Source organism: Schistocerca serialis, unplaced genomic scaffold, assembly GCF_023864345.2.
Source record: "Schistocerca serialis cubense isolate TAMUIC-IGC-003099 unplaced genomic scaffold, iqSchSeri2.2 HiC_scaffold_1261, whole genome shotgun sequence".
NCBI lineage: Eukaryota > Metazoa > Arthropoda > Insecta > Orthoptera > Acrididae > Schistocerca > Schistocerca serialis.
Genome location: NW_026047471.1, coordinates 3910819 through 4054997, shown reverse-complemented (window position 1 = coordinate 4054997; position 144179 = coordinate 3910819). Strand labels below are relative to the sequence as shown.

Below are 144179 nucleotides of genomic sequence, written 5' to 3'. Positions count from 1 at the left end.
TGCATTCGATACATCATCATATTAATCGTTGCTACGCTTTCGATCCAAATCACGTTTACAGGAATGCAAATAGAATCCATTTGCCTATACACGTGGTAATCCACATCCCAGTATTAATGCCACAGCGTTTTAGAAGTGAAACATTCCCATTGCTAGCTCGCTTAAGAAACACTTCGGCTAATCAACGTTTTCTGGCTGTGGCGAGTCTAGTGGAGAATTCGAAACAGTGTAGAATACGTTTGGCAGCTATGAAGCCGTTTATTTACTCGGGTGGTGTAGAATTATCCTACTAAATTTACTCTCTAATAACAGTATTTTGTTATTTCGATAAACATCCCGAATGATTGTCACATAAGCGGTGACATAAAGGTAGAGAATTCGTGTTTTTTAGTCCAGAAAGCTCTATGCAACAGAAACTGCAGGTCATTTTGCCATTTTCATTGCGAAATTGCCGGCTTATTCATGTTTGGGGTAATAATAGAGGACTGTTTGCCTGGGTTGTCTGCTAGCGTAGTGAAAGGAAGGTCTGGTTTGTTTTCGGTTCTAATCTCGATGGAGGCAGGTAGAACATCAGTAAAGTAGTTTTAAGAAATTCTCGCGCCCCAAATACGTTTTATCGCTACCTTTATTCTGTACTGGCGCCCTGTGGATGTCAATATGACAGTCTTGTAGAATTTCATACATGTTACTGCCTACTTTTTCCGCTTCTGTCAATAATGGAATTGACTTAAGTGTGGCAATGAATGATTTTTAACTGAATTTCTTTATGAATCGTCACGCCTTGCTAAATTTGCACACTTTCATGGTAGGTCAGCAACTGTAATCCAGTATGACTGATCTCAACGTTGACACAGAGCGTTTCGCGGCCGAATGCGGATAATATTTTGCTAATTCGTAACGATCTGGGGTTCTTTGTCTTACTAAAACAGTTATGTTATCTCGACAAGTTGAAATTCATTTTTTTTTTTTTTGTGCTGTCATACCAATTAGCGTTTCTTCTTTCAGTTCTGTCTTATATTTTCGTGCTGTATTTAACACACTAATCAGCATTAATATAGTCATACAAATTATTGAAAACAGCCTAAAAAAGTTCAGATAGTTTGTCAGTTTCACGCCTGTGCATAGTATGTTGGTAGCACTTCGTCGCCTTGCCTGTTATGCTGTGTAGCAGACTTTAAAGCCGTGCGGATCAGCATAACGAAAAGGCGAGGGGTCTCGCTCGTTTTGTCCACGACTGTACATGAACCAGATCGTCGGACCTAGTTCCATATTCTAGTGCCCCACTGAAATTAGCTGTTAATTAACAAGGACAGAATATTAATCGAATGCTGTAGTCAATGTGATCCCTGGAATTACGGAAGACATATTTTTCAGACAGGTCAGCACCTTCAGTGTTCGTCACAAAGGAAATAAAAATGAAATTTTTACAACCCAAAACGGCCGGCCGCTGTGGGCGAGCGGTTCTACGCGCTTCAGTCCGGAACCGCGCTGCTGCTACTACGGTGGCAGGTTCGAATCCTGCCTCGGGCATGGCTGTGTGTGATGTCCTTAGGTTAGTTACGTTTAAATAAGTTATAAGTCCAGGGGACTGATGACATCAGATGTTAAGTCCTATAGTGCTTAGAGCCATTTGAACAACCTACAACGAACACAAAGGAAATGATGCAGCAGGAGCTGCAGGGCAGGGCAGCGGGCATAAAACCAGCCATACATTTATCAAACGGTTCTCAACGAAACAAAGGACAATCTAAACAATGATTTAAATTTGTTTCTCGCTACTGTGAGTCCAGCGGCTTGGTCAGTATACCATAACGCCTATGGCAGTTCCTGCTATGAAAACTTTCTTTGCTGGAAACGTCTGATAAGTACTCTCGTTGAAACCTTGACGGGTAGGTGAGAAGCAGTGCATTATGGTCACTTACCTTTTTCACTAGTGTAAAATTCGTGCCCTCTAATCTTGAGTAACGTAAGGGATTACTGATCATGTACATCATTACATTTCGATCACAGTGCATTCTACTGTACACAATATTAAACACGTCAAGTGAAGCAGAAATTTCTAGCATGTCGTCTGATATCCTCCTGGCTTTGAGCAATGCGTCTGGCTGCTCTCGTTAGATACGATTCTTCTTTCCTCCTTCTCGACAGTGACTGAAGGATATTTGTGTGCGAGGACGAGAAAATTACTTTTAGTACATTTAACATCTCTTTATTTCGTTGTGGGTAAATACAGTTGCCGTGCAGCAGTGAGTGTCAGAATGATATGCGTGGTCCGCTGGTGGTGGCGGCGTTCCACGCGTGCTGTGATGGGCTGCGCTGATGGTTGCCTCAGTGTGGTCTCAGTGAGAGCTTCCTAGCCTCGCCAGTTTCTGAAACACAAGTCACAAATTCATTTCAACAGAGTTTTTTAGAGTAGAGAATCATTGCAAAGCTTGAAAAACTAGTATGATCAATCGTGCCATCAAGCTGAGCAGGCTGAACTAAAAACTACAAAATGTGCAACAATAAAATTTATGACTAAACAGCACACCGTGAGCTCGGAATTGGCAGTAACAAAGTACCCGTATTAGAAAATATAAATACATTCGCGAATGGATCACTGAAAATTTTAACAATTAGGAAGCCTGAGAACCTCTAATTATGAAAATAGAAAACGAATTTCACTTTAAAAAAATTATGATAAAAATTACATTTCCTGTAACTGCAAAATCCGACGTTATAGAATAGTGATCAAACTAGAAAGACTCTTCTTGTCAGAGACACATGCTTTTCGACACAAAATGTCAACAAGTGAATTGGAAGTAAAAGAACTAGGAAATGAGAAAAATTTAAGGACCGAAATAAGTGATGGAATATGTTATCCAAAACCCTATGCAGAAACCTGCAGTTCAAACACTAAATCAGAGTTACAATGCGTATCCTAACGGATCAGCTAAATGGAAGCACAGAGAAAATGGATCAAAACGGAATAACCCATCGGAATCACACATTTTTGAAAAATAAGTTTGCTAGATCGAATTGATAAGAAACTAGGATCGCCAAATTTAAAGGACTGAGATTCAATCAGGGAAGTCAAACACGTGATTTGGAGGAAGAACAGAGGAGGAGCAAAAAAGACACATGGGTGCAGCAACGGGGACACACTCACTTGTTGACGTCAAAGAATATTGGTCTAAAACCACCGCCAACAGGTATCGATTTCGCGTGACCTGGACGGCTCATTCGCGAACGATGAAGAATAAACAAATAGTACAGTAGTAGTATTGCTACAAAAGAAACTAGATTGCCCGCATTTGCTATCTCTTTCTGGTTCTTCCAAGACTTCTTTTTCCATGCGGCGCATATTTCATTGTTTGTAGTGGTAATCGCCTCTCCAACATTCTTTTCACGTGGTCCATTTACTTTTATATTCATATGTTGTTCAATTGGTTCAACGTTTAACTCTTTGCCAATATCTTAGTTTTTATTTTATATAAAATTGTCCATCTTGTCATAGTTCTTAGGAACGTTGTTACAGACGCTTGAGTCTTAGTTCTCTAACGTTTATTAATGGCGCAAGTACAATTGCCGTAGAATAGCACAGGAACTGTCATAATTTTATAAAATTTACTATCATTTCTTTTTCCAGCTTATTTTTTAAAGTATGGTTCACTGTACCACATACCGAAATATTAGATTTTACAACTTTTGTTATCAACAGCTCCATCTTATAGATACTTGAAACTTAGTGCTTGCTCTATTATCTTGTCATAAATGACAATTTTTAATCTTACATGTTCGACTATTTGGTCTATTATCTTGTCATACATCACAATTTTTGGCCTTACATGTTCGACTCCCCTAAATGCTGTCACTTTTGTCTTGTCGCTAGAGACCTTCATATTATATTCCCGGCACGGCAAGCTTAGTTCGTGGACAGTGGTTTACCGTTCATCTTCTTCATCAAATGTAATTAGCTGGTTATCAGCAAATAGACTATGTGTGTTCCGTATGATATTTTTTAAATAGTTTGAACTAAAAATTACTACTTTCTCAAGAGATCGTAAATTTGTATATGTGCAGGATGTCCCAGGAGGAATGGTCAATATTTAGGTGTATGACAGGAACTCTCATTTACAGCAAAAAACTTCATATTGACATATGTACAATTCCGAATGCTTTCGCGTAGAAAGGTAATCCACTCATCGGAGTCATGTGAACTTACCTCTTTAACTAAACAGCTGACGAGACCGTACGCTCTTTCACAGAAATCAGTTTCACCTGAAACAGAAATGAGACAATCGAATCACATAGAGGTTGCCATGATTTATAAGAAACGTTTTATTTGTGCGCAGAAACTGACGGAAACAGAGATCCAATTGAAATGGTAATGCACCAAATGAAAATATAAATGAAAATAAAAGATGCATACTACTAGAATATTTATTCAAAAAGTAAAGGATATTTCCGGAAGCGAACATGGCTATTTCCTGTAGCGAAGAGTTACCACAGTTTTTTTTTTTTTTTTTTTTTTTTTTTTTTTGAGTAACGTACCTTTCGAACATTTTAGAATTTGTCTTGTCTCCACATATGCTTAATTAAGCCTTACACATTTCATTACGTGACCTAATGGTTCAACTGGTCCATAATACCGTCCCTGAGTGTTTATCAATAACATGTTCTTTGAGTTTAGGAACGAGCTGATCGTCCGCACAGGCTAGATCTGTGCTGCAGGGAACGTGGTAAATTTCACAGTCGAGTCGGTTCTTAGCAGAATAATTTATACATTATGAATGAAGCACACACAGCACTGGTATAACATCCTACAATATTTATTATTAGTTACACGAACCTGTAGCACATACTATACGGGGTGGACCATTGATCGAGACCGGGCCAAATATCTCACGAAAAAAGCGCCAAACGAAAAAACTACAAAGAACGAAACTTGTTTAGCTTGAAGGGGGAAACCACATTAATGCAATAAATGCTCAAAAAGATGTCCGTCATCCTCAATGCATTTGTCAATACGTGTAACGACATTCCTCTCAACAGCGAGCAGTTCGCCTTCCGTAATGTTTCCACATGCATTGACAATGCGCTGACGCATGTTGTCAGGCGTTGTCGGTGGATCACGATAGCAAATATCCTTCACCTTTTCCCACAGAAAGAAATCCGGGGACGTCAGATCCGTCTGTCTACGCGACAGCAGCTAAAACACCTACTTAGACATTATCATTTGTTGCAGGTCGTGGTTGACATTTCACATGTGGCTGAACACTTCCTGTTTCCTTAATAACGTAACTATCCGGCGAACGGTCCTGACACTTGGATGATGTCGTCCAGGATACCGAGCAGCATACATAGCACATGCCCGTTGGGCATTTTGATCGCAATAGCCACAGATCAACTCGATATCGACCATTTCCGCAAATGGTCCATTTCAACACGGGTAATGTATCACGAAGCAAATACCGTCCTCACTGGCGTAATGTTACGTGATACCACGTACTTATACGTTTGTGACTATTACAGCGCCAACTGTCGCAAAGTGAAAAAAGTTGTCCAACTAAAACATCCATATTTATTTACGTACTACACGAATATGTAATAAAAATGCGGGTTCCTATTTTAAAAAAGCAGTTGATATCCGTTTGACCTAGCGGGCCAACCATAGTGCCATCTGGTTTCCCCCTTCAAGCTAGACGAGTTCCGTTCTCTGTAGTTTTTTTGTTTGATGCTTATTTCGTGAGATATTTGGCCCGGTCACTATCAATGGACCACCCTGTATACGACAGTCTGACAGGGTGATACGTATCCACTTGAAGGAATACCACAGAAATTGAAAACTTAAAAAAAGGAACTCTAGTTTTGCAGAACACCTGCTTAAGGAAGATTATAGTTACAAATTGAAACATGAAGTACTACATCGCATCCATAAAGGAAGGAAGATGAACTATCTTGAAACAAAGGAAATTAATAAACACTTGTCCATCAACACAAGCTTAGTACTGAATGGCCAGAGACAGATCCCTTACTCGCCAGATGCTACTCGCAGCCCCATCCAAGCCATGTTGTAAATTATCCCTCTTAATTATACACCCCGTTTCCTTTATTTCAGTTACTACAATTTCTCTCGTTGTGTTCAAAAAATTTTACTTTGTATAATCACAGCTGCTTGACTCAGCTGTTTAATATCACCATTATATCCTATCTGTTTTAATTTGTGGTGTATTAAAGACAAGATTATTTTCTTCAGCCATACCTTTGGAACATGTCACGAAAGTCTATGGCTCAAATATTTTCTCTATGTCCAACTGTTGTTATTTGTCTACAGTTCATTAGTTAATGTGTCACCACTATTTTATCTTATTTAAATAATTTTACATAGTATTTAGACTGAAATAATTCCGATTCTTTTTTTCTAATTCTAACATTAAAATTTTTCCTCTCTGTAAATGGAGATACTCTGTACATGCTGTAGTTTAAAATCTTTGATTCAACAAAATTTCACTGCACACATATTTAACTTTGCACCTGAAGATGGCTTCACAGCCAAAAACCGGTTCGTCTAACAAATAAGGTTTATTGTAGAATATTACACCAGTGTTGTGAGTGTATCATTTATAGCTTGCTGCTCTGTTAAACAGAAGTCGTAGAATGTCAGCAAACAGTGCTGGAATTAGGGAAACACTGAGCAGATACGAGCTGGTGAAAATTTTCTGTCTTTTGTCAAATAGAATTTGATACTTGAAAATTTAGTTAGAATGATGTGCCTGAGAGGTCATGGAAGTTTTGGTGATTTATAGAACAAGAGCAAAGTCGTAGTTACCGAAATTATTTACATAGTGGGTAGATTTTATTACATCGTACGTATGTAGGTTGGAACAAAAATATACTGACATTTCGAGGGGTTGTAGTGTTTTCGAGAACAAGTAGAGGCCAGGAAACCACCGCCACAAAAGTTATCCAACTATGCATTTTTTGATGCGACCTAACAAAAATTCCGCTCCTGAACCAACTTCTTCATCTCAGAGCAACACTTGCACCCAACGTCCTCAATTATTTGTTGGATGTATTCCAATCTATGGTTCTTTATTCCACGATTCTGCGGAGAACCTCATCATTTCTCATCTTGTCAGTCCACCCAATGTTCGACATCCTTCTGTAACACCACATCCCAAATGCTTTGATTCTTTTCTTTTCCGTTTTTCCCACTGTCCATGATACACTGGCATTCAATACTTTGATCCAAACGTATAGTGTCGGATATTTCTTCTTCGAATAAAGGGCTATGTTTGTAACTAGTAGTCTTCTCTTGACGAAGAATGATCTCTTTGCCTGTACTAATATGCTTTTTAAGTCCTCCTTTCATCGTCCATCATGAGTTATTTTACATCCAAGCTCGCAGAATTCCTGAACTTTGTCTACATCGTGGTCACCAGTTTTGATGTGTTCTGTTACTTCAGATTAATTTCGTCTTTCTTCGCTTTACTCTCAATCCAAATTCTGAAAACATTAAACTTCATGCCACTCAAGAAATCCTGTAATTTTTCTTCACTTTCACTGTTTTAAGAATGTCAGCGAATCTTATCGTTGATACCCTTTCACCTTGAATTTTAACTATACTCTTGAATCTTTCTTTTTCTATTAGTCGCATTGCTTCTTTGACGTATAAATTGAACTATAGAGATGAAAAACCACATTCCTGTTATACACACTTCTTAATCCGTTCATTTCGTTGTTGATATTTCAGTCTTATTATTCCCTATCAGTTCTTGTACGTACAGTATATTACCCGTCTTTCCCTAGTTCTTACTCCTACTTTCCTCAGGTTCCTTGCAACGTTTTACATTGTCGAGCGCTTTTCCTGCGTCGAAAAATTCTATTTTGATTACAGATTCCATTATCAGGCACAGGATCAGAACTGAGTCTCTAGTGCCTTTACTTCCCCTAAAACCAAAGTGAACGGCATCTAACAGGTCCTCAGTTTTGTTTTCCCCCTTTTCAGCTACAGCTGCTTCTGTAGTGATTCAAGGACAGTTTACGCGCTCCAGAATGAGATTTCCACTCTACAGCGGACTGTGCGCTGGTATGAAACCTCCTGGCAGATTAAAACTGTGTGCCAGACCGAGACTCGAACTCGGGACCTTTGCCTTCCGTGGGCAAGTGCGCTACCAACTGAGCTACCCAAGCTCGTCCTCAGAGCTTTACTTCAGCCAGTACCTCTCCTGCGTAGGAGAGCTTCTGTAAAGTTTGGAAGGTAGGAGACGAGGTACTGGCAGAAGTAAAGCTGTGAGGACGGGGCGTAAGTCGTGATTGGGTAGTTCAGTTGGTAGAGCACTTGCCCGCGAAAGGCAAAGGTCCCGAGTTCGAGTCTCGGTCCGGCATACAGTTTTAATCTGCCAGGAAGTTCCAGTTTGCGTGCTAATATTAGCTGAAATTTAATCAGAAATTAGTGTTTTCCCTCTTTCCTTCTAACGACCCCATACTCTGGTATAGCTCTGTTTTCTATTCCTTCTGCAACTACCACGTTCCAGTCCCCCATTATTATTATCTAGATAGCCACTTTTGTGTTCCATAGATCATTTGATCGAGTCTTTTATCGACATAATGTCGAACGACTCAGTTTACAGGACATGTATCCAGGATTAGTGCTAATATTAGTATTCATTATTTTTTAGTGCTACTCATGCAACTACACTTAAAAACAAAGTCCTTTTTTTACTTTTTAACTTGTTTTGCTACCTGTCAGACATTTTATGTTGTTAAGCAAATTTTTGTTGCTGATAATTGAACTCCTTTCTGAACCACTGATAGCTTTAATGATGGACAATAATGGTCATTAGATTTTCGTTCCTTTGAATTGCCCGTTCAATAGCCTCATATACTCTTTCTTTTTAACTTTTGAGTGACATCCGCACGTATATGCATACCTCAACTGTAGTTGATGACTTCGTTTTACTGTTTATTCTGATAAGAACAACCTTATTTATGAATTTGTTCACAGTAACTCATTCTCTGCCCCATCTTCCTATACATAAAGAATCTTACTGCCGGCGTCGGTGGCAGAGGGGTTCTAGGCGCTTCAGTCCGGAACCGCGCTGCTGCTACGGTCGCATGGTCGAATCCTGCCTCGGGCATGGATGTGTGTGATGTCCTTAGGTTAGTTAGGTTTAAGTAGTTCTAAGTTCTGGGGACTGATGACCTCAGATATTAAGTCCCATAGTGCTCAGAGCCATTTGAACCATTTTTGAATCCTACTCCCGTTTTACCATTTTCTGCTGCTGTTGACGTTACCCTTCATTCGTCTTGCTAGAAACACTGTATGTAGACTGAGTCTCTGCGTTTTTCTTTTCAGATTTTGTGGCTTTCCTACCATGTTCAAACTTCCGACATTCCACGCTCCTACTTTCGTTAGTTACTCCACCTTTTTCTCATGATTACTCTCTCTGAGATCCGAATGGGAAACTAATCCGGAATCTTTTGCGAGTGGAAGGCTTGTCGTGACACTTTTTGAATTACAGGACACGTGTGAAAACACATTATGTGTCTCTGAAGCGGTGATTTCCGCAGCGTTCTGCATCCTCATGCCGTTGATCACTGCTGATTCTTCCTCTTTTTGTGGCAGTCCTCTACTCCAAAAGGAAGATACTGCCCTGAAATTCTGTCCACTAAAGTGCGTTTAAGCTGCAGAGGAAAAAGCACCTGTTAGGCCATCGCTTTTCAGGAAAACTTTAGTTGTACCGCTGACAGCCGTCATTGTGGTTAGTGGGATGTTATTCACATAGGAGTGGATGCAATAGACGCAACCTTCTGAACACATTAAGGTTCATTGGGAGGAGTCCCCCTCCGATCTGTCAAGGATGATTTACGTTTGCTGCCGGAGTGGTGTCTTATTTGCGGGGGTACACCTATAACTTCCTTTCAGAACATTGGTCACTACTCTCAGTGAGTCAATCAAGACAACCCGTAGATACCGATGAAGTTTGGTGATGTATTTTTGCTATCTCATCGCCTCTCTCTCTTCCGCCCCCCTCCCCCCTCTCTCACTCTTTGTCTGTAGAAACATGTTTGAAGAGATTGTAAAGGAGAACGTGAAGTGATCGGTATCTCACCTCTGCCAGCGACGCAGTTGTCGACCATTTCACTGAGGCCCTCGATGTTAGTCTCGTTAGGGAAACGGCGAGTCATCACTTTGATCAGGTCGACATCGAAATCACCTTCCGAATCGATCTGTAAAAAGACAAAAAGGTTGTACAATATGAAACTAGAAAAACGTAAGGTTTACAAGATGAATGATTTGAATTGGTTGTATGTGAAATGTCACTCCTTCGCGTCGTTCTCTACGTTCCTGCAAATCGATATTGTCATAACTTTGAAAGGCAGTAAAATACAAATATTCATATAAAAGTCTTTGTTTGAATCTGTTTACCAGAGACATGTAGCCTGTTCTCTAAGTGTGCTCAGCTCATCGGGTGAGAAAACAATCGTTAAAAGATTGCACCGATTTAATTATCCTTTTCCCTCTAACTCCAAGGACCGATGACTTTGTAGTTTAGTCCACTTAAACTCCATGTATCACCACAATCCAATCCGAGGTGGTAGTGCGTGGGAAGAAAATTCTACCCAGTCATCCAAAATAGCAGTATCTCATAACTCTGCCACCTAGCTCGCTCATTCAGATCACAATCTGTAAGAATTATATACGGGATCTGTACTAAAGAGGTTTTACGTGTGATTCTGAGGCATTTCGTGACCTGCTGTTTCGATCTACGGCTGAAGGGCCGGATTACAATTGAGGATATATGCTCAATCGAGGAGATGCAAGACGATCGAGCAGCCAAAGGAAGAAAATTACTGCTATGACAAGATTACGTTGTAATATCAAGTGGTTGTGTTGTATATGCAGAAGTGTGCTGAGGAATGGGTGTTGGTATGGCTTATAATATTATAACATATATATATATATATATAATATTATAATATATAATATACATATTAGTGTAGGGTTGTCAGCAATGTATAATACCTGTTGTTCGGTCGTATACAACACTCGTATACCCTTGGTTAAAAGTTGTCATGAAACGCTGATGTCTTTAGTTACAGTGATTAATGTTTACAGCTACCAACACTCCTGTTGATGGGTGATCTCATTGTCACACCAAATTACATCCACCGGAAACAGGAAACATGCCGCAATTGTAATGAGAGGCAATGCAGTCTATCAAAGCATGTTGAGTAGTTTAGTCAAAGCGTGTTGAGTAGCCTGTCGGGGTGACCGAGCGGTTCCAGGCGCTACAGACTGGAAGCGCGCGACCGCTACGGTCGCAGGTTCGAATCCTGCCTCGGGCATGGATGTGTGTCATGTCCTTAGGTTAGTTAGGTTTAAGTAGTTCTAAGTTCCAGGGGACTGATGACCTCAGTAGTTGAGTCCCATAGTACTCAGAGCCATTTGAACCATGTTGAGTAGTTTGTCTGTCAGTACACCCCTGACAGAAACGGTGAATCATCCAGAATACATGGTCGGATGTCACTGTAACTTCGAACATATAAACACTATCGGTGGCTATGTAATTATTTAAAGTTGCGTTTCTCTCTGGATGGCTGAGCCCCCATCAGAGTGCATTTGCGTTGTTCGTGTTCAGCGTTCAGTCGAGTCGGCCCTAGATGACTCCTGACAGGTTCGAATCCTGCCACGGGCATGGATGTGTGTGATGTCCTTAGGTTAGTTAGATTTAATTAGTTCTAAGTTCTAGGGGACTGATGACCTTAGCAGTTAAGTCCCATAGTGCTCAGAGCCATTTTGACTCCTGACAGCTCGCAGCTGCGAAGTGCTAACGGCTGCAGGCTAAAACAGTAGCCGTCTACTGTGACGACAATGAGGCATCGCCACAGAGGCATTTACACAATCGCATTACGTTATTGGTTGAGATAGGCCCGCGAAGTTACCGCACCCAACCCTGCCGCAACTGACAGGAACTAACTTACGACGAAACATCTATAGGGCTGGTAGTGAATATAAAGGGCGTGAAGCTCAGATGTTGAGTGATCACGTTAAGGGCATGTGTAGCCATGTGAGACAGCTTTATCAGCAGTTTGAAAGAGGCCTCACTATGTGTCTCCATTTGGCCCACTGGTAGAATATCCACGTCTGGGGGGCATTCAGATGTGACAATGATTCGATGTTGGACTGCACTGGAATGTGAGAATAGGCAATGTTCCAGTTGACGACGTCTGACCACCGCAAGCGGAAATCCTGTGCACCAAGCATATCATAACTCCATCATATCTGTGTCTGCCATCCGAAAACATGTAATGGACCCTCTATAACATTCAGTGTCATTCCAAACCATTAATGGGCGACTAGCGTCAGCCATACTAGGGAATTACAGGCCTACCCTTAAAACCACAACAAAAACGGCTGCGTTTGGAGTGGTTCCTTGACTGGGAACCATGGACTGCTTATGCAAGACGTCGTATTTTGTTCAGCGGGAATCGCCGTTCTGCTGTACCACGGATCTTCGGCGGTTTTGACGGCGATCTGCAGAGAGGTCCCCTTCTTCCAATGTTATGGGGATATACAGCGGCATTACTCCTGGAGTCTGGCGTACGGAGCCATCGGCTATGGCTTTAAGTCACGGCTGTTAGTGAGGGAACTCTCGACGGGAGCAATAGTACGTCACGGTCATCCTAAGCCCTCAAGTATTGCCTCTCGTGCGACAGTATTGTGTTGCCATTTTTCACCAGGGTGGCTACAAAATCTAAAAAGGGAAATGCAAAGTCTAAATCTGGATATAGTAGGGGTCAGTGATGTGAAATGGAAAGAAGACAAGGATTTCTGGCCAGATGAGTATAGGGTAATATCAACAGCAGCAGAAAATGGTATAACTGTGGAGGATTCGTTATGAATAGGAAGGTACAGCAGACACTGTGTGTCACTGTGAACAATTCAGTGATAGGTTTGTTCTTAAAAGAATCGACAACAGACCAACATTGTCAACGATAGGTTAGGTATGCATGCGGACGTCGCGAGCTGAAGATGAAGAGATAGAGAAAGTATATGAGGATATGGAAAGGATAATACAGTACGTAAAGGAAGATGAAAATCTAATAGTAATGGGGGATTGGAATGTAGTTGTAGGGGGAGACGTAGGAAAAGAGGTTAGAGAAGAATATGGGATTGGTAGTAGGAATGAGAGAGGAGAAAGACTATTTCAGTTCTGTAATAGCGAATATGCTGTTCATAGATAAAAAAAGGTAACTGCGAAGAAACCATGGGTAAAAGGACTGACCGATATAAGAAAGTCAAAATACCTTCGGTGAAATTAAAACCAAGGGTGGTAAAATTTAGAGTCCAACGGGAATTCCACTGTTAAATGCAGAGGAGAGAGCGGATAGGTGGAAAGAATACATTGAAAGCCTATATGAGGGAGAAGATTTGTCTCATGTGATAGAAGAAGAAACAGGAGTCGATGTAGAAGAGATACGGTATCCAGTATTAGAATCAGAATTAAAGTGCGATTTGGAGGACTTAACATCAAATACGGCAGAAGAGATGGATAACATTCCATCAGAATTTCTAAAATCATTGGGGCAGGGGCAACCGAACGACTATTCGCGTTGGTGTGTGGAATGTGTGTGTCTGGCGACATATCATTTGATTTGCGGAAAAAATATCATCCACACAATTCCGAAGACTGCAAGAGCTGGCAAGTGCGAGAATTATCAGACAATCAGCTTAACAGCTCATGTATGCAAGTTGCTGACGAGAATAATAAACAGAAGAATGGAAAAGAAAAATGAGAATGTGTTAGATGACGATCAGTTTGAATTTAGAAAAGGTAAAGGCACGAGTGAAGCAATTGTGAGATTGCGGTTGAAAATAGAAGCAAGACTAAAAAAAATTAAGACACGTTCATTGGATCTGTTGACTGGAAAAAGCATTCGACAGTAAATATTGGTGCAAAATGTTCGTAATTTTGCGAAAAGTAGGTGTATGATACAGGGAGAGACGTGTAATATACAACACGTACAAGAGCCAAGAGGAAATAATAAGAGTGGACGACCAAGAACGGATAAAAAAGGGTGTAGCCTTGCGCCCCTACTGTTCAATCTGTACATGGAAGAAGTAATGATGGAAATAAAAGGAAGGTTCAGGAGTAGAATTAAAATTCAAGGTGAAAGGATGTCAAAGATAAGATTCGCTGATGACGTTGAAGAAGAATTATATAATACATAATGGACTGAACAATGTAATGAGAATAAAATATGGGTTGAGAATAAATCGAAGAAAGACGAAAGCAATGGGAAGTAGCAGAAATCAGAACAGCGAGACACTTAACATCAGGAGCGATGAAAAGGAATTCTACTACCTAGGCAGCAAAAAACCAATGACGGACGGAGCAAGAAGGACATCAAAAGCAGACTAGTACTGCCAAAAAGGGCGTTCCTGCCCATGAGAAGCCTACTAATACCAAAAATAGACCTTAATTTGGGGAAGAAATTACTGAGTATTTATGTTTGGAGCAAAACATTGTCCGGTAGTGAAACATGGATTGTGGGAAAACCAGAATAGAAGGAAGTCGAAGCATCTGAGATGTGGCGCTACAGACGACTGTTGAAAATTAGGTGGACTGATAAGGTAAGGAATGGGGATGAGGATGTCCTGAGCAGAATCGTAGAGGAAAGGAATATGTAGAAAACACTGATAAGGGGAAGGGACAGGACTATAGGACGTCTGTTAAGACATCGGGGTATTACTTCCATGGTACTAGAGGGAGCTGCGCTAAGTTCTTTGTTCATTTTGTAGGATAGACTGTTATAGGGCGCCCATGTACGTAAGTTGTCTGTGGTAGTTCAGCACTGAACGATCACCGATGAGAGACATGCTAGTATGTCTTCGAGTGCAATATCAGACGTACCATGCCTAATAAGGCACTGTGGTGCTGACATCAACTTTAGGGTACACTTCTTTACCAGACGAATTTCACGTGTAAAATTGGATTTACTGAGGAAGCGCGGGAGTATTTAAAAGCAGCTTTCATAAGAAGGAGTAGTCACAGCAGAAAGAGATATCATCTTTCGTCATAGTCTTAAGCTGATATTCGGTTTACATTTCAGCATAGTTGTATCTCTTCATTTACGCCCCAAAGTTTCAAATTTTTCTGCAGTTCATAGGCACTTCAATTAAACTGGCTTCTCACGTAACACTGACCTGATAGTAATGAATGAGAGAAAGAAACTGACGAAGTGTTTTGTCAACTGGAGAGGAATGGGGAGAAAGTTGCACATATGCTTGGGTAAGGTACTATCGCAGTATCCCTTAGAAGCCGTTTATGGAAACCAGGGAAAAGTTTCATAAAGATTGTAATGGAAGTAATAGTGTGCAAGCATGAATTCCCTTTATTTCATTAGAGCACAATCAGTTTCACCTTCTTGGTCGATGTCAAGAGCCTTAAAACGTAAAGATATAAGTGATTACAAAAGTTCGTTTTAGCTGGGTGGGGATCTGCTCCTATAAAATTTAGCGTCGAAATGGACACTATCTCATGAAGACACCAGACGCCTTTCTAATTAGAGGTTTTGACGTAATTAGCAGCGTGACAGTATACATAATCTTTATAGTGCGATTATACGTGTATTTGTGACGCAATGCTTCACTATTTTCTCTATCGGGCTATTGAAGATTACAGTCCAGTCGGAACACGCATAGCCGTAGCAATACTTGGACCGGTTTTGATTGTAATGAACTTTAACAACCTATATAACGTAATTAAATCCTGTATTCAGAAAATACCCGATGTTTTATTAATGAACTAGTATTTGTTTAAAATTTTAATCGCATGTTTTAACACAGTAATGATGTTCAGTAAGTTTTTATGTTTTGTAGCGTTTTCCTCTACTCTTTCTGTTGTTTTATCCATTAGTGCAGATACTGGTATGATAAAAAGAACATTACTTGTAGTAGCTGCAGCCGTTCGCATTTTCATTTGAGTAAAATAACAGCGGATAGTCAATCAATTGCATCACGTTTCATTTATTCAAGTCCTGTTCCACCAACCTCCTGTCAGTATCTGCGGGGATACACATTGCTAAATTGTTCCGTGTGCATTCAGATCTGTTTTCTGTTGACTGTTCGGGACTAAGTAGCATAAATATTTATTATTCCATAATTTTAGCTGGTAAAGATGATTTTATTATTCGTACCGATTGCTCTCTGATGTTCTCGCTGGGTCTGTAATGATTTCATAAACTTCCAGGTAAAAAGATTATATTTATTTTCCCATATTTCTTTATTTCAGTATGTGACATATCCTGAATTGAAAGCCCCTGTTAACCTTCCGTATGCACGCTTTTTGAACTTGAATATACCTACGCATGTTAAGAAGCGTCTGTATTTCCCGAATCAGGAAATAATGTCCACCCTGAGACGTGCACTACAAACATGAAAGACATGTATGATGGTGTAAGACGATGAAACTACCCGTAGAAGAAACGTCTTTAAAGAAATACTTCCAAGCACGGGACAAGCGATGTCGTCTGAGAATACTGCGCTACAAACGACAACAAAGGTGTGCGTCTTTTAGACTTCATATTGCAAATAGATATCTAAATGCACTAATAATCTTGGAAATGGGAGCCTTCCGTACATGAATAAAATGAACCACTTTAGTTTGAAGAAGAATGAAGGATTTAATGAGAACGGAAAAACACTTACCTCTCCGGACCTGTCCGTCAGGCAGTGTATGTAGCACTGAAACAAAGCATGCCGTTGTGATTCTTCGTTAATTATAAAAATAAAACAATGTATTTATGGATTCAAGGAAAACCAAAAATTAGCTCACCTTAGCCACGTAGTCGTTCTCGTTTTGCAGTCTGCCGTGGGAGAAAAAGTAGTTCAGAGTAACTGAAAAAGCGGGAAAATTGTTAATTGGTTTCAAGTATGTCACACTACACAGACAGATAAAAGATGGATACTGAATCAGAATTTTAAACTGTAGGTCAAATATTCTGAGTTCGATGTTAGTCAAAAAAACTACGTCCCGTGGTAGTGAAGTTGGAGTTAGTAAAAGAAAAAATTGTCCCTGAATACTTAAGTTTACCCCTCCCTACCATAAATACGAATGCTTGCGTAAGGTATGTGTGTAACATTCGTTTGTATCATCACAGCAGTCCTTCCTAAAGTCAGATATGATGCGACCGGATAGACGACGTGATTTTCGCACGATTTGTGTACTTCATCTGTTTCTTAGTCACTGGCCTCCTCAGTACTTCTGCTCACGCATCAAATACATATCTTCATTCCGAAACTGCACTCATATTCATAAATTAAGGATAATACAGATGCATGGTGAAACAATGCTCTGGTGGGCGGTTTCCGGGTTTAAATCACCTCGGGGTGTGACCACACGGTGCATTTGACCTGCGGTCGTTGTACGGTGGCGCTGGCAGCAGTCCACATACGCAGAGGTGTGTTGGTGCATGTCAGAGTACGGTGCAGCGAGTAAGTGGGCACACGTTTTCAGACGTGCTAATGGTGACTGTGGGTTGAAAATGGCTCAAAGAATACATACTGATGTCGTTATGAGGGCTAGAATACTATGGCGACTGGAGGCTGGTCAAAGAGCAGGTCGTAGCACGGGCCCTCCATGTGATCTCACGATTATGGCAACGATTCCAGCAGACAGGAAACGTGTCCAGGCGCTACAGTACGGGACGTCCACAGTGTACAACACCGCAAGAAGATCGGTATCTCACCATCAGTGCCCGCAGACGGCCGCGGAGTACTGCAGGTAGCCTTGCTCGGGACCTTACCACAGCCACTGGGTCTCCAGACACACAGTCTACAGACGACTGAACAGACATGGTTTATTCGCCCGGAGACCTACAAGGTGCATTCCACTGACCCCTGGTCACAGGAGACCCCGTAAGGCCTGATGTCAAGAACACAGTACATGGTCATTGGAACAGTGGTCCCCGGTTATGTTCACGGACGAGTCCAGCTATAGTCTGAACAGTGATTCTCGCCGGGTTTTCACCTGGCGTGAACCAGGAACCAGATACCAACCCCTTAATGTCCTTGAAAGGGAACTGTACGGAGGTCGTGGTTTGATGGTGTGGGGTGAGATTATGGTTGGTGCACGTACACCCCTGCATGTCTTTGACAGAGGAACTGTAACAGGTCAGGTGTATCGGGACGTCATTTTGCACCAGTATGTCTGCCTTTTCAGCGGTGCAGTGCGTCCGACTTTCCTCCTGATGGATGATAACGCACGGCCTCGCGAGTTTCCATCTTGGAGGAGTACCTTCAGACAGAAAATATCAGGCGAATTGGGTGGCCTGCCTGTTCTCTAGACCTAAACCCCATCGAGCACGTCTAGGATGCTCTCAGTCGACGTATCGCTGCACGTCTTCAAACCCCTATGACACTTCAGGAGCTCCGACAGGCACTGGTGCAAGAATGGGAAGCTATACCCCAGCAGCTGCTCGACCACCTGATCCAGAGCATGCCAACCCGTTGTGCGGCCTGTGTACATGTGCATGGTGATCATATCCCATATTGGCGTCGGGGTACATGCGCAGGAAACCGAGGCGTGTTGTAGCACATGTGATTTGGGACGGTTTTCTCAACTTACCACCAATACCGTGGAGTTACAGATCTGTGTCTTGTGTGCTCCCTATGTGCCTATGCTAATAGCGCAAGTTTTGTGTAGCGCCAAATTGTGTGGCACCACATTCTGCAATTATCCTTAATTTATGAGCATGAGTGTATGTATTAACGAAAGTATGAATGGCGATCATGCAAATGTAGGCGTGGAAGGACTCAATGTGTACAAAAAATGTGAGCCTAGGCTTCAGTTTAGAATGGCACTTCCCCTCCAACACTCAGCATTTCTCCTACAGTGCCTGCCCGTAACCCCCACCACTACCGCTCTCTCCACGCACTTCCAGCCAATTGCGCCGGCCGCGTTATACTGCGCGGACTGTACGACATGCAGGCAGCTTCGTCCGTCGCTGGGGCAGTGGCGGGGTATTCAGACATTTCGATGGCGCTTGGTGGCTCTAGTAAGTGACCTCAACTGCAACTGCCCTGGCATGTTTTAAAGCTATCCATGCGCCCATACTAGGCTTGTCGAACCAGTCGGACTTTGAATCGGTATCCGCTGTATGCCGTATGCCTACCTACGTTTTTCCTGCTGCAGGCCGCCGCTGAATGGGACGAGCATTGAACCAATACTCTCGCAATCACCGAGACGCAGGACGCCAGCTATCTCCCGACGCTCGCTTCGACTGGGTGAAATACAGCCACCTCACCAACAGCGTAACAACATTCGGCCTCTGTATGCCAACCACAGTGCTCGTGACGCCGATTCTTGCCAACGTGAGCCGCCAGAAAGCCACCTGAGCAGGCCCAGGAAATGATTTCTAAGCGGCGACCTACACTACAAATAACTGAAGACGTACATGACTGTGTAAGACGGTGAAGCTACCTGTAAAAGAAACATCTTTAGGAAAGCACTTCCAAGCAAGCGACAACATAGACTTCATTCATCGGAACTAGCTCGCAGCAACGGACGCGGGTTCACGCCTGTAACAACTATAGCTTGCTGGAGTAATAGAGTTTGCATCTACGCCATTTTTCTCGCTGCAGCCACTTTAAACTCTGACTGACTTCCGTTGCGTCTGCAAAACCCAATGAAGCCAGAGTGTCCACGTGGAAGTGCCATCGCCGTCCTCATAGAAGAACGGTTCTTCCCTGCCTCACCCCCCCCCCCCCCACCGCCCCAGTCCCTGTAGCGGTCATTGCACTCCCTGATTCCTGACCCTCTAATTTTTTTCCCCCACCACACCGCTACAATAGACAATAGAACGTATCCTCCTTTTGCGCCTAACAACTGTGGAATAAATTACCCTGAAAAGTATCTTATCCAAAAATTACACTGCACCTAAGAGAAGACTTAAGTTATGTCTGTTAATCCCTTAAAGCCGTGTGCCACATATTCACATCATACCAATTCGACATCAGTAAATGGTACATTGAATGATATTTTCACTGTGCAGCGGAGTGTGCGCTGATAGGAACTTCGCGGCGGATTAAAACTGTATGCCGCACCGAGATTCGGACTCGGGACCTTGGCCTTTCGTGGGGAATTGCTCTACCAACTGAGCTACCCAAGCACGACTCACGCCCCCTCCTCACAGCTTTACTTCTGCCAGTACCTCGTCTCCTACCTTCCAAACTTTATACAAGCTCTCCTACGAACCTTGCAGAAGTAGCACTCCTAAAAGAATGGATATTGTGGAGACATTGCTTTGCCACAGCCTGGGTGATGTTTGCAGACTGAGGTTTTTACTCTGCAGCGGAGTGTGTGGTAGAGCACTTGCCCGCGAAAGGCAAAGGTCCAGAGTTCTAGTCTCGGTCCGACAAACAGTTTTAATCTGCCAGGAAGTTTCATATCAACGCACACTCCGCTGCAGAGTGAATCTCATTTTGGAAAAATCCCCCAGGCTGTGGCTAAGCCATATCTCCGCAATATCCATTCTTTCAGGATGCTAGTTCTTCAAGGTTCGCAGGAGAGCTTTTGTAAAGTTTGTAAGGTAGGAGACGAGGTACTGGCAGAAGTAAAGTTGTAAGGATGGGGCGTGAGTCGTGCTTGGGTAGCTCAGTTGGTAGAGCACTTGCCCGCGAAAGGCAAAGGTCTCGTGTTCGAGTCTCGGTTCGGCACACAGTTTTAATCTGCCAGCAAGTTTTATAAATGGTACATTAATTGTGTTTGAGAGCTAGTGACGTTATGTAGACTCGAAGCAACTAACGTTTCTGATATGTGCTACCATTTCACGAGTGTTTCGGATAATTCTCGAGCGCCTTGCATTTCATATGCCTTTGTTCACGGCACCTGTGCTCACGAGTCCGCCCCTGTTAGCTGAGTGGTCAGCGCTGCGGAATGCCAAGCCATGGGGCCTGAGTTCGATTCCCGGCTGGGGCAGGAGATTTTCTCCGCTCAGGGACTGTGTGTTGTTATCATCATTTAATCCCCATCTCCGACTCAAAACCCGCCCAATGTGACGTCGAATGCAATAAGTACTTGCCTTCGGCGGCCGAACTTCACGGGGGGGCCCCCCGGCCCACAATGCCGTACGCTCATTTCCATTTGTGCTCACGTGCAGTTATCGTCGTTGTTTCAAGAATTACAGTTAGATGTATAAATGCCTTCAGTTCTGAAAATGGTTTGTTTCTTCTACACTACTGGCCATTAAAATTGCTACTCCACGAAGATGACGTGCAACAGACACGAAATTTAACCTACAGGAAGAACATGCTCTGATATGCAAATGATTAGCTTTTCAGAGCATTCACACAACTTGCTGACATGAGAAAAGTTTTCAACCGATTTCTCATACACAAATAGCAGTTGACCGGCGTTGCCTGGTGAAACGTTGTTGTGATGCCTCGTGTAAGGAGGAGAAATGCGTACAATCACGTTTCCGACTTTGATAAAGGTCGTATTGTAGCCTATCGCGATTGCGGTTTATCGTATCGCGACATTGCTCCTCGCGTTGGTCGAAATCGAACGACTGTTAGCAGAATAGGGAATCGGTGGGTTCAGGAGGGTAATATGGAACGCCGTGATGGATCCCAACGGCCTCGTATCACTAGCAGTGGAGATGACAGGCATCTTATCCGCTGTAACGGATCGTGTAGCCACGTCTCGATCCCTGAGTCAACAGATGGGGACGTTTGCACGACGACGTTTGCAGTAGCATGGACTATCAGCTCTGAGACCATGGCTGCGGTTACCCTTGACGCTGCATCACAGACAGGAGCACCTGCGATGGTGTAGTCAACGACGAACCTGGGTGCACGAATGGCAAAATGTCATTTTTTCGGATGAATCCAGGTTCTGTTTACAGCATCATGATGGTCGCATCCGTGTTTGGCGACATCGCGGTAAACGCACATTGGAAGCGTGTATTCGTCATCGCCATACTGGCGTATCACCCGGCGTGATGGTATGAGGTGGCATTGATTACACGTCTCGGTCACCTCTTGTTCGCATTGATGGCACTTTGAACAGTGGACGTTACATTTCTGATGTGTTACGACCCGTGGCTCTACCCTTCATTCGATCCCTGCGAATCCCTACATTTCAGCAGGATAATGCACGAACGCTTGTTGCATGTCCTGTACGGGCGTTTCTGGATGCAGAAAATGTTCGACTGCTGCCCTGGCCAGCACATTCTCCAGATCTCTCAGCAATTGTAAACGTCTAGTCAGTGGTGGCCGAGCAACTGGCTCGTCACAATACGTCAGTCATGGGCTGCATGGGCAGCTGTACCTCTACACGCCATCCAAGCTCTGTTTGACTCAATGCTCAGGCGTATGAAGGCCGTTATTATGGCCAGAGGTGGTTGTTCTGGGTACTGATTTCTCAGGAGCTATCCACCCAAATTGCGTGAAAATTTAATCGCATGACAGTTCTAGTATGATATATTTGTCCCATGAGTACCTGTTTATCATCTGCATTTCTTCTTGGTGTAGCAATTTTAAAGGCCAGTAGTGTATATTGTCTGTGACGTGTCATAAATCACTTTTTGCCGCGCGGTTAGAGGCGTCATGTCCCTGATTTTGTGGCCATTCCCGCCGGAGGTTCGAGTTCTCCCTCGGGCATGGGTGTCTGTGATGTTCTTAGTATAAGTCAGTTTAAGTAGTGAGCAAGTCTAGGGACCGACGACCTCAGCAATTTGGTCCCTTGGGAATTCACACACATTTATTTTAAATCACATTTTGGTCTAATAAACTAGTTGTTCGCGCAGGTGAATCCAAATATACTGTTTTTGTAAAATACTCATCATTAGATATTTGTCTGTCTTCGTGGGGGCGAGCTGGAGATGAAAACAAGTGAAGTGAAAGCAAATAATTCCGTTAAGTTGTAGCACCAGAACGCTTGAGTGAAGAATCGTGTTCTTAGTATATATACTTTAATTTATTAGAAAATACCAATAATTCACATCCGACCTCGACATTGTTTTGTGTGATTATATTTCTATTTTACTGCGATGTGGACTTTTAATGAACTGCTAGTACTCTGAAGCTTTTATTTTAATAGCAGTCCCCGAGGTTTTATGCACCACGAAATGCAAATGGACATTTCAAAGCTCACGTACCATCTTCGAAGAGAGCCTTTCACAGTTTGAAATTCCCCGTAATAAACAAAATGATCTAACAGAATTCAAATGCAGAATAACGGAGACATGAAAAAATGAGAGGTACGACGAGAGCCAGTATAGAGGCCTAACTACTATGCAAGGGGTATCGGGGGCCAACAAAACCTCCCGTCTACCAGAACTGACACATTCGGTCGTTGGCGTCAGGTTACGGACGCAAGGAAAAGATGTGAAAGACCGAAGTGTAAAGGACTGACAGTCTTCATCGTTAGCAAGAGTAACATTAATCTGTTTCTGAGAATTTCACGAATATGGTTATATTTTTTAATTAACAAATATACAACCAAGTATTTTTAAATTTTAATCATGTAAATCCTATCTATGTATCGTCAAAATGCTAAATAAAGATCTTTTGCTGAATGAGTTATTATTACTGTCCAAATACTCAAATACTTTTTATCGCAAATATGTGACATATCCATGACAGGTATAACATTTCTTATCTTGTGTACGCTGTAACGCTTCCTTGCTGGTTACAAGCAGAAACTTATTCAGGTATTAAGGGATTACATCGCCCTAGATTCCCTCTCGGCATATCCCAACCGTTTTTCTTTTTTTTTCTGTCCAACAGGGAACCAATATTTCAGTCACACAGTAAACTATGTGTGCTTTTCTCATCCCTCTGTATTTCTGTTTTCTTCCCTTTATGTCATTTGATAATCATATCCCATTATTTCTCCCTGCCTGTTTGACCAGTCAACTTAATATCATACTTTCATTCCTTCTGTTCTGTTCTCCCATGTTTCTACCGGAAATCATTATAACTTTGAACACGAACATTATGAGAAAATTGCTTAATAATGTTAGTACGAGTGAGATGTGTTATAAACTGTAGTGTTAATTCACTAATGATGCCTGGTTAAATGTGAGAAAGAGCCTCAAGGCCCCTATCTTACGAAGTGAAAGAAATGCATAAATAAATAAGCGCTCATTACAAGCATTAGGCAAGAAAACAAATCCTAACAAAAAATATATCACACTCAAAACTCAACCGGACATTGCTGCTGTTATACCAGTTTCGATTGGACTGTCTTCTTCAGTATCCCTAAGATGACATTTATGAAGCGTTGCCTTACAAGTACACGTAAGTTTTTGCTGTACTGATAAAGACACAAATACTTTGCTAACCTACATGAAATGTAAAACATTATTCCACGGAGTGAATCTTGATACTTGATCTAATGCTGCAAAGTGTGTCGTGCGTCATCATTCACACGAGGATCCTACAAGAAAACTGATTGGAGGTAGTCGTTAACAAATCATCAAATGGACAGATGTAGCTGTTGGAGCGCTTACAATATGGCTTCCATGCACGACTACTTGTGCAAGTATAATTGCACTATTGTTATTTTTAGTCACGACATAGCTTATGGTTTCATTCCGTTTTTGTCAGGTGTTCTGTCGCATTTACATCAATGAGATATAAGTGATGGACATACATCCCCACATGAATATACGTGAATAAGGTAACCAAATGAATTACCATACACAGTAAGTTTCAATTGCAATAAATAACATCTGGAAAAACTGTTGTGGGTATGTTTAAGCTATGGTTTTCATTCACATTTCAATTACTGCATTTTAGTTTTTCCCCTTTCTCGCTTCCCCATCGGTTTATTTTGAAACATAGTGAGATTAGGGAGTAACTACCCCTTTCCAGCAGTTCTAATTTTTGTTTTTCATAATTTCATTGTTTGAATCAGTTTAAGCCAATAGCCCTCTACAGTTCATTAATCGCTCCTACGTGTTTAAAGAACTTTTCTATATTCTCTGTCTTCATTAAGACATAAAATATAATAAACTCCCTCCATTCATTTGCCATCCTGCCATTATCGCTTATTTTCATTTTCACTCCCCAACGTTTTCAATAGATCCTTGGCATGGACCCTCATTCTCGGGGTTACCCATTGGTATAGCACATTGATCTCGCCCAAAGCCAAGAAGCGATTCTTTTTGGTGGTGTAGCTCTCAGAGGCACTCTGGGTTGTTCTCTGTGTGAGACACCTCTGCGCATCTCTGTGAGTCGCAGCTCATATGAAAGGGGGGAGGGGGCGATAGGGGAGTTTGATGGGGCCGGCGCGATGCCTCCTTGATCACGGAGGCTAAAATGGTTCAAATGGCTCTGAGTACTACGGGACTTAACAGCTGTGGTCATTAGTCCCCTAGAACTTAGAACTACTTAAACCTAAATAACCTAAGGACATCACACACATCCATGCCCGAGGCAGGATTCGAACCTGCGACCGTAGCAGTCGCGCGGTTCCGGACTGAGCGCCTAGAACCGCTAGACCACCGCGGCCGGCGATCACGGAGGCATTTGGGAATCGCAGTATGAACATACTCAACGCTGGGAAATCAGCGATTGATACGTATATCTGTTCCTCTGTTGCTTGCGCATTGTCATATGTGGGCGATGTCAACGTCCTACCTTTCTTCCTGACGAGTATCACCCACGTCTGTGTGGCCTTGATCAAACTGTTGGCACAATTCCACTACGGCTGGACACATTAGTCCATACACCACCAGAATGTCAGGGTGATTGTGTGTACAATTTAGACCTACATCTGCATTTACATCTAGATGAATACTCCGCAAATCACGCTTAAGTGCCTGTCAGATCGTTCGTCCAACCACCTTCACAATAATTCCCTATTATTTCATTCTCGAAGAGCACGAGGAACAGAGGAACACCTATATCTATCCGTGCGAGCTCTGATTTCCCTTATTTTATTAAGACAAACGTTTCTCTCTATGTACGCCTGCGTCAACAAAATATTTTCGTATTCGGAGGAGAACGTCCATGACTGAAATTGCGTGAAAAGATTCCGCCGCAACGAGTAACCTCATTGTGTTAGTGATGTCCACCCCTAATCCTGTATCACGTCCGTGACAGTCTCTTCCCCACTTTTGATAAAACTGAACGTGCTGCCTTTCTTTGCGCTTTCTCTGTGTGCTCCCGTAATCCTATCTGGCAACGATCCCACATCGCGCAGCAGTACACCTAAGACGACAGACAAGCATAGTGGAGGCAGTCTCTTTAGTAGATCTGTTACTTTCTAAGTGTTCTGCTAATAAAACGGAATCTACGGTTTGCCTCCCCGCTGTATTTTCTGTGTGTTCTTCCCCTATTTAAGTTGTTCGTAATTGTTGTTCCTTGGAATTTAGACGAATTTTCGGCCTTTAGATTCGAATGATTTATTGTATAACCAAATTCTAACCGATTCCTTTTAACATTCATGTCGATGGCCCCACACTTTTCATCATTGAGGGCCAATTGTCAATTTTCGCACCCTTCTGATATCTTTTCTAAATTGTACTGCAATTTCTTTTACTCTTATGACGACTTTTCTAGACGATAAACGACAGCATCATCCGAACAAGTGAAGACGGTTGATGACCCACGAAAACGGTACTCTGCTACGTACTTCAACTTAAGATTATGTTTCCAGTTGTCGCGCCATTTCACCCGCACACTGCGATGCACCTGCTATCTGTAACGCAGCAAACCTGTGGATACAGGAAGCCAAGAGCGTGTACCTCTAGGGGAGAATACTCCACTCTTCTTGCATAATGGACTTAGGGTAAGACGACATGTTAACTTACTTTTTGAAGTCCTCTTGTATGTTAGAATCTTTAAACATGCGGATTGTTATAATCTAAAAATAGTTATCGAAAAAATTTGTATGTTACTATCAACTGAACGTTGCCTGCAGATTTCTTACTCACTATCTACGAAAAGACCTATGACTGTGGGGAAAAAAGCTAGGTCTGAATAATACTCAGCAGTTAGTTTTCTTCGTGTTGCAACGTGTTTTACACTGAAGAGTCAAAGAAAGTGGTAAAACTGACCAATATCGTGTAGGGGCCTCGCGAGCACGCAAAAGTGCCGTAACACGACGTGGTACGGACTCGACTAATGTCTGAAATAGTGCTGGAGGGAATTAGCACTATTAATCCTGAAGGACTGTCCGTAAATCTGTAAGAGTAAGGGGTGAAGGGGGGGGGAGGGTGGAGATCTCTTCTGAACAGCTCGTTGCTAGACGTCCCTGATATGCGCAATAATGTTTATGTCTGGGGAGCTTGGTAGCCAGCGGAAGTGTTTCAACTCAGAAGAGTGTTCCCGGAGCTACTCTGAAGCGATTCTGGATGTGTGGGGTGTCGCATTGCCCTTATCGAATTGCCCAAGTCTGTCGGAGTGCACAATGGACATGAATGGATGCGGGTGATCAGACAGAATGATTACGTATGTGTCACCTGTCAAAGAGGTGTCGAAACGTATCATGGGTTCCATGTCGCTCCAACTGCACACACCCCACACCCTGTTTGAACAGTCCCCTACTGACATGCAGGGTCCATGGCTCCATGTCGCTCATGTCGGCACCAATGACTCCTGCCGTCTGGGTTCAGAGGTCATCCTCAGTTCGTACAGGCGGTTGGCGGAATTGGTGAAGGCGGAAAGCCTCGCTCGCGGGGTGGAATCAGAGCTAACTATTTGTAGTATCGTTCCCAGAACCGATCGCGGTCCTCTGGTTTGGAGTCGAGTGGAAGGCTTAAACCAGAGGCTCAGACGATTCTGCGGAGATCTGGGGTGCAAATTTCTCGATCTCCGCTATCGGGTGGAGAAATGTAGGGTCCCCCTGAATAGTCAGGCTTGCACTACACGCCGGAAGCGGCTACAAGGGTAGCGGAGTACGTGTGGAGTGCCAATGGGGGTTTTTTAGGTTAGAGAATTCCCTCCCTAGGCCCGACAAGACGCCTCCTGAGACGCGGCGAGGTAGGAGTAGGCAAAATGCAACAGGGAATAACAATATTAATGTGCTAATGGTAAACCGCAGGAGCGTCTATAGAAAGGTCCCAGAACTGCTCTCATTAATAAACGGTCACAGCGCCCATATAGTAAGTACTAGGGACAGAAAGTTGGCTGAAACCAGAAGTAAACAGTAATGAAATCCTAAACTCAGATTCGAATGTATACCGCAGAGACAGGCTGGACAGTGAAGGTGGAGGCGTGTTTATAGCGATAAGAAGTGCAATAGTATCGAAGGGAATCGACGGAGATCCGATATGTGAAATGATTTGGGTGAAGGTCACGGTTAAAGCAGGCTCAGACATGGTAATTGGATGTCTCTATAGGCCCCCTGGCTCAGCAACTGCTGTGGCTGAGCACCTGAAGGATAATTTGGAAAAAGATTTTAATTTGCCGGATATAGGCTGGGAGACTCAAACGTTCATAACGGGTGGCAGGGACAAGAGAATCCAGGGAAATTTTTTAAAGTGCTTTATCTGAAAATTACCTTGAGCAGTTAAACAGAGAACCGACTCGTGGCGATAACATATTAGACCTTCTGGAGACAAACAGACCCCAACTATTTGAAACAGTTAACGCAGAACAGGGAATCAGCGATCATAAAGCGGTTACGGCATCGATGATTTCAGCCGTAAATAGAAATATTAAAAAAGGTAGGAAGATTTTTCTGTTTAGCAAAAGTGACAAAAAGCAGATTACAGAGTACTTGACGGCTCAACACAAAAGTTTTGTCTCAAGTACAGATAGTGTTGAGGATCAGTGGACGAAGTTCAAAGCCATCGTACAACATGCATTAGATGAGTATGTGCCCAGCATGCGCGGCCCGCTTCTGCTGCAGAGCGCGCCAAATTAGAGAGGGGGCGCGGTATTAGCCTTCTCCACTGCGCAGGCGCCGCCGCGCCAATTTTCGGTGTATATAGAACGACGCGCACCAGTAATCTTCAGTCTCGTACTCACCTGAAGATGGCTGCATGTTTGTTAGCCGAAATATCGTGCCAAGATGTCAACGTGATCCGGCTGCAAGCCCGAAATACACTCCTGGAAATTGAAATAAGAACACCGTGAATTCATCGTCCCAGGAAGGGTAAACTTTATTGACACATTCCTGGGGTCAGATACATCACATGATCACACTGACAGAACCACAGGCACATAGACACAGGCAACAGAGCATGCACAATGTCGGCACTAGTACAGTGTATATCCACCTTTCGCAGCAATGCAGGCTGCTATTCTCCCATGGAGACGATCGTAGAGATGCTGGATGTAGTCCTGTGGAACGGCTTGCCATACCATTTCCACCTGGCGCCTCAGTTGGACCAGCGTTCGTGCTGGACGTGCAGACCGCGTGAGACGACGCTTCATCCAGTCCCAAACATGCTCAATGGGGGACAGATCCGGAGATCTTGCTGGCCAGGGTAGTTGACTTACACCTTCTACAGCACGTTGGGTGGCACGGGATACATGCGGACGTGCATTGTCCTGTTGGAACAGCAAGTTCCCTTGCCGGTCTAGGAATGGTAGAACGATGGGTTCGATGACGGTTTGGATGTACCGTGCACTATTCAGTGTCCCCTCGACGATCACCAGTGGTGTACGGCCAGTGTAGGAGATCGCTCCCCACACCATGATGCCGGTTGTTGGCCCTGTGTGCCTCGGTCGTATGCAGTCCTGATTGTGGCGCTCACCTGCACGGCGCCAAACACGCATACGACCATCATTGGCACCAAGGCAGAAGCGACTCTCATCGCTGAAGACGACACGTCTCCATTCGTCCCTCCATTCACGCCTGTCGCGACACCACTGGAGGCGGGCTGCACGATGTTGGGGCGTGAGCGGAAGACGGCCTAACGGTGTGCGGGACCGTAGCCCAGCTTCATGGAGACGGTTGCGAATGGTCCTCGCCGATACCCCAGGAGCAACAGTGTCCCTAATTTGCTGGGAAGTGGCGGTGCGGTCCCCTACGGCACTGCGTAGGATCCTACGGTCTTGGCGTGCATCCATGCGTCGCTGCGGTCCGGTCCCAGGTCGACGGGCACGTGCACCTTCCGCCGACCACTGGCGACAACATCGATGTACTGTGGAGACCTCACGCCCCACGTGTTGAGCAATTCGGCGGTACGTCCACCCGGCCTCCCGCATGCCCACTATACGCCCTCGCTCAAAGTCCGTCAACTGCACATACGGTTCACGTCCACGCTGTCGCGGCATGCTACCAGTGTTAAAGACTGCGATGGAGCTCCGTATGCCACGGCAAACTGGCTGACACTGACGGCGGCGGTGCACAAATGCTGCGCAGCTAGCGCCATTCGACGGCCAACACCGCGGTTCCTGGTGTGTCCGCTGTGCCGTGCGTGTGATCATTGCTTGTACAGCCCTCTCGCAGTGTCCGGAGCAAGTATGGTGGGTCTGACACACCGGTGTCAATGTGTTCTTTTTTCCATTTCCAGGAGTGTATGATGGACCAAGATCGTAAGAGATGGAAAAGAGTCACTGTGGTACAACAACCGAGTTAGAAAACTGCTGCGGAAGCAAAGGGAACTTCACAGCAAGCATAAACATAGCCAAAGCCTTGCAGACAAACAAAAATTACGCGAAGCGAAATGTAGTGTGAGGAGGGCTATGCGAGAGGCGTTCAATGAATTCGAAAGTAAAGTTCTATGTACTGACTTGGCAGAAAATCCTAAGTAATTTTGGTCTTATGTCAAAGCGGTATGTGGATCAAAACAAAATGTCCAGACACTCTGTGACCAAAATGGTACTGAAACAGAGGATGATAAACTAAAGGCCGAAATAATAAATGTCTTTTTCCAAAGCTGTTTCACAGAGGGAGACTGCACTGTAGTTCCTTCTCTAGATTGTCGTACAGGTAACAAAATGGTAGATATCGAAATAGACGACAGAGGGATAGAGAAACAATTAAAATCTCTCAAAAGAGGAAAGGCGCTGGACCTGATTGGATACCAGTTCGATTTTACACCGAGAACGCGAAGGAACTTGCCCCCTTCTTGCAGCGATGTATCGTAGGTCTCTAGAAGAGCGTAGCGTTCCAAAGGATTGAAAAAGGGCACAGGTCATCCCCGTTTTCAAGAAGGGACGTCGAACAGATGTGCAGAACTATAGACCTATATCTCTAACGTCGATCAGTTGTAGAATTTTGGAACACGTATTATGTTCGAGTATAATGACTTTTCTGGAGACTATAAATCTACTCTGTAGGAATCAGCATGGGTTTCGAAAAAGACAGTCGTGTGAAACCCAGCTCGCGCTATTCGTCCACGAGACTCAGAGGCCGTGTTTCTTGACTTCCGCAAGGCGTTCGATACAGTTCCCCACAGTCGTTTAATGAACAAAGTAAGAGCATATGGACTATCAGACCAAAAGTGGTTCAAATGGCTCTGAGCACTATGGGACTCAACTGCTGTGGTCATCAGTCCCCTAGAACTTAGAACTACTTAAACCTAACTAACCTAAGGACATCACACACATCCATGCCCGAGGCAGGATTCGAACCTGCGACCGTAGCAGTCGCACGGTTCCTGACTGCGCGCCTAGAACCGCGAGACCACCGCTGCTGGCGACTATCAGACCAATTGCGTGATTGGATTGAAGAGTACCTAGATAACAGAACGCAGCATGTTATTCTCAATGGAGAGAAGTCTTCCGAAGTAAGAGTGATTTCAGGTGTGCCGCAGGGGAGTGTCATAGGACCGTTGCTATTCACAATATACATAAATGACCTGGTGGATGACATCGGAAGTTCACTGAGGCTTTTTGCAGATGATGCTGTGGTGTATCGAGAGGTTGTAACAATGGAAAATTGTACTGAAATGCAGGAGGATCTGCAGCGAATTGACGCATGGTGCAGGGAATGGCAATTCAATCTCAATGTAGACAAGTGTAATGTGCTGCGAATACATAGAAAGATAGATCCCTTATCATTTAGCAGGTCAGCAACTGGAAGCAGTTAATTCCATAAATTATATGGGAGTACGCGTTAGGAGTGATTTAAAATGGAATGATCATATAAAGTTGATCGTCGGTAAAGCACATGCCAGACTGAGATTCACTGGAAGAATCCTAAGGAAATGCAATCCGAAAACAAAGGAAGTAGGTTACAGTACGCTTGTTCGCCCACTGCTTGAATACCGCTCAGCAGTGTGGGATCCGCACCACATAGGGTTGATAGAAGAGGTAGAGAAGATCAAACGGAGAGCAGCGTGCTTCTTACAGGATTATTTAGTAATCGCGAAAGCGTTACGGAGATGATAGATAAACTCCAGTGGAAGACTCTGCAGGAGAGACGCTCAGTAGCTCGCTACGGGATTTTGTCAAAGTTTCGAGAATATACCTTCACTGAAGAGTCAAGCAGTAGATTGCTCCCTCCTACGTATATCTCGCGAAGAGACCATGAGGAAAAATCAGAGAGATTAGAGCCCTCACAGGAGCATACTGACAATCCTTCTTTCTGCGAACAATACGAGACTGGAATAGAAGGGAGAACCGATAGAGGTACTCAGGGTACCCTCCGCCACACACCGTCAGGTGGCTTGCGGAGTATGGATGTAGATGTAGATGTAGATTTAGATACCCATACATGTCCATGTGCTCGATACAATTTGAAACGAGGCTCGTCCGACCAGGCAACAAGTTTCCAGTCATCAACACTCCAATGACGGTGTTGACGGGCCCAGGCGAGGCGTAAAGCTTTGTGTCATCAAGGGTACACGAGTGGACCTTCGTCTCCGAAAACCCATATGGATGGTGTTTTGGTGAATCGTTCGCACGTTGACACTTGTTGATGGCCCAGCATTGAAATCTGCCGCAATTTGCGGAAGGGCTACACTTCTGTAACGTTTAACGGTTCTCTTCAGTCGTCCGTCGTTAGACCCGTTTTTACAGGATCTTTTTTCGGCTACAGCGATGTCGGAGAATTGATGTTTTACCGGATTCCTGATATTCACGGTACACTCGTGAAATGGCCGTATGGGAAAATCCCAACTTCATCACTACCTCGGACATGCTGTGTTCCATCGCTCATGCGCTGACTATAACACCACGTTCATACTCACTTAAATCATGATAACCTGCCATTGCAACAGCAATAACTGATCTAACAGCCGCGCCAGACACTTTTTGTATTACATAGGCACTGCCGACCATACCGCCGTATTCTGCCTCTTTAGATGTCTTTGTGTATGGACACGCTTGCCTATTCCAAATTATTTGACACTTCAGTGTAAATCGGCGATACGAAATGGTGAATAAAACAGTTTTTAGGCCAGCGGAAGCGACTAGCAATAAGTAAGAATGAGACGTACTCATTTTATGGTTGGAAAAGTCGTGTGATATAATTGATGGGCTAGTGAAAGTTGTTGTAGAAACGTAGATGAAACACAGTACCTGACGGAATGACCAATGGCCAGATTGCTTTCACGTATTCGAAAATCGACAGTTTGTCTTGAAAAGTGACTGTATTTACCCTTAGGAATGGGGAAAGTCTCGTTGCATTCCTCGAATAGCTCAGGAAGGTTAATCTTCGCAGCTGCCTCCTCAGCCCGAGACATTGACTCCTGAAAGAATAAAAGTTAGTAAGAAAAAATACCGGCAAGCATCAGTGCAGAAAAAAACAGGACATAAAATAGAGAAATCATATGCGATAGAATGCAGATAGAACTACTTTTCCAAGACAGGAACTACGTCGAAAGAAAGAACAAATGAAATTTTACAAAGACGTACAATTAAATTGTGGGCCCTTCTTACGGTTTATGTAGCATACCGACACTTCTTGCAAATATAGTTTATTTCTATCATTTCTAACCTTAGTGTTCTCGCAGGTATATCTTGTGGTTGTGGTATATTATGTTAAGGTTTTGAGAATATTCTGAACATTATAATGACTACAAATTTTTAAACACCTCCATATTTTCTGTTATTTATTAATATCGAATGCAAAAACTATTTAACTATTGAGAATGTCTTTCAAAGTGTTGTCTTACCAGTAAGCTGTAGTCAGGCTTCGTTTCGCGTACCAGGCTAGTGAATGTATCTCTTATGCTCAGATTTACATTTGAATTATCCCCCTTTACAAATTATAAAACACCTTCATGTTTTCTGTTTTCTATTAACATCGAATGCAATAACTATTTAACTATTGAGAATGTCTTTCAAGGTGTTGTCTTAGCTATAACCTGCAGTCAGGTTCCATTTCGGGTACCGGACTAGTGAATATATCTTGTATGTGCAGATTTACATTTTAATTATCCCTCTTTGTATTTTCTGTACCACTCCTGTATTATTTAATTTCTACACACATTTCTCCTGTTGAGTCTTTTAATTATCTTGCACCATCTTGGAGAACTGTAACAATGTGTAAAAAATTATGCTGATATGTTACCCCCTTATTCAGGACAATGTCTCCACGTTAATGTCAAGTCTTCCTTCAACAGATAACTCTCAAAAACACAGAATAAAACCCACACCCACACCTACATTTTGATAACCCACGTTTATTCTTGTATTGGTTTATAACCATTCTTCCAAGTTTTGTAGTTCCTGTAAACGCTACATAGAAGCAAATATTTCATTCATGAAAAGCAGCTGGTGTATGGTGACGCTGTCGAAAAGGAAATGAATGTCGTGTAGTGGCCGAAAACCACTTCCAAGGTGTCAGCAAGTTAGAATTATCATCCAGTGTGGGATATACTCCGTTACTGCAAAACCATCAGCTAACAAACTGTGGGGTTTGGTGGTCATTTAGAAAGATGATAACTTGGTATGCACATGGTCTGTGTTCGATCTCCATTTGGGGTGATGAACTTTAATATGTACGAAGAGACCATCTTCACCTCTGATATTGCCAAATGAATAAAATAGGGTAGCGCTGTGGTTCAAAATACACATTACACGTGATTTTCCTTCACTACCGACAGAAGCAGGGTCGGTCTAGTTTGGGCCATAGTAGATGTGGAATAGCAACAAATAGAAGCAATGCCACCAATAAACTTTCAAACACTGGAAAATTTAATTTTAATTGGTTAATGAATCATCATGTAATGTCGCTGGGTATTTTTTCCTGAGATGTTGATAATTTTGGTACTAGAGTGCCCTTTGAACTCGAATGTCTTTTTCAGTGGTATTTAACCCCTTTTCGGGACTATACAACTTCACTACTTCATTGTTTCTCCATGACTGCAAACTCGTCAAGGTCTCCACGTAAACATGTTTTTGAGCTCGAATCCTGGCCTGCCACAAAACATTTTTCATGTAATTTCTAACGTGTACACACCTAACTGCTTCAGAAAAATAATTTATGAGCGCAAAGACTGGTGATCAAGAATTTTACATTATCACCTCTCCTTCTTTTACCGGCAAAATAGTAGCAGTGAAAATTTCATCCAGCACCAGGATTCGAACCCGAGGCGGGTAAAAGTCCCATTAATGTTCGACCACGTTATTGGTGATAAATCTTTGGAAACAGTAATAACCGTAAGACAGGAATAACAAGCCGGAGGGACCTAAGTGTAAAGACCACATAAAACTAACTGTAGGAGAAAAAGATACCTATGTGAGATTCACTGAAGGAAGCTTACGGAAATGTAATTTATCCGCCAAAGAAGTGGACAACAAAGCACCTGCAAGACCGGTTCTTGAGTTTAAGGGTTGGCTACTGTGGATGTTAAGATTGTCAATAAAATTCATCAGGGTATGTGACCGTATTGTCAGTACGTGAAAATTATCCGTTTCAGCCACTGCAGCAAATGGCTTCCCTCAAGGTGTTGTACTGACTGCTAAATGGAAAAACTTAGTTTCTTATATACTAGTGGAAAAGAGTATTTTCGTATTCTGGTAGGATACTGAGGATGGGGAAGAGGGGTGTTAGACATCCTTTATTGGTGTTGCGTTATTTCTTGTCAGTGATGAAAACAGACAAGAAATAAACCCACCCCTCCTCTTAATCCTTAATACCCTATCAGATTACGAAAACAACCTCTTCCACTAGTATATAGGAACTTTAGTTTCTTTCTCATTCAGCACAACTGCCTGAAGAGGCCATTTCCAACAGTCATCGAAACGTTAGAGAATTTTACATATTGTCCTGTCACATAGCTTGAAGAATTTTGTTAATGATTCCTGAGTATTTGGTCATCTGTCTAAGATTCATGCAAGGCTGAATTAGAAGAATAGAGAATCTCCGACTTACAACTACACGTTTCGTCACTGGATCGTTGGATGGTGAGAGAGCGTTACGGAGATGCTCAAAAAACTCCAGTGACACAAGAGTGTCGTCCTGATTCACGGAGAGGTTTAGAATTGAAATGTTGAGAGCATGCGTTGCAAGAAGAGTCATACGTCTCCGGTATTACTCGCAACAACATAATGAGAGAAATCAATGCACATGTGGATGTTTATCGATAGTCGTTTCATCCCGAGCACTAACCAGGATTGAAACATGGAAGGCGCAGAATCTAGTGGTATTAGAAGTAGCCTCGGCAACACGCCGTTAAGCTGACTTGCGGAGTATAGATACTGGTGTGGAATTCTCACATCATTTTGATGTGCTCAATGCATCAAGTGGGATGAGAGGAAATAAAACACTGGTAAAACGTGCTTAAAACGTGCTTACATTCAAGTTGTGAAATACATATACTGAATAAAATTTTTTCGAAATAATCTGAGACTTGTCTAGATCGCTAGAAGAACTAGACAGATGAATCCCAACTGATTTTATACAAAAGATGTCATAACAATACGCTGGTGTTTACTACCAAAACTGATTGAGAGGTCGTGCAGACTTACTGATATCTCGGCCGCCACCAGAAAGCCTAATCCAGCGACACAAACCACCAGGAGAGTTTTCATGGCGGACTCCCTGCACAGCCGGTTGACACTCCAGCGTCCTAAGCGTTGCAGAAACCACAGTGGCACATTCTGGGCCCTACTTATGTTCGTCGGAATAACGTGTCCGTTTTTTTCCGAGCCGTCACCTTGCTTCACGGGCAATTTGCGATCCGCCCATTATGGCCACGTGACCTATTTGGACTTCTCCCCTGTTGCTGTAATCGCGCACAGACTGTTGGACATGGACAATAAGGGGCAGTTTGCGGCACGCGCTGCGGATGTACGTGGGCGCTCTTTCGGGAGAAATGGAGGGTAATTTAAGCCAGTTACAAATGTAGTACACTGAGGCTGAAAGACTGGGCAGATCGTAGAATGTTACAGATTGCAGACTGGCCGGAACCCAGAGCCCTTTCGGGAATGGCTCACGGTTTTAAACTGTGCATCATTTCCTAGTGGCTGATCACATACTGAATACACGTTTCGTTTCTTGCCATAATTCGTCTGCATCCGTTCCGTCATTAGTGCCTGAAAAGGAAAACTGTTAAGTATTGTTTCCGGCGAGGAATATGTTGGATGATACATAAACTTTTATCTCAACAAACAGGATGCTTATAACTTAATCGTAATATTTACTTCCGAACTTAAAATGACTTGAGAATAAAGCTGTTTTATTTGTACTAGTGCTGGCTGTGTGTGGTAATGTTATGTTAAAAAATATTATATTGCTGCACAAATTCTTAGCATTTTTATTTTGCTTTTAGGTATTCCAATTGCTACGGTCTTATTCATGGATTGTCATTTTTTATTTGTTGTTCACTGCTGCTGTTTGAGTTTACATATTGTCGTGATTGAAGATTGTGAGTGGACTGTGGACGCCATAAAATTGAGTGCCAAGTGGAGAAATCGGAACATTCCCAATATATTCTTTTGTTTGAATTCAATAGAGGGATGATAGCAGTGGAAGTTGAGAGACTTGCACCGTTTGTGGGGATAATGCCACTGGACGGAGCAAGACAAGAAAATGGTTTTCTCATTTTAAGGAGGTAATTTTGAGTAGTGAGTACGATACGAAAATGATGCTGCTGGTCATAGGAATTACGCAATCTGATGCTAATCTCGCAGCAAGAGTAGGGCCTATAATGCCATCATGAAATATCTATCTACGAGGAATTCATCAAAGCGGATAATGTATTGCTGAATCAGTCTGTTGCTGTGTATGCAGAATAACTTTCCTGGAAAAACAGATTTATATCCTTCAAAAGAGACCAATTTCAAAACGACAGTGTTAGTTTCATTAAGTATTTTATTCACGTTATAAACCATGTATCAAAGCGTAAGTGTAAAAAAGTAATAAAAAAACGGAAGTGTACCCGCCTAGTCTCTATGGATTACCCAAGGTGCACAAACCAAAGATTCCTTTGAGGCCTACTGCGAGAGTAGCAGAGTCTCCCTCCCAGGAATTAGCTAGACACCTCGCCTCATTACTGCAGCCTCAAGTTGGAGGAACTGACAGTCATATGCGTATCATTTCCTTGACAAATTAAAAGAAATGCACGTGGGCCAAGGTAATATCCTTGTTAGTTTTGATGTAGTTATTTATCATGATTCCAGTGAACGAAGCTACCTCATGTACAGTGGATATTTTTTCAGCAGATGTTGTGGTGTTATTCAGACAGTTTGACTGGGTGCATGGGCAATCCTCTTAATTCGGTTGTGGCCAATTTTTTTATGGAGAACTTTGAACAACGGGCGTTGCAGGCTCCTAATAAAAGACCAGTGACATCGATGACACTATCGTAAAATGGACCAAGGTGCAGAGAAACTGGGCGCCTTCCCGATACATCTCAACAGCACCAGTCCAAAAATACGATTTACTATGGAGACAGAGAGTAAGGGCCAGCTTAATTTCCTGGATGTGTCGGTTACCAAGCGGAGGGACGGGACGTTGGGATATAGGGTATACAGAAAAGTCACGTACACTGACCTTTACCTGCACAAAGATTCTAACCACCACCCTAGGCAGAAACATTGGTGGATAGGGTGCGGAAAACTTTCGAACCGACTTTTTTAAAAGATGACCTAGAACATCATCGGTCGACGTTCGAGAAGAATAGTTATTGGATCAAGGAGACAGATCTAGGGAGAGAATCAGGATCGACAAGGAACGATGGCCGCCCGTAGGGAAAGTTTTCCTTCCGTTCATCAGTACGATTAGGGATCGCATAGGAAAAATGTTGCAAGTATGGTGTGAAAACTACCTTCAGACCAACCATGAAGACAAAAGAATGTCTAACAAGGGAACCTCCCCATCGCACCCCCCTCAGATTTAGTTATAAGTTGGCACAGTGAATAGGCCTTGAAAAACTGAACACAGATCAATTGAGAAAACAGGAAGAAGTTATGTGGAACTGTGAAAAAATAACCAAAAATACAAACTGAGTAGTTCATGGGAAGATATGCAACATCAAGGATATCGGAAACGCAGGAGCGCCGTGGTCTCGTGGTAACGTGAGCAGCTGCGGAACGAAAGGTCCTTGGTTCAAATCTTCCATCGTATGAAAACTTTAATTTTCTATTTTCAGTTTATGTGACAAACTTTTATGTTTTCATCACTTTTTTGGGAGTGATTATCACATTCACAAGAAAACCTAAATAGGGCAAGGTAGAGGAATCTTTTTACCCATTCGCCAAGTGTACAAGTTAGGTGGGTCGACAACATATTCCTGTCATGTGACGCACATGCCGTCACCAGTGTCGTATATAATGTATCAGATGAGTTTTCCTGTGGAGGAATCGGTTGACCTATGACCTTGCGATCAAATGTTTTCGGTTCCCATTGGAGAGGCACGTCCTTTCGTCTACTAATCGCACGGTTTTGCGATGCGTCGCAAAACACAGACACTAAACTTATTACAGTGAACAGAGACGTCAATGAACGAACGGGCTGATAATAACTATGCAAAAATAAAGAAAGTAAAATTTTCACTCGATAGGAAGACTTGAACCAATGACCTCTCCTTCCGCAGTTGCTCACGCTACCACGAGACCACGGCTCTCGTGAGCTAAGTGTTTCCATGATATTGCCTATGTCGCCCATGGGCTACTCAGTTTGTATATTTTGCTTATTTTTTCACAGTTCCACACAACTTCTTCCTGTTTTCTCAATTGATCTGTGTTCAGTTTATCAAGGCCTATCCACTGTGCCAACGTATAACTAAATCTGAAGGGGGTGCGATGGGGAGGTTCCCTTGTAAGATCGGCAGATGATTGACGACGTCCTTTGGCTACACGGGGTCTACATAAAGTTCTTTGTAATCGGGGTTATAGGTACCACAAAAAGAAGTGTTGACACCCGTCTGGTTGAACGCAAGAGGAATTGTCTCTTTGGATATACGTATAAATCAGCCGTAGTGGAACATCATCACCAAAAGTATTATCATGAAATAAAATTCACTGAGACGAGTATCATATCGAAAACATCGAATTATCATACACATATGTATAGAGAGGCTATTGAGATTTATAAACAATAATTGTAACAGAGAAGAGAAAAGTGTTAAATTAGATAAAATTTGGAAGTCAACATTGCAACGTAAGATTGACGATCGATTACTTTCAGTCCAGAATGTTGGTACTACTTAATATAATCTCGTAGCCGACGCCATGTGATGAACTGTGGTGCCTTCTACACTGCCCATATATTCCTCGCCCCCTCGAGTTCTGGTTACAGTTCGCCATTTCATCTCTGAAGATGTCTTCCGCAGTCGGAGAGGAAACGGTATCAGAAAGTCTTATACATCGAGCACTGCCTATTAGACCCGAAGTTTAAAGTGATGTCAATACCAGCCGTGAAAGTTTACACAGTTTGATAAAAACATTGTTATCCTAGTGTCCAGATTGTAGTTCTCAGAAATTTTTCCGAGTAAACAATTCTGGATGTTGCGTCTTGCAAGGCTGCTTTTTGTTGTCTGCCTCAAGAAACACTCTGTGTCTTACAAACAAGTGAAATATAGGAAGGAAACGTGACAGAACTTCGACCAACATCCGACTTCGTTCGCGGGTGTGATCGAAAGTTTTTAATCGTGTAAAATATATGGAATATTTTCTCCCTGTATCTCAACCTACAGCGCAAACATGCTTACTATATGGAGCAATATGCTACACAGCAAAATAGTGGCACAATCAAGAAACGGGTAAATGACCTGTCTAGGAAGGCAATGCAATCCTAACTAACAAAGCAGAAGAGTTCTGCCAGTTGGGAAACAGGACACGCGTTGTGACAAACATCTACAAGATCTTTGCAAATAAACAGCAAGCAAATGGTCGATGTATGTAAATGATTTTCTTAACTAAAGAAGCAAGCAAATGGTCGTTGTACTTGAATTATTTTCTTAATGAAAGCAATGAATCATATAAAAATTGGAACAAAAATGGCGAAAAGAAACGCCACAATCTGAATACGACCGTCTGCTGTAATTATGGAGAGATTATCACTGAGAAATCCACTGGCAGTGTTGTCAGAGTTGTCCGCAGGTTAATATGTAGAGGGGGAAGCAGCATCAAAGAGAAAGGGAAAAAACTGCAAGGAAAAGCTGGATACAAGTATTAAAAAAACTTATTTAATAAGTCTGGAAAACAACACTTACAAAATTTGTAGGAAGGGATAAGATTAAAATAATACTCGATCTTTAATCATATCTGAAAATAGCTATAAGTACGTGAATATTTTTGAAGTTTTCCGAAACAGCTGTAATCCTAAGAATGCTGAAAGTGAAAAAATGTGGCGCGTGCGATTAGCCGAGCGGTCGCCGGCACGGTAGCTCAGCGTGTTCGGTCAGAGAGCTGCGTGCTCTCTGTAACAAAAAAACTGAGTCAAGGCATCAACGATCATCTTGAACGGATGTCTTGTGACGTCCGCCCAGGCCAAACGCAACGAACAATACCGAACAAAATGAAAAAAAAGTGGTTTAAGGCGCTGCAGTCATGGACTGTGCGGCTGGTGCCGGCGGAGGTTCGAGTCCTCCCTCGGGCATGGATGTGTGTGTTTGTCCTTAGGATAATTTAGGTTAAGTAGTGTGCAAACTTAGGGACCGATGACCTTAGCAGTCAAGTCCCATAAGATTTCACACACATTTGAACAATTCTTTTTTTGGAGAAGTATCAGGCCAATTTTATGTGTGATCAAAACGTCTGCTATAAATACTTAAATGGTGACTACAGGGAAACGAATTTAAAGAGAAATGGATGAAGAACAGTTCGAATATAGAAATGGCAATGACGCAAAGAACGTGACTGGTTTATGAACGATGTTTTATGAAAGATATCTTGCTGAAGACAAGTGCACGTAGGATTCCATTTTTCGACGTACTTTCTAAGATTGAGGAGGATAAAACTTATGGAGACGATAGTTGACATTAAAATCAATTGCTCACAGATTATTAGGTCTTTTCGAAATCGTATACGTACAGTACATGAAGATCTTCATCTTCATTATCACATGGAAAAAAAATGAGAAAAGCAGAGCACGACAATATTTATTCAGTACTTGCGATGTAGTCACAAGAGAAATAAAAAAGAACAAAAAATAAGAACAACAATGGCTTCAAGGTTAAGCAACTTGGGAAATAGTTGAATGAACCTTTCATGTGGATAAAAGTGTAATACCCATACTGCTGAAACACGGACACCACAAAGATGTGATAACATCATCAGAACGTTTGAGAAGTGAGACTGGTTGAAGCTAGAAGTAGTTGACTGGAAAGAATAGCGAATGAACCAGTATTAGAAAGTGTATTGAGGTGAGGCAAATACTAAGAACGATTAAGCGTAGAAAAAGAAATTAGTTCAGTCAGTTAATCAGAACAGGTAGTTTGTTAAAGAAGTATGGTTAAAAAGAAACAGTGAATGGGGTAAAAAAAAGAAAAAAACTCCGTGTAAGTTGAGTAGGACTCGCGCACCGAGGGTTCCGTGCAATCTTTTTACATATATAGATAGTTCAACCATCGCGGGAATTGAGAGTGTTGGTATCGATACCGGCAAGATATACGTCTACCCATTCCTGAGAAAAAGAGGTCTTAAGGACAGTTAGATAATAAATGAGACAAAATTATTTTTTCGTGTGGTATGGTTAAAAATGATAGATTTTAGAATTTTTTGCCTTGCTTTTACTGTGAAACTTTGCTTTTACTGTGAAACTTTGTTTCTACTGTGAAACTTTGCTTCCCGCCAAATTTCATGATTCTAGGTCAACGGGAAGTATCCTACAGTTTTTGAAGGAGTGAGTTTACGAGTATCAAAATTTTTGACATACAAACAATCGTAGCTTTTGATTGCATTGACTTAGAATCTTAATTTATCACACCGCTAAGGGTCGATAGAACTAATATGCTACGTAAATTTCAGTTTGATACGTTCATGAGAAAAAGGGGTCTTAACAGTGCGACCCATACATAGACAGTTGGATAACAAATGATCAAAAAATTTCTTATCATTTCCCATAATTTCAAATCAACTATTTTAGGATTTTTTCCTTTAGTTGTTCTGTAAAATGTCGCTTCTTGAGAAATACTCTATAGGTTTCGATGAGTGAGTTTGCACGTATAAAAATGTGTGACATAAATGGCCGTACCCTTTCACTGTTTAGACTTAGAAGCTAACATTAATTACACCGCCAAGGGACCATAGACCTTAGTATGCGATATAAATTTTAACTTCAAACGTCTTCCCGTTCTTGAGAAAGGAAAGGGCCTTAACAGAGAGACGGACACACAGACAGGTGCATAACAAATGACCAAACATTTTTGTGTGTGTTATATTTACAAATTAACAATTTTCGTATTTTTTCCTTTAGATGTACTGTGAAACCGCGCTTGTTGCCAAATTTCACGATTCTTGGCCAACGGGAAGTATCCCATAGGTTAAGATGAGTTTACGAGTATCAAAATACTCGTATGGCTGTATCTTTTGAATGTATGAAGATAGAAACTAGAATTCTTTTCCACTGCCAAGGGAAAGCTGACCTTTGTGTGTGGCACAAATTTCAATTACATACTGTTACATATTCCTGAGGATAAAGGTTTTTTACGCTCTGCCGGACAGATAGATGGACAACAAAGTGATTCTATAAGGGTTTCGTTTCCACCGAATGAAGTGCGGAACACTGAAGAGTGTGAGAAAGGAGACCGTATTGACTGACATTAAGATAAATTATTTAATACTGTGAAACAGAAAAGGAAAAATAAAGAACACCTAAAAACGGCTTACCTCGTGGTGAAATACTTGTCGTAAGGAAATTACGTCCATAAGTAGCAAAGATAAACTACTACTAACTGCAAAGTATACGCCAACAATGTAATGGCTGATGAGAGTTCCTCACTGAAAAATTTCTCACTTGTTTCCACACTTACGCAAAGAGCAAAAAAAGAATGGCCACACAGATGTTGCGAATTAAAGTAGGTTATTTTTAAAGATCAAACAATGAGAAACAAAAGTAGACTGATTCCATAGATCATTGATAGAGGCCACTAGCCAAGGGAAAGCTGACCTTTGTGTGTGGCACAAATTTCAGTTACATACGGTTACATGTTCCTGAGAATAAAGGTTTTTTACGCTCTGCCGGACAGATAGATGGTCTAGAGGTAGCGTCTTTGATTCATAATCAAAACGTCTTCGGTCCCGGGTTCGATCCCCGCCACTGCCTAAATTTTGATAAATAATCAGCATTGGCGGCCGAAGACTTCCGGCATAAGAAGTCAGCCTCATTCTGCCAACGGCCCTGTCAAAGAGGGCGGAGGAGCGGATGGAGGTTCATGGCACCCTCTTGTCCTAGGTGTGGGAAATTGCCCCTAAAGGGGGAAGAATCAGCAATGATCAACGACATGAGGATGCAGAAGGCAATGGAAACCACTGCATTAAAGACACGTAACGTGTATCCACAGGACATGTGGCCTGTAATTGAAGAAGTGTCATGATGATCTCTCCATTGGCAAAGATTCCGGAATAGTCCCCCATTCGTATTTCCGGGAGGGGACTGCCAAGGGGGAGGTTACCATGAGAAAAAGATTGAATAATCAACGAAAAGATAACGTTCTATGAGTCGGGGCGAGGAATGCCAGAAGCTTGAACGTGGTAGGGAAACTATAAAATCTGAAAAGGCAAATGCAAAGGCTCAATCTAGATATAGTAGGGGTCAGTGAAGTGAAGTGGAAGGAAGACAAGGATTTCTGGTCAGATGAGTATCGGGTAATATCAACAGCAGAAAATGGTATAACAGGTGTAGGATTCGTTATGAATAGGAAGGTAGGGCAGAGGGTGTGTTACTGTGAACAGTTCAGTGACCGGGTTGTTCTAATCAGAATCGACAGCAGACCAACACCGACAACGATAGTTGAGGTATACATGCCGACGTCGCAAGCTGAAGATGAACAGATAGAGAAAGTGTATGAGGGTATTGAAAGGGTAATGCACTATGTAAAGGGGGACGAAAATCTAATAGTCATGGGCGACTGGAATGCAGTTGTAGGGGAAGGAGTAGAAGAAAAGGTTACAGGAGAATATGGGCTTGGGACAAGGAATGAAAGAGGAGAAAGACTAATTGAGTTCTGTTACAAGTTTCAGCTACTAATAGCGAATACCCTGTTCAAGAATCACAAGAGGAGGAGGTATACTTGGAAAAGGCCGGGAGATACGGGAAGATTTCAATTGGATTACATCATGGGCAGACAGAGATTCCGAAATCAGATACTGGATTGTAAGCCGTACCCAGGAGCAGATGTAGACTCAGATCACAATATAGTAGTGATGAAGAGTAGGCTGAAGTTCAAGAGATTAGTCAGGAAGAATCAATACGCAAAGAAGTGGGATACGGAAGTACTAAGGAATGACGAGATACGTTTGAAGTTCTCTAACGCTATAGATACAGCAATAAGGAATAGCGCAGTAGGCAGTACAGTTGAAGAGGAATGGACATCTCTAAAAAGGCCATCGCAGAAGTTGGGAAGGAAAACATAGGTACAAAGTAGGTAGCTGCGAAGAAACCATAGGTAACCGAAGAAATACTTCGGTTGATTGATGAAAAGAGGAAGTACAAACATGTTCCGGGAAAATCAGGAATACAGAAATACAAGTCGCTGAGGAATGAAATAAATTGGAAGTGCAGGGAAGCTAAGACGAAATGACTGCAGGAAAAATGTGAAGACATCGAAATAGATATGATTGTCGAAAGGACTGACTCAGCATACAGGAAAGTCAAAACAACCTTTGGTGGTGACATTAAAAGCAACGGTGGAATTCCATTGCTAAATGTGGAGGAGAGAGCAGATATGTGGAAAGATACATTGAAAGCCTCTATGAGGGTGAAGATTTGTCTGATGTGATAGAAGAAGAAACAGGAGTCGATTTAGAAGAGATAGGGGATCCAGTATTAGAATCGGAATTTAAAAGAGCTTTGGAGCACTTACGGTCAAATAAGGCAGAAGGGATAGATAACATTCCATCAGAATTTCTAAAATCATTGGGGGAAGTGGCAACAAAACGACTATTCACGTTGGTGTGTAGAATATATGAGTCTGGCGACATACCATCTGACTTTCGGAAAAGCATCATCCACACAATTCCGAAGACGGCAAGAGCTGACAAGTGCGAGAATTATCGCACAATCAGCTTAACAGCTCATGCATCGAAGCTGCTTACAAGAATAATATACAGAAGAATGGAAAAGAAAATTGAGAATGCGCTAGGTGACGATCAGTTTGGCTTTAGGAAAAGTAAAGGGACGACAGAGGCAATTCTGACGTTACGGCTAATAATGGAAGCAAGGCTAAAGAAAAATCAAGACTCTTTCATAGGATTTGTCGACCTGGAAAAAGCGTTCGACAATATAAAATGGTGCAAGCTGTTCGAGATTCTGAAAAAAGTAGGGGAAAGCTATAGGGAGAGACGGGTCATATACAACATGTACAACAACCAAGAGGGAATAATAAGAGTGGACGATCAAGAACGAAGTGCTCGTATGAAGAAGGGTATAAGACAAGGCTGTAGCCTTTCGCCCCTACTCTTCAATTTGTAAATCGAGGAAGCAATTATGGAAATAAAAGAAAGGTTCAGGAGTGGAATTAAAATACAAGGTAAATGGATATCAATGATACGATTCGCTGATGACATTGCTATCCTGAGTGAAAGTGAAGAAGAATTAAATGATCTGCTGAACAGAATGAACAGTCTAATGAGTACACAGTACGGTTTGAGAGTAAATCGGAGAAAGACGAATGCAACGAGAAGTAGTAGAAATGAGAACAGCGAGAAACTTAACATCAGGATTGATGGTCACGAAGTCAATGAAGTTAAAGAATTCTGCTACCTAGGCAGTAAAATAACCAATGACGGACGGAGCAAGGAGGACATCAAAAGCAGACTTGCTATGGCAAAAAAGGCATTTCTGGCCGAGAGAAGTCTACTAATATCAAATACCGGCCTTAATTTGAGGAAGAAATTTCTGAGGATGTACGTCTGGAGTACAGCACTGTATTGTAGTGAAACATGGACTGTGGGAAAACCGGAACAGAAGAGAATCGATGCATTTGAGACGTAGTGCTATAGACGAATGTTGATAATTATGTGGACCGATAAGGTAAGGAATGATTAGGTTCTACGCAGAATCGGAGAGGAAATGAGTATGTGGAAAATGATAAGGAGAAGGGACAGGTTGATAGGACATCTGCTAAGACATGAGGGAATGACTTCCATGGTACTAGAGGGAGCTGTAGAGGGCAAAAACTGTGGAGGAAGACAAAGATTGGAATACGTCAAGCAAATAATTGAGGACGTAGGTTGCAAGTGCTACTCTGAGTTGAAGAGGTTAGCACAGGAATGGAATTAGTGGCGGGCCGCATCAAACCAGTCAGTAGACTGATGACCAAAAAAAAAAGAAAATAACCATATGTGATTGGCAGCAACATTTACTAGGCACCTATTGTATCATAATGTCGGCGTAAGTGTTTGCTATGCGGAGGAACCGGTTTTGATTCCCGGCATTGCCAAGACTTTTCCTTGGTGGGAGGACTGGGAAGGGGTGCAGTTAGTCCCTTGATGGCAGCTGAGGAGTTACTTGGTTGGGAAGTAGCGTCTCCGCGGTCTGGAAAGTCGGTAAAACGACCAGGAGGGCGGTGTGCTGACCCCATACCCCTCGACACAACCACATAACGCCGAAGGCAGAAGAAGGCACGGCACGGCGGCCTTCAAGGCCTGGACGAGGAGCTCATTTTTATTACATGAGAGTATCCGTGACATTTTGGGAGATTTCAGCAACGATGTGTGATGTAGAATGATGTAGTGTTGAAAACGCTAGGGAGTTACAGAATAGCAATTTCTATAAGGAAAGACAAGAATGATGGAACATATCTCTTTGATGTACTGTGAAAATACTTCAGACAGGTACCTGAGTCGTGGCGGCTCGCTCAGAGACGATCTCCCACCGACAGCAGACTCTTTGATAGGCTGCTGATGCGCAGACAGCGACGTCGGGTAGCTCGCAAGAACGAAATTAGGCGGAGGCCGGTGGAGTGGAGCCATAATCTGACGAGAGATTTTGTGAAGGTCTTTGTTGTTCTGGGTCTGGCAGTACATTGCTGCCATCATCATTCTTAAACTTGAACCGTGGATTTGTCGCATGCTGCCTTACATGCAAGATTCTATTTATTTCGGCCTTTCGTCTGGCCGATCTTTAAAGAAATGAAGATTATTATTTCGGAAACCAAGGTATTACATATCCCCGCCCTCTTTAATCTATTCCATGTGACCACCTTGTCCTCTTGTTGGTGCGAGAGCGAGATAGCCTCTCAATTACGATTGGAGCTTTGCTGCCTCGCCGAAACTGTAATATTTTTAAGCATGATGGGCTATTGTTCTCAAGATCGCATGTGAGTGGTTTTAATTTAAGCCTTAGAGCGCTCGTTTGCATGAGGAATTTATATCTATTTGTCCACTGAGCCCGCTAAGTCTCCGCCGTGTCCCACGTCACCATGCGGTTTTGCAGGTAGATGTCCAGTGCGTATTATTTACCTGTCTGCTTGCTGGAAAGAGAGACGCAAACTTTAAGCTAGTAGAGTTTCTCACTTCTCCCAGTTTCTAAATTTTGCAGAATGCAGGTCAATAGATACTAAAGTGACTGAATTTGACCTTAGAAGGTTATTTGTCTTCTTTCCTGTTAGTTTTACGGAACAATGTTGGATGGCTTTAAAATTTTTTCTTATTTTCAGATATGGGTCACTTAAAAGTTTTAGTGAGTTCTTTCAGTTTTCTTATTAATCAGTTGCTCTTATTAATTGCTGGTATTTGTTATTTATGAAATTAGGACCTATTTGTATTTTTATCAAACGATGAATGTTGTTAAAGAGAAAGCCCCTGGAGTATGCATACACTCACGTCCGAGCCGCTTTTATTTGTCCCACCCTATACTTTTTCATTTCGTTGTTACATTTCAAACTGGTCTACTATGCGTGAAATCTTCTCGGGTGATCAGCCGAGTAAAGGCGTCGTCTTCTCGCAACGTTTCGAAGGGTTTCGTACCCATCATCTTCAAGCGAAGATGATGGGTACGAAACCCTTCGAAACGTTGCGAGAAGACGACGCCTTTACTCGGCTGATCACCCGAGAAGATTTCACGAATGGAATACGCCGAGAAAGTCTCAAATCACATTTTGGTCTACTATGCATGTCTTGTCAGCAATGTTTGAATGATATATATTAATTGGTAGTTAAATCCAATAAGTCTTGAAATGACTGAATATTCTTCTCGTTGTGGAATGATGCACTGTCTTCATAAGGTGCTTATTGAATGGGATTGTTTAGTGATAAAGCTGAATATACATATGTATATACAGGGTGTCCCATTTATCTTGACCACCAAAAATAACTGTTTGTCCAGATGAAAATTACAAAATATTTCAATCAAATGTTCTTTAGCCGCCAGGAAGACATCATCAGCATGATTGCCTTCGTTGTAGCTTTGCTTTTTACAAGGATGAACAGTGGTAAGACTTTTTTAAATGGCACCCTGTATTTTTTATTCTCTAATTAATTTCCTCTCCTAAAGACCTATTCAAAAATGTATCACAGTGTACAATACAGTGAAACACAAATTTATTAATTAAATAACACAACATTGACTTTGAGGCCGGGATCACAAACTCGTCCACATCTACATCTACATCCATACTCCGCAAGCCACCTGACGGTGTGTGGCGGAGGGTACCCTGAGTACCTCTATCGGTTCTCCCTTCTATTCCACTCTCGTATTGTTCGTGGAAAGAAGGATTGTCGATATGCTTCTGTGTGGGCTCTAATCTCTCTGATTTTATCCTCATGGTCTCTTCGCGAGATATACGTAGGAGGTGAAGGTATGTTCTCGAAACTTTAACAAAAGCCCGTACAGAGCTACTGAGCGTCTCTCCTGCAGAGTCTTCCACTGGCGTTTATCTATCATCTCCGTAACGCTTTCGCGATTACTAAATGATCCTGTAACGAAGCGCGCTGCTCTCCGTTGGATCTTCTCTATCTCTTCTATCAACCCTACCTCGTACGGATCCCACACTGCTGAGTAGTATTCAAGCAGTGGGCGAACAAGCGTACTGTAACCTACTTCCTTTGTTTTCGGACTGCATTTCCTTATGATTCTTCCAATGAATCTCAGTATGGCATCTGCTTTACCTACGATCAACTTTATATGTTCATTCCATTTTAAATCACTCCTAATGCGTACTCCCAGATAATTTATGGAATTAACTGCTTCCAGTTGCTGACCTGCTATTTTGTAGCTAAATGATAAGGGATCTATCTTTCTATGTATTCGCAGCACATTCCACTTGCCTATATTGAGATTGAATTGCCATTCCCTGCACCATGCGTCAATTCGCTGCAGATCCTCCCGCATTTCAGTACAATTTTCCATTGTTACAACCTCTCGATACACCACAGCATCATCTGCAAAAAGCCTCAGTGAACTTCCGATGTCATCCACCAGGTCATTTATGTATATTGTGAATAGCAACGGTCCTATGACACTCCCCTGATGCCGCACACCTGAAATCACTCTTACTTCGGAAGATTTCTCTCCATTGAGAATGACATGCTGCGTTCTGTTATTTAGGAACTCCTAAATCCAATCACACAATTGGTCTGATAGTCCATATGCTCTTACTTTGTTCAGTAAACGAATGTGGGAAACTGTATCGAACGCCTTGCGGAAGTAAAGAAACACGGCATCTACCTGGGAACCCGTTTCTATGGCCCTCTGCGTCTCGTGGACGAATAGCGCGAGCTGGGTTTCACGCGACTGTCTTTTTCGAAACCAATGCTGATTCCTACAGAGTAGATTTCTAGTCTCCAGGAAAGTCATTATACTCGAACATAATACGTGTTCCAAAATTCTACAACTGATCGACGTTAGAGATATAGGTCAACTTGCTGGAGTTGTCAGAAAACAAAGGAAAACCAAGTAAAAACATAACACAAAGTTGACTTTGACTCTCCTGTACCGTTGCGCAGGAGTCGAACATTCAAAGGTGCTCAAAGTGGTGACCCTGGCCACCGATACACTGGTGCACTCGTTGAATGAAAGAATTATTTACTGCATCCAGTATTCCGTGCTGTAGAGAATTACAAGTAAGCATGATACGTTCCTGCATGTCCTCTGGAGTTGTTGGAATATCGCGATAGACAACGTTTTTAACGCATCCCCGAAGAAAAAAGTCCAGAGGATTTAAATCAGGAGACCTAGCAGGTCAAGTAACTGTTCCTCCTCGATCAATTCATCTGGCAGGATACCTCCGTTTCAGAACATGACGCGCACGCAAGGCATTATGTGCTGGACATCCATCGTGTTGATACAACATAAGCTTTCTGGTTGTTAGCGGCACTTCATCCAGAAGAGGAGGAAGAATTCGTCTGAGGAAGTTGGCATACGCTGTGCCATTTAGACTACCATTGATGAAATAGCAGCCAATAATTGTAGTACCAAGCATCCCACACCAGACATTATCTCTCAATTGACGCTGATGTTCCACCTGTCTAAGCCATCGTGGGTTGTCGCTGGGCCAATAACGCATGTTCATTGTATTTACTTGTCCTTTGTTTGAGAAAGAACATTCATCGGTAAATAGAACATAGGAGAACAAGTTCGGGTTGGCGAGGATTTGCTGCTGTGCCCACTGACAGAACTGTACACGATTCTGAAAATCATTCCGATGCAATTCTTGATGTAGGTGTACATAGTAAGGATGGAACTGGTGACGTGTAAGAATACGTTGTACACTGGTTTTAGGAATGCAAATCTCGTGTTCAGTCTGTCGTGTGCTCACATGTGGATTCACAGCAACGGAAGCGAGAACAGTTAACTTCGACAGCTTTGTCTGTGCGAGTGCTACGACGATTGCGTTTTCGTTGGTTGAAACGTCTCGTTTCCTGAAGTGTCGCAACGAGAAAACGAGAAAACATCCGTCGGGAAGGTGGGTTCTTGTCAGGATATCGCTCTCTGTTCAGTTCCTCTCCCTGCGCAGCATTTTGACACAACAACAACAACAATAACAACAATAAAAGAAACGTTATGTCGATGCAGTTTGTAGGAAGGACAGCCTTTACCGTATGCCTACTCTATACAACAGCATTTAAAAGGACTAAACCACTGTACTAAATGTACCCATACATAAGAAAACAGTATTGCAATTAATGTTCTGGTAACTTACATTCCCCATAGATGAGTAGCATTTCTACCTTGTCCTCGTTGGTGTACATTCTACTCACACAGATCTTCAACTGACAATGCTTGACGAAATGACGGGTGTGCATTCTGCTTATTTTTACATTTGTCCTCTGTCAACGTCAGCACGTAGATGTGTTCCATTACCCCGAGTAACTGCACTAAGCGCTGGGAGCGTCAACGTCAGTGTTGTGTCACGTAATTAATAACGGTGTGTTTCAGTGAATGGTACACTGTGACACACGTTTGAGTAGGTCCTTAGGAGAGGAAATAAGTTACCGAATAAAAAATACAGGATGCCATTTAAAAAAGTCAAACCACTCTTCACATCTTTGTAAAAAACAAAGCTACAACGGAGTCAATCATGCTGATTGATATCCCCACGGCGGCTAAAGAACATTTGCTTGATAAATTTTGTAATTTGCATCAGGACAAACAGTTATTTAGGGTGGTCAAGGTAAATGGTACACCCTGTATAGGTGTCTCTCCCAAGAGTCGTCAGACGCATTTTTTCTCGTGTTTCAGCAGATATTTACACTTCAGTATTTGGGGTGCGTAGCTGCAGTCAGCCCAAACAAACACCGCTCATCGAGTCTTTCATGCGGCGCCCGTGGTGACGGAAAGCCTCGGTTTGTTTCCTGTTTAACAAAAGAAACTGCGACACGCCACCGTTGTGTAAAGATTTGCTCAAAAGTTCCTTATAGTGTACTTGTAAATATTTAGGGACTGTTTTGGGCATCTACCTGCTTATAAATATTTAGGGACTGTTTTGGGCATCTACCTGCTTTTTGTCAAATCAGTTAAGCCAGCCCCACGCCCTCCCATTGTTAGATTTAAATTGGGAGTAGGGTACCAACTTTTTAACCCTCACCTCCAAAGATCTACTGGACTATGAGCTCTTAAGCAGATAATATTGTAGAGGTGTGCGACAGTATATAACGGTTGCTGCTGAAAAAGATGCTCTTCTAAACAACAGTCCATACGAGCAAACCAGTTTTACGGGGCCTGAAGGAACGTTGTATTTATTGTTTGGCAACTTCGAGGAGCGTAGAGTTGGTTACGAGGGGGCTACCGGGATGTCATAGGCGTGATCACCCTGACGGATGTGTGTTTTTTGGCTGTGTTCGGTTCGTGGCTAGTCTCGTCTCCATGGTGGAAGATTACAGTGGCTTTCCTGTCGTACAGAGTGCTTTTTTACATTACGTTTGTTACATTTTGTTTCTACGACACTCGAAGTTGTTTACTGGAACATTTGCTCTGATATTCCGTGTGTATGAGTTCTACTTATTGGAATATTTTACTGACATGTAATTCTTATCAAGTCTTCCTGAAAGGAGGAGGCCACTGTAACTCAGACTGATGTTTAAAGGAACTTTAAATTGTAATTTCCGAGCACGTCTGAAGCATGAGCCACGAATTAATGTCGTAAATTCTATCCTGTGCACAGTTATTTTAATGGGATGAAATGTCATATTTGGATTGGCTTTGGTTTGCTATGTCGCCACTAAATTATGTAACATGGTTAATGTGGCCTTATTCATTAATGTACACTCCTGGAAATGGAAAAAAGAACACATTGACACCGGTGTGTCAGACCCACCATACTTGCTCCGGACACTGCGAGAGGGCTGTACAAGCAATGATCACACGCACGGCACAGCGGACACACCAGGAACCGCGGTGTTGGCCGTCGAATGGCGCTAGCTGCGCAGCATTTGTGCACCGCCGCCGTCAGTGTCAGCCAGTTTGCCGTGGCATACGGAGCTCCATCGCAGTCTTTAACACTGGTAGCATGCCGCGACAGCGTGGACGTGAACCGTATGTGCAGTTGACGGACTTTGAGCGAGGGCGTATAGTGGGCATGCGGGAGGCCGGGTGGACGTACCGCCGAATTGCTCAACACGTGGGGCGTGAGGTCTCCACAGTACATCGATGTTGTCGCCAGTGGTCGGCGGAAGGTGCACGTGCCCGTCGACCTGGGACCGGACCGCAGCGACGCACGGATGCACGCCAAGACCGTAGGATCCTACGCAGTGCCGTAGGGGACCGCACCGCCACTTCCCAGCAAATTAGGGACACTGTTGCTCCTGGGGTATCGGCGAGGACCATTCGCAACCGTCTCCATGAAGCTGGGCTACGCTCCCGCACACCGTTAGGCCGTCTTCCGCTCACGCCCCAACATCGTGCAGCCCGCCTCCAGTGGTGTCGCGACAGGCGTGAATGGAGGGACGAATGGAGACGTGTCGTCTTCAGCGATGAGAGTCGCTTCTGCCTTGGTGCCAATGATGGTCGTATGCGTGTTTGGCGCCGTGCAGGTGAGCGCCACAATCAGGACTGCATACGACCGAGGCACACAGGGCCAACACCCGGCATCATGGTGTGGGGAGCGATCTCCTACACTGGCCGTACACCACTGGTGATCGTCGAGGGGACACTGAATAGTGCACGGTACATCCAAACCGTCATCGAACCTATCGTTCTACCATCCCTAGACCGGCAAGGGAACTTGCTGTTCCAACAGGACAATGCACGTCCGCATGTATCCCGTGCCACCCAACGTGCTCTAGAAGGTGTAAGTCAACTACCCTGGCCAGCAAGATCTCCGGATCTGTCCCCCATTGAGCATGTTTGGGACTGGATGAAGCGTCGTCTCACGCGGTCTGCACGTCCAGCACGAACGCTGGTCCAACTGAGGCGCCAGGTGGAAATGGTATGGCAAGCCGTTCCACAGGACTACATCCAGCATCTCTACGATCGTCTCCATGGGAGAATAGCAGCCTGCATTGCTGCGAAAGGTGGATATACACTGTACTAGTGCCGACATTGTGCATGCTCTGTTGCCTGTGTCTATGTGCCTGTGGTTCTGTCAGTGTGATCATGAGATGTATCTGACCCCAGGAATGTGTCAATAAAGTTTCCCCTTCCTGGGACAATGAGTTCACGGTGTTCTTATTTCAATATCCAGGAGTGTATATTTAATGGTTGATTAATCATATTTCCCTTAAGAAAATTTCAGCCTTAAATTAAAATTATTCTAGGTTATGTTTTGCCGTAGTGGCTGAATGATATGTGCTTATTACAATACAGTTGCTCACGTAGGAACCAGTCCGTTTCAGCATACACTGTGTACCATTGCCTCAAGCTGTCTTCGCAGAGTTGACTTTATTATGAGGTGCTGAACCGATTGCAGAAGTGTTTCTAATCCTCCACCACATACAATGTGAGATAAAAATTCATTATTTTAGTTGTAATTTAGTTTTAAAGCTTAAAGTATAAAAAATTTAAAGGATTCCTTGGTGTTTGCGGGCTCTGCTGAGGCTATTAGATCGTTATTATCCTTCTAAAGGAGATAATTCACGATCTCTTGGAGTGCCTGGATTCAGACTATACACTGAAGAGCCAAGGAAACTGATATAGGCGTGCGTACTCAATTACGGAGATATGTAGATAGACAGAATACGGCGCTGCGGTCGGCAACGCCTATAAAAGACAAGTGGTATTACAATGAAATGAAAACCCTTACCTGCTTACAGGCGTTGACATACGTCAACGGGGACAGATGAAAATGTATGCCCCGACCGGGACTCGAACGCGGGATCTGCTTACATGGCAGACGCTCTATCCATCTGAGCCACTGAGGACACAGAGGATAGCGCGACTGCAGGGATTTATCTCTGGCACGCCTCCCGCGAAACCCACATTCTCAACGTATTGTCCCGCACTACATTCGTAGTGCTCTCGCCCATTATACTCATTACTCGCGGCGCGTTGCCGATTCACGTAAGAGTTCGGGCACTCTTTGTGCATTCGCACAAAAGAAGAAGATGGTCAAGTGGCCGGTGAGGCTGAACATTATTTATACTATGATGGTATCTGTTCTTTCGGACATGTCCGAAAGAACAGATACCATCTTAACATATATATTCAACGAGTGTATTGTGAATATCAGGAATCGGGTGAAACATAAAATATCCGCCTGCATGAACGTGACCATTGTAATACCATTCTAACGAGCTGCATGGTCACCGATGGTATCTGTTCTTTCGGACCATTTCACGAGTATATCGTGAATATCAGGAATCCGGTGAAACATCAAATCTCCGCCTGTTAGAACGTGACCAACGACGACTGAAGAGAATCATTCAGCGTGACAGAAGGACAACCCTTCCGCAAATTGCAGCAAATTTCAATGCTGAGCCATCAACAAGTGTCAGTATGCGAACCTTTCAGTGAAACATCATTGATATGGGATTTCGGGGCCAAGGCCTACTCGTGTGCTCGATTCAAAGCTTTATCCTCGCCTAAGCCCGTTGACATCGAAATTGGACTGCTGATGATTGGAACATGTTGCCTAGTCGGACGAGTCTCTTATATATTATGGTAATTGTTTCCACTGCAGTAACGCCTCATTGAGATTTCTCTCAGAGGATCGTCAGTGACGGGGTTCGTATGAAAACCGCCTACTCAACCTGAGGCTGTCGGCCAAGCTGGTCCCGCTAGTGCGCTGTCCTGGTGTTAAAGCACGGCCGCTGTGCCCTCTCTCTTGCCGCGGCATTCTGCGTTGGCCGTGGCGTGTAACCAGCCATAGTCCCGCTCACCTACATTGCCGATGAGTTACCGTGTTTAGGACATATCGGTTTTCTAGGTACTCCTCAGGGATTGCTGAAGTCTCTGGTAATTAATCTGCTTAAGTGGGCCCTCAGTCATTCTTTTTGCCGTTCTGTTACAGCTAAGTTCGTTTTTAGTAAATTAATATACGTTGGTATTTTCCGTAAGTCAGGGGAATTGAATTTAATTACTACAATGTAAGTTACTATTCATTAAAATCAAACCGAAAGTTTCTATTTTAAATACTTTCTTAAAGGACGGATCATGTCTGTTGTTAATTGGAAGTAAGTTTTGAAATCTGTGCTGTGCATTATTGGGTGTTGTGTGTTCATGTTATCCAGGACCATTTGCATGTTGGTAATCCATCAGATCTAAGATACTGCTCGCGTTAAAATTCTTAATCATTGGTACTATAAATGCTTACAATTTTTTTACAAGTAATTTGTTACTTTTGGTAATTGCTCTGTATGGCACAGTGTAGTTCTTACCTTATATTAAATGTTATGAAAAGTTTATGTAATTTGTAACCAAGAGTGATTCATAAATTATGTGTATTAAACCGCTGAATCAAGCATTTGAAATCCCTAAGGCCTAGTCTCTCCCGTAAAGTCTTGTGGCCACTTAAGAGGCCATAATTTCCCATTTTACTGTACAAAGGGAAATTATCCCCTGGGCAAATGCTCATGTCCTTTCACAAAACTGATGAAGCATGTGTATCGGTTATGTCCACAAGAGGGTGGGGGGTGGGGTGGGGGGGTGAAATTTGGTGTGGCATGATCCACATGATGTACAATGGTACAAAACAGGAAATATTAATAAGATCATTAAGGTATCCACAGAATATGACCCAGGCTGTTTTACGGTGGGTCTGAAACGATTGCCTAACACGAAATTGTTGTTTTTATTTGTTATAGGTACCTGTAAGACTATTTGTCATATTTTGAATATCACTACCAAACTAAGTTGAAAAATTTGTTACCTACTTACTTTTTAGAACAGACGCCTTTGTGTGATTTTTGAAATAAAGATCAATTTGTTATCTTCCACGGTTCGTAAAGAATTTTTTACGCTGCATATGATTACCGGAAAATTTTGTTACCTGTAGGATTTTTAAAAAATCTGAAACTTGACCGATACTGGAATTTTGAGTATTCCAGCTGATGCGAAGTAATCGTTCAGTGCTGTTTATTTAATGTTGCAATGTTGTTATGAAATAAATGTGTTTTTTTCCCTGAAACTAAGTTGAAAAAGTATTTTCTTTTCCTAGAACAGTGAATTACTAGCAAATGTTTAAGTGGAAAGGATTTTCTGGCGAGTCAGTGAGAGGTGCAAATATGCCGTGCCTTTCAGGCTCAAATGAGTAATGGCACAGTCTCACCCCACATTAGATTGTGATTAAAATAGGAAAACCTTCTTACTCACAGGATTTAAAAATCTGAAAATAGACAGATATTGCAATTTTGTATATTCTAACTGATTCAATGTAATGATTCAGTGGTGTTTATTTAATGGTTCAATGTTATCCTGAAATAAATGTCATTTTTGCTCCTGAAATTAGGTTGAAAAACAATTTTTTCCCGTTTCTGCCAGTAGGCTCAAATGAGTATTAACCCAGTCTCGAGCTACGTGCTGGATGAAAATGTTCCACCAAAAAAGCTGTATTCTCCTGCCCCCCCTCCTCTCCCCACGTCATATAAAAATTTCATTGACCCAGGTGCTGCAAGAGGATTTGTGTAGCAATGTTGTGAGAAAATGTGAAAGTCATACAATTATTTGCACGGAATCCGTGTAAGAAGAACCGTAAAATATAGCAGATTCTCACCCCATTTGACGGTATACAATTCACTATCAAACCGGACACTTTTGCCGAGATAGATAAGGTAACGGCGGGTACAGAGAACATCCAGTTTATTGAGTAGCGGTGCGTCACTCATGAATGCACATTTGATCCCTTTTCTGCTAAAAATCTAAAAGCGAGGGAAACAGTGTGCATCTGATAGAACAACTTGTTTCCACTACAGTCATTTAGGCCTTCTAACGTGCGACTGTCTGATACCACAGAACAAGGTTAAACAAAACTGATGGCATCGGTTGGTAGTTCGTGGTAGGAATCACGGTGGATCACCAAAAACTGTAGTAAGATAAAGGCTGTTTTGAGGTTGGATTTACCCTTTGTTCGTGTCACCTTAAACAATGAACTGACTTGTGTTTTGTTTGATTCACACAGCTATACTTCTTTGCTTGATTATCAATGGTATTTTAAGTATTGTGTGTACTGTATGTATTGAACCGGGGACCTAGAAACGAGGCTTCATCCCGCCGTAGCTCTCTTGTTCACAACGCCACTGCAGGCCACAGCCGTCCACCCTCCAAGCCGCCACCCCACACCGAACCCAGGGTTATTGTTCGGTTCGTCCTCCATACCAGACGAGTGTAACCCCAAATTTTTTGCGTGGTAGGGTAATTATGGTGTACGCGGGCGTGGAGACAATGTTTGCTCAGCAATCGCCGACACAGTATAACTGAGGCGGAATAAGGGGAACGAGCCCGCATTTGCCGAGGCGGATGGTAAACCGCCTTAAAAACCATCCACAGACTGGCACACCGGACACTAATCCGCCGGAAAACAGCGCGTTAGACAGCGCAGCTACCCGAGTGGGCCTATTTTAAGTATGCTCGAATTTGTAAATTTATTTACTTGGTTTTCAAGTAATGCCCTACTGTCAACAGGCAATTTCTGCCTATGTCATGGGAAGTCCGTCTCATGGGTAGTCGTTGGAATGTCATTATCCATTGCCGTGTTCTATACCTTCATAGCAGAGTCCGTTACACTGACAGACAGTTATTTTCAAGTTCCAGCGCAATGAAATATATTCGTTGTAAAGTCGTCATTACATACAAGGTGTCTATAACGTTCAAGATAAAATTGTTTCTCTTAACGTGGCTCATCTGAACGAATTAAAAACCAAGCAGTTGGTTAAATTACTTTATTAGTTTCTTGATGCCGCTACCAACGAATAACGGATCATGAAGTACCAGATTTAGCTTATGGATAAAATTCAAGTTCATCAAGCACCCCGCCATTACCACAACCACTATGATAGTAAATTAAGGAACTGATTCCAGCTGTCTGTACTAATTTTCACCAGACTTTACATGGGGCCATCTGGATATATACACAGCAATCATGAGAATTAAGGGGCATCAAATCTGGGAGAATTTGAACTTAAGGAAATTGGTCAGCCAGTGTCAGGACTGTGGGATGGCCAAGCCTAACTGAATACTGGTCGAGGTTTTCAACATTCTAGCCATGAAGACAGACCCATGATGAGCCATTTTTCGATGATCTGGGACTCCTTACCCACACAAAAACAGTTATAGGTACGTATTCGCTGAGATTGACACATTACCCCGTTTTGTTTGGTTTGTTCTGAGTATGGAAATGACTTCAAGAGTTATTGTCCAGCATATGGCAGAAATACAAGGGTTGTCCAGAAAGTAAGTTCTTATCGGTGGGGAAATGGAAACCACAGTGATAACCAGAAACGTTTTATTTGCAACAGTTAGGTACACCTTCCACCTACTTCTCTACTGTGGTGTGTGTACTGTAAGACCATCGGTACACACACCATCAGATCATTTGACTTTTCGCTCTAACGAAGTAGGCGAGTGTCAGCAATATGTCTCGTGGTCTTATCGTGGCGTGTTAATCTTCTGCCGTTAGGTCAGATGATAGAAATGCCACTTGCACGCTTAGAGTAGCAGATTGACGGTGACCAACTTTAAACAGAACTTGATTAATTTTCACACACATTTATTAAAATAGTAACAAGCATAAACCTTACGTAACTTGATTCTGGATGCTATTTACAATTGACAGTCTGAAGTTCCTTTGGTCTTGGTACATTAATCTTATTCTCACATATCTCTGATACTTGACAAAAGTGTCTATACATTTATTTTCATGGCTATGTACAGGAATATGGTAATCTTATTAGGCATAGACTGAAACTTGACTATAGACTGGTACAGACTAATGCAGACTGGTACGGACTGGTGCAGACTGACTAATCGAAGGTCTGTAAACTCGTTATAATACCTTGTGCATTCAGGTATCATTGCGCGAGTGTGATGCGTGAGGAGAAAAGGTTCTACATTAGCAGCAATCTCATTGGCTGCGTTACATATTAATACGCGGATCGACGGAAGCAGAATTTGGTCCGTCTCTAAGGCAGCGCCATCTTGTAGTGCGGAGATGGACGAGCGCTGCACCTGCGCTGTTGTGCTTAGCGAGGCGCGCTCTAGTGGGAAAGCTGTGTACGCGCTGACTACGCAGAACTGTACACACAACATCTACATAGTCGCTGCTCTAGCTTCGAGTGTTATCGTAGTGTTGTATCAGCTTACCAGTATAATCGTCCTAAAAAGCAGCCGCCTGTGCTTTTGGCCAGCTCGTTCTCTGTGGAAAAATTTTGTCTTCATAGCCAGCGGTTCTTGTGAGCAGAGATGAGACTCAGGGGGAGCCAATTACGGACTGTATTGTGGGTGATCAAACAATTCTCATCGGAAACGCTGCAGGAGCATCTTCATTGTTCGTGCAGTGTGCGGCCGAGAATTGGCATGAAGAAGGAACTGCTCGACAGTTGTGTTATGTGGGCTGCATGGCACAGGCGAAATCTCTAACCAGGCCATCATACTTGGCAGGAGACGCTATACCCTACGCATCTTTACGTGCTCACTGTTCACTAAAAACTGAAAAGAGCGACGCGACACGATTGACGGGATACTGCCCAACACATCTGTGCAAAACTTTACCATATTTTCCCAGTGGTTTCCATTTCGCGACCGATAGCAGCTTAATTTCTGGACAACCCTAGTATTTTCTGTTTTTAGGCCACTCAGGGTTCTGGTAAGCGACAATGCTCGCATTTTATTTTTCAAGGGAATTTAAAAAATTGTTATGATACTGCATTTTCTCATATTGTGACCACACTTTATTTCCTGCAGCCATATTTTGCCGAATGATTCAACTGTTATTTTGAATTAGCTCTTACTAAATTCCATGTTCCAACCCAGGTAAAGTGGGACGATTCTATGAACTAGCTTAATTTTGCCTTTAATACTGCAGGTCATAAAACATATGGTACAATTCCCACTAAGTCGATTTTTTCGTATCGTATTAGCTCACCTATATCTAGTCTATAGTCGACAAATGGCATTCTTCCTGAAGTTATTCAACCTAATACGATTATAGAAAACCGGCAAACTGGAAAGAACGATATTCGCATCGCTCAGCAGAGGGAGGTTGCTAGTTATAACATGGGGAGGCACCCGACCTCGTTTGTAAAAAACTTTTGGGCACATAGTAAGGGTAGTCAGAAGATTTCAACCAAGATGCTACCCCGCATAGTTGAGCCATATGATGTCATCGAGATTGTACCATCAATTAGCTTCCTTCTAAAAAATGTTAGAACACGCATAAGCCAGCTTAAGTTTGGACCAGATAACCACATGCTGAACTATGTACTGTCCCTTAATGAACTTTGTTCACAAACCCCCCTCCCCATCTCCTTTTAAGGAGGAGGGGGGAGGGGGGAGAACTGAACCATATGGTGTGCCTATATCGATACATAACACTCATTAAATTTCTCTCTATTTTGTATCATAGTAGTGGTGGTTTTCATAGTGATGGTTTTGCCAGCATTCCCCCAGAGGCAGCATGGCATTCGGCGAACAGGTTTCAATTCAAGCATGTTCTCTGCTCGTAGAGTTCGTCTGCCATTCTGTTCAGACGAATTAGTGAGCTAAGCAAACTTCCAACACTTCATGTGAGTAGATGCAAGATTGTGGAACTGTGAGCCAAAAATCGAAAGCATGAAACACCAGGCCTTATTGCAGGTCAGATTAGGGGAAATGAAGTGCTCATACCCGTTTTTCATCCTTGATGGGCTGAAGACTGAATGCATTGTAGGTACTGATTTTATAAAAGAAGGGACGAAATAATCGAACTCTTTGCTGGAAAGCTGAATGCAGGAGTAGGTTGTCAAGACGTCACCTTGGATTTGGTCATTGCAGCATGGAAAGTATTGTCAAGTGAAGGTGAGATATCATCAAGCTCACAGGTCATCACCTGCAGTATGATATCAATGTGTTTGCAGGTTCTGCGCATAACATTCGTCAAAAAGTTGAAGAATCCGATTGTCTCTATGCCACACAAGTCTGATTTAGAGCAGTTACTAAAAGCCTATGTCAGTGTTTGGAGAATGCCCTGGAATTATCTGTGAATGTAAGCTTGATGTTTACCCAGATCAAACCCACTGACATGCCTCTCACAGACTGGTCTGGATCAAGCGACTAGTGATCTCGAAGAAGACGAGAAATATAAGTTTAAGACTCAAAATACAAACAAATGTTGCTAATTCATTACATCCTTAATTGTGACAGCTAACTTATCCAGAATCTGGAAGATTTACATTGGCTACGTCCCTGTCAAGATTTGAAACAGTTACACCAATAGCATTTGGACAGACAGGGGACTGTATATGTGTTGTACAGGATGTGGATATAGTTCGTATATTTATGTCTATGTACATGTTTTATCAGTACATGTTCATCTATAGTGCACACGCACACGTTTTGTTCCATTGGTATTGGCTATAAGGTGAGATGTGTCATATGTGAGACCTTAATTTTCTATTGAAATCACATTACAGTCACATTGCAGTGATATCTGGTACTGAGCATTGACTACATCTACATCTACATACATAATCCGCAAGCCACCTGACGGTGTGTGGCGGAGGGTACTTTGAGTACCTCCATCGGTTCTCCCTTCTATTCCAGTCTCGTATTGTTCGTGGAAAGAAAGATTGTCGGTATGCCTCTGTGCCTCTGTGCCTCTCTGATTTTATCCCCATGGTCTCTTCGCAAGATAAAAGTAGGAGGGACCAATATACTGCTTGACTCGTCGGTGAAGGTATGTCCTCGAAACTTCAACAAAAGCCCGTACCTAGCTACTGAGCGTCTCTCTTGTAGTCTTCCACTGGAGTTTATCTATTATCTCCGCAACGCTTTCGCGATTATCCCCATGGTCTCTTCGGAAGACAAAAGTAGGAGGGAGCAATATACTGCTTGACTCGTCGGTGAAGGTATGTCCTCGAAACTTCAACAAAAGCCCGTACCTAGCTACTGAGCGTCTCTCTTGTAGTCTTCCACTGGAGTTTATCTATTATCTCCGCAACGCTTTCGCGATTACTAAATGACCCTGTAACAAAGTGCGCTGCTCTCCGTTGGACCTTCTCTATCTCTTCTATCAACCCTATCTGGTACAGATCCCACACTGGTGAGTAGTATTCAAGCAGTGGGCGAACAAGTATACTGTAACCTACTTCCTTTGTTTTCGGATTGCATTTACTTAGGATTCTTGCAATGAAATTTTGATGAGCATACGTACATTTACTACTCACATAGTTGGATCACAAGCTGTCGTGTCTTTGTATGACGGTTTTGGTTGGTGGCGAGAAAGCAGGTTAGTTGTTCTGATGAGATGCACAAGCACAACCACCCTCTTGTTTCCATATACCGCAAACTTCCTCTTATTGCAACACGTTTTATTTAGACAGATGCGATGGCTCTGTGCAGTAATTAAACGTGTTGATGAAGGAAAGTTACATATTCGATCTGTAATACAGGTCACTTGTGGACTGTATGCGTACATCAGTCACCCAAGATGGAGCAAGATCATTTATAATTATTTGTTTATTCCTTATTTAGCTGGACCACTCGTCAGACAAACCACATATACCAAAGATATTACAAAACATTCCCAACAATAATAGTAATAACACTAACGACAGAAAGAATAACAGTGAAGGGTATTTATAATAATAATTGGCTTATCAGATTTGATTCCATGATTAGTACTATCAGAAGCGGAATGGGTCAAGGAAGAGGAGAAAATTGAAATGACAATGACAGTCAGTGTTGGGAAAGAACATAATTTATATGGAGAACTCTGCCAACTAATGGAAAAAGGGTAGGGGAAAGTTCTGGAGGTGTGGGGCTGTAGAGAGTGGGCTGCACAGAATGTGGGAGAGATGACTTTTGTGATAGAAGGTGACCTTTAGCTGTCTTTTTGAGTTTGTAAGGTATTTAATTTTTCCGATATTTTGAAGAAGATTGTCACAAAGTCGGGTTTCTCGAACAGGAAATGATTTTGTCGAGAACGAGCATTTCTGTTATGGTGTTTAGACAGTACTGTAGAGTTGGAGACAAATAAGAGGGAATACAGTAACTGAAAAGATAAGAGAGTTTGATAGTCTCTAGGCTTACTGGCAAGTAGCCATGATAATTGTTCGTAGGCGAGTGTAATATGTTCGAAAAAGTGTATGTCACAAGTGTATTATACAAAAGCACTCAACGTCAGTTTCATCCTGCGTGAGCCTTCGCATGAATGACCTCAGTCAATAGCATCACCATAGTCATGTATCGGGAGCATTAGTCTCTGAACTAGATTCTTTTTAAGCTTGAAAGGAAACACTTTTTTTTATTTCTGTAGTGAGAGAAGTGAGGTGACACATTCCTACAGACTGCAGTTGCGTGTTTAGTCCAGTCTGAGTAATGGTCCAGAAAAATCCCCCAGTTCTTTGCAGAAGAAGAGATCATTTCTGTGCTTTATAGGATTAATGGTGGAAGAGTTTCTCTGAACTGAGGGTTGTTAAGTTTTTGTGAGTGACTAAGATTGCTTGCGTTTAGAAGTTTCAAACCTACGCTACACGCAAAATGTGTAAATAATCGACATTTATATGCTGGATGGCTGTACACAAGTATCTTGAACTTGCACCTAAATAGAACTGAATGTCGTCAGTGTATAGGTGATGTTTTCAGTACGAGAGAATAGTTTACACATCATGAACGCATAATGAGAAGAGTAATGGGTCCAACACTGATCCCTGTGGGACCCCTGATACTACATCTCTCCATTGTACCCATTTTTTCTCCGAATCACTACACGCTGTTGGCGAGGTGTAAGATATGAGTGGAACCACTGTAGAGCACTTAAAGAAAAATTGTTACTTCAATTTTAGCGAGTAGAATGTCGAAGTCGACAGTGTCAAAAGCTTTGCTGATATCCAAAAAGCACATAATAATAGTTTGTTGTTTCTTCACAGCTTATTTCAGTTCGTCAGTCACTTTATTTAGAGCAGAGCTGTTTTGTGAGAAATTGGACTGGTATTTGAATGCAAATGGGCCTGTAGGCGAGAGGGTAACAGTTCAAAGAACCCCTGATAACGGCTGTTGGGAAGATTCTGGAGGTCAGAGAATGGTTACAATTATGTTTTTTTGGGCAGTAGAGGATCGAAGAGAAAACCGATCAATTGCACTGTTATGCCCTGTTTTTGTGCTTTGGAGTTGATGAACGTAATCGCGCAATTGAGATCTTGACTGTGTTCGGCGTTACCGGCAGCAGAAAATACTTTCGTTGTGCAAACCATTGATGCTTCAAGTGACTCTGTGGTTTGCACCCTTGTGTATTGATCAAGTAAAGATGAAATACACGCTTAGATCCTCAATAGCAATTAGAGGATCACCTGCAGATTTGAGTTTGCGTTTATCTAGACCACATAGATTTTTCCATGGGTCGCTAGGTTTGCGAAAGTCATCACTTGGGAGGTTGGCATACCTGAGCTTTTAGGTGCTCAAAGATTGATTAACTCGGCTGCAAAGTTGCTTGTAGGTGAGATGATTATCAGAGGTAAGGTGCCTTTTGTATGTCCTCAGTGCTGTATGTCTGATACTCATTAGGTGCGTGAAGTGGTTTGTAAGTCATGGTGCAGGTTTTACCGTTCATCGAATGAATTATTGAGTCTCTAAAGTAAGATAACACATTATCATATTTTCTGCTGTGGGTCCCAGGAAATATCAAAGGTATCATCTGTAAGCTGAGACACTGACGTCCGGTTACTTTAGACAAAAGGGCATCAAGGCATTCTCCATCAAGAAACTGTTGACTGACTCTCCAAGAGGAGCATTACGGAAAGTCAGTTCTGTCCAACTCAAATCCCATATGAGAATTTCAACTCGATGGTCACGAAAGCTGCTCGTCATGACTGGAAGTGCGAGCAGCACGTGTTCCACCACTATAAGCGAGACCATACAACGGGACATATCTCCGCGGCCATGGTTCACCTCGGTGAAGCTTAGTAGAAGTCATGTGACCTCTCTGATCCGCATGAGCTGAGACATGGGTGCTTCCCCACCCAACTGCACTGATTGAAAATCATCGCTTCTGCTTACAGTGATCAGGAAACAACTGGCGGATCCGAACCACGTCGTATTGACACGTAGCAAGGACTGGAGCGACACGTGGTCTTGCTCAAACAATTGTTTTGAGGTCTACTCCCTCCCTAAAAGTGTAATTGCTTTACTTCACCGGTTTGATATACATAGGTTTCACTTGCTCGCAAACTATCCAGCGCTGACCTATAAATTGTATGGATCTAGTCCTCCCATTGAACCAACCCAGTTCGAAAACTGGGACGTCTGTTTGTGGTTTTAACTTGAGTTAACAACTATCTTTGCAAACGACGATGTTGTCCAGAGTTTAATTGTAAGTTTCTGTGGATGTCACTCTCTTTGGGAACGGACATGGTTCGAACGCTGGGTCGTAATATTGTGTGTGTGTGTGTTTTTTTTTAATTTATATAACAAACCTATCACTGTTTATCACATTCTTATCATTGTTCTATTGTGAAAATTGCACGAATGTTAACTTGGCACTGTTGTCACTATCGCTGGTTGCATGGTGTTCGTCTTTCAGTGTTTTTACTTTTCATTAAGAGCTTATCTTGAAAGCGGATGACTGTTATAAGAGTCGAGGGACATGAAAGGGAAGCAGTGGTTGGGAAGGGAGTGAGGCAGGGTTGTGGCCTATCCCTGATGTTATCCAATCTGTATATTGAGCAAGCAGTAAAGGAAACAAAAGAAAAATTTGGAGTAGGTATTAAAATCCAGGGAGAAGAAATTAAAACTTTGAGGTTCGCCGATGAGATTGTAATTCTGTCAGAGACAGCAAAAGACCTGTAAGAGCAGCTGAACGGAATGGACAGTGTCTTGAAAGGCGGATATAAGATGAACGAGGATAATGGAATGTAGTCGAATTAAGTCGGGTGATGCTGAGGAAATTAGATTAGGTAATGAGACACTTAAAGTAGTAAAGGAGTTTTGCTATTTGGGGAGCAAAATAACTGATAATTGTCGAATTAGAGAGGATATGAAATGTAGACTGGCAATGGCAAGGGCAGCGCGGAGGGTAAAAATCGTTGAGGGAGACCAAGAGATGACTACACTAAACAGATTCAGAAGGATGTAGGTTGCAGTAGGTACTAGGAGATGAAGAAGCTTGCACAAGATAGAGTGGCGTGGAGAGGTGCATCAAACCAGTCTCTGGACTGAAGACCGTCACAACAACAACCTTTCATTAAGGGCTTGTGTTTAGAAATCGAACTCTTGTTTGGTTTTCTGCTGTGGAATTTGCAGTTATGTTAATGTGACCCTTTAGTAGCTACAGTTGGCTGTGTAGCTTCGCTGCCCTACGCCAAAATAAATAAATAAATAAGTGATGGTCCGGATTGTCTCGAGTACTGCGGTGGAGGGAGTCGGTAACGGCTCGCACGTCGAGGTTTGATGTATCGGAGTTGTGCAGCGCGGCCGCTACGTCGGCAGACGAGCTCGCCGCTGAGTGCTGGGATGCCGGCCGGCGCAGCCTCCTCCGCCGAGAACGGCTGAACTCTCGAGCCGCTGACGTCATACGTGGTGGCATCACTGCACGCTCCTCGTCGTCTTAGCACTACCATTATTTTAAAGCTATACACGCAGCGGTCCAAAGGAATTGAGCTGAGCATGGTTCACAACAGCAGCACTGCTAAAGAACGCCTTCACACTTCGAATAAACTGGCGAGATGTACTGAGCACTGTTCAGTCTCTAGGTACCATCTCACATACGAATATATGTGAGTTTAAGGGCTTCACACACGAGCGACTGATCGCAGCGATCCGTCGCATGGGCAGTCGATAGCTTGTAGATGGCACGTGTGTGGACAGATTGCAGTGATCGATCGCTGATGGCTGATCGCATGGAAGTCGCAGGCAATCTGATGGATCGCGTGTGGTTCGTACTTATAATGTGGCTGTCTGGTTATCAGGAATGTACGGTAATATGGCTAGACTCTTTTCTCTAACTATTAAACGTGGTTGCGCAATTTTATTCCGTTTCGCTTTGCCCTCGTTGAGTAAGAACTTTACGATAGAATTTATAATCATTCGGTGAAGTGGTTACCGGAGTTGCCATTTATGTAGAATTGGTACGAAGTTCATGACAATAGTCGCGTTATAATGGGCTCCATCCTATGATTTTACTTTATTTAGGGTGTAATTACAGGCAATATTAAGGTTTTTAACTTCTAAACGTAATGACATGCGAACTGCAGTGTTAAAGAGGACTTTTAATTTAAATGTTCAGAGTAAATATAATATACAGCTACACTCAAGTCGCTTGTCGTTTCATATCTGTGCGAACTCCACGTTAAAATCTGTTGCCCAGTTAATTTGTGTTATCTATTTAAGTAGTGCACTCTGATTTGGCGCTTGGATCTCAAATTCTCTAAATTATTTTTCTGGGTCAGGGCAACATTACACATGCAAGCAGTTTCAGAAATGTCATACAACAAAGACAGAGCCATTTGAAATGGAATATCGATAATGTAGTCGTGGTTATACATGAATTTGAAAATTTTTGTCATATTTTGTAAGCTTCTTGTCAGTACATATTACGATTATGTTTTGTGTGCTTAGACTGTCAGTTAGGTACACTCAGTAACTACAACACTTGCTGCTGTGCTGTTACTAATTTGTAAAACCTTCATTTTGCTTGTACGGTGATTTGGTGTAAGAAAACACTTACAGTACCCAATATGTGAGTGTCTGTGGCTGTATTGCCATCTACATGTACAAAACTCGGTACATTGTTGATTCTTTTTGCCTACGGGGCTAACAGACGTAAATTAATACTATATTTCAGTGTGAGTGTGATTAGTTGATTAGTTTTAAGTACTTTGTACTTTCCTTCGTTCATCGTCTTTTACCTGATATTTTTGTAAGTGATATCTAGGAACCTCTATTTGTTGTCTAAATGCTAAGGTCTCGATGAAGAAGAAATGTAATTAATGTCAACTTTAGGACAGCTGTACCATAGGGGCCCAAACAGCAACTATTTTTGTGAAATAACAATTTTATTTTCGCTCATGAAGATATCTTTGAAATTATAGGCGAAGAGGATTGTTTAATTTCAGTTCTCAGATGTTTTTCTTAACTGATACGCTAGTATTTTTGCCTGTGCCTTCACTTCTTCTGGCGTAGGCCTCCAGTGAACGACAAAAACGTTCTTGGTACCTGCTCTGTCTTTTTATTGTACGCCTATTTAATTTTCTTAAAGGTCAATAACACTGTCATTTACATTAAATAATTGTTAGTAGCATCCAACAAGGAAGTTATTTAATGATTCATGCAAAACTAACGACTTGTCTTAACTATTTAGTAGAAAGAGGTCACCCTAAAAGCACGGATTATTGACTAATGTTTCTTAAGATTAGGTTACGTTTCTGTTTGTAATAACACTTGTGGCTGTTCATGTAATGTATTGCTGCTACAGAGACGGAGCTTACTAAAGTAACATTAACAAAAATATTTCTCCTCACAGATACAGGCAGTGTTATTAAACGATCTGCATCTTCAGTGAGGCTACTTATCATTATTTGATACATGTGTAGCAAAGGTTCAATTGAAAATTTCAGCAGTAGTTCACCTGAATGGAAACTTTTTACTAACTGAAAACTTATATATTTTCAATTAATTATGAGAATTTTTATTTATAATTTACATTTTTATTATTCTGTGGATGCCACAGACACCACAGAATATGTGGCTGATTGGGATTTAAATACAAGTTACACAGTGTGGATGGAGTACTGTGTTCAGAATATTCGGTTAGGACTTAGTTTTGTTAGAGGTGATGTGTAAATTGTGGTCTCATAGTTAAGCCAGATTCGAGACCACGGTTTTCCAAAATTTTAACGGCCATCCTCTGCATTCATCCTAGGTAATGGCACTGAGACATTCTAAAATGTCCAAGGTTATCAACACTTCAATATCCGGTGAGTTTGGCAACAATGTAAGACTTTCATCACACATGAAGCTCACTAATCTCAATTTTTAAAATATAGGCTATGACACTGAAACGAATTTATTATCATTGCTGCATGTACTGTTTTATATGCTGAAGTATAAAATATTCTCTACAGTTAAATTATCCCATCTGAAGTGCCGACTGTAACTAACGAGTGGTAAATCAGATGTGTTAGCGGACGAGCAATAAATCATAAAATCATTTACAGACAGTGGTAAGTCAGGTGTGCTAGTGGACGAGCAATAAATCATAAAATCATTTACAATCAACGAATTCTTCCCTATGTCTGACGGAGATGCCTGACATGTTGTAACGCACTAACCAGTACTCCCAAGTTTTTAGTATATTCGCTGTTCGCTTCTGTGGGCAGCAAGCTTATAAACAGATGGGCCCCATTGTTGGTGGACGACACAGCTATGTCTTGAGGTTATTCTTGAGTGCACCAGCTGATAAGCTAATTAATTTAACAAATCCACCTCCAGCGCCGCATGTTGGTCACACTGTTCAGTATATTTTTTCGTTTCTGATTGTGCATGTCATAGAATAACATAAGCAAATGTGGAAATCTTATGAATTCTGAAAGGTGTTAATGCTTCCTCCCGTAAATTATTTTACCACATTCATCGAGGTTGTTTTCGTCTCAGCTAATACAATTTATTACTGTGTTACGTCTATAATTATATTTCTTAGCCAACTGAATCATTACTTTCGTTCCTCGTGTATTTGTATGTTTGTTGTTTCATTCAGTACAGAGTAATAGGCAAGGAGCATCTGAAATGGAAGAATTTCTTCGCAGAAATTAATTTCCTGCATATAGTTTGCCTTGGATATTAATTTAGAATTTAGTACAAAACTAATTTTATCGTATGATCATAAGAATCAGTAACGCCGCTCAGAAAATAGCGTGTCACTCAGAAAAGGGTTATCAATTTCACTATTTTAATGCACAGTTTCATTCCTTGTTGTTTTTGGAAGTTACGCCACATATTATGTGTGTGTGTGTGTGTGTGTGTGTGTGTGTGTGTGTGTGTCTGTGTGTGTGTGTGTGTGTGTGTGGTGTAACTATGTTGATTGACATATTTTCCTGGGAGAAAAATGTGAACTCTTGGTAGCTGTCAAACAAAGAAAACTCATTATTACTTTTTTAAAGTATATTTTATTATTATTTTGTGCTTGATACATCAGGCGCAGCTGTGATCAAAGAAAAGTGTAATGGCATTCTTTTTAATTGCTTGGCTACCTATTTCCTGGCAAAATGTGTGTTCAACTGGAGTGATGCATTCTTGATAATTCCTGAAACAAGTTCATTAACAGATGTTTTAGAGAGAATTTCTTCTCTATATAACCTTCAGATTCAACATTACCTAAATAAGTATTTACAAAGTACATACATTAATATTAATGGTGTGTTCCTAGGTATACAGCCGAGTTGTTGTTTGTATTACAAGGGAAAGAACAGCTGGTCTGTATATCCAGAATCACACCACTGATCAGTCACACGCAGATAATATGCGATATCACAATATACAGGTTATGTTTATAGATATGATTTTCAAAATAATTATTTTTGAATTATCTAATCTTATCTTACATGTTTCAGTGGAAAGCATATGTGTTTTACGCTACTTGCATATTGTGTCTGACAAAATCGTATCACGATGTTATACTGTTTACTATGGCAAATGTACTTAAGCATGGACTGTCTCTGTGACGTTACATTATTACTGACATATACTTCCCTATATGATATTTCCTTCAGAGATGCGTACACAATGCTATATTTACCACACATATGGCAAAGCTATTTGTAGGATAGGTTTTCTTTTATCAATTGCTTGTTCAGAAGATATAAAAAGGTGTGAGACACAGTTGGTGCACGAGTGCACCAACTGTAGTTTCTAAATGTCCCTATCTCAGGACAGATGAACGGATCAGGAGAATAATGAGGTAGCCGTTGTTGCACATGAAACGATCTGGGGTGCAACTAAAATAATTCCTTAAGGACGAGTTGAGTCATGAACATCTAGAAACTGGGATTTAAGTTTAGAGATAAAAATGCGTATAAAACTAACATCATTGAATAAACTTCAAGGACAGTCTGGTTTAGATTTACTGTAATAGACAACTGTTCTGAGCATTCCTCAACAGTTATCGTGCGTATTGGCTGCCCTTGTCGCTTACAGCGGCCTGTAGATTTCCCAAAGTCAGTAGTCTACATGATCTCTAAGATCTCAAAATCGGGGAAACTGATTTTATTTCACTACAATTTCTGAAATGTATTATTAAACGTATTCATTAATCTACAAAATGTCAATTTCGTTCTTTAAGCATGGTACACATTGTTAAGATTACCCAGTCGATGTTACATATGAAAAAGAAAAATCTTTCAGACAAATAGAAGGTACAATTTAAGAAATCTATTCAAAGCAGATAATTGTGGAATATTTCCGTGTTTGAAATTGGCGATTTTTCCCACTTTTCAGCAGGTTCCTCTGAATGTGAGGTGCACAAACCGATTCGACCTTCAAGTTTGTTTAAAATGCTCGTAACCTGAAGAACATTTATGAGTGCAATTGCTAGTATATTACGTATGGGACACCCTGCATTTGTATCATGAAAAGTTTAGTGCGGGAAATGTCTCACTGAGAGATGTTTCTAAAAAGTATCAGGGACACATGACATATCTTACTACGAAGTTTGCCGCTACATCACAGTGTCAACCCTCAAACTAGTCTTTATACGCCACTGTAGAAAACTTATACAGTTGATAGTAAGGGGTACCTTGAGAAGTTTTAGTTACGCTATAGGCAGCAAGAAGTCTTGCAACCGAAATGAAACGATTTACTGGCAAACATTGTTTTGAATGCTCTGATGATTACCGGTATAACATATTATCATTAGTTTAGCCTTTGTATGCTGTTATATCGTTACCTGCAGCACATACAATGCGGACTTAATGGGCTGACCACAGCCCTAATCTTAGATTACACTGCAAATGTGCAAGTACTGCAAGACTATACCAATACATTTCCTTGGGGATTATTAATTACAATAATCGGTTCGCTGTGAGCAGTACCATGAACCGTCGTCAAAGTTACACTGTGCTGCATGAAAGCGGTTATACTAAATATATTGATATTACGAAATAACATATGTTATAAATATTAACCAAGTAACTTAAATACGTTGCAGCATGGAATTAATAATACATAAGAAAAATAGTACGAGTTGAATCTTAAGTAGTTAGAAACATTTTGTTATTCCTGGTTGGTTAGACGGAAAGAAAGAAGAAACAGATTTTAGTTACCTCAGTCATGATGCACTTAACGATAGCGTATGCCCTTTCACAAAGGTCGACCTCATCTGAAACATGAATGTACTAATTAAAGAACTTTCCTTATTATTTGCGAGGAAAAATATCTATGAATCTACAGATACATATTTCACAAACACGTGAAAATTGTTCATTGGATGATAATGATCGTAGGCAAGTTTAGTGACTCGTTCTGAGGTACAGCATTCGTACTTGAGAAAATCTTTATATTCACATAATTACTGAAAAGTATTTAAAGTTGTGTTGTTGTTTAGAAACAGTCGCCGGTTTTCATTGAATTCGTTTATTAACTGTCATGACACATTTTGGATCTAGCGCATCTGATGAACTGTTATAAATGCAAAAAATTTTACAGAAACGCAAAATTCATATAAAAGGCAGCTCTAAACGAACAACATTCAAGAACAATCAGGTTTTTTTACACAGAAATAAATACCGCTTTAGATACAAACACATGAGACTCATGAGACTGCGACTTTGTCTTTATATACTGTCACTACCAATATGTTAAATAACAGGTATCACCAATAGTTGCACTTTCAATCCTGACTGTTGAAATAGCAGATTCGTGTCCAAAGCAAGTATTACATTTAAAATTTTAAGAGGCAGTTGCCAAGAGTGAGTGTCAGTATACAAAATATTTAAAAATTGCTTGCCTACATATGGGCAAATATCTTATCTTTCTTATAAAAATTGATGTTATCATAAAGCCAGCGTATAAAATTATTTAGAAGGCTTTTTGTTTGTATACACATCTAAAGTTGTCACGATATAGCCAAAAGAAAACTGTTAGAATCCTAGATGGTTAAGTAAATTAACATTTTTATTACAAAACAGAAGTTCTTAACTTTTATAAGAAACTTTCTTTCCCGTAAAATTTCTAACATAACATCTGTTACTTTTGTATGTTTACAACTGGTCCTCAGATGATGGGTTCAATCCGAAACGCTTCATGATGGTTAATAAACAATTTCATAGAAAACGGGCTACTGTTTTTAAGCAACCTCACAGTGTTTTTAAATTCTTTCCAATAATTATATTCATAATCGTTATGTGCCTCTACAAGGACTTTCAATCTGATTTAGATTTTATATTCACATTCGCTATGAAATAAATTGTCACACACAAACAAGGTGCAAAATTTTAATTGGCGTGAAAGCACACTAGGTAATCGTAAAGTAGTCTCGATTTAGAAGATATTACCACATCCAGAAACGTTGAAAAGTGATAGTTCGGTGACCCCAAAACAAGACGATAGGGAAATAAGGAAAGGGAAGCTACATAGAACTCTGCGTTATACAGGCAGCAGATCTCAAACACAATGCCTTCCTCACCAATATTCTGGCACAGTTCTGTACCCATTACAGTACTTTCACCATACTTTATCAGTGTACGAGCTGCATTTTATTTTAAATGGTGGTGATGAATTGATGAACTAATCGGTTTTCAGTGTTACATATAAAATAAGACAAATCTGCATGAAAACTTTCATATATGATTCTCTCGTGTCGTCTGCTTTAAATCAATGATTGTATTGGACAAACAAAGCTCTTTAACAGTTCCACTGCATTTAATAGCGATGAATGAAATTGCTAACCGGAAATTGCAAAGAAATATTTATCAGGTACTAATTTTTAGATAGAGGACAAAGAATAGTGATGCAGGAGGCTCTGACATGTGGGTCACCGATTTTGGTTAACTTTTATGAGGACGCTCTATATTGAAAATAAAGAGACACATGTTTCGGATTTTTGCTAGACATACCTTAGTTTTTGAAAAAATCGAGGTTAAAGTTGATGACGGAAAATTATATTTCCAGTGCTGTACATCAAAAGAGGGTCAAAAACCGAACATTTTCATCAATATAATATGGGATCCAAAGTAAATAATATTTAACGTTTTTGTGTTTTCATGCTGTAGCTTGGACAACCATCAATCAGTGTCTCTCATAGCGCGGTCGGTGGTCGAGCGGGTAAAGCGTTAGACTACCAAGTCGGCTGCCCATATTCGATTCTCGGTTGCGGCATTATTTTAGATACGATATTTTTTACTTGTATCAGCTAATATTCTCGTAATCGGAATACTTTTCTTTGCCTTTTTTGAAGTAAAACATCTAGCGGTGTGTTTAATATTCAAAAAAGTATATCTCATAATGTACTGAGTTATTTTCTTCGTGATGCATACTACAACAATGCATCTAAAGTACTGCGTGTTATTGCATAAGCCTAACTGATCGTCTGTTCGTGAGCGTTCTCACGTTCAGTGGGGTGAAACTTATCATACAGCAAGCAAAACATAAATATTCCTCCCGTCATGCTGAGTACGTGAACGAAATTTCACCGCATTGACATGTTTTCTGATACATTGTTTGTGAAAAACATATCTGATTCACGTCGGTAAAAATAGACTGGATGCGTAACAAGCATATTCAAGCATATCTTGAAAGACAGGCGTGGACAACCGGCTATGGAGTAACGCTTGAATTTTGATAGCATTCGCCCTTTCTTGGAATTATCTGCTCTGCTGTGATGTCACACGATTTTGAAGTAGAGCGATGAAATTCTTTACTTGTCAGAAAAATGAAGCGTCACACGGTTGACACAGAAAGGCACATCTCTGGAGTATAATTTTCACGGAGCAGGTTGGCTGGGCATCATCATGTCCGAAAGTCCTATCTAGCGCCCCATGTATCATGATGAAGGTAAGCGCCAATACATTGTGTATATTTAGTTGATTATTAATTACACCTCCAGCTTTTTGCTAAAAAATAAGTAAATAAAAATAAATAAAACAAAATAAAAGGAAATAATACTCTGATAATGGGAATAGCGTTATCAAAAGCCGACAAAAATATCGAATGAAAGACAGCCACCCTCAAGAATCGAATACGGACCATCAGTTTGGTAGTCTAATGCCTTGATCGCTCGACCGCCGATTTCGCTCTGCTAAACGCAGACTGCATGTGGGTACCCAAGTTACAGCACGAAACGCAAAAACGCTTATAACTCGAATTTTGTTAACGCTAGATCCAATATTAATAAAAAATTTTTGTTTTTAGATACTCTTTCGACGTATAACACAGAAAACACGATTTTCCGTCATAAAATTTGACCTCGATTTTTTTTCAAAACCTAGGAAGTGTGTACGAAAAATTTTCAGTATGGAATGTCCTTGAAAAACATGGTTAAAATCGTTGACCCTAGTGTCATCCCCTTCCCTTGTGAAAAATCTTCCCGGCACAACCACGTTCACATCGGAATAATGTATTAACTGCTCCAGATGATGCTCGAAGTAATAAGCCACAAATATGTTTTGCCCTGTTTAAAAAAAATGAACCAGAAAGGTTCACTGTTTTGTTTGCTTTTATAACCATGAAATAACTGTGACTAGTGATTTTCCCCTTGTTGTTTCACCCTGTCGCAGACTACATGTGGTTCGAGCAGGCTCTCAGCAGTAGCATCTACACCTGCCCTTCTGGGATTTACAATACGCAGAAGCGGCGTTAACATAACCAAATGCTTTCAAAACACAGATAGCTCGTTATGAATCATTCAAAAGATAATATAAACAAATTTTATTAATTTACTGAAAGCCGGCCGGTGTGGCGAGCGGTTCTAGGCGCTTCAGTCCGGAACCGCGCTGCTGCTACAGTCGCAGGTTCGAATCCTGCGTCGGGCATGGATGGGTGTGATGTCCTTAGGTTAGTTATGTTTAAGTAGTTCTAAGTCTAGAGGACTAATGACCTCAGCTGTTAAGTCCCATACTACTCAGAGCCCTTTGAACCATTTTTTGTTACTGAAAGTAACTGTTGGTTTGTGTTGAGTTCACGTTGTTGGTGATGGTGGTGGGTGATGAGTACTACCAGGGAGTAAGGATGGAAACGAAATATGATAATGTAATTTTATATGTGAAATATATGTGGTATTCGGTGACAGATATTGTGGATTTTATAATAGAGCTTGTTTTGTGATTGACCCCTAATAAAAGTAAGAGAGAAAAGGACTGAATAGGATAAATGTCCTTACGTGAAGATGACAGTGGTACTCGGTTGAGTCTTAAAGATATTAGGACAGGTGTCATGGTCATGTAAGAGACGCTGGTTACAGTTTGGCAGGGCAGGACTGGACATGTGGAGATTGTATTGTATCAGCATGAAAGAGTGTGCTGGCGCAAAGCGAGAGACTAAGTGGGTTGGGGAGTACGGAGAAAGTGGTAGATTGCTTGGTGTCAGCTTTGTGGGAGTCGTAAAAAATATGTAGGTAATCGGGTATGCCAGTGTAGGTGAGAAGAGGCATTTTATAAGTTGCTAAGCGATTTTTGATTGTTTTGGGGGAAGAGACCAAACAGCGTGGTCATCGGTCTCGTCGGATTAGGGAAGGACGGGAAAGGAAGTCGTCCGTGTCCTGTCAAAGGAACCATCCCAGCATTTGCCTGGAGCGATTTAGGGAAATCACGGAAAACCTAAATCAGGATGGCCGGACGCGGGATTGAACCGTCGTCCTCCCGAATGCGAGTCCAGTGTGCTAAGCTAAACGATTTGTGTAGGGAATGTAAATGCATGCAAGGCGGTTTAAGATTTACAGTGATGGAATTCTGGGGTGAACAGACATACTGACGAGGGATATAATCGCCTAGTTAGGTGACTTCGTGCTTAGGATGTTGTGGATTTCCTGTCCGATGGCTGATAGGTGGAATTATGGATAAATAAAGCAATTTCCACCCACTTTAAATGAGGTGAATCTAAAGCGCCTACTTAGAGGTAGCTATATGTCTTTATAAACAGATTTCGAAAGCAGCTGCAGTAATTACGTTCTAGAAAATAGCATCTAATTTGCTAGCCAGCACTGCTAAAAATATGGTAATAATAACTAAGTGAAGCACAATTTGTCGTGCTGTCTCACACTTTTAATTACTAAACTTTAATTTCTGTAATAATTTGTTAGAAATGACTGTGTTCCACAGACGAATCCTAATTTTTTTTTATATCGGCTTACGTCCATCTTGATGATGTCAACCTGTTATCTTTACACTCTTGTGAGTCCGATAGAACAGCAACAGCTTAATATTGTCACATGCATTCGCAATCTTAGTCTTAACTGCTGTCATCAATAACATAGTAGCGAAATGAACCACAATTATTGTCATTCCGCCCATGCAGCTCAGTGTAGAGAGTTGAATCAGTTACAGTTTCATCAACTCTTGCATCAAGAAGAAGCACTGTTGACTTACTCCTCTGTGCGACACAGGTGTAGGTTGTCTCTTCGAGGTGCGCGAGATTGGGGCCGTTGGGGAAGCCCTGAAGTACCATCTTCAGGAGATCTTTGTCGAAAGCTCCATCTGCATGCATCTGAAACGTCGAGAAATATTGTTACACGTTGCTCTGCAAAACATTGACAATATGTTCGCAAAAAATGTAAGGCTGTTGACGCTACTGTATTACGCGTTACAAAAACAGTCCACTATCCTGAAAGTCCAAATCTTGATACACTCTTGTATCTGACGAATTTTTATTGGTGTGTAGAACCAGATAAATAAAATTAACGCACATCATCGTTTTCTGCGATATTACAGTTTTCTCATGATCATAAGACAGCACGTGAATGATCTGAAAGGCAAGACATATGGTATAAAGTTAAGACAGACAGGGGAAAGTTCTCATTTGTAGCTGTTACCCACAGCTGCACTTCCTTATCAGTAGTTTTGTTATGATGACTGACGGTGAGTAATTAAGCTACTGCCCGTCAATAACGTCGGCTGCCCTCGCGATTCTGCCTGTTTGGGCTCGTGGTGGGCTCCCTGCTTTCCTCCCTCCAAAGGTGTGCCAATGCGCGATGCGTTGACATGCGAGGCGTCGCTGCGGAGCAGTGCGTACTGGTGTGTGACTTGCGTCGCCGCGAACGCGCGTCTATGCATCGTGCTATTGAAGTAGCATCATTATACCATGTCTTTATTATGCAACAAATAGTGTACAAGTATGGATTAAACACACAGAAGATTGTGCAAACACTGTATTCAACATTTTGAATCATATCACGTGATGAAGATCAAAAGCAAAGAGTGAATACTTTTTTCGAATAGTAAATATTTTTCCCCCGATTCACGTAATGTTCTTCAAATCAATAATTATCTTGTACTACACACTTTATAAAGTAGCCTGTATTCTTCCTAAGGACTCAAGCTGCCTCCATACCAAAACCATCGAAATCTGTTCAGTGGGTTAGTCGTGCAAATGTGAGGCATCTATAATATTACTGTGGATAAGACAAACAATTACGTTATCCTTTCCCGTGATCCGATTTGTATGAAATAAAACGTATCCGGTGACCAAAGCTATGCTCAAGTTACCTGTGAAAACTCCATGAAAATCCCTCTAGTTGTTTTGTAGATTAGCGTGTCCAAACAGAGAAATAGATACGATAGTTTTAGATAAAACTTTAAATCACGATAACATGATCCCATTTTTGGTGAAATGAAGCTTACACGTTGTACCATGCTATGTTCAAGGCATCTGCGAAAATTCGTCTAGTAGTTTTAGAGAAGAGTGTTGAGAAAGATACGACAGCTTTCATATTTGTTATTAGTACAGGTACAGACAGAAGATAGATATTTGTACATTATTTGTTATACTATTGTAACTACATCTGCATCTACATACATATTCCGCAATCCACCATACGGTGCGTGGCGGAGGGTACCTCACACCACAGCTAGCATCTTCTCTCGCTGTTCCATTCCCAAACAGAACGAAGGAAAAATGACTGCCCATATCCCTCTGTACGAGCCCTAATCTCTCTTATCTTTGTGGTCTTTCCGCGAAATGTAAGTTGGGGGCAGTAGAATTGTACTGCAGCCAGCCTCAAATGCTGGGTCTCTAAATTTCCTCAGTAGCGATTCACGAAAAGAACGCCTCCTTTCCTCTAGAGACTCCCATCCGAGTTCCTGAAGCATTTCCATAACATTCGCGTGATGATCAAACCTACCAGTAACAAATCTAGCAGCTTGTCTCTGAATTCCTTCTATGTCCTCCCTCAATCCGACCTGATAGGGATCCCAAACGCTCGAGCAGTACTCAAGAATAGGTCGTATTAGTGTTTTATAAGCGGTCTCCTTTACAGATGAACCACATCTTCCCAAGATTCTACCAATGAACCGCCTTCCCCACAACTGCCGTTACATGCTTGTCACACTTCATATCGCTGTGCAATGTTACGCCCAAACATTTAATCGACGTGACTGTGTCAAGCGCTACACTACTGATCGAGTATTCAAACATTACAGGATTCTTTTCCTATTCATCTGCATTAATTTACATTTAGAGTTAGCTGCCACTCTTTACACTAATCACAAATCCTGTCCAAGTCATCTTGCATCCTCCTACAGTCACTCAACGACACCACCTTCCCGTACACCACAGCATCATCAGCAAACAGCCGCAAATTGCTATCCCCCCTATCCAAAAGATCATTTATGTAGATAGAAAACAACAGCGGACCTACCACACTTCCCTGGGGCACTCCAGATGATACCCTCACCTCCGATGTACACACACCATCGAGGACAACTTACTGGGTTCTATTACTCAAGAAGTCTTCGAGCCACTCACATACTTGGGAACCAATCCCATATGCTTGTACCTTAGTTAGGAGTCTGCAGTGGGGCACCGAGTCAAACGCTTTCCGGAAGTCAAGGAATATGGCATCCGTCTGATACCCTTCATCCATGGTTCGCAAGATATCATGTGAAAAAAGGGCGAGTTGCGTTTCGCAGGAGCGATACTTTCTAAAGCCGTGCTGATGCATGGACAGCAACTTCTCTGTCTCAAGGAAATTCATTATATTCGAACTGAGAATATGTTCGAGAATCCTGCAACAAACCGATGTTAAGGATATTGGTGTGTAATTTTGAGGATCCGTCATTCTACCCTTCTTATATACAGGCGCCACCTGCGCTTTTTTCCAGTCGCTCGGGACTCTACGTTGGGCAAGAGATTCGCGATAAATGCAAGCTAAGTAAGGAGCCAATACAGTAGAGTACTCTCTATAAAACCGAATTGGAATCCCTTCAGGACCTGGCGATTTATTTATTTTCAACCCATTCAGCTGCTTCACAACCCCAGGGATGTCTATCACTATGTCCTCCATACGGGAATGAAGACACCACCTCCTACGGCGCCTAATCTGTCTTTCCGAAACACGTTCCAACCCTAACTAAATATTTCAGAACTTCCTATCTCAGGGTTCAACCAGGTCTCAGTCCCGAGTATAATTTGCGCGCCACACGCTTCCTGGGGGGCAGTAAATACAGGAACTTTATTCCGAACACTCTGAAAATTTAATGCTAATATCTTGATAGCTGAAGTATCTTTACACTGAGCGTGTACTGATTTCCCTGCCTGCACGTCGACTGGTGAGTGTTCATCAGGACACGCCGCACTACTGCCTAACCTAAAAAAAACCCCATGTGCACGCCACAAGTACTCTGCTACCCGAGTAGCCGCTTCCTTTGTCTAGTGCACTATGCCGCTATTATGCATCGGTGTCTTTTATTACAATTTTTCAGATCCGAACTGTACGCATGTGGTTGCTATGGGTCACACGAAAGCCTTATAATGCAAAACTAAAGATAAACGTCACACGGATTAAGGAATGAAGAGCTGTAAGATTCGCTAACCGCAGCGGGAGATTGCATAAATTTAGAAACTTTTTTCAATGGAATATTGCTCTCTAATAGGCTAGGATGACTTAACTCCAAATTAACAGAAATACCAATTTCTGTTGCTGACTGATGTGAAAATTACCCAGCCGTCAGTTTAATAAATTCTGGTTGCAAAATACTGACACGATTCCTTACTAAAGAAGAGGAGAAATCGTAGAAGCTGTCCTCGTGGAAGATCATTTTTGATTTCGGAGACATGTAGGAAGACGCCAGACAATACTAGTCCTACGACTGACGTTAGAAGAAAGGTTAAGGAAAGGCAAACCTACGTTTATAGTATTTGTAGACTTACAGAAAGCTTTTGACATTGTTGACTAGAATACTGTCTTTGAAATTCTGTAGGTAATAGGAGTAAAAGACAGGGAGCGAAACACTACTTACAACAGAAACCAGACGGCAGTCATAAGCGTTGAGGCCATGAAAGAGAAGCAGTGGTTGAGAAGGGGGTGAGACAGGGTTGTTATCTATGGCCAATTTTAGTCAATCTGACATTGAACAAGCATTAAAGGAAACCACAGAAAAATTTGAAGTAGTAATTAGAGTCCAAGGAGAAGAAATAAAAACTTGGGGGTTTGCTGATGACATTGTAATTCTATCAGAGACAAAAAAGGACTTGAGAGAATAGTTGAAAGAAATAGAAAGTGACTTGAAAGACAGGTTCAAATGGCTCTGAGCACTATGCGACTTAACATCTGAGGTCATACGTCCCATAGAACTTAGAACTACGTAAACCTGACTAAGGACATCACACACATCCATGCCCGAGGCAGGATTCGAAGCTGCGCCAGTAGCGGTCGCGCAGTTTCAGACTGGAGAGCCTAGAACCGCTCGGCCACACCGTTCAAATGCGGGCATCAGATGAACATCAACAGAAGCAAAACAAGGATAATGGAATTTAGTCGGATTAAATCAGGTGATGATGAAGGAATTAAATTAAGAAAAGAGTAACTTAAGGTAATAGATAGGTTTTGCCGTTTGGGCAGCAAAGTAACTGATTATGGCGGAAGTAGAGAGGATATAAAACGTAGGCTGCCAACAGCTAGAAAAGCATTTCTGAAAAAGATAAATTTGTTAACATTTAGTGCTGTGCAGTCTTTCCTGAAGGTATTTGTCTGAAGTGTAATCATGTACAAAAGTGAAACATGGACGACAAACAAGAAGAGAATAGAAGATTTTGAAGTGTGGTGCTATAGAAGAATGCTAAAGATCAGATGAGTAGATCACGTAACTAATGAGGAGGTACTGAATAAAACTGCGGAGAAAAGAAATTTTTGGAACAAAGACTAAAAGATAGTACACATTCTGTGTTGACAGTACAACAGTACATATTCTGACACATCAAGGGATCGCCACTTTAGTATATTGGAGAGAAATGTGTGTGTATGAGAGGTGGGGGAGGGGGGCTAAAAATCATGGAGGGAGACCAAAAGATAAATGTAGTAATGAGATTCAGAAGGAGGTAGGTTGCAGTAGTTATTCGAAGATGAAAAGTTTTGCACAGGATAGAGTAGCATGGAGAGCTGCATCAAATCAGTCTCGGACTAAAGACCGCAACAGCAATTACTGTTTCTGCCCCTGACTGCTGACTGAACTCCAGCGAGAATAGTGGCTACCGTTGATGTTTCTGTTGTAAATAGCAATATCCACATTTAGCAATATTCACCTTACTGTAATCCTTATTTATCGGAAAGACATCTGCAAGGAACGCTCTAAATTCACGTCACTGAATGTGAGGATGTTGAAAGCCACTATTATTTTACAGTGAAACTGTGTTATATGGAGAGAAATGCCCTGTACAGATGTTCCATATGTACTTACCGCTCCTGTTCTATCCAGTAAGCAGTAAAACCAACACTGAAACAGAAATATTTTTGTCTATTAACGGAACAGTCATGGAGGTGATATACAACAGTTAATGTTTATCAGGATGAGGGAAACAATTTGGGGAGACTATAGCATACACTCTCTACAGTAAAATAGTTCTTACCTATATTTTAAGTAAGAAATGAATTGAAAAATTAGATAAGGACACTTAACAATGAGAAACCGACTGATGATGGTGATTTAACCTATAACATTCAGGTTTGCGCCAACATTTTCATTCTCCTTCAACATTCAGGATAAATCATTAGTTGGGAGATCTGATATAAGCCGTCTGGTTAAACTGGTTTTTAATTTGGATACAGTTTTTTTCCCTGACTATATCACTCGCCATTAATTAAAACTTCCGGGCTGAATTGCCGTGGACCATATATAGAACTTCTTCTCCTTCCTGACGTTTCGTTGCCTGCTGCAGGCAACATCTTCTGAGGTGAGTCGGCGACTGGCTGCTAGGCGCTGGAGGTCCCGCTTATATAGAGCGCTTAGATGTCGACACCACTCGTCACGTGCTTTAGACTTTAAAACTGTCTCTGGCTATTGCCATCTCTCTCGATTACAGGTAATCGAAGTCGAAAGCACGTGACGAGTGGTGGCGCCATCTAAGCGCTGTATATAAGCGGGACCTCCAGCGCCTAGCAGCCAGTCGCCGACTCACCTCATAAGATGTTGCCTGCAGTAGGTAACGAAATGTCAGGAAGGAGAAGAAGTTCTATATATGGACCACGGAAATTCAGCCCGGAAGTTTTAATTAATGAAGACGCCGGCCGTGAAAACTTACATGTTATGATATATCACTCGCCTTCACTTGTACAGAATGTGCTAGTATGGCGTTGCTAATCTCTTGGATTAAAACGATAAAGTTATAGAGCGGCATCTAACGTGCTAAAAACCGCAAAAGACCGGTGCTTCTGGTTAGGGTACTGAAAGACGAAACACCGTTAGGTATCACTGTCTCGTCGATGATGACGTCATTAGAGACGTGGCAAAAACTCATCTCACATTGATGCGGGGGGTTGGCCTTGCCCTTCTCAATAGATCCTTTCCGACAAACACATTTATCATAAATAAAAACTATGGAAACCAAAATTTGTGTGAGCAGACAGGGATTTGAACGATGTCCTTTCCGAATGCGAGTCCAGCGCCTTACCACTGCGACATCCTTCTTGGTAGTTCTATCACTGCGTGAAACGGTGTTTAAGGCTTTTACGGATTCAGTTCCTTCATTTCTTATGCACAATGATTACAGCACAGAATACCTACTGATATAACAGTGGCTTTTGAAAGCTAAGCCATTAATTGCCAGAAACATATATTTAAAAGTAGATTCTCATTCATATGAAATTTTAAAGTTACTCTATTTATGTGCTCTCATTTTCAAAGTAACTGGTAATAGTAACATCATTTTGATTAGTGTTAGCCTAATGGATTGATATCCCGCTTACTGTAATACCAATATTTAGAGAACTAGAATCACGTACATTTCTGTGTGTTAGTAACTGAAAGACTAATGAGCAAAGGAAATCCAGAATTTCCCACCAAGGTTTGGATTGCACTATTTCTCGCGACAATGGGGAGCAGAATTTGACTATGAACAATTTTAACAGGCTCAGATACCCTTGTGGTCGTTCCAGTGCCAGGTTACAAAAGTGAAGTTAACCCGTAGATATTTTAAGGGAAAAAAGTAAAACGCGAAGCCTACGAATGAAGTAGGAAAACTCTAGTCTGAAGTTCCTTCGACGACGAATTCGTTAGAGGCAGAACGCAATTGCTGATATACAAAGGTTGGAAAAGGAAATCTATTGTGTCCTACTGAAAGAAATCAACTCGTAATGTTAATCGATTTAGCGATACCACGGAAAATCTAAATTTGTATGGCTGGAAGTGTTGATTTGAACCTTGTTTCTTCAAAATGCGAGTCAAGTAACTTAACCACAGTGAGACGTGGTTCAAATACAGAATAAAAGTTAATACTGGTGATGAATAAACGAACATGTCAGTAAGTTTGTAGCTGCTTGAATTGTTTCCTTCCACAAAGCTTCCTACGTATAGAGCCTAAAGAAATGAGACTAGGTAACCGTGTTTATCCTAGATTTGTTTGTATGTATTCTACACAGTTACGAACACGACATTTCCATCAAGTATTTGCTGCTATATCCGAAGCATTATATGAATCTCTACAACTTGCCTTTTGCTGGTATTTGCTCTCATCTATCACGTGACCGTCACTGAGAAGATTATCCCAGCATCCTGGAAAACATAAGACGTGTTAATAAATTTCAATCCTTTCACTAAAATTTCTAGAATAGCCAACACATTTATTTCCTTTACAAAAACCTTCCTTTCCTTCCACAGTCATTCGTGTAATTTACTGACAGGTTCAAAGATTTAACTTCATTTTATTTAGTAAGTTTTACAATAATCTTCAATTAAATCATAAAAAAATTTCTTAGTGTTTCCCAAGTCTGGCAACATCGATTATCATTTATTTGCATTACACGTATTGTACCAATTAATAAAATAGTCGAGATCGCAAAAATCACTTATTTAAAAATGATGACTGGTTTCGGCTTGTATGTTGCCCATCTTCAGATCCAACACACCACATGGATGCAGCCGGCGGTGCACGAAACAGTTGCATGAACCCACAGCAGCTGTTAGCAGCAGAAAGCGACTGTGACACGACACAACTGTTCCGTGAACCAGCGGCTGCATCCATATGGTGTGTTAGACCTGAAGATGACCAGCATAAAAGTCTAAACTGTGCATCATTTTTAAATAAATGATTACTGCCATCTCTGCTGTTTTATTCATTGATAATTTATAATAGATCTGTCAAATCTCCAAAACATGTTACTTAAAATTATAATCGTTGTAACTGTTGCCTTTACAACCAGTGAAAGGTAGGTAGAATCTATAAACAACAAAATACATTACGGATCTCCTCGTCCCTGTGAGCTACAGAAACGTCTGCCCAACACCGCACGGTATTCTACATCCGTCCATAACCGACAAGTGTCTGTGTGAATGCTGTAATTGGTCAATCTTGTTTTCGTGGTCCCTAAGTAGGCAATACGCTGGCGGCTGCAGTGTATTGCTACAGTATTAACCAAACAGTGATTCTTTACATTTTGTAAATAAGATTCAGCGCAATAGTTGGCGTCTATCTTGAAATTTCCGCTAATTTAGCTTTTTCAGCATTTCCGTGACGCTTTCCCGTAGATCAGACAAACCTGTTACCGTTCCTGCTGTCGTTCTTGCCTCTACCCTGCCTCTACATATGGGTTCCACGCAGTTGTAAAACATTCGAAAACAGAGTTTCCTTTGTAGATTAGTAGCATTTTCGCAGCATCCTACCAATGAATTGAAGTCTGATATCTGTTGAACCTACAATCATCCACCTCTACATATTGTTAGACTTAGATATTTATGTGAGCTAACCACTTAAATTTGTGACCATTTATATTACAGGCAGTTACAAAGTCGTTTCGACTTTTCTGCAGACGTTTCGCTAGGAAGTTGTTACGTATCCTCCACACAGTCTCGAAATCTCCGCATGCGATTTCCATATTTCTGGAGGCCGGAAGAAAGATATTCTTGGCCATCGATGGGCTTCGGACGAACAGGCCCACACCTGTTTACAATCATGGTTCCATAGGCAACCGCAAACATTTTCCCGTGAAGGTGTTGACCGTGTTGCCTCAGTGGGATAAGTGTATTAGCAGTTATGGCGACTACTTTTGAAGTAACGAACAGTTTAATTACTTTTTTCCATCTCACTCATATTCATTTGACTACAGGTACTGAGAAAGCCACTACATAATAAATTTTCACTACCGCAAAACCCCGCAACGTCATCTTAATCAATACGATGATGGAGGTGAGGTTAGTTAGCTATAGGTGTGTGCAAACGTCATCGTCATTGCAGATATTATGTAAAGGGCAATGAAGTTCACTGAAATTATATAAAAGTATTAAAATAGTTTCAGCGTATTTTAGTATCACTGCCTGCCTAAGAAATCGGTACTTGTTTTTGTCGAGAGCGCAGGGTACCATTGCTAGTGAGTCGTGATTGGGCTTTTGCCACAAATATTGCCGACTCTTGGTCTACAAAAACGACAACTGCTGCTTTGCCAAAACGGCTGAAACCCTCATCTTATAAGTTGTGTCTTTCATATCAGTCTTCATCAGCAAAGGTATCGCCATGAACTGTCAAAAGAGTATTATCTGCGTTCGTTGCTTCTGTCGCCGAGGTAATAATCAACCATGCCACAACGGTTGTGGTCACAAGAAACGTGGCCTGAATCACAATTCATTGAACATTCTAATTGTGAAGGACGCATAAACTGTAACAAAAATTCGTGAGTGGAGATACTTTCGTTCGTGTACGTCGCGAGACAACAAGCAGCTGCTCCCGAAAGGGGTACTCGTACGCTCATGAAAGTTTCGGGAGTGTCGTTCGGGTGAAATGATAATAATTACCAGAAATGGTGTCGGCCATGAGAGGCAAAACTAAATATCTGGTCTAAATATCCCAAATATTTTAATACCTTTCAAAAAGTCGAGATGCTAGTAAATGAGTAATGTGAACAGCTGAAAATAGGTTGTAATGCATCGCAAAATGATCATTGTGGTTGAAGTGCTAATTACAATTTATGATCATTGTATTACTAAGAGGACATTGCAGCCTACATAAATGTGTGTGACTGGTAGAATGTACACTACTGGCCATTAAAATTGCTACACAAATAAGAAATGTTATACTAGAACTGACATGCGATTACATTTTCACGCAATTTGGGTGCATAGATCCTGAGAAATCAGTACCCTGAACAACCACCTCTGGCCGTAATAACGCGCTTGATACGCCTGGGCATTGAGTCAAACAGAGCTTGGATGGCGTGTACAGGTACAGCTGCCCGTGCAGCTTCAACACGATACCACAGTTCATCGAGAGTAGTGACTGGCGTATTGTGTCAAGCCAGTTGCTCGGCCACCATTGACCAGACGTTTTCAGTTGGTGAGAGATCTGGAGAATGTGCTGGCTAGGGCAGCAGTCGAACATTTTCTGTATCCAGAATGACCCGTACAGGAACTGCAACATGCGGTCCTGCATTATTCTGCTGAAATGTAGGGTTTCGCAGGGATCGAATGAAGGGTAGAGCCACGGGTCGTAACACATCTGAAATGTAACGTCCACTGTTCAAAGTGCCGTCAATGCGAACAAGAGGTGACCGAGACGTGTAACCAAAGGCACCCCATACCATCACGCCGGGTGATACGCCAGTATGGCGATGCCGAATACGCGCTTCCAATATGCGTTCCCTGCGATGTCGTCAAACACGGATGCGACCATCGTGATGCTTTAAACAGAACCTGGATTCATCCGAAAAATTGACGTTTTGCCATTCGTGCACCCAGGTTCGTCGTTGAGTACACCATCGCAGGAGCTCCTGTCTGTGATGCAGCGTCAAGGGTAACCGCAGTCATCGTCTTCGAGTTGATAGTCCATGCTACTGCAAACGTCGTCGAACTGTTCGTGCAGATGGTTGTTGTCTTGCAAACGTCCCCATCTGTTGACTCAGGGATCGAAACGTGGCTGCACGATCCGTTACAGCCATGCGTATAAGATATCTGTCATCTCGACTGCTAGTGATACGAGGCCGTTGGGATCCAGCACGGCGTTCCGTATTGCCCTCCTGAATCCACCGATTACATATTCTGCTAACAGTCATTGGATCTCGACCAGCGCGAGCAGCAATGACGCGATACGATAAATGGCAATCGCGATAGGCTACAATCCGACCTTTATCAAAGTCGGAAACGTGATGGTACGAATTTCTCCTCCTTACACGAGGCATCACAACAACGTTTCACCAGGCAACGCCGGTCAACTGCTGCTTGTGTATGAGAAATCGGTTGGAAACTCTCCTTATGTCAGCACGTTGTAGGTGTCACCACCGGCGTCAACCTTGTGTGAATGCTCTGAAAAGCTAATAATTGCATATCATAGCATCTTTTTCCTGTCGGGTAAATTTCGCGTCTGTAGCACGTCATCCTCATGGTGTAGCAATTTTAATGGCCAGTAGCGTACTTAGATCTTTGCCAAGTACTGAGATGGTAATTGTGTGCGTTGTCCCCCGACTTGCAGATAATTAAGCAAACAGTTATTGGATTAAACTGTAGTTGATGGCTGCGGCAGTGAAAAAACAAGTGTCGAGGCGAAAAACAGATATGTGCGATCAGTGATCTAGGCATACAGTCGTTGAATATTCCAATGCATGAGCTTATATTGCATATTATTATCTGTATGTGAGACTCTGTGAACTGTGGACGCAGGGTTACCTGCCCACTATGCTTTTAACCCCTGGGCCACTTACATTAGTTTAAGTCTAATTTGGTGTTACCTCTATAACATGGGCTAGCCTGGTAGGTAATGGGTCTGGACCACTTCACTGCATTCCCATCTCATGAGCAGCTCAGTCCACGTCCATATCTCTGAAGAAGCTGCCTGAGTTACAGGAAAACACTTGCATTGTCAATATTCGCAGCACTGTAAGTCATGATTTTTGATCGTATCCAAAGTACTGTTTTAAAAATTTTGTATTCCTTGTATTCGTGCTAAAATTTTTAAACTCTCGAAATACTTTGGACTCATACGTCATGTTGCTTTAAGAAAATCCATTTATAGCGGATGATCAAAAAGTTTCCATTTGAAGGTCGCACTAACCCCCACGCTACATGTTGGTGCCTATACATGTCTGCATCAGAGTTGCGCTGGGTTGCATACACGCTGCAGTAACGCCCACAAACTGAAATTTTTTGATCGCCGCTTACATTTTCAAAACAGTTACGCTTGGCTGCATACACGCTGCAGTAACGCCCACAAGCTGAAATTTTTTTATCGTCCCTTAAATTTTCAAACCAGTCCTTTCCCCACAGCTTCACCCACCTATGAGTTCCACACTTATATTAAACACACCTCCTTCTCCCCCTCTCTACATCTACTTCTTTCTCCATTTGTAGGCCCAACTCATCCTCCAACCTCTATTTCCTCCTCCCCACTCATTCTATGTCTTTATCTTCTCCTCCCCCTCTCTTTGTCCATTTTCTCCACATCCTCTCTCTGACCATATCTTCCTCAATTCTGACCATAAGCTTCTGCCATATCTCTTTTCATCTCTCCCTCCATCTATTTCTTTTTCACCTATCCACTATTCCTCCATCTTCCACCTGCTTCTCCCCCTCCTCCCCTCTCTCTGGCCCTTTCCTGTTCCCCCTCACTCTGTCCATCTTCTCCTAAATCCATTTTAACCTGTCCCCAGTCAAACTCGTCAGCATGTGCACTGCTTGTAATCAAGTTCAATATAGCAGACTGATACTACTCCCACAACAAGCCTGTCATGAAGGACTATGTAGATGCCCGGTAAACCATTTCTTGCCCCTGATATGTTGGCTGCCTGCAAAGCTGATTGATTTGGCAGCCTGATACTATTCCCACACTATATGCCTGTCATGCAGGGTAGCCAATATGCCAAGGGGCTGGAAAAACTCGCTGCCTGCAAAGATGATTGATTTGGCAGGCCGATGCCATTCCCAAAGAATTTTCCTGTCATGCAGGGCAGCCTATATGTGAATGGCTGTAAAAATTCCTCTTCACCAGTATTCCATGCCACAGTCTGGAAAAACGCCTTTTCGCCATTATCATTGCCCCTATTGTAGCTAGGAGGTTACAAAACCCACAGTGCTCATACTCACAAGGCCTGCTGTTTCTGTGCCAGATGTGGTTGAAGTCGTTCAAGGGGTTTGGGAGGAGGTCCTGGTCGTACCTAAACACAGTCTTCACAGCCTCATATCTGACTGAAGTTTTTCGAGATTCGTGTTAAGAGCTCAAGTTTTTGTCACGTACATTCCTCCTTAAAACAACACCCAGTTCATTCAGATAAATTCTAGAGATATGATCACATTTTTCGATATGTGTTGAATCCATAAAGCCAAGACCAGTGACTCATTTGGGGCCCTGTCATTATCATGCCCCAGCTGTCACGAATGTTTGAATGGTACTAGCACAAACTGTCATCCTTTCTCTTTAAAACAATGGTGAAATGAGTGGCTTTTAAATTATTTGCAAAGTTATTAAGGTTAGAAATTACACTGACAAAAACTGATACCCAATTGGGTCTGATTGTCTCTCCACATCTGGCATCGATTTTATATAGACATTGAAGTCCAATACATACTCCCCTACTCATTCTGCTTATTTTTCTTCTTCTCCTTCAATTCATAGGTAATGAATTGAAGCTTGAAGGGTCTTCCACAATAAAACACGAAAATGCGTGATGTACTGTATGATTCTGTGATGATGGAGATGGGTAAATATATCAATCTGAGGTAAAAGAGCCTTGTGCAGAGACGATCGAATCGAAAGTTATAAACGAAAAGCTATCTGATACCTTTGACACTGGAATATATGTAACGCTACTGATGTTTCAAGATTGTAGGGTAGGCAAAGAGGAGAGACGGACCAAATAAGAAAAAAATTTCAAGTAAATATGGACTCCAAAATGCATACTTCAAGCGCTGTGAGCACTTGTTCATCTCTGATAGCGTGAAACACATCTTTTTTACTGCAGAAGTGCTTATAGTTCTTAAGGTAGGCATTTTAGAGCCCGTATTTACTGTACAAATGTTCGTTTTGGTCCACACTATCTCCTCCAAAAATATGGAAACCGAAGAGCTTTCAAATGGTTCAAATGGCTCTGAGCACTATGGGACTTAACATCTGTGGTCATCAGTCCCCTAGAACTTAGAACTACTTAAACCTAACTAACCTAAGGACACCACACACATCCATGTCCGAGGTAGGATTCGAACCTGCGGCCGTAGCGGTCAAGCGAGTCCAGACTGAAGCACCTGGAACCGCACGGCCACACCGGCCGGCAAAGAGCTTTCAGTAGAAGAGATGTGTTTCAAGTATTTACTTGACAGTTTTTTCTCATTTTGGTTCATAGTACCACCTTTGTATGTTGCCTACCCTACAATCTTAACAGAAACAGTATCAGTATGAGTATCCACTGTTAGAAGTGTGAGAACGATTTGCGCCTATAACTTTGGAGTCGGCGTTTCTGGATCTGGGTCCCTTACCTCAAATTGATACATTTACCTTTCTCCACCATTACTGAAAGTCTATAATATCATCACAGAATCACCCTATACATTCAAAATGTAGCAAACATTACGCCTATGATGTGGACGGCGATTAAAGAGACAAATATTTGTTCTCTTACGCATCGGCTTTCAAGCCACTAAACGCTCATCATCAATGTCTACTTTACAAAAATAATATTTTGAAAACCACGTGCTCATTGTTGCCAAGTTATTGTGGTGTCGTAGAATCTACAAGCATTAATTCTGAACTGATACTGAGTGACATACATTCGTTGATCCCTACCTCTCACTATCAATTTAAGATCAACTAGAAGCATTCGATATAGATCTAACAGACTGCTTCAGATCGAAACTTCTTTGTTCATGACAGTCCTAATTTACTTTGCGCTTTTGGTTGCCTTTTTAGAAACCATACCTAAAATTACATTTGTTGAAAATCAGACCCACCTCTTATTCGTAGTGATATAATGAGTCTCTTCAGGGATACACTCCCAAACTAATCCCACGAAGGCTCATATGAGAGAACTGCTCAAACTATTTTAACACCTTAAAAAAAAGCCTTTTGTAGCATTTGAGGTATATCAGTCAAAGCAGGAGGTTTAAAATACCTCAACTCAAATAACTGCTTTAACCTAAAAGACTTTGATTTGATATTGATTATTTGAAACAATGATAAATTTGAATCGAATACTTTGAAAATATTTCGTCTTGCTCCCCAAAACAAAGGCAGTCATTTGATATGCATAACAACAATATTCTGTTTAGTTTTTATTTTGTCACTTGTGAAAAGATTCATGTTTTTATGTATTTTTACCCCTGCTACCCTCATGGAAACCCATTCCAGTCCACACATTACATCATGATTTTCATGCAGACAGAACTGGCGATCCGTGAAGGAATTTAATTTTATTATGAAGTACTACATTTTGCTTGAAGTCGAGTTAAAAGCAACTTGTAATCATGAGGTATAGCTGCGTCGACGTCAAAACCCGACATTTTAAAAAATCCTGTCGCAGATGAAGGACAGAGTGACCAGTAGTGGTGGATCTGACAGCAACAGGGGAGTCTGACACATACGGGTACTGTTTGGTGGGACAGCTGTAGGCAGTGGTACCGTGGCATTTGTTTTTGTTGGTGCTGGAAATTAAGAATAAAAACCACAAATAAAGTGAACTTTTTCTTCCTTATTGATATCACCATACCACTCTGCCATCAAATGAAGCCGTGCACGTGTAATCCTGAACGAAACTACATTAACCAAGCAGAGCATAGCGACAGGATCTGTGGATTTGGGTATATGCTAATGGTCTCGATTTAATGCCAGAAAATAAACATAGGTAGAACTTCGTGCATTTGAAATACTGTGAATCTATGCTCATCTGTTATAGATGGGTTAATTGAGCCTTTTCATTAGAGACCACAGCGGTTTGGATTTTCATAGATTGTAACAAAATCTCGGGCGATGTACTCTCGGTTCGAAAAATTTGTGTTTCTGTAAATAATAACTTCTGGCGATGAGTTCGCAGCGGCTTTAAAGCTATAGCGTGGGAGAATAAATATTTCAAGATAAGAAACTGGGACTTGTTTCATCTTCGCATATCTTGTTTTCAGTATATTAAGGATATTTAACACAAGTTGTGCATGCTGGCAGACAAAATCTGGATCTATGAAATGCAGTCCTATCTCCAGAACAGAGAATGAAAGAAGCACACACATCATTTTAAGTTGAGGAACCGTAACAAGGCACCCAACCATGACGTTTTCCCAGACGCAGCACAGAGATGAACCTAGTGGAGGCTGAGACCCTGGTAGCTATTTTTTTTTTCTAAAACCTCGCAAAGAATAAGAGTTATAAAAGTGCCTGGACATCATTTGATGGCCCAATATCCGGAAAGATCTGTAGATTCCTAAGCAACCTAAGCTGCCTACAGCTAAGATAAAAAGTATTCTTTGAAATGTTAAAGACAATTTAAGTCTCGGTAAGACGGGACTGTGTCGCATTCTATGCGAATTTGCCATGTCTTACTTGGGAAGACTATCAGGAAAGCCCAGGAGAGATGCAAGAAACATTAGCGACGTACCCGACTTGAAACAACCAAGAAAATCAGCTGTCGTCGACCACTGCCTGAAATATACGAACGAAATCAAATACGACGAGCCCAGTATAGTGCTGCAAACGCCATGTTTTTGTAACAGCATAGGTATTGTATTTTATTGAACTGGGGACCTAGAAACGACGGAGAGGCTTTATTCCCCGCCGTAGCCCTCAGTGGGTTCACAACCCCACAACAGACTGCAGCAGTTCACTTACCCCACCGCCGCTACACACCGAACCCAGGGTTATGACAGCATAGGTAAGGAGTCCGTCTAAATAAAACTATCAGGAAACCTAATAAACTGGGACAGAGCTTTCAGTTGAAACAGAGCTTGGGAAACGGCACTCAGTTCAAGATCTCGCAGGCCATCACATCTACTAGAGCAGGGAAACACTGAAAGAAGAATACGGAATATCACGAGCTCTGAAAAACGAAAGACTGTCAAGGGGCGTAGTTGGCGTCGGGAATGGAACTCGCCTATAAGACGTGAGACCAACAATATTTCACAACCTGTCCAGACAGCACAAAACCTGAAGAAGACTGTTGGGTCGGTCGTTGAAATATTGTGCATAAAACGGCAGAGCACCCACAAGCACAATATTAAGCATTGTTTTCTGGATGTTGGAAGTACATATATTGATCAGTGAGAACGTGATGGCCATCTACCTAATGTCCACATTTGGCACGGATAACAGCGGTGACGCGTCTTGGCATGGAGCAGTCTGACCTTCGTAAGTCGCTGGAGGGAGTTGGCACCACATCTGCACACACAAGTCACCTAATTCCCACAAATTACGGGGAGTGGGGTGATGAGCTCTGACGTCACGTCCAGTCACATCTCAGATGTGTTTCATCGGGTTCAGATCTGGCGAACTGGGGTGCCAGCACATCAACTGGAACTCGCAACTGTGTTCCTTGAACCACTCCATCACACATCTGGCCTTGTGAAAAAGGGCATCATCTTGTTGAAAAATGCTGCTGCCGTGGGGAAACATAAAGGGGTACAAGTGGTTTTCAGCCAGTGTACGATACCCCTTGGCCGCCATGGTGCCTTGAAGGAACTCAACTGGACCAGTGGATGTCCACGTGAATGTTCCCGGAGCATAATGGAGCCGCCGTCCCGCAGTACAGGTGTCAAGCAGCTGTTCCCTGGAAAACGACGGAATTGCATCCTCCCATTGGCGTGATGAGGAAGGTATCAGGATTCATCAGATCATGCAACGCTCTGTTACTGCACCAACGTCCAGTGCCAACCGTCACGTGCCCATTTCAGTCGTAGTTGACGATGTCGTAATGTTAACAGTGACACATGCATGGGTCGTCGACTCCGGAAGCCCATAGTTAGGAGTGTTCGGTGAACTGTGTATTCAGACACATTTCTACTCTGCCCATTATCAAATTCTGATGCAAGTTCCGCCACAGTTCACCACCTGTACTGTTATACTAATCTGTCCAGCCTATGACGCCCGACACTAACGTGGAATGGCCGTCTAACCCCTCGACATCTGGACGTCGTTTCACCACGGTGTCGCCACGTGTTGAGGACACTCACTACAGTACTCCTCGAACATCCGAAAAGTCGTGCGGTTTCCGTGTTGAGCCTCTGCGCCATCACAATCTGCTCTCAGTCAAACTGAGAAAGATCTCGCACCTTCCTCATTCTGCACACGGACTGAAAGCTCTTGACACTACACACACTGTTTGTGTCTGACTAGCAGTCATTCTTCGTCAGGTGACGCTGTTATCGTCTGGACGGGTTTATATTGACAGCAGGTCGGTGCTCATAACGTTCTGGCTAAGAAGTGTATATTTGCGTGACAGGGGCCTGGGATGTGGTACGTAAACAAATTTATTTTCTCAATAAGTAATTATGCTTTTTCTCCCTTATTTCCCGACGGTTTTACTGTTTTCTTCCTTGTTAATTAAGCATCCATATCCTGCAAGGTATTTAGACATTTTAAACTTATGTGAATATATGAAGTGTTTTGTATTTGCAGTATTTTGTGCAACGTATTACCTATTCTATTTTCTAGACCAGACTAAAAAACAGCAAATAAATAAGTAAAATATATGTGCTAGTGCAACCCTAAGCGTTTGGTTGTTTGTACAGATACAATGAACTCGCGGTTCTGCGTTAGTGTCAATCTCATATGCAGTGTTCTCAGGTTACTTACTCCATCCTAATTTGAAAGTAGCGTTACACTCCGCCATTGTGGCCGGGATGTCAGTATTAGGCATCATCTCGTCACCCTTGGTCGGCTGCTACAAAAAGAAGAGAAAATAATGTTGAACCATATGGAAGAACGGAAATTAGTTACTAATTACGGCGTGTACACACTTAATTCAACATGTAAACGTCACTGCAGATATCAAGACTTAGATTGTGACATGTTCGATTTGCCTGCCATCATTGGCATAATGTGACGCAAATGAATAGCGAAATTCTGCGTGACCCCCTGAAGTGTCGGAACATCGATGCTGTCGATGACCTCCTGAATGACTGTTTTTAACTGAGTGGTCGTTTTGGTGTTATTGATGTAGATCTTGTCTTCAATATAGCCCCACAATAAAGGAGTCGCGTGTGTTCAGATCCGGAGAATAAGGGTGTTTACCTATTGCTTTCGCACATACAGGCAGGTATGAATATCCAAAGAGTGTATTTCGCTCTGCCTACAAAGCCCGACTTCCGCCTGCTACTGCATTTAGCACTGTTGTCACAACAAGGGGAACTTCACGTAACCGCTCGCTGCATGTGCCTTTATTAACTTTTTTGTCATAACGTAGACAATTCCTTGGTAGATTTTGTAGTTTCTATGATGATTCTTTGTCTTTTTTGTGTATTAACGGTCTTAAGATGCCCACTGACATGTTGCTGCAATGTGTAAATGCACAGATGTAACGATTGCATCGTAAAGAGAAACGTCATACGTACAGAACATGTGTGACGCTCAGCACTGAAATTAAGAATGTGAAAAAGTGTGATTTATTCACAAACATAAATCCGTTTACAATATGGGTGTGGTTTCTAGTTCTAGAGAACCAAGTGGACCACAACTACAAATCGCAGATAACTGCAACTTACTGCTGGAGCAGACGATATGCTGCGGACCAAAACATGTATGTAACTGAAAATATTAATCATGTGAAGAGGGGCACGGTGGCCCTAAAGCGGTTATGGCGTTGAAATGAATCATTTTAAAAGTATTTGTGCTTGGTTTCGTGATTCACCAACTACAAGAACAGTGCTGGAGACACCACGATTACAAATTCATGTCCTACAATATCCAAAAAGCTCCAAACCCTTTGAAAATTAAAAATAATCTTAATGATAACATGGCTTATACAGCCTGAGGATACTCACAAGCAAAGCCGCTGCAATTAGCAGCCACGCGGCAACGCAGCAAGTAAACAGTGTCTTCATTGTTGTGAGGTCCAGCGTCGGTCAGCCGTGGGAGAGTGGCGGAGCAAGCTGCGTCGGCCACCGCCTGCTGCCGCCCTTTATACCGCACTGACAGCGTCGGCCTCCCTTCTGACGTATTCTGCGGGCCGCCTGTACAGTTCCCAGTTGCGTAACGGGCAGCCGGCGATCCGAACGGCCGCTCCAGGTCGAAGCCAATTTTCTAGTCCGTGGCGTGCGTCTGCGCTCCTGTGCGCACGAGCCACGGAAATGACGGACGCGGCACAAAGGCCGGTCGCGGAACTGCGATGCGCACCGGGCATTTTGCATTATTACCAGCGCTACTGACCACTAGTTACGCCAGCGCTCGGCAATTATAAGAGCATGTTCACAGTTAAATTCAGACTTTGAGGAAGCAAATTTTTTCTCGCCCGCCTGATGAGATTGCTTGACTACGAAGAGCAAATTTTCTGTGGGAATGTTCCTATGGTATCGCTATCCAGAAAGTTCTGTCCCGACCACTAGATCGCGGCCAGTCCAGTCAGAGCAGGCGCACTGCGGCAGCCAGTTGCAACTACGACACTAAGTGTACGTCAGAGCAGAGTAATACGGACACACTGAAGCCTACTGAAAACAGGTACCACATTGCAACGTATGTTGCTCTGTTTGTTAGTAATGCACGAGTATTAGAACCGGGTGAATCGATTCAGTCGGTGGACATACGAGTACATTTAGAAATGAAATGGCTCTGAGCACTATGGGACTTAACAATTGAGGTCATCAGTCCCCTAGAACTTAGAACTACTTAAACCTAACTAACCTAAGGACATCACACACATCCATGCCCGAGACAGCATTCGAACCTGCGACCGTAGCAGTCGCGCGGTTCCGGACTGAAGCGACTAGAACCGCTCGGCCATCGCGGCCGGCAGTACATCTAGATCTACGTAGCATAAACCGGATATATTTTGACCGATTTTCAGATTTTAATGTGATTCTCATGTCTGTTTTTTAAGAATGGAAACGTGGTCTAAGTAGGCCGTATACTATTTATCGTCTACATCAACATACGTACGCCGTTAGCCACCAAGCGGTGTGTGGCGAAGGGCACAATTCGTGCCGGCCGGTGTGGCCGTGCGGTTCTAGGCGCTTCAGTTTGGAACCGCGTGACCGCTACGGTCGCAGGTTCGAATCCTGCCTCGGGCATGAATGTGTGATGTGTGTGATATCCGTAGGTTAGTTAGGTTTAAGTAGTTGTAAGTTCTAGGGGACTGATGACCTCAAACTTTAAGTCCCACTGCCTGAAAACCTCAGTACGAGCTCTTATTTCCCTTATCTTTGAATGGTGATCATTGCACGATTTGAACGCTGGTGGTAATAATACATGCCTTACATCCTCGGCGACGATCGGATTTCGGAATTTAGTGAGCAGCCCCTTCCGTTCAGCGCGTCGTCTATCTGCAAGTGTGTCTCACTTCAAAATTTATATGATATTTGTAACGCTCTCGCGATGGCTAAATATACCAGTCACGAATCTTTCCGCTCTTCTTTGGACCTTCTCAATCTCTTGAATCAGACCCAACTGGTAAGGGTTCCATACAGAAGAAGAATACTCTAAGACTTGGCGAACTAACGTATTGTAAGCAATTTACTTTGTTGAAGGACTGCATCGCTTCAGGATTCTACCAATAAACCGCAATCTATAGTTTGGCTTACCCGTTGCTTTTGTAATCTGATCATTCTATTTGAGATCATTCCGAATAGCCACGCCCAGATACTTGACGGATGTTACCGCTTCCAAAGACTGGGCATTTATTTTGTAGTCGCACATTAATGGACATTTTCGCCTTGTTATACTCAGTAGGCTACACTTACTAATATTGAGAGGTAACTGCTAGTCATTACATACGCATTTATTTTCTGAAAATCCTCATTGATTTGTTCACAACTTTCGTGCGATACTACTTTCCTGTAGACTACAGCATCAATGGAAAACAGTCTAATGCAGCTGTCAATACCGTCAACCAGTTCGTTTATGTAAATTTGTACAATGGTCCATTTTCCACCTTGGGTCATTTACAAGCGCGTATCTTAACCTTTCAGTTTCATTTCCCATTGTAATACATCGATGGTACATATGGACAGGAATTTGTTTTACTTCTATGCGTATGTAGCACAGCCCTTACTTCAAACAACAGCAACAACTTGCACTTGGTCTTGTAGAGCAATCCCATACTTGTAAACGAACCAGAGTCCGTCAAGTATTCTGATGCAGGTACGACAAACGGAATTATTAGACAATAAAGCGGGAAGCGTGCCTTATTTACCAATCGCGTGACCTAGAAGAAAATTCCGCTGCGGCATTGACTAGAAATCCGAAGGTAAGGCGTTACTTATTCATAGTGAGATGTACATCACGTTCGAAGAAGCACGACATGAAATCCGACATGTCAGGAAATAGTTTACCAGTATCATTCTGAAATCACTGGCACCGCTTGAGAGACGTGTTCCTTATTCATGCTTCATCTCGCACGTTCCGATTGTTATTCGCTTTGTAGGTCTGTAATGTCGAGAAGCTGTGTTTCCGCACTCGTACTGAAATGGGATTTTTGCTTTCTGGTTTTTTCGATAAAATGTCTTCACAGCTGGTAGATGATAGAAACTCATTCGCTGGAAGACAAGGAAATTACCTCCTCAGTATTATTAATAGTAAAATGAATATCCATTATCAATAATAATAGTTGTTACAGGATTCACACTGCAGTTCGTAATCTAGTACTTTCACACGCGGATTAAAATACCTTTTGTAATTGTAATGTAACTTTTTTTCGCACAAAAAATACAGACTCACTTTTTTCCTGATACTATATAAATTCGTTCAAATAAAATAAGAACTAAGTTGAACAAGTTTTCACCACTTGGTACGCCAGAAGGTGCGAATACGTCCCAGGCTCATGATCATTACCAGGACTGTACATAATGTATATAAGCCTAATAGAAAGGGAACTAACATTACTTCGCACAACAGCGCTGTAATACAAAGGAACAATAAACATACAAAATTGTTTTGATGTCCATCTCCATAAAGACGTATATACCGGTTGGTTTTAATTAAAGCGCAGTTATCCGCGGAGATCCAGTGTGGACTGTATTATAGAATGGTAGCAAAGTTTGGTTGATATGTCATGTCTTAATGCGGAATCCATTGACGCTGAAGAAAAATTTCTAGTTTTGGTCACCCGTAGCAAATCTGGCACTGTACACTGTATGTCGGTATGACGTCCACACTTGCAGTAGACAAACCATAACCTGAATGAATAGTAAGGTTATCGAGAAGAAACCGGGCGCAGTTAGTGGAACTGCAGCAACTACGCCGGTCGGTGTGGCCGAACGGTTCTAAGCGCATCAGTCTGGAACCGCGCGACCGCTACGGTCACAGGTTCGAATCCTGCCTCGGGCATGAATGTGTGTGATGTCCTTAGGTTAGTCAGGTTTAAGTAGTTCTAAGTCTAGGGGACTGATGACCTCAGATGTAAAGTCCCATAGTGCTCAGAGCCGTTTGATCCATTTTTTTGCAGCAACTACAGTGCTGCATTGAGAGAGCATCGACGACTGAAAGGTCTGAGAAGACGGCCGATCTCATTAAATGGTTTAAAGAAGGTGGTAATAAATTCGTAAACAAGGATGAGCATGTTGTGGCATCTGGAAGGCGTCCTATCGTGGTGGAAGCTACTAACGAGGTTGCTGTTGCTGTAACTAACCGTGCAGTACTTGCCCTGGGTAGTGCTAATGTTCGTGTAGTCTCACGATAATTTTCCCTCCGATTGCCAACTGTTTTACATCGGTAACCATACAAGATCCAAACGGTGCAGCAACTGGAACTTCATGATGTGCAACAACGTTTCTGCTACGAATCTGAATGTGATGACACGTGGATAGGCAATATTCTATGGTGAGACGAGGCACATTTTAAACTACAGGGTGAAGTGAATACAAAGAACTTCAGAATTTGGGATGCTGCTAAATCGCTTATTGTGCGCGAAGAGCCACTGCACTCGCCACATGTGACACCATGATGCGAATTCACAAGCACCTTGTTCTCGGTCCGTTCTTCGTTGAAGTGAATACAAACCTCCTTGTACAGCACGTGATTCCCGCTTTGGTAGAGCATGAGTGTGTGGAAACCAGTGTTTTCATACAAGGTGGGGAAATCTGCTTAATGTAGTCAGAGGCTACTGAGGTGTGGCCTCAGTTGCTGGGATTGCAGTCATGTGTGTGTGAGTTGCGTTTGCGCGCGTGTGTGTATGTGTGTCTGCCATCTATTTTTGACTTAGGCCTTATTTGTGGCAGTCTTTTGGTTCGCGCCTATCTGCGACTCAGCATCTCCGCTATATAGTGAGTGGCAACTTTCCTTGCCATTATATTGTTATATTCCATCCTGGATTTTCCACTGTTTGATAAGTGCCACTCTGATGCATTTGTCATGTCTGAATATGCGGCTGATAAAGCTTATGGCGTAACGTTTGCAAACAATAAGGTTATCGGCCTTATGAAACACGATGTGAATTGGTCGCATATTATGGAATTTGTAGGCTTTAGAACAAAAATGTGCACATAGTGTACAGTGACAGATGCTACCCATAGGCAGGCAAAGGGAGTTCATTTTGTGTTTAGTTCTCAAAGTCCAAAGTCGATGATTGCTTGCAATGCCCGTGCAGTGGCGTGGCTGCTTCTTTGCATATGATGTGTCAATTTATCATTCAATTGCAGGACCTTGTGATCCATATTGCAGTGCAGCTGATAGTCGACTTGCTGTGCCGTGATGAGCAACAGGTCATTTGTGAGGACAGACTCAAATCCCTGCCATACTCACACTTTTCACTTGATTGGTAGAGAGAGAGAGAGAGAGAGAGAGAGAGAGAGAGAGAAAGAGAGAGAGAGAGAGTTGATGTATTTACTTGTTGTATATGTAGTGAAAATGTATGTTTATATATGGAATAGTATTATCCATTTGCCATAGTGTACCTCATTCGATAGCATTCCGTCAAGTATTTCTTGTTTCCCTTGTAGAAAAATTCTCTCTATCATTGAAATGTAGCACAGAACATCGCGGGACAATGTGATTCATTTTGTATTGCAGTTGATAGTCGATTTGCTGCTGCCATGATGAGCAAATGCTGTCTTCAAGAAAAAAAAATTACAATTCAAAACTTACATAGTGCCCATGTAAATCAGTTGTAAAATTCCAGCGCTGTAAACTTTTTTAAAAACTATTATAGAAACATACTATGTTGAATCTTTTTAATGTGATATTAGTTTTGGTCAACATTATTATTATTATTATTATTAGCGAATGTCCCCATTGCACAACGATAAGCAGGTAATTTTTCAATCTTTCTTAGGGTTCTTCTTATTTTCCCAGTATTTCCTCGTTTTCTCTCCGAAGGCGTTCTTTCTGTGTTCAGTCCACTTTGGACGGTATGGTTTTGGTCCCATCTCTGGAATAAACTTCCAATTATCAATTCTGCTTCTGAATGTATTCCTGTCTGGTGCGTTTGTTACCTCAATTTTTGCTTTTGTCAAATCCTTCTTAACTTCAGGTAACGAAGGTATTGATGCTTTAGGGGAGTCACGCAGTTCAATAGATTAGTTAGTCTGTTTCACGATTATCTGCCTATTTGATACTTCTTCTGCTGTATCGATGGTTTGCAATCTGTATCCATCTTGTATGTATGATGGTCCCAGAATTTTCCTAATAATCTTTCTCTCTACATTCTTAATTTCTTACAATTCTGGTTTTCTATTCAATGAGATCGTTTCACTTGCATATGTGACTGTCGATTTGATTCCTGTGTTGTAGAGTCTGCTTTAGTGCCTTCTGATCGTCATTTTTGTTATACAAAACTGAAACAAGTCCAGACGCTTTCTTGATTTTCTGCACTGTGTTTTTTGTCCTATTTTTTTCAAATCCTGTTGGTTCAATAATTTCACCGAGGTACTTAAAGTGTTTCGCTCTGTTGATATCAACATAATTTGTATTAAGTTTCGGAATATCTAAATTGGAATAAATTAATTCAGTCTTCTTGCAGGAGATTTGCAGACCAACCTTCTCTGCACATTCTTTGAGCATATCGCTTTGTTTGACTGCTGTTTCTTTACTGTCGGTCAGAATCGCTTAGTCACAAGCAAATGCTAAGTATGGAAAGTTCAATTTTCATTGACCTCTTCCTAATTCGACTGGCTTCCAAAAGTTTTGTTTTCTTAGTTCCATTTCACATTCTTTCACTACTTTGCCTAAACTAAGTTGAATAATAGTGGCGAGATCCCATTCCTTGTCTTACTCCTGTTTTAACTAAGAATGGTTTACAAATTTCATCTATGAATTTAATTTTTGATTTGCTTTCTGACAGTGTTTGTACGATCAGTTTTCGAGTTTTGGTGTCTAGTTCACGTTCTTCTATAATATTGCATAGTTATTGTCTATCTATAGAATTGTGTGCTTTTCTATAATCAAGAAATGTGCAGACCATTAGTTTCAACGTGACTGCTTTAATTTTTAAAATAGTTTCAAGATTAAAGATCTGTTCTGGGCATGATCTATTAGGTCGAAAGCTTGTTTGGTAATTTGAAACTGTATGTTCTAACTGTTCTTGTGCCCTCTTCAGAAGACAAATTTTGTAAGTGACCAGAAAAAGTGTTATGCTTCTGTAGCTGTTTACATCTGATCTCTCTTTTTTGTGCAGTGAACGAATAAGTGCACATTTCCAGTCCTCTGAAATATTTTTCGGATGATTTGAGTGATCTCTTTTAAGGATTTTGGACCAAGGATCTTGAGTTGTTCAGCTACACTTCCATCTTCTCCCGAAGACTTATTATTTCTGAGCTTTTTAATGTGACTACAAATTTCCTCTTGAGTTGGCGGTAGTGAAGTTTCATTAATGTGTTCTGATAGTAATCTGGGGAATCTCATACTTAGTTGTGGGCAATTTAGAAGCTGTGGGAAATATTTTGCTAATTCTTGGCCATTTTCTTTGTTAGTTAATGCCAGCTTTCCATTTCCCTTATAATTATTGGAAATAGTTGCTTGGAGTTGTTAAAACAACCTGGTGTTGGATGAGAATTGCAATTTCATCACTAGTGTTACAGTTTTCTGAAGCAAATATTCCTGGCATATGATTCACTCATCGCATTGAACTGGAGCTATTATATCAAGTGAATTCATTGCGTGGTTTCCAGCCTATTGATTTAAGTAATGCCTCCGTGTTGTCACATTGTGCTTGCACTGCAAAGTAGTGTACTGAAGGCTGTGTGCATTAGTTTTATGTCTGACATCCATTCTACTGTGCCTGTTACTAGAATGAACACATTGCGATTTCTTCAACTGAAAAGTCAGGACGCATATTAAACTCAAAACATTCTGGACTATCATTGGAAGGTACATTGGCAGGCTCCTCAACAGTTTTAAATTCTTGTCTCACTGTGGGGAAGAATCCATAAATTTTGTAAATCAGTCTCTCATTGAGATATAAATGTGTTACTATACTACAGTCTTCACAAATTATGCTAACTGGTAGTATATCACAGGTTGTGTCGACTCATAGAACTCACCAGATTTCTTCTCCAAAAGTTGACTCATTCAGAAAACTGATAGTGGTTCTGTTTAATCTTCCTGGCTACATTTTATTGTTATTTCTGTCATTTTTATTTTCATTTTAAATTTAGTAATATTTGAATATAACTCAAGCCCCTCAACAGACGATTTTATAACTGAAGTTAGATCGCTAGTATCGTAGGAGCTAGGTAGTATTTCCACAAATTCTTGGCCACTTCACAGACGCAGATTATTGTTCACCTTAGTGACATTAGGAATGTTAATGTGTATTTCCAAACCAATTAATGCAATACACCATTTCTCTTTTTATTTGCGAAAAGTATTTCACATGTAGAACTAATGATAGTTCATATAAAATCAGAGAATACGACACTGCATTTAAGCCCCAATTGATGCAGCGATATCGCTGCTGTTTTTTTTTTTTTTTTAATCTGGTTATCGGGAGGAATGTGAGGTGGAAACAGATAAATATCAGGGTCTTGCTAGCGTTGAAAATTGTGGAGCATGAGGTTATTGGTAAACTAACAGTGTACTTGTGGCAGGCATAAGTTTCCAAAAGAATCAAAGTAGTAGATTATTTTTAACATGTGCAGCTCAGTGAGTTCCAAATCCTCCTTTAACATTTAGATTTACAACCCTCCATTCTCTAATTTCCACATTGTCTTAGACATCATATTCCATACAAACATTACACTAAATCTTGGAATGTGGAAATACTTGAAGAATTTAACCAGATCTGTATAAGTGATCTGTCAGACAGTTTCTTTTTTTTATGAGCAATTCATGCCTCTTCTCGTGTTGTTGTAAATGTTGTCCTTTCCCAGTAGTGGCAGATTCCATCATCCTGTTGGGTTCTTTAGTCAAGATGTTTTTGCGCAATTTGTATATTTTTTGCTGTATGGGCTATGGCTGATACTCCTCTGGCTAATGATCCATAGCTGTAACTCCCATAATTCCTGGAATTAGGAATGTGATAATTCCACCCAGTGTGTTAGGTAAAGGTTGAACATGTGACTGTTGAAATTGGTGTTTGAGCCTTCTTCTTTTTATTTCTTTCTGCTTCAGGAAACTTTTAGTTGCTGATGGTAATGATTGGACGCAATTTTTTGCATATTCTTGGGTTTTCATCTGCTTCTTAAGTGTTTGATGAGTGGTGCTCATAACTTAACATAAACTTATCTCAGCATTCAACTTAAGTTTCCTGAACATTACTTCACAACTTGAAAATGTCACAATGTGTTTCTCTGTTCCTGTGTTTCTCCATATACATATTTGCTTGACTTCATCAACTACATTTCGATATGCAGCTTGATGATCCGCTAAATCTTTACACACAGAATTTGTGATATCATGTTCTTTGGAAACTTCGTACAGCAAACTAATTCCCACATCACTGTTTGCCAGCTGCTTCTTCAGCTTTCTTCCTGGCATCTGGTAGTTACATGAGATAGTGTTTAATATTACCAGTTGCTTGTCAAGAATACTGCCATTACCATGTATGATGGACATCCTAACAGACACATTATACTACTGCATGTTTGGAGATTTTGTGGGCCTTGTTGTATACCTCGTCTTAAATATCCACTCAGATACTGTCCAATGAAGAGAAGCCTAGACATTTAACCAATAACTTATTCCCCAATCTTCTTATGACATGCTCTCTGTAATTCTCCTAAGTAAAAACTATATGCTGTTTCAGTTCCATTGTCACCCTTCAAGATGTAAGTTTTAGGGTTTTTTCGTGTCACTTTGGAACTTTAAATAACTCTGGTAACCAGTTTACAGGTACGGTTTCTCAAATACTATCTTGTATTTTGGACTATGTCCTAAATCACCCACATTAAATTTCTGCTTGCGTCAATCTACCGTTTAATACAGGTGTATACTGGATTTAGAAGCTCATTATCACAAACTTCAGTTGGTTTAATTTTCGTTATTCGATATATGGTCCAGTCAAATTGGCCAATTTTTTATGGAAGAGTATCTGTCGATTTTTATGATGAACAAAGATGAAAATGTGTCCACATATGGTGTTTTAGCATTCTATTCAAACATTTCATGATATTTGCCTTCAAGTGGGAGAATATTGAGTAGTGGTATTCCATACCACTCAAACAGTGGCTTGAAGTGGTTATTATAAAACACACCATCATGATTGGTTTGGAGGTTTACAGGGCATCGATTCGTTCTCATCTGCAGCAAATATTCAGACACCCATGCAATTTCCTTTCCAGTCTTTGCTTTCATAGGCAGAGCCCAGGCAAATATTGTGTACATATGAATGTCCATTAAAATATTTTTGAAACCTTTATTTGCTTATGAATATTGATTCATACAAACAAGATCTACCTGTGTAAATCATCCAAATGTTGAATTATAGCACACCAGCATGAGAACATTTTGTGTGCACGTTTTTGGAGTTCTTGAACTACTATCTCCAGAATTATTTAATAATGCATCTTTGTCACAGCTCTCGCAATGATTGATATGATTTTGTTCGTGTGAACAATGGCTGATGCTGTTAGCAGTTATAACTATTCTATTGTTTCACTGGAGTTATCATTATATATATATATTGTGGAGATAGGTAGTTCATTTATTTATGATGAATGTCAATACCTTGTCCAGCACTATGACTACTGGCTAGCACAGGTTTAATGATATTTTCAGATTACTTGCTGTTCAGGGTTTTCATTTGTCCATCTGGGCTGTTGGTATTCCCATGTACATTTGTCATACATAATATTTTAGTGTATATTTCTATATCTTTCTGAATGTACTTGTTAAGGTTTGATGTTTTTAAGATATGATAGTCCAACTGTACTAACGTTACCAGTCCTAATTTGCTCCAGATAGCCTTCCACGCCTCAATAACTTCGCATTTTATCGTGATAATGTTGTTGTCTTGGAGGTACAACTTATGTACTCTCAGACTGGCGGACTTAACGGATATTATTTTTTTTTACTTTTCTATCTCAGCTCCATGTTGGTGCATTCTTTCATTGATTTCCCCCATCGGGAGGGATATGTACAATTCATCTTCTATAGGTATTCACTTGATAAAATTGTCCAATTGCTATAATATTGTTGACTCTTCTTGATTTACTCAATGTTCCCTTCGATGTACAGTTAACATTGCTAGATTCTGTCATTCATTTGTTCCAACCCGGATTCATACATCTTCCTTTTTGTAGCTGCTGCCCTTTAAGGCTACCCAGTTCCATTAATTTTGTATGGTACAGTTACGTACTGGTGCACTATGTTTTAAAACACAGTCTATAGATGTTTAGATGTATCGCCCATAATTAAATTTCCTTGGTTCATCAGTTACCAGAAACCCATTAGCTGTGTGATTCATTTCGTATGTGTGGTTGATAAATGTGTTTTAATTTCATACTCTCTTGTTTGGAAGCTATTTTTCACTAGCTGTTTTGGAATCCTGTAGAGATGTCAGAGATTGGAATAAATACAGCAAATAATTGAGGAGGTAGGTTGCAAGTGTTACTCTGAGAAGAAGAGGAAGCATAGACAATAATATGAAAGTGTTGGATAGGGCGCCAAAGGGACAGTTACTGAACTTACTGGAAGAAATGGAGATGTGCCAGGAAACGACAACCGGAATTACTGCTGATTGAACAGAATGAGTTCAATCTAACTGCTTGTTTTGATATATTCAGATACCGACTGGTTTGAGTAGCATAGAGTACCTCAGCGGATTGACGTGCGCCGGCCTCCGATGACGAGGAGACTGTGCCTTCCTCGGTAAGCTCCAGCACAGGAAAACAAGGATACCACGACATGTCGCCACCGAGACCACACGCTGGCTATAATATCGACTATCGATTTTTGACTTCTAACGTACAGTTACAATTTTATTAATTGTACTACAATTACGTTTATGGTAACTGATCTGTCAGGCTGGAAATTTTTTTAGATATTTTATTTTATTGTTACTCTTTTTATACTAGCTTTTATGTAAGTTGTATGTTTTACCTAGTCAGGCTAGTGGCTTTATTATATTAGTATTTATAGTTTTTATGGTATTTTAAAGTAAGAATCCAATCTCACATCAGTATACGTTTTATTGTCCGACGCTCGTTTTGTTATGGGAAATAATTTAAAAAAATGTAACTAATGACTGTGCATGCCGCAATTTAATCATCACATTGGCGACACTGGTTTAGTATGCGCTCTAGCTACAGTACCCTCTGCTGGCATTAGTTCCTCGTATAAATACCAGACGCAGTTTGTGTATTACCAGCAAGTACCATGTACTCACGTGTTTAACTTGACGATGATTTGCGTCAGAATATTTTAATCGTATGTATGGCTGCTATACGTGGCCATAAACATTTTATACTTGTATACTTTTGCATTTTACGTAGCACTAGGACTTGGTAGATTTAACGTTAACTAATTGAACCTGTCACCTACACAATACTTATTTTTGTAACAGATCTGAAGATGGCAGTAGCCGAAACCGGTAATAAAGTGTAAGAAATCTGTGTGATCAAGACGGACTTGTAAGAGTAAAGTGCCAAAAAATGATTGCGGACTCATTTACAGACTTCATGTCTTCAATGAATGACCAGAAGTCATTGCCTTCTTTCCATGCCACTTCACTGACGCCCACTAAATCTTGACTGAGCCTTATCATTTCCCTTTTCACGTTTTCCAGCTTCCCTATCACGTTCAGAGTCTTGACAGCCTACGCCCCGACCAGTAGAACGTTATCCTTTCGTTGGTTATTGAATATTTCTCTCTTTGTATCACATCTTATTACATTCTCTACATAAGTCTCACTGTAATTTGATACAATAAGTTTCAAACAATGCTGTTTTGCAGTTAATGAATATTCTGAGTACAGCTCAAACAATTTGTTTATTGTAATCAACAATCAGTTTTTCCGTGCCAGTCAGACATTGCTGACAATCCTCATGTTGGTGTCACGATGACATAAAGCTCCAGTGGCGGGAGCAGTGGGTACGCAGCGTCTCCTGTGGAGCTATGTCTGACCCCGTGATGCCATCACGTGGTGGCCACGATTGCAGCGGCTGCGTTACCAGAAGATGCTCATTAGTGGAGGATTATACGTGTCGTGTCAACAGTGGCTGCTGAGGCGGCAGACACGAGAGGACAGAAGTTCCAACGTCTGTCGGCTGGTCAGCCACTCAGGACACTACCCCCTCAACGACGACTGGGTGTACCTGTGGGCAACCAAGATTCCATAGTAAGTATAGTTGCCTATAACACCAGAGAGATACCTCAGATTTCTTCAACTTACACACAAAAGCACAAAATTCTTACAAATAACGAGTAGAATGAGGGGTGTAACACACGCAACAGCTCCCCTTAAAAAGTAACAGTGCATGCGCGAGACTGACATTTTAAATTTAAAACAGTATTTCATCTTGCAAGTGAGCAGCTAGATTCATCCAATTAACTTTATCACTTAACTTGCTGTTATAATCAATCCCAATTATGTTTTTCTTGCATTGTTGTTAAGGGCGCAATTACACTACTGGCCATTAAAATTGCTACACCACGAAGATGACGTGCTACAGAGGATAAATTTAACCGACAGGAAAAAGATGCTGTGATATGCAAATCATTAGCTTTTCAGAGTATTCATACAAGGTTGGCTCCGGTGGCGACACCTACAACGTGCTGTCATGAGGAACGTTTTCAACCGATTTCTCATACCTGTTCCTCTAGTCGCCATCCAAGCTCTGTTTGACTGAATGCCGAGGCGTATCAAGGCCGTTATTACGGCCAGAGGTGGTTGTTCTGGGCACTGATTTCTCAGGATCTATGCACCCAAATTGCGTGAAAATGTAATCACGTGTCAGTTCTAGTAAAATATATTTGTCCAATGAATACCCGTTTATCATCTGCACTTCTTCTTGGTGTACCAATTTTAATGGCCAGTGGTGTAAATTTTGATATGACAAATAGTTGCATGTAGCATATTGTTTTACTGTTTTGTCATTTGTTGTTTGATTGAAGCTTGTATGTCTTTTCCTTTTGTTTTCACCATCAGCTTTATTGATAGTACCCAAGAAGGTTATAATCGTTAGTAGCTGACGAAGTAACACATTTGAGTAACATATTGTTGGCTTTATACGTCCACTAGCTCTCAGCTGAGTGGTCCTTGGCCGTTTAGTGGTAACTGACCACAGGTTTGTTGCTGGCCCCTTCTCAGCCGTGGCAAAAGCTGTGATGTCTCTGTCTCTCGATTCATCACCATAATACTACGGGGATATAGCATTGGAAATGGTTCATGCAAGGATTAGTAGTTGTTGATACTTTTGCTGTCTAACCATACTGATATGAAAAACTAAGGAAATCCTCGGAAGATCAGTACCTTCCATGATAACATCAAGATGGTGATGATGGTCGAGAAAGAGGGTGTCATGTCAATCCTTTGGGTTCTGGTGCATCGAAAATCCAATGGACGTCTCAGCGATAATGTAACTGTAATGATCTACCATCTCTATGTTAGAAAGATAGCCTGTCAGAAGGACGTAAATAATGGTGGTTCCTAGTAATTGGAATAAATGTCCTTGCCCCTTCTTTTCGCATTTCTAAGTTTTGTATTTACTGATCCATTTTTGATTTTGATTGTCTTGTAATACTGATTTCAATGCTTTGACTAAAATTTATGTAATGAGCTATTTCGATTTTTTTATTTCCTGTGTTAAATTCCATATTGGAAATACGGCCTTTTTACTACAATTTTATTCCTTGAGTAACAATTTTCTTATCTATAAATGACATAGGAATTACTGTCATGAAGGCTAACTATAAGTAAAGTATTGTTCTATGTACGATGTCGAGCTGCCAATGCGATAGGAGCACTGTTGGCTTTACGGAATGACAGGATACTCTTTCCTATTTTTAATAGGTGTGTCTCCCAGCTTTACTACGTTTTCGCTACGTGAAATTGTAAATATCTTGCCTCCTATCGTACTACTAAGTTTCATACCACAGATCTGATAATGGGGTTCTCAGAAACGCGCCATGTGATGAAAATAAAGTTAATTTTGCAATCTAGACAGTTTTTTACCATTTAGTTACAATACGGTCGCTGATCTGAGAAGCTTTTTATCTAAAGTGTTTTATTGCTCGTCTCAGATTCAGCGACTATGAACATAAGGGAAGAGACTTTCACATGGATATTTTGTTGATGACGTGGAGGAAAAAGTCATCAAGAATGGTCACATTCGTGGGAGATGTCACAACAGTCCAAAGGAAGCTGCAATACGGCCGCAATACAGCCGAGTATTCTGCGAAAAATCTGGTTCTCCCAAGTCAAGTTATCTAGGCGCCATACCTCTATCATAACGCGCATCCAACTGGGTCACGGCTGTTACCCTACACGTCTGTATAGGACGAACAGCCATCTCCATACTGCGAAGACCACCCAACTGAAACCGCAGACATCAATCATGTGATAAGTATGTTCACGTTTTGACAGAATGACAGACAACACCGCAAGTTTCTTAAGGCCTTCATCAGAGCAGGAATCCCCCAACCTACATCTGTGACGGACCTGTTTCGACAACTGACCACGACGGAATGTGTAAGCGTTATTCAGTTTCTGCAAGAAGCGGATTTCCAGTTATAAGTTAGACTCAAAGGTCCCAGCGAAAGAAGTTGTGATATTTGCACTGTGTTGAGTGCGTGACTATACAGACTCTACCCTATATACATATAATCTGGTGATGCTGCGGGAATTAGATTAGGAAATGAGAGGCTTAAAGTAGTAAATGAGTTTTGCTATTTGGGGAGCAAAATAACTGATGATGGTCGAAGTAGAGAGGATATAAAATCTAGACTGGCAATGCCAAGGAAAGCATTTCTGAAGAAGAGAAATTTGTTATCATCGAGTATAGATTTAAGTGTCAGGAAGTCGTTTCTGAAAGTATTTGTATGGAGTGTGGCCATGTATGGAAGTGAAACGTGGACGATAAATAGTTTAGACAAGAAGATAATAGAAGCTTTCGAAATGTGATGCTACAGAAGAATGCTGAAGATTAGATGGGTAGATGACATAACTAATGTGGAGGTACTGAATAGAATTGGAGAGAAGAGAAATTTGTGGCACAACTTGTCTAGGAGAAGGGATCGGTTGGTGGGACATATTCTGAGGTATCAAGGGATCACCAGTTCAGTATTGGAGGGCAGCGTGGAGGGTAAAAATCGTAGACCTGCTGAGGTCATAAGTCCCCTAGAACTTAGAACTACTTAAACCTAACTAACCTAAGGACAACACACACATCCATGCCCGAGGCAGGATTCGAACATGCGACCGTAGCGGTCGCGCGGTTCCAGACTGTAGCGCCAGAACCGCTCGGCCACCAGCGGCCGGAAGTCACCAACATTTCCCTACTGTTCGAAACCATATAAAAACACCAAGTGTGGTACTAATCCTCGCAATCGGAGACCAACTGAAAACTACAGAAAAACCTTGGCAATCACAAAAGAATTAAAGGACTGTGGCGCAGCAGGCAATACACAGTTCCGAACGAAAAGTGAAAACAGGAACGGGTCGCGCTGTCTGTTAGATGACAATAACGTTAAACTGTTCGATGGAAACAAGATCGCCAGCTACATGGTGAGTTGGGGAAACAATATTAATTTTTTGCAAAAAGAAATTCTGAATAATGCTTAGGATGGTAGAATTTCATCACACAAGAATTTGTATTACAGTTTTCACCTGTACGTATCTATTCAAAACCACCATGCGACTGTATTGTAATTTTTAATGTGGCAGTTAGGCATGGACTTTGTATGGAGAAAATAAGGAAGTGGTATGTTCCTCTTAGTAACCTATTTGCATGTTTGAGACCTAATAGAATCATCTGGTCCGTGTTATTCGTTTTCTTTTTTTCCTTTGTAATTGTCGACAGGTAGAGGAATAGATGAACTACATCCGTAACTAAATTACAAGTGATGTACCTCAATATTTATACAACGAACGAGGAGCTGTGACTTGTTAAGTATAGTTTTTACGTTTGTTTACTTCATGAGCTTTTTCTTATGTGAAAATATGATGAATGGTGAAGAAGAGTTGAGCTTAATACGATCTGTTATCGAGTGTTTCAATGGGTACCACATAGAACTGTTTTGGTAGGTTGAGAAATGGGTCAGTGACAACAGTGTGGAATTTTTATGGCATGCACCCGAAGCTCACTACATCGTGCGAACTGGCCAATTAGATGGCATTCGCCTGGTGACTTTTTTCGAAAGTAGAGGATAAAATTATGCAACATGGTTTGGGAGACGTTGTGGCTTAGCTGTGTGCTGGCACGTAACAGTGGTTGGATGCAGACTGTAGCATGGAGGCAGAGTGAATCGCATACTCACAGCTCTACCTCTCGTATTCCGCTGTGGAGGCCACACCCTCTAGCGAACAGAACGCCTGCTGTTGCTGGGACATAATTAACTCTGTCGAGCTTGGTTTGCTCCTGTTGCCTGTGAACAAAGAGGTTAAGCTTCGTCAAGCGATACCCATGTTTATCAAGGTAAAAACAAATGTAAACAAATCCAAGAAATTTCAAAACTGATTTTCAAAATTTTCAAAACTGATCGTTTAGTTTGTCAGTCAAACTAAACCTAATCATTTCTTTGAGAACTCTACAGGCTTAAAGTACACAAAACGTTGCTTATAACGTTATTATGACATAAAATTAGATGTTATATCTACAGTAAGTAGTTCACTCTATATGTCATGTGCCGGACACCTAGGCAGTCTAAGCGGTATTTCAAATTTTTATTTTATTTCTGAATTTTTCTTTGATATTCTGCAATATTCAAGCGCAATTCGTTGGGGCCTACGTGGCTAGTAGCATCGTCGCTCTAGCAAAGGCTGTAGGTGTCTGTGAAACTTGTTAATCAAGCCACTGTGCAGCGCTGTGGGAAGCCAGTAGAGGGCATGGGAGAGAGATCACTTATTGGGTTGAGATTTTCACTCTGCAGCGGAGTATGCGCTGATATGAAACTTCCTGGCAGATTAAAACTGTGTGCCCGACCGAGACTCGAACTCGGGACCTTTGCCTTTCGCGGGCAAGTGCTCTACCATCTGAGCTACCGAAGCACGACTCACGCCCGGTCCTCACAGCTTTATTTCTGCCAGTATCTCGTCTCCTACCTTCCAAACATTACAGTAGCTCTCTTGAAGGTAGGAGACGAGATACTGGCAGAAGTAAAGCTGTGAGGACCGAGCGTGAGACGTGCTTCGGTAGCTCAGATGGTAGAGCACTTGCCCGCGAAAGGCAAAGGTCCCGAGTTCGAGTCTCGCTCGGGCACACAGTTTTAATCTGCCAGGAAGTTTCACTTATTGGGTGCCGGCTGCCCCGTGGACCATACAATTCGAACTGGACTGTCCCTCTCTCTGGCACCGGCTTTCAGTTTCGAGTGACGTGAATTCTTTTATACGTTCCTCGTTTTTCGGACTTTGTTCCAACACCCAGATTATTGTCTTCGCATGAATATCATGACTGGGTCTCTATCGACCTGGACGCAATGCAGAAACTCCCTTCGGTTGGCCGGATCCTTGCTTACCCGGGCCACCGAACCTTGCGACTAGGCGCAGTTATACGCAGTACACCTGTGGAGTGACCGCGTAAACGGTTTGTGGTATAGCAGATAGGCATTTTGTCCTTTGGTCTTAAAGATGTTTTTATTTAGTACTGATTTGACAGTCTTACAAGTCGCACAATTCTTACTATTTTCTGAAGCATATGTTCAGAAAATTTGCATCCCACGATCACGCTCTTTGCTACATTCGCTGTTTTCTCTCTCTCTGTCCCTCTCTCTCTCTCTCTCTCTCTCTCTCTCTCTCTCTCTCTCTGCCGCCCCCCCCCCTCTCTCTCTCTCTCAGTGTTGCTCTTCCTCTGTGTAGGCAATAGATCTCTATACTCTCTGCGGTAAAGAAGTCTGACGTCTGTGGTAGACAGAAGCGATGGGATGTCTTCCAATTTCAGTAACTGACTAAGAGGGATACTTGTTGTGTATTTCCGTCGCTGGAAGGAGAGCACAATTTGGTTAATATCCGTTTACTCTCTGCGCACCCAGTATGACGAAATCCCCCCCTCCAGGTCTTTAAAGACCAGTAAACTCAGGATTCTGCAAAGAATCGAGACCTTTTTATGAAGCTGCTTCAAACTCAGATTATTTCTCAAACGAGTTGATGTGTTAAATATTTCACGTTAAACATGTAAGCGAGTAAAAGTTTAGAAAGTTTGCTGAAAGTCGCTAAGTGCTCTCATTATGAAACACTGGTTGAATGTAAGTTTCGATAATTGTCGCTCCATTTTAAGCAAAAGGAAGTTTTTCGTTCATGTCAATGTCTATGACGTTATAAGTCCTGAACCATGGCCTAGGAAAAATACAGTTCTCAGCACATGGCCGTGTGACGACAGCAATGTAGTGTTTGTGGCCAACGATAAATGCTTACCAAAGCCCATAGACATATGTATGTTTGTGTGAAAGCCCTAGGGTCAATTCTTTGACATTCTAGCAACAACAAGCTTTTAGCAAAGATCTTTGATCAAAGTTAGGGCGAGGCCATATGTCGCTTAGCTTGCTTTAGTGCATTTTATAAAATGACGAATTATATTGGCTGTGTGTATACCACTACGAGGTGCATTCAAGTTCTGAGGCCTCCGATTTTTTTTCTAATTAACTACTCACCCGAAATCGATGAAAGTGGCGTTACTTCTCGACGTAATCGCCCTGCAGACGTACACATTTTTCACAACGCTGACGCCGTGATTCCATGGCAGCGGCGAAGGCTTCTTTAGGAGTCTGTTTTGACCACTGTAAAATCGCTGAGGCAATAGCAGCACGGCTGGTGAATGTGCGGCCACGGAGAGTGTCTTTCATTGTTGGAAAAAGCCAAAAGTCACTAGGAGCCAGGTGAGGTGAGTAGGGAGCATGAGGAATCACTTCAAAGTTATTATCACGAAGAAACTGTTGCATAACGTTAGCTCGATGTGCGGGTGCGTTGTCTTGGTGAAACAGCATACGTGCAGCCCTTCCCGCACGTTTTTTTTTGCAGTGGAGGAAGGAATTTGTTCTTCAAAACATTTTCGTAGGATGCACCTGTTACCGTAGTGCCCTTTGGAGCGCAATGGCTAAGGATTACGCCCTCGCTGTCCCAGAACATGGACACCATCATTTTTTCAGCACTGGCGGTTACCCGAAATTTTTTTGGTGCCGGTGAATCTGTGTGCTTCCATTGAGCTGACTGGCGCTTTGTTTCTGGATTGAAAAATGGCATCCACGTCTCATCCATTGTCACAACCGACGAAAAGAAAGTCCCATTCATGCTGTCGTTGCGCGTCAACATTGTTTGGCAACATGCCACATGGGCAGCCATGTGGTCGTCCGTCAGCATTCGTGGCACCCACCTGGATGACACTTTTCGCATTTTGAGGTCGTCAAGCAGGATTGTGTGCACAGAACCCATAGAAATGCCAACTCTGGAGGCGATCTGTTCAACAGTCATTCGGCGATCCCCCAAAACAATTCTCTCCACTTTCTCGATCATGTCGTCAGACCGGCTTGTGCGAGCCCGAGGTTGTTTCGGTTTGTTGTCACACGATGTTCTGCCTTCATTAAACTGTCGCACCCACGAACGCACTTTCGAAACATCCATAACTCCATCACCACATGTCTCCTTCAACTGTCGATGAATTTCAATTGGTTTCTCACCACGCAAATTCAGAAAACGAATGATTGCACGCTGTTCAAGAAAGGAAAACGTCGCCATTTTAAGTATTGAAAACAGTTCTCATTCTCGCCGCTGGTGGTAAGATTCCATCTTCCGTACGGTGCTGCCATCTCTGGGACGTATTGACAATGAACGCAGCCTCATTTTACAACAATGCGCATGTTTCTATCTCTTTCCAGTCCGGAGAAAAAAATCGGAGGGCTTAGAACTTGAATGCACCTCGTATATTGACTACTGCGTAGCACGAAAAATACGAAATTCTTCAAAGTACAAAGTATGCTGGCTACAAAAATCTTACAAGAAAATAGCTGCAACAATCAGCTGTACTCGAATTTGCTGCATTGTGGAATTTGTTAAGCTTACATATAAAAATAAAGGATGTGGAGGGGGTGGAGATGTGAAAAACCAACGATGTTTAAAGTATACATAAGTGAAATAAATGTGTTTATTTGTACTCCAAATAATCTAACATAACTTTCATGAATTCCTGATTCAGTGATTTATGTATTGGTTCATATGTTTCTGGAATAATATGTAAAATGGTACGTTGTGCGATCAGAGTACTATACTGAAAGCTGGAATAGCTTTCATCTGCTGCTAAAAATCATAAATTAGCCATGAGACCTTATTTAAACAAAACAGCATCCAGGAGGTAAAGAATGAAACACAGCACCAGTTACGAATTTTTCTACGATTTCCACAACGCTTTAAGAGCATTTATTCTCAGGACCAAGTACAAATATTTTCATAGGCGTTTTATGCGATGTTTCGGAAAATCGCTCAAAAGAAATCTGTTCGACTGCAATTGACTACAATAACAACTACAGGGCAACAGAGTCAGAACACACATATAAACACCACATAAAATTTCTATATGGATATTTCCTTTTGATAGTGAGAATAAATTCTCTAAAAGGGTCATATTAAGCGTAATAAAATACGTTACTAGTGCAGTGTTTCATTATGAAGATCATGAATAACACAGCTGCAGGCTTTCGATTAGGACGAACGAAATGATGAGATTTCTTTTCTTAAATGAGTATCGTGTGTGTAAATATGAACAGTCACTTTCTTGAGGGCAAACTGAAAGTTTTCTTTGCTCATTCTCAAATTATTTTCGTTGTTCTTTGTGCTCGCATTGTAGGTCACGAATCAACATTTCGAACTTCTCCACTCGCTATCCGCGGTTTCACCCACAAACATTTCCATTTCTGTCTTTTCCAGGAATGTGCTCGCCACTAATATATGCCGTTTTTAATTGTTTGGCATCCGTTCCCGAGCAACTATGATGAAAAATTTTACAGTCGTGTAATAGCTCCAGTGAAGGAACCCTAGTTTGGTCAAAAACGTTTCAAAAAATCTTTGACAAAGCGTGCGTTTGTATCGGCCCTCTGTTAACACCACGCTGGTAACGTTATACAGACGTGCGCATAGGCTTGTATTTAACGTAGGCCACGTCATGAACTGTGCGTCTTAGATTGATACAATTTTGTAGATAAATTTACTGGTATATGTGGATATTGTCTGAAAGATGTGTAGTGAAGAAGTGCTAACTTCTCGCCCGATCCTGAAATTTCACTCCATGAACAGCGAAAATGTTATAAGCGATAGATTAATTTCAAAATTTTGTGGGGGACATCATCGAGGAAAGTTTCGTAAAGGTTTGAAATTATGTGTAGAGTTTATTGGAAGTGCTCTTATTTTCAAATGTTGGACAAAGATGAAGCAATTTTCGTGCCACGAGTTAACACTGCCGCAAGACATATGAACAGTTTCTAAATTTAATACTTAAGTTGTTGTGTTAAAGCTTTCATTTAAGATTATAATACGTAATGAGTAGATTATGACAGCATTTTAATTTTTAAAATTCTTTCAATAATTCTATGAAACACAGAAAATCGAATGTATGTTGCCTGTGGAAGCCAAAAAACAGGCATCTGGCAACAAGGACCATACAGCGTTTTATCCGTTTAGCAAAATCGCGAATTACGAGATGCAGTCCTTGTAATACCATTAAGAAATGATATTTCTTTTTGTCGTGAGTACACACTTATTTCCCTTACAAAATGATCCGAAGTCAAAGTGAGATTATTTTTAATCGAACTGCTCAGTGTGCGTCTTTCTTACTGTTGCGCTAAGCTGAGAAAATTATTTATTGTTCGTTTTGTCATTTGGTATTCGTTGGTTTGGTTAACTGCACAACGGTGCAGCCGAATGCAGTGAGATGCGAATTCTAAGAGCGCAGTTAAGATCCTTATACTGCAAATTACATTTTACACGAGACTTTCATTTGAGGTTTCTCATAGTGGTTGTTCACAAGCACAAAACTGTTGCTAAGCTAGAGTACTCGGGATTTGAAGACGTTAATTAACTTTTAAACAAATTATGAGGGGCATACAATAAGTAATGAAACACATTTTTTTGTCTGCCGTTTTCGATTGAAGAAATACGAAATTTGTTGTGGGACACCGTTGAGCACTCCCGCTTCAGCCCCTAGACTGAGTTTCGTGAAGTTTCGATAGGTGGCGGCACTACAAGCAGCCTTCAAAATGGCGTTTGTAATGGAGATGTGTCGCAAGCAGAGAGGCGTCGCTGAGCTTCTTTTGGTGAAAAACTCGAGCGTCGTGGATATATATAGAGGCTTGCAGAAGAACTAAGGAGACGTGAGAGTGAACAAAAGAACGGTGGGTCGTTGGGCGAAGCGTGTGTCATTATCGCAACGATGTCGTCGAAACCTGTCCGATCTCCTGTGTGCCAGTTAGCTGCGCACAGCTGTACCTCCTGCACTATTGGAATGTGCGGACACTCTCATTCGAGCAGATCGACGGATCACAAGGAAACACCTCGCTGCTCAAATGGACGTATCTGTTGGTATTGTCGACATACGCGCCGACCAGTTACAGTACTCAAAGGTGTGAACCTGTTCGGTTCCTCACCGCCTAACGGAACGCCATAAAAAGCGACGAAGGGCCGTCTCTGCGGAACTGCTTGAGCGGATCGTGACCGTTTTTTTGTCAAACATCGTCACAGACGATGAAACATACGTTCATATCTCCTGACTGGAAAAAGTCAATACATGGAGTGGTGCCGCACCATCTCTTCCCCGATAAAAGTTGGAGCCGCACCCTCATTCACAACGACGGTCTTCTGGGACTCTGAAGAGGTTAAGCTGTTTGATGTCTTCCTTCATGATGCAATGATCAACTTTGAATTGTGTTGAGCTACCCTCAGGAAATTGGTAAGATCTACTACTTCTCCATGACAACGCAAGTCCTCACATATGTATGCTTACACGAGAGGAACTCAAAGCACTTCATCGGACTCTTCTTCCTTGTTCACCTTACCGCCCGGATCTCACACCTTGCGATTTCCATCTGTTTGGCCCAATGAAGGACGTACCCAGTGGGAAGCAGGTGATGGTGCGCTTATTGACGCAGCTGGACGTTCTACATCTACATCTACATCTATACTCCGCGAGCCACCTTACGGTGTGTGGCGGAGGGTACTTATTGTACCACTATCTGATCCCCCCTTCCCTGTTCCATTCACGAATTGTGCGTGGGAAGAACGACTGCTTGTAAGTCTCCGTATTTGCTCTAATTTCTCGGATCTTTTCGTTGTGATCATTACGCGAGATATATGTGGGCGGTAGTAATATGTTGCCCATCTCTTCCCGGAATGTGCTCTCTCGTAATTTCGGTAATAAACCTCTCCGTATTGCGTAACGCCTTTCTTGAAGTGTCCGCCACTGGAGCTTGTTCAGCATCTCCGTAACGCTCTCGCGCTGACTAAATGTCCCCATGACGAATCGCGCTGCTTTTCGCTGGATCATGTCTATCTCTTCTATTAATCCAACCTGGTAAGGGTCCCATACTGATGAGCAATACTCAAGAATCGGACGAACAAGCGTTTTGTAAGCTACTTCTTTCGTCGATGAGTCACATTTTCTTAGAATTCTTCCTATGAATCTCAACCTGGCGCCTGCTTTTCCCACTATTTGTTTTATGTGATCATTCCACTTCAGATCGCTCCGGATAGTAACTCCTAAGTATTTTACGGTCGTTACCGCTTCCAATGATTTACCACCTATGGCATAATCGTACTGGAATGGATTTCTGCCCCTATGTATGCGCATTATATTACATTTATCTACGTTTAGGGAAAGCTGCCAGCTGTCGCACCATGCATTAATCCTCTGCAGGTCCTCCTGGAGTACGTACGAGTCTTCTGATGTTGCTACTTTCTTGTAGACAACCGTGTCATCTGCAAATAGCCTCACGGAGCTACCGATGTTGTCAACTAAGTCATTTATGTATATTGTAAACAATAAAGGTCCTATCACGCTTCCCTGCGGTACTCCCGAAATTACCTCTACATCTGCAGATTTTGAACCGTTAAGAATGACATGTTGTGTTCTTTCTTCTAGGAAATCCTGAATCCAATCACAAACCTGGTCCGATATTCCGTAAGCTCGTATTTTTTTCACTAATCGTAAGTGCGGAACCGTATCAAATGCCTTCCTGAAGTCCAGGAATACGGCATCAATCTGCTCGCCAGTGTCTACGGCACTGTGAATTTCTTGGGCAAATAGGGCGAGCTGAGTTTCACATGATCTCTGTTTGCGGAATCCATGTTGGTTATGATGAAGGAGATTTGTATTATCTAAGAACGTCATAATACGAGAACACAAAACATGTTCCATTATTCTACAACAGATTGACGTAAGCGAAATAGGCCTATAATTATTCGCATCTGATTTATGACCCTTCTTGAAAATGGGAACGACCTGCGCTTTCTTCCAGTCGCTAGGTACTTTACGTTCTTCCAGCGATCTACGATAAATTGCTGATAGAAAGGGGGCAAGTTCTTTAGCATAATCACTGTAGAATCTTAAGGGTATCTCGTCTGGTCCGGATGCTTTTCCGCTACTAAGTGATAGCAGTTGATTTTCAATTCCGATATCGTTTATTTCAATATTTTCCATTTTGGCGTCCGTGCGACGGCTGAAGTCAGGGACCGTGTTACGATTTTCCGCAGTGAAACAGTTTAGGAACACTGAATTCAGTATTTCTGCCTTTCTTCGGTCGTCCTCTGTTTCGGTGCCATCGTGGTCAACGAGTGACTGAATAGGGGATTTAGATCCGCTTACCGATTTTACATATGACCAAAACTTTTTAGGGTTCTTGTTTAGATTGTTTGCCAATGTTTTATGTTCGAATTCGTTGAATGCTTCTCTCATTGCTCTCTTTACGCTCTTTTTCGCTTCGTTCAGCTTTTCCTTATCAGCTATGATTCGACTACTCTTAAACCTATGATGAAGCTTTCTTTGTTTCCGTAGTACCTTTCGTACATGATTGTTATACCACGGTGGATCTTTCCCCTCGCTTTGGACCTTAGTCGGTACGAACTTATCTAAGGCGTACTGGACGATGTTTCTGAATTTTTTCCATTTTTGTTCCACATCCTCTTCCTCAGAAATGAACGTTTGATGGTGGTCACTCAGATATTCTGCGATTTGTGCCCTATCACTCTTGTTAAGCAAATATATTTTCCTTCCTTTCTTGGCATTTCTTATTACACTTGTAGTCATTGATGCAACCACTGACTTATGATCACTGATACCCTCTTCTACATTCACGGAGTCGAAAAGTTCCGGTCTATTTGTTGCTATGAGGTCTAAAACGTTAGCTTCACGAGTTGGTTCTCTAACTATCTGCTCGAAGTAATTCTCGGACAAGGCAGTCAGGATAATGTCACAAGAGTCTCTGTCCCTGGCTCCAGTTCTGATTGTGTGACTATCCCATTCTATACCTGGTAGATTGAAGTCTCCCCCTATTACAATAGTATGATCACGAAACTTCTTCACGACGTTCTGCAGGTTCTCTCTGAGGCGCTCAACTACTACGGTTGCTGATGCAGGTGGTCTATAGAAGCATCCGACTATCATATCTGACCCGCCTTTGATACTTAACTTAACCCAGATTATTTCACATTCGCATTCGCTAATAACTTCACTGGATATTATTGAATTCTTTACTGCTATAAATACTCCTCCACCATTGGCGTTTATCCTATCCTTGCGGTATATATTCCATTCTGTGTCTAGGATTTCGTTACTGTTCACTTCCGGTTTTAACCAACTTTCCGTTCCTAATACTATATGCGCACTATTTCCTTCAATAAGAGATACTAATTCAGGAACCTTGCCCTGGATACTCCTGCAGTTTACCAATATTACGTTAACTTTTCCTGTTTTTGGTCTCTGAGGACGGACGTTCTTTATCAACGATGATAATGTCCTCTCTGGTAAGCCGTCAGGTATTTTATCGTTTCGCCTAAGGGGGGGTCCCTCTAACCTAAAAAACCCCCGTGTGCACGCCACACGTACTCTGCTACCCTAGTAGCTGCTTCCGGTGTGTAGTGCACGCCTGACCTGTTCGCTCTGACATCGGCCAGCGGAGTGGTACCATGCGTACATACAGGCCCTCCCTGCAAGGAGGCCAAAGGCCGTCACATTGAATGGATATTATACCGAAAAATAGTTTTTGTGCCCAAAAGCGTTGGTAATAATATAGTGCACTGGAATCTCCAATAAAACCAACCTGCCTCCAGAAAAAAAAGTTGTTGGATTACTTATTGGAAGCCTCTCAAAAATTTCAGACTTTTTAAAAAGGTGAACTATTGCAGTAGCTTGAGATTCTACTTCATTAAGGAGTGATTCCACAGTTCCTGCTTTCCATGAGTACGCCGTACGGACTGAATGGAAAGCAAAGACCCTGTTTCCCGTATAAACAATACATGCTGTGTTTGCCTGACCCGACCCTGCACAGCTGTGACGTCGTTTCTGCTCCACGTGAGTGCGAACTGAACTGTATGGAACAACTTTTCTTGAGGAGAGAAACATTGGAAACTGTACTTAACAACTTGCCTCTAGAAGAAAAACGTTGAAAATTGCCTGGAATAACTTTCCCGGAGAGAACCTTTAAAATTTAGTTCTGAATTGCACACCGAAAGTCCTGTCTCTCTAGTTATTCGGAAATGGATGATTAATGATGTTAAGTTCAAATGTGTGTAAAATCTTATGGGACTTAACTGCTAAGGTCATCGGTCCCTAAGCTTACACACTACTTAACCTAAATTATCCTAAGGACAAACACACACACCCATCCCCGAGGGAGGACTCGAACCTCCACCGGGACCAGCCGCACAGTCCATGACTGCAGCGCCTCAGACCGCTCCGCTAATCCCGCGCGAGAATGGTGTAAAGTTGCTTGATGAAAAGATGATAGGTATTCAAACTGACAACGCTGTGAAAAGTTTGTACCCAGAATAATAGTAGCGTTAAATTTAAGCAGAACGATTGTTCTATGAGGATAGCAGCAATAACATACGCAGCTCATGGCTTGCAATTTGCGAGTGTGTGCAGTTTACTATTCTATCTGCCACTTGAAAAGATCAGAGAAGTGCTTAGTTTTTACAAGAGGGTCCACATTGTCAGAGAAGGAGTGTGGTCAGAAGACTTTTGTCGTTGGAAGCTCAAAGGTAATCGATTACCGGAACTAGAAATACTAAAGCACACACGCTCTTATGTGACTTTGTGAGGTCATACGGCATATGGTGTGTTTGAAAACCAATCCCCTCCCCTGCAAATGCTCCATATGCAATTCGACTTTTCCACTGAATACCTGAGAGATAATTGTGACTGTAGACGCACTGTACATTGAGGTCATCCTGGAGCAGTGGCGTATGCAGCTCTTCTGTCAGAGTGGAAGTACACCAGGACCTGGCAGTGGGAGAAATATCAATGAGGAAATTACATAATCCACCGCCGACCAGCAAAAGAACCGAACGGAGCGCAATAAAACTGATGTTAGAACTAAATCGACAGACAAGCACGCTATCAGTGTCACACACATGATGAGGAACACCGGGATGGGCCTGTGGAAATGGAAGAGCATGGGGTGATGGCAGCAAGCATTACTGAAACCGCTGCCGCAGATCAAGACAACGTAATGGAGAGCAGACACTCAAAGTGTGTCAATCTACGAAGTTTCTGTCGTCGTCACGATCAACGTACACGTTCTGGAACATAAGAATGTGCCTCTGGAAGTGGAGAAGGATGAGAAGGTGGCAAATGCTAATAACTGCACAAAACAGTTCACGATTATTGAAACTAAGTATTCTGAATGAGCAAAAAAGAAATGCCACGATGAATCTGTGACCCACGAGGGGATCGTGCTGGAGAAATCCGTGGGAAACGGACGCGTTCCCAAAATCTACTCTACACTGCGATAATCTTCACAGTCCTCGTTGTGAATGTGCATTGTTCAAAACAGATACGGAAAGCATCAAAAGATCTGAGAAGAAAAGTCCTAATTCCATTCTCTAAAATAAAAAGAAAACATGCAAGGAAAAAAAGGAACAATGAAATCGGGCCAATCTCTGTGTTTAACGCAAAAGCTGCAAGAAAAGACTGGGGAGCGAAGTACTGTATCCCGGTCAGACGAGACACCGAACACACTGGGTGAAGCCCAACTTCGACCGTGCAGTAGAAAGTCATGATACTATGACGTAGAATGATACTGATAGTATTGAAATAGCTTGTGTTATGCACCGAGATGAGTGAAACTAAAATGAATATGTGATACAATTTTTCTATTTAATGTAAGCACATCATAGAGGCTGTTAAGTATGGGTAATAAAATGTTTCAGATATGTTAAATTGAATTTAAGGAGTCCTCTTTTGGTAAAGAGTAACCACAATTTGCACTGTTGCTTTTGACTATTAAACATTATTTCTTTTAGTTCCTACGGCTCCGTATTATCCTTAAGAGGACTTAAGAATTCTAATGCTCTACATTTTTGCGCTCATTCTAAAAAGGAAACGAGTGTTCCATATTTTGTAATCTACAATCTAAGCACGCCCCATTGTTTAAATGTATTTACAGATAATGAACATTTAAATAATAACATATGTCATAAATAACTAGTTTAAAATGTTTACTTGGTTTCGGCTGTGTGATTTTCTTATGCCTGCAAAAGTTGTATGCAGCAATACTTGTTTGAGTATCCTAAAATGTAGGTAACCATTTTAAAAATTGAAAAAAATGTGGTCAGCACATCTGACTCCAATGCTGGGGTTGTGGGTTCTACTACTGGTCCTTCCAGGCAATTTTCCTGCGTGGGAAGTCTAAAGTTTGGCCTCGTTGTGCTAAGTGAGGAGCTACTTGAGTAAGAAGACGCAGCCACCAATCCTGGAAAGACGACAACGGACGAGAGAGCTGTGAGCTGCCCCATGCCACTCCTTGCCTGATCCGAATGACGTCACATGACAGGGAATGGCGCGATGGCTGGTCGGAATCACACGATCCTCTGAGCCTGATCATGTAGTCACGAGCAGTTTAGTTTTTAGTGCACTTGACATTACTGTCTTTCGTGTTCTTGCAAATGGGGGCAGGAGCGCAGGAAGTATCAGCTCTTACAGTCGGTATCACGCAGCCCTCTGTACCTGACCAAGGAATTAATTTCGTTTTTAGCTGACTTGACGTGAACGTTTAACGTTCATCACTGTGCATGCAAGTGGGGATCAGGAGAACGTATCAGCCCATACCAGAGAGCATACGATTTCTGGCACTTACCGGACACCAGGCTTGCTGTGTCTGCTAAGCCCTCTTCTGCAGCTACAGGTTCTGCTGCTGACCACTGCTCATTTTTCGAAACCCTTTCATCGGACTTCCTGTGAACATGAGAAATATACTTCAGTACAGAACTAGACAGCACTGGCACTACCGTCATACACTTTTACAACTTCTACTACAATGGGTACTCTAGGAATAAAGCAATGAGATTCATGATCATTAGAATTCTACTGCCGATGAAAGTGCTATGCGGCCTTTTTAGTTAGCATGTTCCTAGACAAGTTTTCCTACGATTTTCGCCTCTTGTTCTAGTATTGTTATCTGAGGATATATGTAGACGACCAATCCTTAATACTGATTATAGCTGGTAACGCTTCCTTCTTTTATACAGCCGACATTAAGTGAACATCTGCTACACTGGAAAGTCAGTTCATAGCTGTCGGCACTGCGAACACAATAACAAGGCGAATAACTTGGCTGATATGACAGAAATAGTAAAGTCAGCCTATTTCTGTCATATCATGGACGAACGAATGATGGGCAAGCTGCACTATACCTGCAAACAGGACACCATTCCACGCTTTCGCTGACGTGAAATTAAACGTGTGTATGGCACTGTTGGCCGAGCGTCCCCTTCTGAGGAGTTCGGCCAATTCTAGCAAGTCTTTTTCTTTGACAACACTGGCTACTTGCTCGTCGATGATGATATCATCTTCAAGAGGGCAACACATGCACACACCCAGTCCGGAGCAGAGAAGATCACCGCCCTGGCATGGAATCGAACCCGGGTCCTTGTGAACTAGAGTCTGCAACGCTAAGTACAAAACTACGAGCTTTTGACTCTGGGGTGCCTCGATGTCAAGAGTGTATCGCGAGCATCGATTCAATGAAAATCACAGCCATATGTATAATATGTGTGATGAAAGAGGGTGCCTTATGCATCCACCGTTACCTCTTCCCAGTCAACAATACGTATACCTACTGTTCATATGAACCTGCTTCACTCGGAGTAGATCTGTAGCTTCAGGACGCCAACGCACTAAATTTCTCAGTTAAATGAGAATAGTACTGGGAGAAATTTACATAGATGTGTATGTTATTCTCAGCCGTACACCGGCTACGTCGGCATCCAGCATTACACCTGCAGGCTGGGGGTAGTCTGCTTCAGTGCAGGGGGCGTTTCTCTTTCCGCAGACTACTATCACAAGTGCATCAAATGTTAATACCCAGCCACGATATAGTTTCCCTTGGTCTCCCGTGGCTGTTATCAGAAACATGCAGTGATGTTATGCTAAACAAGTACGGTGGCGACACATGACACTGGGAATGCTTTCAGGATACTTGTGCATGTACTATCAAGTTGTTTAGTGTGTCCTCGTGAAATATCACGACAAAAACTCATGATAATCCGAAGCGTCCTATATTCCAGGTGCAATAATATTGTGGTCGGCTAATTTGGACGCTCTACTTCTGATAATCTCTTGACACAATGGTCACCAACAAGCTCAACTAGGGGGACGCGAGCATCGCTAACATGCGCGCGCTCATCGGTAACATCGGTGCTGCAACAGGGGGACTAGATCGCCTCCACGAGCCACGTTCCCGTGAAGCGCCCTCGGATATCCCTCCTCTACACCACTTCGCAACATCGCTCCAGCAGCCACCGGGGATGGAACTTAGCTAGTGAGCCCAGAGGTGATCATCGCGAACGGCGTTGTGTTGTCTCATATCTGATCAGGACGATCTTTTTCGTTGCGTTATTTCTAAATCTGTATTATGTTGATTTGAGCTGCGTCGGCTCCCTTTCCTTTTACAAATTGCGCGCTTCATCCGCTTGAGTTCGCAGCCGCAGTATAGAATGCGCAATTTCAATAGGGGGCGTGGGGGTGGTGATGCATTCGGGGAAACGAAGCGTTGCTGTGGGGAGTGGCGAGCTGGGACCAGTGGAACTTGGGAGGCGACGTCCTCCTCACTCGGTATCAAGGAGGTCTCGCGGCTCGAATTTGTGTCGCGGCATACTGATTTTGGGCAATGGGAAGTTTGTGTGTGCACACCGGAGTGTAGAGCTCATTCAAATCTGAATTGATTAATTTGCTGTGTGGTAGTCTAGCTGCGCTTGGTAGTTGATTCGCGACCACGGAATTAAGCCACCTTGTTGCTTGCTCGCCTAGTGTGAATTTTTCCTCCGAGAAACCCACTTCCTCTCTGAAAGGCAAGATCGAACTTTTACAGGAGCGTGATTGTTCTTGCCGTGTAAGATAATCACTGCCCTTCCTGTCTCGTTTCCGTTATCTTTGTGAATCTGAGAGGAACTGTGTAAATTTCTAGCTGTTTAGTTTCTAGTGCATGCTCAGCAGTACTTCTTGAATTATTTTTCTATTTTACCATCTTTTGTGATACCCACAGTTCTGAGCGCTGAAACATACAGTGTTGAAAGTGTGGTGGCGCCTTCTATCTGTTCCAGCGTTACCGACGGTGTCGTACGCCGCCTTGTGGGACTCTTCGACCGTAGTTCCTTCGCAGCTGTGCTTCTACACGCCACGCCACCCTCCACCATCTTCGCCGCGGAGGTCACCTCTCCCCAAATTATGTAATTGTAATCTGTTAACCCATATAATCGCGGTTTTCCTCAGTCTACAGGTCTAAGCGGTCAGTGCAGGTCGCTACTCGCAAACTTTCGTACGTAGTTGTAATCTGGCAGCCCTTTCACGTAACCGCTGCTTTTCTCATTCTAAGGGCCTAAACAGTCAGTTACTCTATGTCAGTTGGTTACTCCTTGTTTTAACAGTGTAATATGTTTTTAAACTTGGCTAAGTTTTTTTAATTACTGTGGGGAGCTACTCCTCTTGTAAACTGTTCTTCCTTTGGTTTAGTAAGTTATTAAATGTCGCAGTCTCCCCTCCCCCTTTTCTTTTTATGTCCAGGCCTGTAACGGCACTGGCTTCAGGTACCTCGAGCTTCGTTTGGCCACTTTTGACTGTATCTCGTAGGCACGGTGCCTAGATGCCAGCAGTTTCTTTTTGGTTATTCTTTATTTTGTCAGATCATCGACCTGCTGGGTTCTAGTTACTGTTTGTGTTACCAGTCAATCTTGTAAGAGCAAAAGCATATAATCCGCATTGCGTGGCTTAAACCTCATGCTTAAGGGATTTATACCTGCCGAATATTTTCGCCGTGCGTTGTTAACTGTGAACCATTTCGTACGGTGTAGAGTTCCTTAGACTGAACGTCTTCTTTTATTGAAAGATAAGGTCACAGCGCAAAATATGAAATTTGTTTCTTCACTCACTGAAGTCTAAGGTTACCCATAGCACCGGAATTTTTCTTCCTAGAGATACACAGGCTACATCTAGTCCTGAATTTCATATTTCTTATTCTTTTTTTTTTTTTTTTTTTAATTCTAAAATCCAGACCATTGCGTGTTTCCTTTATGGGTCAGCCCAGTGGGCAAGTTCGTAACGTTATTGTCAAAAAGTAATGGAAACTTGTATTTAATTTATTTACGCCTGTTACTATTTTCTCGAGCTGTGCCCTTTGTTCGTATAGTCTGTGGTTTTAATGATCATAACATTTGGACGTGACTTGACATTAAAGATTTCCAGATTATGAACTTGTCTATAAGAAGTTACGATTTCATACAAGGCCTTGTTTGGTTTTAAAAGTATTGTTGATATCCAAACTGTTGTTTCCTTCTTACTTGTAGTTTAAAGTGAATGTTGCCGATCTCAGAAATTGTTTCTCTTTGTTTATATACAGTGGTTTTCATTGGTGATAAAGTTTGCCACTTGGTGAATTATGTGTACCTAAAACCCCGGCTCAGTCCTTTCGCGGGTTTGACATTGTTTAAGAAGCACTGTTCAAGGTGGCACTTCATGAGGTGTGCATAACAGTGAGATACTGTGATAAAGGATTCTGGCATAACACCTGGGAATCATCATTCGTGAATAAAAAATTACTTGCGTGTCTCAAAAAGAGGGCAGGAATCTCTTATCGCGAATAAAATTTTATGACATATTTGTGTATCTCACGGAACTACACCATGGCCGCAATCACAAAAGGAAGATAATAATTTCATAAGTTTTGGCGTATGAATACCACCTTCGGATCTAGCCGCCATGCCTGCAGCTACCAAATGGTTGCGATGGCACTTAACCTAGAGCTATTCACTTCGAATCCTGATGGACAGATTTGCTCGACAGATGATGGTATGTAGCGCAGCACACTGCATCGTCACTGGACTGTACGGTTGTGCCCTATTTTCAGTTCCATTGCTCTCTGCTGAGACATGTGGAATCACCGGCTAGAACGACGTTGTTGGTGATTCGCTCGTCAGATAGCGTGGCGTCGTTCCCTGTCCAGCAATAGTCTGGATGATGTAAGTGCACCAATGATACAACTAGCCGTGCCGCAGGTGCAGTTACAACAGAGGTGCATCAGTGGACAGGCCAGACTAATCCGTGGTTCCTGAAGAGGGCTGCAACCTTTTCAGTAGCTGCAGGAGCAACAGCATGGACGGCGAATATGGTCTTGTAACGTTAGCCAATATGGCCGTGCATACACAGTACTAGGGGAAACTACAGCGGTAATTTTTTTCAGTGATATACAGCTATGCTGTACGTCTTGACAGTGATAGCACTATTTCGGGTAAAATATTTCGAAGGTAAAATAGTCCCACATTTATTTCTCTGAGCGGCGACTTCTCAGGAGGACGTCTTCATCAGGAAAATAAAGCTAGTGTTCGAAGGGTCGAAAGAGTGGAATGTTAGATCCCTTAATTAGATAGGTAGCTTAGAGAATTTAGAAAGGCTATTGTAAGGAGCAGTGAAAATTAGTGAACTGCAGTGGTAGGCGGAATAGACTTCTGGTAAGGTAATCAAATTGTAATATAGAAGCAAGGCTAACAATCAATTAGGAATATGGTTAAGGTACTATGAAGAGAATGGTGAACTTAGTATTGTATCTAAGAGAAAAACAAAGCCAACACTCACCACAATACCACAAGTCTATGTGCTAGATAGCAAATTACACAGTTAAGGGAGACGAAAATTGAGTTGTTTTGGGTGACCTGAATTCGGAAGTAGGAAAAGGAAGAGAAAAAAGAATAGTAGGAGAACTTGCACTGGAGGGGAGGGGGGTAGGAGGAATGACAAAGGTACTTGCCTAGCAGAATTTTGCACTGAACATAATTTAATACTTGCCAACAGGTTGTAAATGCGGAAGACATCTGGGGACACTGAAAGGTTTAAGACTCATTATATAACGGTACAGTATAATAGAGATTTTGGGATCAGTTTTTAAACTGTAAGACTGATGTGGACCCTGACCATAATTTATTCGGTGTGAAAAACAGATCTAAACTGAATAAATTTAAAAAATACAGGAAGTTAAGAAGATGGAATCTGGATAAATTGAAGGAATGAGAATCTTCTGAGTTTCAGAGGGAGCATTAGGTAACGGTCGACTGAAAAAAAGGGAAAGGAATGCAATAGAAGACGAATGGATATCTTAGAGAGATGAAATAGTGAAGGCAGCGGATGCTATAATAAGTAGAATGACTAGGACCAACAGAAATCCCTGAATAACATAGAAGATATTGAATTTAAATGACAAAGGAAGAAATATAAAAGTACAGCAAAGCAGGCGAACGTCTAAAGAAGGAGACTGATAGAAAGTGCAATTTAGGTAAGCTGGAATAGCTTTAGAACAAACGCAAGGCATTAAAGCATGCATGGCTAGGGGTAAGATAGGTGCTGTAAGTAGGCTGTTTAGGTTTTTTTATTGGTAACGCCAGGTCTGTATAAAAATCACTGGCTGTGCTGTGTGCAGTCTGTGTCTAGTTTGCATTGTTGTCTGCCATTGTAGTGTTGGGCAGCAGCAGCTGGATGTGAACAGCGCATAGCATTGCTCAGTTGGAGGTGAGCTGCCAGTAGTGGTGGATGTAGGGAGAGAGATGGCGGAGGTTTGAAATTTGTAAGACTGTCATGAACTGCTATATATATTATGACTATTAAGGTAAATACAGTGTTTGTTCTGTATTAAATTCTTTCATTTGCTAACTATGCCTATCAGTAGTTAGTGCCTTCTGTAGTTTGAATCTTTTATTTAGCTGGCAGTAGTGGCGCTCGCTGTATTGCAGTAGTTCTAGTAACGTAGATTTCAGGGGGGGTACACGCTTACTTTGTGTACCATGTGTTTGGCAAGCACAAGGAGCCCTAGCCAATATGGTATTTGCTTATACAGCTTTACACATCGGTACCATTTTCCTCTAACACAGAATTACACAGCTATCTGATTATTTAACAGAGAAACAAACATTTTTTTTTTGCTATGTCAGTGACAGATGTTTACGCAATTACACATTTGGCTAACTTCGCATTTATGACATTGTAGTTTGTCTGTACTTTGTGCACTGTTCATATTTTTTTGGAACCATTGTGATACTATGAGAGCTTTGAATGATGTATTTGGTAAGGGAGCATGATTTTAAAGTACGTTTGAGGTAGATGACACTCTTGAAATGAGCAGAGAATTTTTTTTAGGTTTTGAAACTATTGGAGGAAGCTACGATGATTTTGAGATTTGGCTGAGGTTTTATGATGTTATTATTACGATGATGATGTGTATTATGCTGCTGAGGTATGTTTATGATTATTAAGCTGATGCTATATGAGTTATTTGAGTATGCTATGTATTTCTTATGATGAAATATTGAAGAAGTGTCGACGAATATGTATACATGTAATAAGGTAAGGAATAATGAGTAGTGGTTAGGGACTCTGACATGTGAAAAAGGATGTTGGAAACCAAGAATCGTACTTTAAGAGTTATGAAATGTGTGTAAATCCGTGAATGTATCACAATACCCACGAAAATTTTTTGGACACTTTTATATTTACAGGATTTTCTTTCTCCATTTGTAACGCAAATTCTCGACCTACGAAATTTTTATATGAGACTGTCACTGTAGCGGAAACTGCTGTCGTAAATATTTCGGTAAGAAAGCTAAGTGACCGTGACGTAATTCGTTGTGAGTGGCCAGGTGTGCCAGCCACCTTGAGAAAAAGCCATTAGGTGGTAGAAAAAAAAAGGGAGGCCATAATCCTCGCTATTGACATTCCTTTGTAGAAAGCATCGTAAATACGACACCCTCAAACTTGAAAACATGATTACACTGTAGAGTTCTTAATTTATGATATTTACTGAAATGAAATGATGAGAAACATTTTATGTCTATTGTCTTGCTAGTTGAAAGATTGTTTACTGCATTATGAAATGCCATATGGCTAGTGAATGACGTTTGACGCCTTGCTTTGCCTATTTTGTTTAATATTTAGTTTCTAGCTGCACTGCAGCATTGGTTAAAATAAAATTTTATAGATGTACTAATATAAATATTTTCTGTCTACAGATCGAGTAAATAATAATTTTTTTCAAAAAAAATGAGGGAGCACAAAAAGACTTTTACCTTCACAGGATCTGCATTCATAATTTTCTTTTCAAGTATTTGGTAACTTTTTTGGTAGAATAACTTCTTGTGGTGCACCACTTTAATTACATAGACATTAAGATGCGATTATACATTACCTTTATCTGCATTGTTGTCTTTAGTGTACTATTTTTTCTGCTTGAGCTTTGCCATGCTTAGGTATTAGTTATAGCATTTACTGCTGCTGTTTGCCATGCATAGTGCTACTGAATTTTAATTTGTGTTACTCTGCTAAGCCAGTTTACTACTGATTTATTTTTCTTGTTTGCTGCTCATTGCCTTATATTAGTTGTAATTTAGGCTGCTTTGTACTTTTTATCATTGCTGTTTGTGTTAATTGTTTTGTGCTGCTGCATTGCCTCGTCCCTTAGTTTAGCATCTGAGCTCAGTAGATTTAAGTTAGCTTAAGAGGGGGTAGACTATATAAGAGAATGAGTTGCGATGAAGTGCATTGAGACGTCATACGAAAAAAGTACAGAAAGCAGGTATAGATAGGACTTCTTGGAAATAATGAAGAATGAAGGGAGATCTCCGAGAAGTAAAGAAAGTTTTGTTTGCAAAATACTGCAGTAAAAGAAACCCTGTCCTTTCCTTTTGTGTTATCCCACTATATGTTTGGGTACCCTTGTGTATTTGTCTTTTTCCTGTCTTTATGTGTCTAGCTAATAAGATTTACGTTGTAGAATTCTCTGATAATATGCTATTTACTTTGTAAAGATGCTTAGACATTATTTATTCTGTTCTGTTTTAATGCTCCTGTGTAAAGTTGATGTTTCAAAAGTTATTCTGATCTTTTATGTATTTACTTATGTCATAATTCCTGTAACACTGATGTATATGTTAGTTCGATTCTTTTGTAAAGCCTGTACTACAAATGTTATCTGTACTATTATGTTCTTTAATGATGTATTTTGTAATTGTATTTTCATGTTGTAAATTTATAATTGTATAGACACCAGTTCTTCACACTAAGTTACATTTCACTGCACACGTTTCTGTTGGTCATAGTATATGGACAATATGTGAGAAGTAGGGACTGTTAGTGTTTGCATGTGTGTTAATAATTCAGCAAGGGACTGGATAACAGCATTGCTGGTTCGAAGGACAATTTCAAAAACTTTGTGAGTGCACAAGTGGTGGTTTATGGACTTGCTACATTGTCCACAAGACTCTTCGATGGTGATTGTGCACCTGCACAGTTGCAACAGATGGCTGCTGGCCGTCTCTAGATGGACTACAGTGGGTCTGCATCTTTGATGGCCCACCAATACCATTAATTCTACAAGGACTGCAGTGGGTCTGCACCCCTGGTGGCCCACCAATACCGTAATCTCTACCAGGACGACAGTGGGTCTACTCTGTGATGACCTGCCTACCAATATTCTTCAAAACTTCGAATGACTCTGCTGTGTGTTTGCTCTGTTGTGACCCATTACTTGTCTGCACGTCGAGAGTCAGCACTGTCTTTCCATTGGAAGGACAACACTACTTCTTCAAGACTGCATGGAAATCCACTACTTCCGTGTGCATTTTCTTTTACTGCTCAGACTTTGGGAAAAACACTGCTATTTTACTGTGATGAACGATCAGGACTGTCTTTATGGACTGTGAGAAAGTAAAGCTTTTGACCAACATTGTATCAATAAGTGTGTGCATTTGATATCTTTGTTATTGTAATTATGAAAAATTTTATCAAATCATTATTGGCCACTGCCCAAAACAATTTGTAAAATTTTTTGTGGGGAGCATGGGAGCTATGTAAGTAGGCTGTTTAGGTTTTTTTATTGGTAACGCCACCTCTGTATAAAAATCACTGGCTGTGCTGTGTGCAGTCTGTGTCTAGTTTGCATTGTTGTCTGCCATTGTAGTGTTGGGCAGCGGCAGCTGGATGTGAACAGCGCGTAGCGTTGCACAGTTGGAGGTGAGCCGCCAGTAGTGGTGGATGTAGGGAGAGAGATGGCGGAGGTTTGAAATTTGTAAGACTGTCATGAACTGCTATATATATTATGACTATTAAGGTAAATACAGTGTTTGTTCTGTATTAAATTCATTCATTTGCTAACTATTCCTATCAGTAGTTAGTGCCTTCTGTAGTTTGAATCTTTTATTTAGCTGGCAGTAGTGGCGCTCGATTTATTGCAGTAGCTCGAGTAACCAAGATTTTTGTGAGGTAAGTGATTTGTGAAACGTATAGGTTAATGTTAGTCAGGGCCATTCTTTTGTAGGGATTTTTGAAAGTCAGATTGCGTTGCGCTAAAAATATTGTGTGTCAGTTTAAGCACAGTCATGTATAATTGTTCTAAGGGGACGTTTCAGTGCAACCACAAAAAAATTAAAGAAATCTGCAAAGAGAAGAGAGTAGCTGTATGAATATCAGGAGCTCAGATGGCAAAACAGTACTAAGCAAAGAAAGGAAAGCTGACTGATGAAAGTAATATGTAGACGGTCTAAATAAGGGGAAGAAATATCAGAAAAACATTATAGAAAGAGTAACGAAAGTAGGAGGAAAGACCTGAGTGGAAAGAAGGCTCCTAGAGTAATTTTCTGACAATTATTCTCATCCCTGCGAGAACCAGCCATGACAAAATTAGTCCACCTGATGGGAAGATATGAGACAGGTGAAGTAGCCTCAGACTTCGCGAAAAATAATTCCAGATCCAAAGAAGGCAAGTGCTCACAGTTGTGAATACTACCGGATGATCAGTTTTATAAGTAATGGTTGCAAAATATTAACACGACTTCTTCACGGAAGAATGTAAAAACTGACGGAAGCCGACTTCGGAAAAGATCAATTTGGATTCCGGAGAAATGTAGGAACACACGAGGCAATGCTGAGCTTACAACTTCTCTTAGAAGACAGGTTAAGAAAAGGCAAACCTACGCTTACAGCATTTGTAGCAATGTTGACTGGGATACTATTTTTTAAATTATGAACGAAGCAGGGATAAAACACAGGGACGGAAAGGCTATTTACAACCTGTACAGAAACCAGATGGCAATTATAAGAGTCGAGGGGCAAGGGAAGGAAGCAATGGTTGAGAAGAGAGTGAAACAGGGTTGTAGCCTATCACCGATGTTATTCAATCTCTAAAATGAGCAAACAGTAAAGGAAACCAAAGAAGTATTTAGAGTAGGAATTAAAAGTCCAGAGAGAAGAAATAATCACTTTGAGGACTCCCCATGGCATTGTAATTCTCCCAGGGACAGCCAAGGATTTGGGAGAGAAGGAACGGAATGGACAGGGTCTTGAAAGGAGGATATTAAATGAACATCGACAAAAGCAAAACAAATGTAATGGAATCTATTCGAATTAAATCAAGACATGGTGATAAATTTTGCTATTTGGCCAGTTAAAATTTATGATGGGCGATGTAGAGATGATATAAAATGCAGACTGGCTGCAGCAAGAAAAGCATTTCTGAAAAAGAGAAATTTGCTGACACAGATTATATATTTATGTGTTAGGAGGTTTGTTCTGAATGTCTGGAGTGTAGCCTTGTATGGAAGTGAAATACATGCAATAAACAGTTCAGACAAGAAGTGAATAGAAGCTTTTGAAACGCGGTGCAACAGAAATTTTGTTGCACTACTTGATTAAAAAAGAATATAGGTTGATAGGGCACTGTTGCAAATGCCGGCTACCCCTGCAGGATACATGCCTTCCCACATCGCTGCGTTCCGGGTTGCCGGCCACACAGGCATCGCAAGGAGCAGTGGCAGTGCAACGGCAGCTCAGGTTCGGCGAAGGAACTACTTCCGCAAACACCAGTCAGAGACTACTAGGATATCATCCGGCCAGGAAAGCCAACCGCCGAAGAGCTCGCCATCTCCGTAAGCGGCAGCCAACCACGTGACTCCAGTGTAGTCACCCGCATGCTTCTATAATCGGCGACCCAGGTTTGCAGAGACGGGAAAGCAAGAGGGAGTGGGGCAGTCTCATCATGGAGTCGAATCCTGGAGCTGCATCCCAGCCAGCAGTTTTCAGCAGATCAGACGTTGATGAATTGTTACTTTTAGCGCGTGCCAGAAGTCGAGATTTGCTAGAAAATAAATGTGGCAAATGCCTTGGAATCCTGCATGAGCGGTGCTCGCAGGTGCGATTGGAGGTAACTCCACGACATATATGTTATTTAAAGGAAGACTTATTATGAATCCATGGATTAAAATAGGAGATAGTTGGAAGGCATACCATCAATGTATTTACGTGTATACCTGGAGTAACACTGGAATTCTATTCCCACATAGAAATTGTAGCAAGGAAAGGAATTCTTTAACAAAAAAAATATTAATATGGGACAAAGGAGGTTTTGTTTGCCACTGAGTGTAATTAGACTTGTCCACGAGTACTTACCTGGACATGGGATATATCCTACATATATGTAAAGGACTGGTAAAACGGCAACGACCATCTGTGACTGTGGCGAAATCGAAAACCCAGATGTTCCCCAGTTCAAGATATAGCAAGGACAGCTAGACAGTCTTTAAGAAATAAAACTGTTTGCGATATCATCAGAGAAAAATATGACTTTGATACCTAAAATCTAGTAAGTGATACTGTCTCAAAAAAAAAAAAAAAAAACGTACATCACAGAAGAGACGAGTAGGGTCTCTATACGAGCCTAGGAATGTAAACGAAGTCCCATAGCTCTAAGACCACGTGGGGTCGTAACGGAGTAAATGAAAGAAGGTGGTCACAAGTATACCCAAGAAGACCGCGATCAGTTTGTGAAATATAAGTGATACGTTTTCATCCGTCGGTATGCTTTCTGCATGTAGCGAAATATTGATGGACCCGACGATATCGCCGTTCTAGTACGGAACGTAGAGAGGAACTATATGTTCTACTAAATTGTACGTGTGTCCATCTTAGACTACAATAAAGACAAATACTGATCATTTTTAACCATAGTAGAAATATTGAAACATTAGTATCGTCACAGCAATAACATAATTTTTAGTAGTAGTAGTAGTAGCATTTGCAGAAAAATAAAATAAAATCTAGCTAGTAGTCGTAATATTAACGACGTTTTACTTGTACTTGTAACACTATCGCTCTTTGTTATCGGAAACATTAGTATCGTCACAGCAATAACATAATTTTTAGTAGTAGTAGTAGTAGCATTTGCAGAAAAATAAAATAAAATCTAGCTAGTAGTCGTAATATTAACGACGTTTTACTTGTACTTGTAACACTATCGCTCTTTGTTATCGAAGCAGCAGTGTATGGCATTTTAACAGTAGTAATAGCAATACGTGTAATGATAGTAATAATTAGATGGCTACCTAAAAGTCAGAGTAATACTAGGAGAAACAAATAAAGACAAGAAAAATTATTATTACAATGTAAACTTAATTCATGTTCATATAAAAAAAGGATAAGAAAAATATATTACCACAAAAATTCATGCACATGTAAATCTGTTGTATTAGTCCATTGTTGTAAACGAGAAAGTGAACTATCTAAAAAAAAGTTCTTCAGTTATCGGGGATTAAGTGGTATGCCATTCTGGAATACAACGTAGTATGGTGACGGACTCATTAGTATAACCAGGGCAGTCAAATACTGTATCGTTATTTGGACCTATCCTTAGGCAGAGATTGTATTTCTGGAAGTACTGCTCACTTGTTTTAAAGTTGCTATCATTACATCTGTGAATTATAATAAACTAGGCTTTTCTGGACTCAGACAGATTTATTGTGTAGGTCTTTCAGAACACTGCACTGACACTGTCATTCAAAGTGACGTAGCTCAACAGCTGTGAGAGCACGTCACAACAGGTACATTAATGTAGCATTGGAGAGAAGTTGGAATGTGGAGGGTTGTAAAAATTGTAGAGGAAGGCCAAGACATGAATACAGTAAACAGATTCAAATGGCTGCAGGTTGCAGTAGCTGCACACGATATACTAATATGGAGAGCTGCATAAAACAAGTCTTGACCGAAGATCACAACAAAAATACCAATTAAATAAACATAATCAAACGTAGCCCGTGATGAAGTATTTGTAAATGCCTAGAGATGACACGAATTAAAATTAAAAATGAGAAGCTACAACGAGTCTTACCAGTCCTGGTAGAACCACCACCACCACAGGCACCTGGAACGTAAAAATTTAAAAATTAGGCTGGAGTGATACAATCCGCAAAGTGTAATGCAGTAAACACAACACATTCAGCCTCGCGTCTGTGTGTGTGGTGTTTCCAGCGAAGCTGTCTGTGTGCGCATGCGAACCGCCTGGCTACCCCTCTTCTGGTGTAGGCCCTGTCGTTTCTGTGTGGGTGTGTGGGCGGTGGAACCCGCCTGTCTCCTGCGTCATAACGGAGCAGTTCCTGCAGTAGAGGGCCCCTCGCCTCCCTAGCCGGCGGCTGCTCAGACACTAGGAGGGACCTACACACCTCCCAAACCATTCATCTTGCTTAACGTTAACTATTGTTTACTGCTATTTCTCAACATATAGGATGTGGAAATTTAGTGATTTACAATTTTGTTACTAAACCGGACGCACTCTTCCAAATCGTGACCTGATGACAATCGTACGCCACAAGCACTGCGTACTGGTGGATCCCCCTCAGAGAGAACGAATCTCACGCGCAAAAGCCTGTGAGCGAGCGCCTTGTACAAAGGCAAGGGGCAGGGATAGTGTTTTGGCAGAGTGCAT

At 41.7% G+C, this 144179-nt stretch overlaps 3 protein-coding genes across 3 annotated transcripts; all 3 read right to left on the bottom strand.

The window, feature by feature from the left end:
* Positions 1–2193: 2193 nt before the first annotated feature.
* On the bottom strand, positions 2194–36942 carry LOC126438157 (uncharacterized). Its single transcript, XM_050090534.1, has 7 exons — positions 36815–36942; positions 33498–33588; positions 16827–16888; positions 16700–16735; positions 10098–10215; positions 4205–4260; positions 2194–2369 (listed from the first exon to the last, which is right to left on the bottom strand). Exons 1-7 carry the CDS (start codon positions 36875–36877, stop codon positions 2340–2342), a joined length of 456 nt encoding a protein of 151 aa, XP_049946491.1. The 5' UTR covers positions 36878–36942; the 3' UTR covers positions 2194–2339.
* Positions 36943–72598: 35656 nt separating this feature from the next.
* LOC126438159 (uncharacterized) lies at positions 72599–100148 on the bottom strand. The gene is made up of 7 exons (XM_050090536.1): positions 100010–100148; positions 98823–98910; positions 87573–87634; positions 85325–85360; positions 80021–80138; positions 74765–74820; positions 72599–72750 (listed from the first exon to the last, which is right to left on the bottom strand). Exons 1-7 carry the CDS (start codon positions 100067–100069, stop codon positions 72721–72723), a joined length of 450 nt encoding a protein of 149 aa, XP_049946493.1. The 5' UTR covers positions 100070–100148; the 3' UTR covers positions 72599–72720.
* Positions 100149–117030: 16882 nt separating this feature from the next.
* On the bottom strand, positions 117031–143692 carry LOC126438166 (uncharacterized). The gene is made up of 3 exons (XM_050090542.1): positions 143586–143692; positions 130035–130132; positions 117031–117134 (listed from the first exon to the last, which is right to left on the bottom strand). Exons 1-3 carry the CDS (start codon positions 143690–143692, stop codon positions 117031–117033), a joined length of 309 nt encoding a protein of 102 aa, XP_049946499.1.
* Positions 143693–144179: the final 487 nt, after the last annotated feature.

Bases quoted from the DNA above. Each gene is read 5' to 3' on its own strand.
- LOC126438159 (XM_050090536.1), bottom strand. From the start codon at position 100,069: ATGAAGACACTGTTTACTTGCTGCGTTGCCGCGTGGCTGCTAATTGCA. The intron at 85,361-87,572 runs GCAAGTTGTAGA...TTTCTGTTTCAG, and splicing joins AGAGCAAATACCAGCAAAAG to TGTTGGTTTTACTGCTTACT. The intron at 72,751-74,764 runs GTAACTAAAATC...AACTTGTTTCAG, and splicing joins TTAAGTGCATCATGACTGAG to GAATTATCAAGAATGCATCA.
- LOC126438166 (XM_050090542.1), bottom strand. From the start codon at position 143,692: ATGTGTTGTGTTTACTGCATTACACTTTGCGGATTGTATCACTCCAGC. The intron at 130,133-143,585 runs GTAAGACTCGTT...TCATGTTCACAG, and splicing joins TGGTGGTTCTACCAGGACTG to GAAGTCCGATGAAAGGGTTT. The intron at 117,135-130,034 runs GTAAGTGCCAGA...CTTTGTTCACAG, and splicing joins CACAGCAAGCCTGGTGTCCG to GCAACAGGAGCAAACCAAGC.
- LOC126438157 (XM_050090534.1), bottom strand. From the start codon at position 36,877: ATGAAAACTCTCCTGGTGGTTTGTGTCGCTGGATTAGGCTTTCTGGTG. The intron at 4,261-10,097 runs GTGAGATACCGA...TTTCTGTTTCAG, and splicing joins CAACTGCGTCGCTGGCAGAG to GTGAAACTGATTTCTGTGAA. The intron at 2,370-4,204 runs GTAAGTTCACAT...CTTGTGTTTCAG, and splicing joins TCAGCTGTTTAGTTAAAGAG to AAACTGGCGAGGCTAGGAAG.